Here is a 143235-nt window from a genome sequence, read left to right as displayed (position 1 = left end):
TAACAGCCAACAGCAGCAGCACTAGCAAACCCGGAGCGGCCATATTTTACTCTTCGTTTGCCGGGGTTCTGGCACCGGCCACTGGCAATGACAGTGACGATAACGATGGCCAGTGGTGTCTCGCCGATTTAACTGATGTGGTCAGCACTGCTTTTCTCACTTGATGCACGGAATGATGATGATAGATCTTTACAGCCCGGTTATCCCTTCGTGTTTCGTGTGGGGAGGGAAAAAATAGGGAAAGAATGAAAAAAAAACACTTGTATGAGAAAAATAGAAATCGTGGTTAGCGAAAAAAAGAAATGTTATTGTGAAGAGTCGCTTTTAGTAGTGGGACACATGATTGTTGCACACCTCTATCAATAGTTACGTGTTTCTTCTTATAAATTACAGTCGAATAAAATTAACAATGAATGTAATAAAATAAAGAGAAAACTAAAATATAGGTAATCTTTTGGAAATTAATGATCAGCGAAATGTTTTAAAATTATGTTTTAGAAACCAGTTTTTGTTTTTATCACACGAATTAAAACTGTTATAAGACAAGAATCGATCCCGCATCGTGTGGTTTAGCAGCTCTAACGCCTTGTCGCGACACCATGCGGTCGGGCGAAATCAAGCACGCTTATTCCGAAACAAAAACGCCTCACAGAGGTAATCATGCATACAACATAATGCTACGTTCTAATAACGTTCAACGTAAATAACGATGATTTTTCTTTCCGAGAACATTTCTTATTTAGGAATGCTATTATTTTAATGTACAATTTATGTGTGCTCGTTACATTGATTTCAAAAATACGCACAATCACACACCCACCCAAACCAGAAGAGAAAAGAATCAAGTTCCTGGACGTCAATAATAGAACAGTTTTCATATCTCGATTGTACATTTTACAACCGATGGGAAAAACAAAATCGACACCATTTCCGGCAAAAATCGTGAAATCAGTGTACAAAACAAAAATGAAAGCAAAACATACAATTTCACCCGGTTAAAAAATCCTCCCGTTAAATGAATTTACGATCCTGCATATTTGCATAAGCCACAACACACACACACAGCAGCAAAGCTATCACTTTCAGGCTTCTACCAGGAAGTGAAAAAGCTACCGAGAAACGAAGGAAAAAATTATATCATTTTACACCGAAACACCCCGAAATCGAGGCCATGGACTGAGTGCCATGGACAATAATTTGATTTTTATGCTACCCACGTCAAGCATTTTCGGGGTTTTTTTTTATCATCTTTACTTACCTTCTGGTTTTCATTTTTGCCACACCTCCGTGTTTCGTTCCAATCATCTTCTACTTTTTATTTGAATCACTTGCGGAAGGATGCTTTCTTGGACGAGGGCAACACACCCACGGGGGCGAGCGGTGTGAGGCTACGGTGTGTCCATCCTATCTCAACAACAACCGGCAAAAAAAAAGATCGAAACACCTACTTTAACCGAAACCGTTGCGAGCCAGCACCGGAGCAAGGATAACGATCAAATCAACGACGAATAAAATCTAATTTAAATAAAGAAGGACCGGTCGACCGCTGCGTTTCGGAGACCGAGAAGAAGACGTCACGGCGACCGTCGGTGTTTGTAAATGGCCAATCGGAGTGGTGGACGAAAGGATAACGAAATGGAGAGCATTTTTTTGGCTTCCGTTTTTTTCTTCTACTTTTGCTACCAAATATCCTTTCTCAGCGCTCTGCTGCCATTACCTTCGTCACAGAATCCGAACGTTATGACCATCGCCGTCACCACTACCACCAGCACGACCAGGGAGTAAGTTCAATCGATTGACGTCCCCGTGCGGTTGATGATGGATCTGGGGTAGCGCAAAATCAGCAGCCTGTGCCCGAGCGGTGTTTGCCGCGAATCAGCAGGTCAGTATGAAAACGTAACCGAGCAACTGTGATGGCGGCGAACGATCCTGTTGTTGCTGCGGGATCCATTCCCATGCAGCTCATCAAATTTATGACAGACGAGTGAGCGAGCGCTGGGAACAATTTCAACTCGTACCCAGCGTGTTGCCTCAAACAGAGACAGACACGCGGATGATGCTGGGGTGTAAATGGGACCGTAAAAACCCGAAATACACGGCGCACAAGCTCATAAGGGTGTAACAAGCAAACAGAACCAGAAATGAACGAACAAAAAATCTGTAACCATTCGAAATATGCACTCACATCGATAACGGAATCGCACATGAGCCAGTGAGACATGCTGAAGCAACATCTCAGATAATGTTCTCCCATTGGTCGCGTTTCAGCGGGCCCGTGTGCATGACGTACATTCGCCACGACTACATTGATAAAAAAGAAAACAAGCCATTCACTTTTATATGGCCCCCGGTGGCAGCGGAAATGTTTCCATCCCAACCCCCGCCCCAGTAATGCGCCACACACTATCGATGGACCAAAGATGAGGCCAATATATGCACAGAAATGGGAATGAACCACCGCGCCCCGGTAACACATATAACGTTCAACTCCCTCTGCTGCAATCAAATCAGATGGTATAAGAGCGAAAGAGTGAAAAAAAAATCGTCCCAAGATTCCCCACATCCGATAAGTTGTGCACGGTCGTTTTCGAAGCGTTTACGGGATATTGATTTTTGAATCACAATTATTGAAAGTGTCAAAGCATCCCGGGGAGCAGCCGTTTGCATCCGTGCTCCATCCGCATTTGAATCCGCGTTTTGCTGCCCAGCACCGTGCGTTGTGCAGTGGTGCAGGCAGCAGGACATGCTGCACCGAGGCGTCTCGACGCAAAGTGAGTACCGGTCGTAGCATCTCTTGCACAAACACAACTGCGGCCTCGCCGCATCCCTTCCTGCATAATGATGCACTTTCTCGGGGCGTTCGCTCTCACACAAAAAAAACACAGCACGCAGTGCACACTCTTTTTAAAGTGCAATCTACTCCCGGATAATAACTTCCCCCAGTAGCGCAGCGGTGGTGCGAACGACTCGAGCGTCGGCCCAGTTGACTGACACACACACACACACACACACACACACACACACACACACACACACACATTACCGATGCAGACGCGATGCTGCTGCTTCTTGGCTCAGGTGGAAAAGACAAAACCGGTCGAGAGCGTTAAGAACGGTGGGCAAATGGGAGGCTATTTTCTACGAATACGCAAAGAAGGGAGAAAAGTGAAAAGAAAAATCTTTTCACCATTTACTCCCGCCGGAGTAGACGGGGCGCGGCGTGTCCCCGCGGGTTACTGGAGTAGCATAATTTCCCGCTATCTCAGAAACACGTGCAAGCTGATAGTGAAGAAACATAGGAAGAAACAGAAAAGGCAGAAAGTGGGGGGATGTGGAAGTACACAGAGGCAGCACAAGCATAATGGATGAAACACTTTGCGGGTGTGGGAGGAACATCATTGGCGATAAAAATCCTTTGTTACGCCCTTGCAGCTCGGAACGAGTACTACGCGAGTAGGTCTCTGATGCAGAGAAAAGAGTGATTTGGAGCAGGATATAAAAGGTGTTTGCATCTTTCTTCCTTCTGCTGGTAACGGTGTGCAAGGGAAGGTATTTTTTCTGTCTTGAAGCACCTACGGTAGGGTTGATAGTGGAATGTGTGATTGCAAAATATGAATGTTTTGAATGTTCCTACATCTTTATCTTTAAACTCTATCGTTAGACTCATTAAATTCTTGTTCACATAGACAAGAATCGAAAGAATATGCTTGATTGGTTCAGCAGAGACCGATATATCGTTGTTTTTCTTTGATTAATTGACCATACTTTCGGTTTCATAAATCAGTTTTTGGTGTTTCTTCTTCTAGGTATGTGATTTTGTCCCTGAGGTATTCGTTCTATCACTCCGATTCTGAAATCAATTGCGAACCCCTGTGTCCTGGAAAAATCCCAGTTTTTATTACTCCTAGATCCTAGAGAGGTCCTAGATCTTCTCTAGAATTCACACCAATCTAGTCCCGGAAATAGTCGAATAGTCCCGAGACTTATGTATATCTGTTCTGGGACTAGTCCGCAACTCATAATGGTCTTGGAACCGATTCCGAAACCCTTTCGCGATCTGGTTACAAAAGCTCAAGAATTTTTTGGATGAACCTAACGCAGACCTGGAAATGATTCCATATCCATACCAACCAAGAAATCGTTTCACAACCCACACTAATCCTGGAGCTCCTTCCCCATACTCAACTCATATTGATGTTCAATTGATCCTGGTGTTCAAACTGCCTCTACTGTTCCCGAAACCATAGCGACCTAAATACCGATCCAAAACCAACACCGGTGCTGGAACTGATAGTAAACCCATTATAGTCCTGGAACTGCTACAAAACGTTCACTTTTCCTGAAACTGGTCTTTATTCCATATCTGTTCTGATACTGATCCAGAACCCATACCGTCCTAAGAACCGATCGCGAATACATGTATCCTTTTAAACAGTTGCACAATTGCACTATTAAAATATTAGTAACAACACAAATATTTGTATAAAACATAAACATACGGAGAGCATTGTTCCATTACTTCTAATTCTACTTCAATATACGCAACGAAACACAAGGAAATGTTTTTCGTAGATGGAAAAGCTCCACTCATGACACTCTTTCTGCTACCGTCCCATAGTCTCATCTATTCTATAGTCGGTGGAGCAAAGAAAACTACAAACATCCAAACAGACAAACGACGGAACATTGTTGTTCTGGATTTGAATCTCTGCCCGTTCGAAAGCTGCCACTTTTTCTCTCGTAACAGTGCAACAGTTGCGCAGGACTCAGCACTAGCAGCAGCAGCTAAACCGATGCCAAACACGTTCGCCTGTTCGCTCGTAAGAACTCGCTGCTGCAATCTCTGTCACCGCTTCCTGTTCACGCTCCCCGTACCATAGCGATGAACCAATTTGTTGCAAGTGCGTTTTGCTGCATCTGCGGGGAGAAGGAAGCCAGCCGGTTTGCCTTCTCACTCCCATTGTTTGGAACTGGTGCGCGCCAACGTAACAGAAGCCACTGTGTGCCTCTCCAGCCCCAACTACCATCACATGCACCCAGCAGTGTGTGCACTCGGCAGTGGTGGAACGTAAACGCTGAAGTGGAGTTCTCTTGTACTACACTTCTGAAATTAATTGCTAGGCTCCTGCTGAAAACAACTGCTGAGAAGAGACATTATATAGCAGGAATTGGTAGGAAATTATAACCACCAACCAGCGTCGTGTGCCAGTAAATTTGCCGTCACTCACTGTGCCGAACGCTTTTTGCTGCCCGAAGTTGAGCTGGTAGTTGATTCAGAACTACCCAATGTTGTCCCTCTCGTTCTTTCGTTTGGAAGTGAAAAATGCGATGAAACAATGTACCTAACACAAGAAGCTTAATTCGGCGTAACATTGAAAGAAATTTAATAATTTTCTTTGGAAGCGAAGGTTGTAAATTATAGTTCTACTTTTCGTCGCAGAAGCAGTAAGGAAATAGTCAATATTAACCATTGCTTGTTAACTTCCTGCACCCTGACCTTAGCCAATTATAGCACCGAATTGTATCACATCTGATTACACCGCTATTAGCCCCAAAAAGCTTAACGCACCCGACTCAATCTACCCCGAAAGGCCAAACAAAGCCCCGATAACAAGTTGTCCATTTCCAATTTACCGCTGCCCGCCCAGCACAACCGGCAGTAGCCCGTTGGTACTTGCCACAATATTGGACAACGGTAGTAGCTGGCTCATTTCCCAACGGAGCACGGCGAATCACTAATTCAAAAGGTGGTATTTTCGGTGAAGCCTTACAGGGATTCGTCTTCGATTAGTTACATCGACCTAGCCAACATGCTGCCGCTTACCATTCCGCCGAAAACATCATATCATACACTACCGAGAGCTCCTGCCATCGACAAATCGGACGACTGTACATAGACACACGCACTGTATCTATAACTAAATTAATTAACCTGCCCACCGGCATGCGTCCAGGACGCCGGCCACCACCACCCATCACGTTTCATTTCCGAAACGAATAATCAGATAGATGGTGAGAAAAACGTACAAAAGTACACCAGCCAAAAGGAAAGCACAAACAAAACCTAACCCAAAAAACCAAACCGCCCGAAAACGAGCCCAACCAGCTGAACTTTGATCGATTATCTGCCAAAAGCTGCTGTTTCACATTTTCCGCCACACATTTTCCGTAGGCAAAGTGCAGCAGGGAACGGCGAAATGAGGGTGGGAGAGAAAAAGCCGGCTCGCTAAAGAGATACTGGAATGAAAAGAGACACTTCTTGGGAAGCGAGAGAGCGATAGCTGCGGGGAGCTGAGGGCTTTCCCCAAGTGGCACCAGCCGAGCACTGAAAGTTCACCTCACTGCTACGAAGTGTGCACTGCAACCAGAGGCACCAGCAAACGGGAAAAAGTACATAAGCCGGCGGGATTTCCAATTTTCCCATCGGTCATTTGAACTTCGGGTCCGGGGATTAGGGATTACAGAATCAGATCCCGAAGCCGGGCAGTTTTGCATGCCAACTCTGCTGCCCTCGGGGTGGGGTGTATGCGTATCTGCGTTGCGTGCTGCATTTTGCATCTGCCGTCCACCCACCTTCCACCGCTGCCCCTTCATGACAGGAGATTACGAGTTGCCAAACAGCACCTAGGCGCAGCTAGGCACCCATCCAGCCATCATCGTTATCGAGTGTCGGAATTGTGCCTCGCAATTGTGTGTCAGTGGGCCACAATGGAAAAGCCGTAGCCCGAACTTTCCATTCTCCCGTGACATCTGAAGCGAACTTTTCTTTTTGCCCCAAAACCCAAACCCCGCTTTCCTGGTATAGCTCCCAGTGAGCTCCCGTAGTGTTCAGGTGTTTCTTCCAGGAAATCCTTTGTTATACACATGCCGATGCTTCCGGATGATGACCTCCAGCTAGTTTCCCAACACGAACCAACTTTTGCTCCGAGTTTCTGTGCCGTATTTGCCACCCCTTTCAACTGTCCTACTCTCACCTTCTCCCACAAAAACAAAAAACCAAATAATGTAACGCTACTGCTACCAGCCATTCTCATTTTCCACCGATTTCACCTGAACAAACAGCGACATTTGGTAAGCCTCGCGCGCTCGTTTGATATGGGATTGTTGTAAATTTTTAATTCACTCACCTCTTTGTTACACTCTCCCGAACCCTCCCCCCGCCTTCACGACAAAAAATCGGTGAAAATATTTATGCTTTTTGTGCTTTCGGCGTACGGTCGGAGGCGAGGCCCCACACAAACAGGCTGTGTGTTTCGCGCTTTCGGCGTTCCGTAAATTAATGACCCGGAAGTGAGTAAATAAATTTATTAACTACACCATTTTGGTGAAGGTTTTTTTTATCTCTCGACTTCCCCCTGCGCCAAGAGAGGGGGAAAACACACACACACAAACAAAACCGTGCAAAATAAAGCAATGCTCTGGTGTGGTTTCAAAGACAGCCACCCCCGAACGCGAAAGCACCTGCTTTAACCTTGGCCTATTATTACGGCTCTACCTTTGCGTGATGCGTGATGGTAAAGCACACATCACATTTAAATGGCTCGAAGCGTATCATCATCATGAAAATTTATCGTAAATATTACACCCTCCACATATGCGCGGGAAGTATGATGGAAATTTATTTCGAAGCACACACGCCTATTTGCCACAACAAACACTCCACCGGCAAATGGATTGGAATTGGAATGAGAAATTCTATCCTTTTTTGAGTGCTTCTGTTTCTTGGTGCGTGAAAAGAAGATGGTTTCGGAGCGTTGAGATATTAAATTTACATCAAAGTCTTCAAACCAGACACACGCGCAGGGCCGCACAGCCAACACCAATCAATAACTTCTATTTATTTGAATTTTACACTCCCCGTTACTGTCGATTGCGTTGCGTGAAACTCTTTTTGAAGCACCTTTTATTTGGTTCCTAAAATTTAAAGATGCTGCCACGTACCAGAAACGACTTCCACGTGGCCGTGTATCGCCGCGTATCGATTGTTCCGTCTGCCAACAGTTCACCCGTAACCTGGCTCTCACAAACAAAATCTAATTCCATTCGCTCCTCTGCACCATTCGTCCTGCCCAAGAGCGCCCCAATGTTTTTGTTCTAGCCCGCCCGAAGCCGAAAACAAATATTGACAGCGAGAAGAAGCAACCGTCGTCATCCGTGTCTTGCCATGGACCGGTTCGTTTCGCAGCAGCAATCCCCCTGGTTCCCGGGGAAGGCGATAATTGCTTGCCAGCACGACATTGTGACCCGCGACGCGTCCCACTCTCGGTCCACGAAGCAGGTGCCCCGGGTTTGCGCGTTAATGTTGTTTGTCCAAAGTCACCCGGCAGATAAACATACACTCTCTCCTCCCCCCGTTTGGAAGGACAGTGCAAACACTCTCTCGGCTGTGATCGGATGCCACCATTTTTCGGCACTATCAGTCTTCTGGCCGCGTTTTGCTAACAAGCAAACAAATCAAATACCATCAATTTCGGGGCGCTATTCACGCCATCCCAGTGGTACTTCTTTGCAAAGCCCACAGAGGCAAAACGTCCTCAAGACGTAAGCATACCGATGGGTAGGAGAACGTTTGAAGAAGCGGCAGCAGCAGATAAGGAAATAAAAATATCATCACACAGACACACCCAGCGGCCCTCTACAGGGAATTGTCGCGCTCCTCGGCATCTCATTTATTTCGAACATGATTTATGAAAGACGCGCCACGAGAAGAGGCCAATATAATGGAGCTCCCGCTGGGACGAAAAAATGCCCGTGCCTGCCGTGTGTGTGTGTGTGTGTGTGTGTGTGTGCGCCTGCAGCGTTGAAGGTGATCCTGGGCTACCGAAATCAGCGCCGGTTAAATCATGATAATGGGCTCGCGCGTCAAGCCCGCGGGAACCTAACCGTAAGACCACCACCGGCAAAGCTTGCCGGAGAATGCCGGGCTTGCTATATTTGGCTGCCGGTGAAAGCAAAAATCCAGCGAACATCCTTCAAGAAGGCAGCCAAAACAATCTATCATTATTTGCCCGTCCCCGTCCGCTCTGCCGGTTGGTGGTGCCATTTACCTTGAGCTCATTTTCTGCTGAGCGCTTTTTTCGTCTTCGGTGCTGCTTTTGTGGATAGAACACAGTCGTACCTGTGTTTTGGGGCGGAGAGTTAAAGGGCATAAAAGATGTCTGTGTCATTATCTGGATGGCAGCATTGCCATGATGGGAAGAAACTAATAATCTTACCGACTGTTCCTCAAATTCCTATTCTTACGAACAGTAATTATCTCAGTTATTAAAATTGTGCTTACCGGAACTCGGCATAGCATTTCACGCGCATTTCTCAGCTGTAACACATTTGCAAGCTTGCCCCATAGCTTTCACACTAATAAATTGACTTCTTCAGACATCAGACCGACTTCTTTAACAACTCCTCATAAACCCCCGACGACACACGCTCATAACCTATTTCAACGGTACGGAATGAGGCAGCGAACAGGCACACTTGAGATCATTAATTTTGCCATGTCATAAAGCGAGCGAGATATCCCCCTACTGTTCCCTGTTAAAGAATCACGTCTCCACCTTTGGCGCTGAAAGCCCACCGGAGAGTTACGTCGGTGCCCGAGCTTTCGTCATCATTAACCTCACACACCTGTGACGCACGGTACCGCCCCGGTACGTCACGGCGTGCAACCAAATCTATAAGCTTCCGGGATCCCGTACCCGAACTCACCGAGCTGATGATGGATGGAAAGGTGACGACGTCGTCGTGTGCTACTTTCTCCGAAATCCTGGAACAGACCTCCGGTACCGTTAGTGGATGTTCAAAGTAAAGGGGGAGCCAAATTTCTATATTTCACTTAGCGGAATTGACAATCCATTGCGTGGATGTCTGTGCGTTTGGTGGAAAATGGCTATTGAGAGGCCCCCGGAACGAAGCTCCACAGTGTCAAGAGTCGTTTGCTAACGATGGTTACATCGGCTGGATGGGAAAAGCATCATGGAGATTGCTTTTCGGTGGAATCTTTTTACACAACGGGTTCCAAGATTCAGGAGGTCTAAAAAAGCAATCAGAATGTAGTTTACACCTAAAATTGAGTATAAAATTACAATTTCATACAATTATACAATTCTGGAGAACGATCTTCAGTTTACTGTTACTGGTTGTCACATTTTTCCGGGCAGCTATTTTTACTTCACAAAGAACCTTGTTTTGAACGAAAAATTAAACGGTAAAACTCGACGACCGTCTCAAAAAGACCAAACTCTTCAGCCCGGCAGCTCTAATTGAATGTTCGCGTGCACCGTAACAATTTTGCTGTCAATTTTCAACCCTAACTCCACAATTTCGCTCCACCGATTGAGCGGGAAATTGACTTTTGAATGTAAAAGCACAAGGTGCAATCTTCTCTTCCCCGCACCGACCGGAAAGTCAGTTTAATTGAAGATAAATGTTTACCGGGGGCAAATTTATTTCGGGTGTAACCCAATGGTCGGACAGACTGATTGCAATTGTCGCAAAAAAACAAAGCGTTACCGGAAATGGAAATCATATCCCAGCAAACGGAACAAGCACGAATAAACACACCCCAACACAGCCGTTCCCGCGTTCGCTTACAAATGAAATGAAGGATTTTGTTTTGTTCCTAAGCCGCTTTACTCATTGTAGCGATTCGGGCAAACAGAAGAGAAAAACCTCCAAACAAACACCTGATTCATTGAATGACCCCTTTTATGCTGCGGTGTTCCCTACAGGGATGTGTGTCTTTTCCGGTGCTTTACGACTAATTGTCCTTTCCGTACCCAAACGGTAACGCTGTTGTGCGTAATCCGACGAGGGTGAAAGCTCGTTGTATGCCGGGCGAGAAATAAAGCTAATAATGAGTATTAAAAAAAAAAACATCAACCTTTTCCATAATCTTGGCAAGCAAAGCGGACGAGCCGCAACGCATCTGTGGTCGCGTTGCGTTGCTAGTCGTCAAACGGTCATAACCCTCGTACGGGCGGGCATGATTGAAATGCGGCACGCGGGCAAATCTTTTAACACGTTGCCCTTTTTACAGCGTGCCTAAGGGAAACTTCCTTCACTAAGACGCTAAGCCTGCAAAAATCTCGCACACACAGCGAGGTACGACGACAAAACTGTTTCCTCGTTTGGGGCCCGGTGAATACGGAGCGGGTTTGCGTACGCCGTCGTTGCCCAAAAATACCGAAAGCACATTGCAGCACACCGACGGCATCCGAGAAGGAGAGCAGCGCGCAAGAATAGCAAAGCAAGCAACCAACACAGCTCACAGCTTCCACTGTAACAACACTGTACAGCAACGCGACGGCAGCCAAGCCCCTTCTCTCCGTAATGGTTGTGCCGTTTCGCCCGTTTGACGTGTTGGTAAAATTTGAAGAATTTCAGCAAGAAATGAGAATCACGTGTTGTGCAAATATTTACAAAATAAAAGGATTACATTTCATGCCGGAGCGACCAGAAGCGGCATGGTGCGCGTGCAGCTGCTTCCAGCCCTTCTTTCCCAGCCCGTGCAGCCTCCGCTCAATGATTCCTTCCCTGGTAGAAAGGCTTTTGGCTCAAGTTCCATCCAGACGTTCGTGGGAAGATTCCTCCTACTCCGCAGGCGTAACGAATACGACCGGCGAGCACATCGAATTACTAAAATACACTCCCACCTTCTGGCAGCTTCGGCCGTGCTTCGTGGAAGTATCTTCTGTGGAAGACCACGCCGTGTTTCAACAGCGCGCCGACAGAAAGAGTACATTCCCCGCGCTCACGGTCAGCAGCACAGCCCGTTGGATGCCCGCGGCCATAGACGACTGCCGCCTCGGCATCATCGAATCCTGCCGAACGGAACGGCGATAGTGATGGAAGTTTAGCATCTCGTCAGTGTACTCGGGAAGCCGTAGCCGTGTGTGGTGGTCGCACGGCATGTGCTGGGAATTCAATCCACTGCTACCAAAACCGACTTCTTCGGAGGGAATAATATTTTCCCCCACACACACACACACACACGTGTGCACTCCAAAGTATTTCGGTACGAGATGGATGCACTGACGCAAACCACAACCTTTCCCAGAGCAATCAGTCTATCGAAGCGCAGCAATCTCGCTGCTAAGGGCCCCACCATGCCAGTCGGTATCACTACGGGCATCCCCGCCTCACAGCGCCTGCCACGGTTGCCTGGGCGAGTTGGGCGCGGTGGAGCGATGATGGGCAGGATCAAATTGCCACTGCTTTCGATTATTAACATTCACCATTTAGCACGGCACTAATGGAAACCATTCACCGATGCATTATCGATCTCAGACAGACACGGCTGGGATAGGGATTCATTCGCTTTCGCGCTTGAAAATAGATGTTTCAGTAGCATCCCGCTGCTGGTTCGCTTTGGTTCGGGATGTACGGAGAGTACTGTTATGCCACGACGTAACGAGGGATTTGTGCGGTAAATGAGGATTTGGTTGCAAGGCTTACGGTATTGAGTTGGGTTTGGAGCATCTTTCTACTAAAAGCATGCTCAAATAGCACAGAACACAAAGATAGTTAATTTTGTACGAATATAACCAACCTTAAAAGTTAAATATAAGTTTAAATGGAGATTACAATGGTCCAAATGTATCGTATTGCGACAATCTATAAAAATGGGTTGCATTCAAACATAACTTCATGTTCTAAGGATTTATTTAGATTAGATTCTAACCCCTTATGTAGAAGACCCTGCAAAAGTCTCATGCCAACCTCTTCGTCTGTGGTACTTCATGTCGTGCGTTCGAATCTCATCTTAGCTTTGAACTCTAGTGATGGTAAAAATGATGTTTTTGTCGGAATCGATTCCGGCTAGCTCCGCAGTTTTCTAGAATCGATTCCGGATAGTCGGAAATCGGAAACGACTCCGTAATTGGTTCCGGAATCGCGCCCGAATCGGAATCGGCTCCAGAATTAATTCCGGAATCGGCTTCAGAATTGATTCCGGAATCGGTTCCGGAATCGGAATCTTTGGAATCGGCTCCGGAGTCAATTCCGGAATCAGCTCTGGAATCGGTTTCGCAATCGGTTCCGGAATCGGGATCGATTCCAGCATCGGAATCGGCTCCGGAATTGATTCCGAACACGGAATCGGAATCGGATAGGTCCGATTCCGAGCTCCCACCACTATACGAACAATTCCACTGTAGCTGCAATAATAACTTGTATACTGTGGTGTAGGGGTGGGGTGACTCACTCATTTAACACACACACCCAATACAACCCTACAAATCGGTAGTGCGTGTAAAATTGTCACTCTCTCGTGGGTGTGTGTGTGCCTCTGCCCGCGCCCGCCCGCGCTTTGGTGTTTCTTTTTGTGCACAATCGATCGTTTTGCATCCGAAGTCCCTCCGATTATATGGCAAATAAATCTCGAGCGTCCGGAACTGGTGGGTGTCAAACCATCACACCATATTATATTCCTCCTTGCCCCCCCCTCCCTCACCTTTCGTCTCCTCACACACTAACTCAAAACACCCAAACGCATGTAAAAAGCCCACATGTGTGTGCGCCTCCTCGTCGGGTGTGCTTGGTTGGGAAGGATAATTCAACCGGAAAATGCGTGTGCGGCGACCCACTTTTCATGCAGCAGGGGTTTGTGCTGGGGAGCAATAAATTGGGAAGAATCATTTTCCCACCGGGGCGCGCACAGCACTGGGCTATTTGTTTTCCATATTCCGGGGTTTGCCGTGCATGCGTGCATAATAAAAATTTATTCATTATTGAATATAAATATTAATTTCAATATTTAATTAACCCACATGCACAAGTGGGTCTCTGCTGCCCCGTGACGGCCCAAACAAAAGGCTCGAACGCGAGTGCGCAACAACACGAGCACACAACACAATCGGGTACCAAATAGACACACCAAACATTATAACAAAGCACCGGCGCGACGACTCTCGCGACCCGGCATAACGCGCGGACCGGTTAATCAATTCACGAGTGTCGCGAGTTTGCTGCAGTGCAAAAAGTATGCAAAATACCGCCCGTGTGTCTGTGTGTGCCAGCATATGTTTCAATCGTACGGCGGCAAGAGCAGCGAACGGAAATCGAAAAATACCAATCCACCAACCGGGTTCCGCGACGTTCCGTTTTATTTACTCGATTAAGCGAACGAACGACTTTAAGGTGGGTGCGGAAAAAAAGGGAAAGACATTTTCACTCTTACCCTCGCGTCTCTTGACGAGGAGAGCGGGGTAGCCACTTGCCAAGCAAACAATGCGCCAGCAGTTAAAAAAACGAAAAGAGGCACAGAAAGTGCCAGCAAACAGTTGTTCCGTTTGTCACGCGCTCACACAATCGAAGCCGAAGTTATAACCGAGCGAAATTAACATTTAAATAATTTAACAGGAAAAGACAAACCAGCACACACACATACACGTATACAATCAAGCACTCAATTTTCGATCCTTCCGTACGTTTCCTTTTTCGTGGCTGTTCGTGAGGCTTCCTGTGAGGCAAGTGGCGTGAAAAAGCCACCAATTGAATAGCACAGAGAGAAAAAGGAAAATGCGAACGCGACCTCTTTTCCTTGACATCGGTAGCGGGCGGACGGATTGCAAAGGAAACCATCTAACCTTCGCGTGATTACGTCGGTTTGATGTAGGGGGCAGGGTTCTCTGTGTTGAAGTATCGAAAGTCGACCGCCTTTTACCGTAAACCGTTTGCACCACCGAGAGACGAGACGAGCGATAATGGGAAATATTTATAGCGCCATGACGCTCGCACCCTAGAAGATGTGTATGTGTGTGCGTTCCCCCCCCCCCCCCCAAGTCAAGCCGAAACGGAGTTAAATATTATGTTGTTCAAATTGATAGCACCGAGCTTAATGCATGCGGAAAGGTTTTTCAATTTATTTCACACCCAGCCCCCGCCAGACTTAAAGGTGAAGGCGATCGGGGCAGGAAGGAGGTACTTCCGGCTGCAAAATCGAGGCAGTCAGGGTAAACAAAGTCTCCTCTCTTTCGAGTGCAGCACAATTTAACGCCCGAAGTAGCACCAACGGGTGGGAGCCTCTTTTTTTTTTGTTGGTCGGTGCTCCACACAGGTGTCAAAGGGGGCCCTCTCTCGTTCGTTTTTCCATCGGTGCAACGTTTGCATTCGGATGTCGCACTCCCCCCGCTCCTGGTTTTTTGTTTGCATTCGGTTCGGCAACTCTTTGAAGACCTCGCTCGGTCCCATACCAGCACATGCTGGCAGGTTTGTTTGCCACTGAAATAGGGTGGTGGTGGTGGTGGTGGAATTTAGAATCAGCCAAATCAAACCACCCAGCTGCGAAATTCAGTTTCGCAAACCAGGCTGTGAGAGGCAAACATTGCCAACGCCGAAGGCTTGATCAACCATGTGCATCACCACCACCAGACCAGCATCAGTTTGCTGAGGTGTTCCACTTGCTCATCCGGTTTACGGGCATAATTCGGCCTCGGCTGCAGGGTGACGACAAAATGAAAAATCTTGTTTGCTTTCCTCCTTTGTGTTCCGAGATTCAGCATTTTCTCACGGGACGCCGGGTGCATTTTTGGACTTCTTTCTTATGGTTATTTTTTCTTCCTCCACTAGTTTACAGTTGCAGAGCCTTGTCCGTTCTAAAACGTTCTAAAACCCAAAATGGCTCAAGGCCCTCTCACCACTCATAGGCCCAATGGAGAAGATACTGTTGGGTCTTTCAAGACACAATTTTGCTTTTTTATCACTCCTTGTCTGACCTAGTTCAGTGATATTGGTAAACCAACACTGAGATATGTAGTTTTGCCAGCATTTTGGAACATGTTTAATTTTTTTCCTCTATACTTTCCAAAAACTTCTTCAAAACGTTCGTCCAACGAGCTTTAAAGACATGCTGCTTAACCCAGAACAGGGCGATGATTTTTAAATAGCTACATTTCCAATAAACGAGTCACAGAAACCCTTTACAAAAAGGTCATTGAACACTATCCTTGCTCTCCTTCTCTGTCCTCGTTCAATTAAACAATTTCACTTTTTCGCTGAAAACCCATCAAGGGGCAAATTCATCAAAGTGAACCGTTTAATGTCGAAAAGTAAAATTTCCCCGCCCATCAACAGCAGCAACGTCCGCCGAGCGAATGATGCTGTGATTGCGCCAGCGGAGAAAGAACTGAAATTGCCATTTTGTATTATTAAGTGTCTCATCTTGGCTGCCCATTTTATGATTCACTGTGTCCGCTATTCTGATAACTTCCCCGCGGTCGCACTACGGGTTGGTTTCAACCGTTTCGCGGTGCGTTACGTGAACACAGCGCGGCCGTCAAGTTGGGTTGGTTGCGGGGTGGAATACTGTCGATATGGAATTGAATCAAATTTTTGTGACACTTTCCTTCGTCCACATCGTCTGTTGAACGTGGACTGCGCTTTGCCGGAATGAAGAAATACAGGGAGCACTACAGAGCAACAGAGAAAGAGCGAGCAAGAGAGATCCGGTTCGACCGGATGTGGTTCCCGGTTTTGAAGCTTTTACCGTGCCACCGTGGCAAAAAAAAATTAAATGGCGAAAAATGGAAAAAGAATTAACAGGCAAGAATGATGCGCTCGCTGCTCGTCTTGTCAACCTCTCCCTCTTTCCCCAACGTCCCCAGCACCCAAAGTGGCCGTCAAAACTGCGAGACGGAATAAAATGAAATGAAACATTTTAAAACGGCATTCAACCACTCGAACAGCTTCGAATTCAGTTCCCGCCAAACATCACACGACCTACCTTCGTCCTCCTGCTACATCCTCCCCCCCCCCCCCACCGGAAAAGGGCGAAAACGCTTACAAATAATGCAAGCCAAACGGTTTGGCGATGGCAGCATCGCTTTGTCGGCGGAGCGACACGCAAACACGTTGCGCCATCGTGCGCCAACACCGAACGCCGGTCCGAATATCGGTGCCAAAACGAAAAAGGGTACAGGCAAATAGAACGAACGGAAAAAAAGAGTGAAAACGCCGACACACACACACACAGAGTGAACGTTCAAACTAGAAAATTGAATTCGATGTCAAATAGTAGTTTGGCAGGGAGGGAATGGCGAGCTTGCGTCTCCACTTTCCGAATCTCCGGTTTGGTAGGACCGCTCAGACGTCAAACTACACCAAAGGCACCCTACCCCTCCACAACCGTTTTGATTGTGAAGTGGGTAGGGTGTAAGGGGAGGGGGAGGTAAAAAGCAAAGGGGAAGGTCTTGAATTATTTGATTGAAAAATTTGGCCCACAGTTTCGGTGAATTAGCGCGCTAACTTCTCACGTCAATCGATCGGAACCGTCGCGCGTCAACGTCGGGCATATATAAATTCTTCCACTCCACGTGCAGTAAAGTTGCCAACCATGCTTCAAACACACACACAGTATAAAATGGAACGATTCCAGACAGCACCCAGCAGCACCTGACAGCGATCGAACGTGGAGTCCTTCAAAAATGTGGCTCCCACGGTTGCCCCCATTCTACTCTATCGCGCTGACGCGTATTACAACCAAAAAAGCTCCCAACCTCCACTGGCAGTTCATTTCATTGCAGCCCCCAAAAACGGGCTGAGGTTCGATTTTCCGCGAACGGTGGTGCACAGTTTCGGTGTGTGTGTGTCGCTATGGCGTGCGTGAAAACCGCGTTGGTAGCGCACTGGTAGCAAATTTTCCGTTTGCACACAGCTCGCAGCTATTTATGCGCCAGCCGTTCCGGGCAAGGGAAGGCCACCGAAGGAAGGGGGGAAACGGAAAACGAAGTTAAACATCATCAGCGTTCAAATATTGACAAACTAACCGAAGTCTACTATCCTAGTCGCGTTAGTGCAGCACCAAGGATGGGAAGCACAGGCGACAACTAGCCATTTCCCCCGCGTCCAGGATCGGACTTTACTTTTATATTTGTCCGTGCGACCAAAACTAGTGCCAATTAACTTCGCCCTACGTGGTTTTGCGATGACTTTGACCGTCAGCCGGCAGCGTAGCGTGCTGCGGAAACTTCCACATGTCGTACTTCGATGTCCAGTGGTCGTGGCGGTGGTGGTACGTAGTGTGTATGTCGATTTTAACGAGCATCGACTCCCTATAACTTATCGAAAACGAAACGGTATTCCCTTACCCGAAGCTCCCCTTGAAGCTCCCGCGGGACTTCACGAACCAGCAGTGGCTGCTCTGCCACTGGTTGTCCCTTTTTTGTCACGTTGATAGCAGGTACAGGGTGTGAGAGGGAGTTGGGTGCACACACTTTGGAACATGACATTTGCCGCTGAGCATAGATTATCAGGAACGAGAAAGCTGTGTGTATTTGCGGAGCGTCGCGAAAGATGTCACAGAGTTTCGTGCTAATTTTACTGTCAAGGTTTTCGGCTACTTTTGGCACGGAATACCAGGAGTGTATTTTAGTAACTGTTACGAACTCAGGCATTGGAGGCTCTTTCGCTGAATCCGAATGTTCCATAAATTGTACAGCCAAAGAGTCTAATGACAAAGACTTTACACTGTCTAGAAACTTTTCATATAGAAAGACAACTTCTTGGAGATTCTGAGAAGATGATAAATAAGTCAGGATCCAATGCATGTCTAGCATACGTTCACCTACGGTGTTTCAAGAATTCACAACTGCACAACTCTACTTCTGACATACAACAACGCTCACTGCTAAAGAAAATCTGTCACACGTTTGCTAATTACACGTTTCAGTTGAAGTTCCTTGTCGCCTTCCCAGGTCTTGATGGATGCACATTCAACTTTAATGCCTGTATCGTGTGAAAATTGCCAGAATTAAATCAATCACAATCTATCCGCCCACGATATCCAGAAATAGATCATCCCCCGATCTTGGGATCCATTAACTCCAGGCCTGACTGACTGCTTGAAAAGGGTTGCACAGCAACCTGTCGGGCGTTTCCAAATCATCTGCCGCTGCCACAGATTTCAAACTGTACCTTACCACCGCTGTTTCAGAAATAAAATCACGTTCGAATTCAGGCTTCCACAAATGCTGCGCCAAAGCTCGGTATAAAACAAGCACCCAAAACACACGAAACTGCCCCCTTCACTCATCGCCAAATTCCCTGAAACCTGTCACTACTTGACTTATCATTCGGACCACGCTGCCAGCACTACCTCCATGGTAAGGAGGGAGGATGATAGAAGGTGTATCATGCTCATGCCTTCACCGAGTACACACCCCGTGGATGTGCACACGTCGGTGGTGGTACACACCCGAATGCTGGTTCTGTTGCGGCACCCTATCCTCTCCTCATAGTCGTTATTGCACTCGAATTCGTTCCGCACAAAACGTGACGCATTCAATTTTAATTAGAACATCACTGGCACGGCAAGGCTCGCATGCTCGATGCCCGAGCCGGAGGAGGCAGAGTGATCGATTATAGGCACTGATGCAATTTTTGCCCAATTTTTGGGCGATCCAACCGGTATCGGGGTTGCTCTGGCCAACTAACTGACTTCGTTTCTGATCAGCCGATTTTTTTTTGTACGCTTCTTCATTTCAGGCACTTCATTCGGAAACAGTCTGTCCGATCCGCTGCTCGATCCGGACTTCATCGACAGCCCGCCGATGGTGCAGCCCAAGTTCACCTCCCGGTCGCAGTCGGTCCGGGCCGTCATCGGCGATACGATTACGCTTCCCTGCGAGGTGGAAAATCTAGGTGAGTATGCTGCGAGCGTCGGGACTTTTTTGTTGTTGCTAGGACTCTCCAGAACCGTGGAGATCCGCGTTGTGTGCAAAGTGAAAAGAAAAAAAAGCTCGTACAAACACAGTCCAAAATAGTCCCCACACACACACACACTGAAAGAAAAAGAAAGGAATGAAAAGCAGTCCAACGTTTTCGACTCTTTTTTGGTTGGGTTTTGGGGCCACCATGGCTGTTTGACAGAAACGTGCGGATGAAAAGCGGCCCGAGGGACCTCCACCACACGCCAAGGTTTTGTACTGCTCTACTTCTGCTGCTTCGGTTCCGGTTAGCAAAAGACACATTCAAATAAATCGTAGCAGCTAGAAAACCGTTAAGGTATCATGCTGGAAATTGGTTACCGTTCTCAACCTGTCGTGTGTCGTGCTCGTTACTGAGCACTCTTTGCTTGCCCCCTACACCTGCAGTCCTTTTTCCCTCCGGTGTTCCTGAGTTTTGTTTCACTTTAAACTTCCGCAAATGGAAACGGAGACAGTTGGCGATGATGCGGGCAGCGGGCTTGCGGAGGGGGACAGGGCAAACAAGTAGACAAAACATTTTCAAACGAAATGTTGAATTTTCTGGATAGCCAGAGCGAGCCGAGCTTGACAGCATGCGGGAGAGGGTTTTTTGGTGCTGCTGAAACTTTGACGCTCACCTGAGTCGAGTTCGTTCTGACGTACTGGGCGGCAGGGATGGGAAAAAGGTAGACACATTCCTTCGAGCCCGGCACCATACCATGTCGTCTAATCTGGCCGATTACAGGATCCCATCAATCTGCATGATTATGCAGAGGGGATTGGAAAGACAGAGAAGAAGTGGAGGAATTACATGCCTGGGAAGGCGATTACAGAGAATTTTTGTGATTTGCGTGTTATTTAGGAAATTTAATTCAGCACCATGTAGCTCTGGGGGCAGTGGGATGTGTTCCGAGCGCGCTGATTAAAGAGTTGGCATGGGTTTATTTTAATGGAATTGATCATTTAACGCAATTCAATTTAAGAAATGGGATGTTGGGGGGTTCCAACATGGTCACATTAAAAGCTGAAAGCAAACTGATCGAGCTATATTCGGAGCAGACAAAGCAGCCACCACCACAAAGAAGCAAGCAAAAAAAGCGAACTAACTAACCTGTTGCTGTATTTTGTGCACCCGGATTGAAATTGGAAACGATTTCGCCCGCGGAGGAACGGGCTGGAATTGGAAATTGGAAATGGCAAAAAAAACGGAACAGATAATTCGTAACAATTTTCTGTCCCAACGAGCGCAACTACTAATGCGCCATCGCGGACACGTGCGTTTAAGTTGTTATTTTAATTGAATCACACCCCGAGACCCCGGCGGTCCCGCCACAGCTCTCCGCGCGCGGGGCTCATCATCTGCACAGCGATGCGTAAAAATATACACGCATTTACTAAATCAAATAGCATGATAATTAATTTTTCACTCGTCCCACCCCCGTCCTCTCAGGCCCTCCATTATGGGCCATAATGGACTTTCGCGCTCTCACTTATTAGCCGTCGGTACCATTTCTCGCCAGCCCCACGAACTCCGCTGGAGCTGGCTGTCTCCCAGAGGATGGACCGCTGGACCATGCACACACGCTCGCAAATGTGCAATTTGAATTTGTACCTGCCTGTGTGTGTGTGTGTGTGTGTGTCTGAGGGTATTAGTGTACTTGTATAAATTATTGCAACCTCCACCGGGAGCCCGGCTCACACTACTCACACGAGCTGACGAGTGCGTCAGAATGCAACCTTTTACAGCGCATGTGTCTGTCCATTTCCAAATCCATCCATCGGAACGGCTTAGAGCATGGGGCACACACACACAAAGGCACACGCAACCCTTGACCAGTCACACGCCATCAATGATGATGGACGTATGGGAAAGCTCGGCGCACATTGGTGCAATCGAACTGCAAATAAATGAACCGACAATCCGATGTGCACCAAAGCTCTCATCCAACCCTGTATGTCCAAAACCCAGCCTCTGCCACCCCCGAACTCCCACACGTAACCACACACACACACACGATACCAACGCGTGCAATTTATGTACACATCGGGGCGCTTGTATGTGCGGCGATGTGTTTAGGTGGTATTTCAAATTTAATCCTTCCCCATCCTATCCCCAATTCTAACACACATCCAGCATCGGCTGCGGAAAACAGGGTCCCCCCCCCCTCTCTGTTGCAATCGAAATGAGCATCGCAAAATATGCTCGGCCCCGGAGAGAGGATCTTGTTTCAGGATTTTCGGTGTGCCTAGTGAACACCGCACCGAACTGTGAAACAACCGCACAGGAGCAGTTCCACCGGTTTTTGTGGACCAATCGTGGGCCGGGAGGATTTGGCATTTGAGGACCACCGACACCGATTTCAATGCATTTTCAATGTACCTTCATCAACTGTACTTGTGTGGTGCTTCTTTTTTCCCTGTTCCCCTTTTTTCGTGGGAGCAAGCGATGCTCATGGGAAGTGCATTTTTGGAAGCATCAGCTTTGTTCCGCTAATTTCAGGAGTGCGTCTGTTGTGGTGGAGGTTGCGGAGAGCTTCCTACATAGGTTGCTGCTTCTCTGGTTTGAATGTACGATGCAGCTAATTGTAATTGCCGTTCAAATCATTACACTTCCACCCAGCTACAACAAGCGCTTTAATTTTGCTGACCATTGTTTGAAGCGGCTCGCTCGCGCTTTTGAAGTTAATTTGTGCAGCGGGCGCGTTTTTGTTCTGTTTTCTTCCTCAACGTCCTGTGCTTTTAGGGCGTTTGCATAATTTTATCCGCAAAGGGAAAAAGTGAAAAAATTGTTTCCAAATACTGTGCGTCTGACGTGAAATCCATTGTTCTACACGACCCCGGGGGGAAACCAACAACAATGGGAACCATATTAACAAACATTCGTTGTAAAATAAATCTGCAAAATACACACACCAACGGTTTCTCAGTAGTACACTCAAACATGTCGGTGGTGCATTTTTTCCACCGACGAGAATTTCCGCGAAAATTTTCAAATACATGGAAATTAGTTCCGAATAAACTGCAACACGGGAGAGCTTTTCGGTGAAGTTTCACTTGTTGCGCACCCGGGTCAAATTACACCTAACCACTGTACACACAGCTGCTGCTGCTGCTGCTGCTGCTGTTGTTGGGTTGACGTTATTGCTCAAATTTGTGGAAAAATCTTTGCAATTGTTGTTGTTTTTTTTCCACAGACGTTGAACGCAGCTCAGCAACAGACAAATTGGAGAGTATCATATATTGTTTGAGTATTAATTTTCATTTATTCTCGGGATGAATCCACCATGAATATTGAACTTTATCGTTACAGAGAACTCGAACGCAGCATTTAAGTGCTGCGAACGTGCTCTATACAGCTCAAATGAAGTGAAGCAGAACTAATCTCTGTTTTGGCACGTAAATAAAATTTATATTAGATATATAGACGGTCTAAATCTATCTACATACGTCTAAATCTATTAACAAACGCCGATTCTTTGCATGTTCATCAGCTAATCTGAGAAGCAGCATTCAGGTTCATCAGCTTAGCTGCTAAAGCATAAATGTTTTGTCAAGAAGGGTTTAAGGTTGTTTGAATTAATATTTTTGAAATTATCAAATGAAGTATAACTCAACAAATTAAATAAAAAAGTTATTTTTTTAATTAAATAGAGAAGGATGTCTCTATGGTGGAATCCAATAGGGCAGATTCTAACTGAAATTGATACAACCCGGATAAAAACCATAGTCCCCCTGACAGACTGCAATTTCAGCTCTCTAGCTTAAATTAGAGAAAAGGCCAAATATAGAACTAAAAACTGTCAAAGGGTGTAACTTGCAGCTAAATAGAAAAATTACAAATGTTCAGGGAAGTCGTGCCTACTACGGGCTCCACAAACTCCTGAAGACTCCAGAAGACTCCATCAACACACGAAATGCGCCATATATCGCACACTGATTCGTCCGGTAGTCCTCTACTGGTACGAGTCTTGGACTATGCTGACGGAGGACGCCAATGCACTCGCCATTTTCGAACGGCGGGTGCTAAGGACTATCTTTGGCGGTGTGTGCGAGCAGAGCGTGTGGAGAAGGAGGATGAACCACGAGCTAGCTGAGCTGTTTGGCGGTGCTGATATCCTGACGGTCATCAAAGCCGGAAGGATACAATGGCTGGGACACGTGGTGAGGATGCTGGACTCATGACCCGTTCGGCACGAGGCGTAGAGGAGCACATGGCTGGATCAGGTGCAGTCGAACCTGTTGGAGATCGGATGCAGCCGTGGTTGGAGGGCTGCAGCCCAGGACCGAGTTTCCTGGAAACGGATTGGCGACCTGGCCATGTCTACTAGACGTGCTCATACATGAGCAGGCCAAGAAGAAGAAGACAAATAGAAAGCAAAGCAATTTAAATTTAAATTGAACCAAAATAAAACATTGCTACATTGATTAATGATCTCAAACTTGCACGCACACATTACATCATTACAGCAAGCTTAGCTTGGCTTGCTTACTGAGCAAAAACTCAAAGCAAAAAAAAACTACAGAATTATGCAAATTACGAATCGAAAGCTTGCACCGCCAAATACATGTCCCGAAGGGTTCCTGGTACCTAAAAAACAGTAATTCTGTGCGTGTTTTTCTTCTTTCTCCTTCGGTCTCGGAAAAATGTTTGCATCCAAACTTTTGCCCTCCCCCCGTAGCAGCACAGCGGCACGAGAAGACAGACTGTTGCTGTGTGCCCTGCGAACTCCGCCACGCTGCCCCCTCCACACACCAAACTTTGCTTTGTTTGGTCATTTTTCTCTCCAGCGTTTGTAAGCTTCGAAGCGAACATAATAAACAACTGGCGGCAGTACAACGCATCCACGTGCGCGCGGCTCTCGCTTGATAAAACACTGTTTGCCGGTACACGCCGACTGGAAAATGGGTTTTTGGAGAGAGAGATCCGCGTAGCCGGTTCCAGCGGGGAAAATGCCAAATGGCAGCGAAATGAAAACAAACAAAAAAGGCAAAACAAGCAGCAAGATATTGGAAGAGCAAGCAAGCGAGCGAGCCTGGGCCCAATTGCCACTACATGCGCGCGCTAATGCATTGTTATTATGCTGCTTTGCCCAAAACTCCGAAACAGCACCGCGCAACAACCGCCGCAAAACAAAACTGCGAATTCGTGCCAAATGCCAATGCAGCCCAGGCAGTCCTTGCATTACTACTGCTGCTGCTGCTGCTACTGTTGGCTGCCATCTTTCACCGCACTTACTGCAAGTCCCCCCCACTCTGCGCTCTGCTCTGGCATTGGGCTGTACATGCTGCTGCCGGCAATTTTCGCGAAATTAGCAATCCTATTTCCATTTCGGTTGCAGAGCCCTCCGGCCATCCTGCAGAAGGTGGAGGAGGCGCTCGTTTTTGCCTCTGTCAGGAGTAATGTGAAATAATGCAGAGCCAAAAGGAGTGGTGGAAAAGGCAAAGGAAGGAAAAAAGGAGCAGTACTGTGTTTTTTTTTTTGTTCCTGGTTCTCACTGTGTGTGTGTCTCTGTGAGCGACTCAGCAATGTTGCAACATGAAAGAGATGATTTTAAATTAAGTTTTAAATTCATTTGCCAAACGGCAAAATGATTCTTCACCGCAAAGCGGACTCCGCGGCGCAGCCCGCACGAAGATTGCATGATTTTTCCTTCCCATGAGCTTTTTTTTCCCTTTGAGAGCTCCCATTTCCTTGGTATGCGATTTTTTCTGCCCTTTTTCTGTTTCACTATGCCACAGTTGTTCCGTTGGCGTGTTGGCGGAAAGCGATACAAGCGATAGAGTTGGTGGCGCTCCACAGTTCGACATAGTGTGGTTAGTGTGTGCATCCACACCCGCGTTCGCTTGTGGGAAGACGGTTCATTTTTTTGGTCCCGAGTTAATGTCTTCTTCACTCATTATCGCAAGGTTTGGCACGTGCATGGGCCCGAGGGAGGATGGTTCGTTGCAGCCGCTGATCGTTGGTACCGCCTTCTGCGGGAGGGTTTCGTCCCACTGGCTTGGTGTTCTTGGCTTTATTTGCGGGCGAGCTCCCGGTTCTAATGAGCAGATGGTTTTACAGTTGTGGGCGTGTGCAGCCTCAACCGACCACGACAAAGGGGAGCACAGCAGGAAAGTGCATTTTAATTCGCTCATTAACATTAAACTATTCAATTATACATTTGCAACGATGATGTATGCTAATGGTAAAAGTTCCAATCCAATTTTGCAAAGTGTAGATCTAGTTGCTTCTTTCGCCACAGCGCAAAACCGCGCCAAAGTAGGCAAATTTGGGAGAAAAAAAACTCCCGTAGCCACTTAGCATGTCGGAATGGAAGACGAATAAAACTGCGCAAAAACAGAATAGCGCTTGGTGTTGAATCTTCTGCAGGTGTTACTCGTGAGTTGGTGCACAAACCTGAAGATGAAATTAATAGACACGATAGTTCTGGCGTGCGTAGACTTGCTTTGGAGATGGGGAAAGTTGCTTTTGATGATTCGCGTTGGTGACGATAAACATAACACGCTTTTAAAGAAGTTGATTTGAAATACCAAAGTGTTGGTTTATTCACTCTTTGGAGTTTCATAAACTAAAACACCGTGCAAATCCTACACAACGTCGCAGAAACTTTCTCTTCAGAAATTCAACTCATTCACTGGCTCCTTTTCTGCAAGCAAGTGTGTTTTGAGTTAAACAGATATTATTAAAGAGTTGCTGAGTTGAGTTATTCCATACCTCACCTTGCAATATTCTAATCTTACTCTTACTTCTTACTCATAGTGAAACATCTCTAAATCAAAAACTGGTATTAATGCATAGTTCAGACACTCGATTCAAGATTTCACATTATCAGTTGAACAAAGTTTGAAAGATTGTGAGCTATCTTTGGAACCGTCTGGGCAAGACGCACCCGTCTGCAATAAGGTCGAATTTCCCATTCGACCAGTCACTTCTTATCAGGTTCCGAGACGCCCTAGGGCAGCTGGTATTCTACTATTAGTCAACCAATAAGTCAAGGATAGTCGGCTCATTGAAAAAGGACAGACAGGCTCCAACACGAACAACAGTTGGAGTCCCAAATAAAACGTCCATGGAAAAACTAACTTCTCTCAATGTCTATGACAGCAGCAGAAGTTTGCTTACTTTTAACAACTCCTGAGAATGGCTTTCCGGTGTTACAGCAGTGCATACTTTTCGTGTAAACTTTTTCCACTTTTTCCCTGCGGACTCTGACAAGGAAATCGACGCCCAAAACTTTTCCATCGCATGTAAACCTACACCACGCGTAGTACAACGCAAGACGCAATACCTTTCGGCAGATGCTCTGTCATCCACGCTATCCCCCAATAATCCTTGACATAGTTCGAGCACGCGTTCGGTCAAGCTATGCCCCCGGCGAGAGGACCGTGTGCTTTTTTCTCTCTCTCTTGCACTACAATTTTCCTTTCCGCTTATCGCTAACCATTTTCCCGCTCTTTTCTTCCACCCTTCATCGCACACCGCCGCAGGCCGCAACATTCTGCTCTGGCGCCGAGGGAGTGCCGTCGTAACGGCGGCCAATCTTATCATTACGCGCGACACCCGGTTCAAGCTGCTCGAGGGCTACAGCTTGCAGATTAAAAACGTTCGCCCGCAGGACGCCGGGGATTACAATTGCCAAATCGGGGACCACGACAACCGGGACCTGGTGCACACGGTCGAGATACTGGTGCCACCGTCGGTACGCTCCAATCCGGAAACCGGCCACGTGACGGTACGCAAGGGCGGTACCGCTACCCTGGAGTGCAAAGCCTCCGGCAACCCCGTCCCGAGCATCAGCTGGACAAGAAAGGTAAGTTAAGGGACGACACACTGTTCGCCTCCCGGGTGACCCCTACAAGCACACGCAATTTACCGACACAGGGCTGGAAAATCGTGTTTTTGCCGGCGCTTTTTGCGCACCTCCTCACCACCACCCGGTTTTGCTGATATCCGATTTGTTCGTTTGTTCCGCAGGATTCGATACACGGCTCGCCGCACCTGTCCGAAGGGCCCACCCTGACGCTGGAGAACGTAAACCGGCAGGACAGTGGAACGTACCGGTGCTACGCAGACAACGGCATCCGGGAGCCGGTCTTCGTCGACATGCAGCTGATTGTACTCTGTGAGTAATTGATTCGGGCACAGCAGCGCCGCGACTGCAGCAGTTTTATCCCCACAAAAGCTCCCCTTGCTCGTACCGCAAAACATTCCCACACCGCCGCTCTCCCTCTCGAAACAGCTTCGGGTCCGGATTTGTGCCGGAAGCAATCAGTCACTAATTGTGAAATGATTCGACAAAACACACTCCTCCCCCTGCTTGCTGTGGGCGAGCGGAGAACACTCGGTTTGCTCGGTGCCAGAGACGGTTTAAGGGTGAGCTGGTCAGGGGCGCTACCATTATGAAGTTCGGCTGCGTTTTGTGCAGCGATTTCAAATCGCTCCCGAGCACACCGATGGACATCGATCGAACCAGATTTGGATTGGATTAAAAATACATTTCTCAATTATTGTCCAGTGGGTCGGAAAGATAGCTAGCAGTGTTTGGGCGTGCTTTTTTCTTCTTCTCCTCGATTCGTGTATCAAGTATTTAATGAAGATTGGAATTGGTTTGGTTCGCTTCGTTTCCAAAATGGTTTTTGAAATCTTTCCAAATCTTTTTTACGTTTACACAAGTTTTACAAAAATCTTAATTTTTGCAGTAAATAATTGTCCTTGCTAATTAGTAGTAAGGCACGTAAAAACGTAATTTTTCTTCGTAAAAAAGGTGCAAAAAGTATTTATGAAACTAAATACAGTGAGATAAATTACTAAAAGTGCTTTTTCATCTCTGAGCAGCTCGGAAGCTTAATATATTTCATGTTTTGCTGGTTGATTTTGCAATACCTTTATCTTATCAGCTCAATACAACAAGACTAACTGTTCACCAATTTGAAAAAAAAACAATTTATGTTTTGAAATAATTTTGATTCCGTTATAACCTTAAAAATTACATAAAAGCTACAGATTTTTTTCTAAATTAATCCAGCTGTTAATTTATCAGAATAGCCTTATCGTATCAATATAAATAATTTAAACAAAAACAATATTTTTAACAATTTTTTTTACCAATTTTGCTGACGTTTGCAGTTTTTTGCATAGGTGTTATTACACGAATTTGTGATTACAAAAGCGTCATCCATGAATTACGAAGCGCTGCGTTGGAAGGCAGCAAGTGTCGTGAAACGTTAAGATTTGTTACATGGAGAAGGGGAGGGTACGTTTGTCAAGTAATATAAAATAAAATGGTTGAAAAGCATAACCATTCACGGAAAATAAGATATTGGAAGGAGAACGGGTACACACAATCCCAGAATTTTTGATGCGTAATTTTTGAAGAGGCTGTAATTTTTTCTGTCAATATTACAGTTTTTTGCACTAGAGAAGTTCAACATTTGAAATTGTATCGTTACGTAATGGATGGATGACGTCAGAGAGATTTTTTTTTTATATTTTACACTGTATAGTTTGCCTGCTTTCTTAGTGTTACATATTCATCCATCCAGTTTCTTTTTAAAAACTATAAAGAAATAGCTATCAACATGTGCTTTATGTAATTTCCGCCACTGTGGCAATTTGGTTCCGGAATTTCCCGTTGTTTAGAGCCCTGAACGTGCAACAGAATCCTTCCAACAAAAGCGGTTCACCGGTTTGAAGTTATTTATGGTGAATTCACGGGCTAAACAGGAACCACTTTCTCAAGCCCTTCGTTAACAAGACGACCCCCTTCCTCATACACCATGCTGCGCCCTTCCCTCTAGAGCACGTTTTCAAAAACCGTTGTGAAATGCTCATAATAATCGTATCATAGCGGCACTCATGCTAATCGTATTAGGGGTCGAGAAATGAACCGCTCAGGCCAGCCGAGCACACTGTACAACACACACTCAACAAACAAAAAAATGAACAGCCCAAACAAACGAACAAAGAAAACGATACACACACTAAAACCTCCTCTCCTTTCGTAGAATGGAGGCGAACAGAATGGACGATTCGGGAGAAAATGGATGTGCTACTTCTTGGAACTGGCATCAGAGCTGCTCATGTTTGTCTGTGTTGAGTGTGTATTTGTATGTGTGTATGTGTGGCCCTCGCGTTGGAGCTGATTTTGATGGATTAAACTGCTGCTGCTTGTTTGATAAATTTATATTCCTCCTTCCCTCTCACGCTCCCCTTTTGCTACACGCTTTGCTCATACGCTCTACTCTCTCCGCTTCTCCACAGCTCCACCGGAAATCACGGTCGAAAAATCCTGGGTCCACGCGGGCGAAGGATACGAGGCCCAGCTAGTCTGCACCGTACACGGCGATGCTAATCCTGAGGTAAGCGCATACAAAAATAAAACTCGTATGCACACAAGCATAGCACAAAAGGGGTTTTTTTGAAAAAGTGGTAAGCGTTCACCCTGCGTAGAACTTCAGCCATACAGTTGCGGGTCGTTTGCAAAAGGACAGAGTAGCTTTTAACGTGCTCCCGCGGTGTGTGGATCCTCCGCCCGGAGGGATAAGTGGCAAGTCCTTTGTACAATCAATAATAATCGCGTTAAAGTTGGCACGAGAATTTGCTCCGGTGGAAATGTAATTTAAGCTACCTCTTTGGATAAACCGTGCTGCACACCCTTGCTGCGCAACAGCGCCATCTAATAAGCTGAATAAGCAACAGCTATGACTACTACCTTTTTCCTCCGGATCAATAATGTTAATGTGCTTAGCAGCAAACCATCTAGCAACCCATCTTGGCTTTTATCTTAGCGAATAACTCTCGGCGTCCGGAAAGAAACTGAACAAAAAAAAACAGCAAAAAAATAACCCGTAGCACGTGGCCGTGGCCTGTGCACGGAATACCGGGGTTTCCTCAAGTTCGCACCATAAGTCCACAGTCACTGCTGCATAATGCATTTGGAAAAGCAGCACCAGCGCCAGCAGCAGCACTGTTGAAAAATGAAACCAATAAATCAATCCCGCTGCTGTGCGCACCATATCGCCCGGTAATGATGCTGGGAAATGGCCGCCCAGGTTAGCGTCAAGGCGGCAAAGAAAAGCGATACCTCCGGGAGAGCTCGGCAAAGTTATGGAAAAGTTTCCCGATGCTCTTTTCCCCCCATACCATCAGGAGGCAAAGAATGGGGGAATACATTATCCACCGATGGAGTGGGATAAAAGCAAGCGCTGCTAAAATAAAACTAGCTGCGCAATCGTCGGTGATTCTTCCGCTGAAACGGGTTGTGGTAAAAACTGAAAAGCAATACATTGTGAAAGCTTTAGAGACAGTACTGGAAAGCAGTGGAAAGTACGCTTTACGTGTGGTGTTGTGACATTCTCAACTATTTAGATTGCTAATTATATGTTGATTTGATTTCTTTAAAAGTGTTTCGTTTGCACACTTCTATTTGAATATCAAAGGTAACTTGAATGATTTGTCATTGATTGTTTGGCCTGTATTCGAAGAACACTTGACATCGTTGAAATAGGATTTCATGGGTTGAACATTTTGAATTCCAATGCATATCTTTGAGTGTAAAATATCAATCTCCGTTTCGTATAAATGCTGACCTTGATCGAAATTAATTTAAACATTTCCAAAGCCCTGATACCAATCGGTTGAAGATGGTTTAACTGATAAAACGTTTAAGCTGCCCAGAACATCTGAAGCTCTTCAATCAGCCTCTACCTTTACGAATAGCTAAACCAAATTGTGCACATTTATCCTTACAACTATCACCCCGCTCCTCAACTACCAAATGCAACTGACTGCATCTACAGCCAGCAGCGCTATTGACGAAAAACCATTATGCTGAGTAAAATTGAGTTACGCGATCCATTTCCGAATTGAAGCAAACTGTCGCTGTGCATGGGTTGGGATGAATGAAGAAGCGTTCGATGTAAGGATCGATTCCTTTTACCAAAACTAACCCATTGATTACTTACTCCTCTCTCGGTTTCGGTTTTGTATCCATTTTCTCTTTGCTGCAGGTTATGTGGTACCAGGACTCCTTCCTGCTGCATCCGAACGACCGACGGACGATGGATACGCGTGGCGAGAAGCACTACCTAACCGTGCGGAACGTACGGGCATCGGATTTTGGCAATTATAGGTAATATTTCATGTACCGCCGTGCGGATAAAATACATTTAGCAACAACAGGCGTAGGAAAATGCCAATAAATTGGAACTTCTTTCCAATTCTTACATCTTTTTCTCTGTTTTAAAACAATATGAATATCAAATCAATCGAGCGATTTTCTTGTTCTACAAATTTTAACACCATTTTCATTCCTCTCTCCCCTTTGCTATTTTCACCGTGTAGCTGTGTGGCGGAGAACTCACTCGGACGCGCGAAAAAGTACATCGAAGTATCAGGCCGGCCCGGGCCCGCACAGTTCCATTCGCCCATGTACAGCCGGTACCGGGAAATGTACAACCTCACTTGGAGCATTGAATCATTCCCGCTGATAGAGGAAATAAGATTACTCTACAGAAAATTAATGGTAAGTAACTCTCCCGGCCGGCGGGAGAGAATCGGCAGAATCGCTCCCACGCCGTGTGTTGTCGTTACGGTCGGATCGTTCTCTTATCACCTTCTCGCTGGGGCATGTAGCAAGCAACCGTACGGTGGGTGCGGTCGCTAAAGAATCCTAGAGGAAGAAACTTATCTTCCATTACAAATTTATTCCCCACTCCTGTGCTAGACAGGGTGCCAAAGCTAGCGGGAAGCTTTCGCAAGACGTTGCTGTTAAGGTGCTGTGGTCCGGGATGATGTACCGGCTTGATGTTGCATTCTTCCCTTCCTAGGTCGATTTATTATGGCATTCTACGACCTCGCACTCGCCCGGCGCAAGCCACAATTGCAGTGTGTGTAGCTTTGTGCAAGTAATTATTGATAATACTGCTCTTTCTATGAGCGCGGCATTTCAAAGCATTTAAATTCTATGAAATCGCTTTCAAATGAAATTATATCGATAAAGTAAGTGTTCCAACTCCTCCAAAACAGCTATGATTCGAGAGCTCAATAGCGTTTACGCTTCTTGAATACTTCCCCGGCTTATCTGCAGCGAACCATACATAAATCCTTTCTGCTACTTAGCTTCAGCATACTTCGTCCTCCTATTGCCTACCATTAAGTGTAAGCAAGGTGTATTGAGATAAAACCGAACACCCAGGTTGCAAAACCAATCCCAGGACAATAGAGCCCAACCAAATACGTCTAGACGGGCTTAACTTTCATTTTCATCTCAGGCAGGCCCGACTCAATCCTGCTCGTTTTCGGTCCTCCCACCGAATCCGCACACATCCGCGAGAATCTGAGAAACTGATTTTGCGTACTTTCTTTCTATTTTTTCCCACTCCCACTCGTGTGCAGATGAACGAGACCTTTCAGCATCCGGGCAGATGGCACGACATTATCCTGAACCCACCGTCCACCCGATCGGAATCCTTCCGGCACATCATGACGTACACCATCAAGGGGCTGGACCCGAACTCGGTCTACGAGACGATCGTGCAGGCGAAAAATCGCTACGGCTGGAACGAGGTAAGCGGAGCGCTTTACTAACAACCGTAGATAGGACAAAAAAACGCGATGAAGCGTCACGATTTCAATTGGTTCAAAAGGTTAACGTTTTTAAATGGAACGTTTAAAGTATGAAGCATCTACAAAGTAGGGGAGAGCTTGAAACACAATGTTCACAACAGCACAAATGCTCAAAAATTTCACAATAACCTGTGTTCCCAACAAGTGCCCGCAAACAGCGCCAATTGACAATATCTGCTATTAAACGTCCACACAGAAAGCACTCAATTAGAATGGCAATTTGTGGCCCGCACACACATTCACCCCATCCAATTCACGCCGCTTTCACTCTTCTCTAGGGGGGTCCCCCCCACTGGGCTACAGCATCCACCGTACAGCTTCGCACCGCGCTATCAGTTAATTACATCGCAAATAGAGGCATTTCCATGCCACTCATTATGGTGGAAAAATGTACATCAATTACTATGGCACTTGAAATTTACAACGACTTTTGCCGCACACTGAGTCGTGCACTGAGAGAGCCCCACAAGCATTAGGAGTGCCACAAACTGCAATGAATAGTGTGCACACACACACACACAAACGTGCATGAAATATGCATACAAAAAATACGCCAACACTAGAAACCGATTCACAGCCACATAAATGAGCGATAAAATCCCACCGAAACCGCGGCACCAAAGCGCGTTCGTCGAAAGTTCGAATGCAGTTAACCAACCAGCGAACATAAAAAAAACAATCCACATGCGAATGCATCAAATGCATTGCCCACCCACACACACACACACACAATCACTACCCCGCGGAGCAATCCCCACAGTGCCGCGGCGCTGGTGGGGTCGAAATAATTTACATAACATTTTTAATTACCTCATTCTGCGAAAATGTAAATTATCGCCACCGTCCTGGGGCGCGGTGGTGGAAATGGGTATCAGATTTTTTCCACTGAACCGTTTTCGGGGTCAGTGTATACGGCTACATTTGCTCCGAGCGTCGATCTCGATTGTTGTGCCCCGCGCCCCGCCTTTGCCCCTTTCCTTCCGTGCGTCGCTTGTGGACCGATTTTGCTACAATTTCCAACTGATAGGCTGATTAAAATTGATTGCACACTCCACAGTGCGCGCGCTAACGAGATTCTGCAGACCAGCAGGATGTGCGCACTTGTGTGCATATGCATCTCCACTCATCCCACCACCTTCCTTCGCTTCCACGCTTCATCACACCCCTCCGCCCACTTACAGAGAGTGAAACAAAAGAGCAGCGGCAAAATCACAAATTAACAACGAAACGCGCTGCAGGAAAAAAAAACTCCCGTACACATACTTACGCATATACGGGAGTATAAAAATAGAACGAAATGGGGGGGGGGGGTTCCAACCACTCCCGAGCGCATTTTTTGAGTTTCCTGGGTGTTTTGCATGGTCGGTGGCACCAAAATGGTCACCGATCGGGGTTAAAGCTTCATTTGATCGGATTGTGCATTGCGGGCTGGAATTCAGCACCGGCAGTTGAACGCTTTTCCGTAAAAAGGGGAAGTAGGGGGAGGGGGGGGTACTGTTTAATTACGAACGACAAAAGATATCTCGCCCACACAGTATGCACACTTCCACGGGTCGCAGAGGGCTCCGTTCAATTTCATTATCGTATTCTTAAGCGGGCTCCGAGAACCTCTCCTGTGTGCACACTGAACCGAATTTTGTCGCAATAATGAAACCCCACCGCGTTTGTGCGTATGTAACCGATTAAAATTGACATGAAAAGAGTATCGCACAATTTCCATTTGCGCATTTTTTATTTAATTATTTAAACTCTAGCCCGTTAGCGAGAGCTTCTTCTTTTTCATGGAAACTGATGGAAAACATTTTCTGTATCTCTTTCTCTTTGGTTTTTTGTATCTCTCTTTTCCATGTGTGCTTTTAGGTTAGTGACATTTTCCAGTTTTACACGCTCAGCACGGACATGCCGAACGAGGACGTGGAGCAGACGCTCGGCTCGACCGCTTACGGTAACAACTTTCGGGCACTGAACCACTGCCCACGCCTGCAAACCGACGGTATGCCGGGAGCGATCCTTCTGAGCTTAGCGGCGGCCGTTTGGCGATTGGTAAGAAAGTAAGTGAGCAGCAGCAGTAGCAGTTTGGCGAGAAATGTACTGCGTACTGGGAAGTGAGCGAGCTAAGGAGACATTTTCCTATAGATGTGTATTTTAAGTTTCTCATCCAAACAGACAAAACGATACCTTTGATTTTTGTGTTTTAAACCATAATTAATAATACAAGCAGGAAAAAGAAAACCACCATAATGTTAGGAGGCTAGTGTACAAGCTGTTTGAGGATATGTGTAAACCATCCAACCGGAAGACATCCATGTGTGTACGGTTTTTTTTTGTTCTGTCCTAGCAGGACAACGTACTGCGTGAATTTAAATAGAACTTAGAGGGAAAAAAGAGAGGGTACGTAGAAAGAGAGAGTGAGAGAAAGAGAAAAAGAGCGATAAAGAGAGAGAGACAGAATGAGAGAGAGAAAGAGAGAAAGAGAGAGAGAGACAGAGAAGAGCAAAAAAAGACAAATTACTATGATGATTAAATGAGGATTAGGGAATACACAACAGACAAGAAACACGGAAACATTTAAAACTGTCTATCGACACGACACACGAGAGGCATGATTTTGTAGCATACACACACACACACACACACAGTGGAAGTAATTGTAGCACGTAAGCCATGTAAGTAGGATAAGACAAAACAAAACTAAGCGCCGTTCAACGAGGATTTAGATAAGCGACACACAAAGCCCCAATTCAATGTAAAACGTAAAAACCCAGAACAAAGCAAACCATGAACATATAAGGGGGCGAGAAAAAAAAATGATATACCATAGTTGAAAAGCCAAAGAAGATGCTGCGAGATGCACAGGGGAAGTGGAGATCATTATTTACTTGCTAGCGAGCAGAGCACAAAACTGAAAAGATTTAATTTTCTTCACAAATTCTGTGGTAAATGCGGAACACGAAGGAGACGCCCGGTAGTTTACGGTGTATGTGAGTGTGTACCTTTTGGTTTCAGTTTCACATGTTTGTCCATAGCAAACGTGAATGTGAAATAAACCATCCATGAATTCGTGGGGATATGTGTACCCCCTTCTCTTATGTTTACCTAGTTCTGTTTTACTTTTCGCTGTAAGTGCTCTTTTTCTGCAAGTGTGTAATAATGCGCTCTCCGAATCGATACTGATATACTGATGGGCAGCCTGCATCTTAATATTGTAATGTACCAGTGCTACGATGAAAATAAACTTTATTTTATTCGAACCAAAACGCTACGACCGACTACATTAGAATGGATTGTTGAGAAAGTACGTAAACTTGATAGCAAGACCTGCTCAAGTTCTGATAAAAAGCGTCTTACAGGGTTTTCCAGGGGTTCTCATAGTTGTGGGACACTTCCTTGACTCTTTCTTCTTGGAAATGAACTTTATATGTTGGAAATTGGACTTTTGGCACCCTTTTTGGACAAGATCCTTAGCAATTCCTATTGCATTTGTCCAGCAAGGGTGCTATAGAGTCCAATTCCCATTAGATTAAGTTCATTTCACGCAACAAAGAGTCAATAAAGTGTCCCACAGCTATGAGAACTCCTGGAAAACCCTGTATATGATATGAAACTGGGTTAATCACAATTATTTTTAACAGCAATTTTTATCCTACACATTTCGGCTTTCATCTGCTTATGACGTTTGACAGCGCTAATAAAACTACGCTTTTCATAAGGTATGCCCTTCCTTTTCCTTTTGCTTCTCCTCGGAAAAACTAAACAGCTTACAATGCATCATCCCCATTCAACGCAAAACCGGAAACACATCCCTTCCTCCCTCTCTCTTACTCTTTCTCTTTAGCTCCCTCGATCACTTTTCCGAAGCGAATGTGATTTGTTGGCTTTTTGCTTCGGGAACAAATCACTCCAATTGACATCCACAGCACCTCCGGACCGACCTTCTTCCCCGTTCGTATGACGATGCTGAAAACCTGGCTTTCCTTCCACTTGCCACGTTTGTGTATTCATGTGTGAGCATGTGTGTTTTTTTGACCCCCCACCGTATCACCACCAAAACAGCCTTCCGAACTTTCCATTTGATGCACGAAAATTGAACCGCCCAGCGCTTCTGTGTGGCGGCAAATGCTGCAAAGTATTGCACAGCAACCGTGCCAAAGAAAGCGAGAGAAAAAAAACACAACTCAAACCAAAAAATAAGAAAACCAAACTCTAATGGATGGTTTTTCGAGTTTTTCCACCTCTTGCCCCCGGCGTGCTCTTCTTACTTTCTTCTCCACCATCGCTTGCTCCACTTGCACTGGGCAAAATGGCGTGCTAACGTAAACAGCATTCAGCATCAGCAGGAGCAGCAGCAGCAAAATGAGTTAAGTAAAAATGGGAAACAGTGAAATGAAATTTACCCATTCACCATGTGTTTCGTATCGCTCTTTGTCTTTCCGGCTCAGCTCAGCAAGTTCTGCTCCCTTCCCAACAGAGAGTTCGGCACACTCTCTAGACCTGCTCTTGTGCCCGAAACGCCAGGGCACAGCCATTCAGGGCACGAAGATCCCGGCGCACCGAATGGAGCAGCCGCAGCGTCGAAAAATACATTCTGCTACAAGTATTGCGCAAACAGCCCACTCTTCAAAGCCCCGTTGCTTTCGTCCGCCACCATTGTCCCCCTGCTCTGATCCCACAGCCCACCGAGAGTCGTTAAGGATATGAAACTAATAAAAAAAAACCACGCAGAAGAAAAATTACGCTCAACGTTGACCTGACGGCACGAAGTCGATTTGAGTTATGGGGGGGGGGGGAATGTGTGCGCCCCCTCTTGCTACAACAAGCCGCTCTCCGGCCACAAGGCTCCACACACTATTGAGACCCACAAAGGCAGGCGGAGGTGGAAGAAAAGCGGCGGATCGGTACCGCCGTTATGCAGTGCGCGCTAAATGAATTGCAACGCCGCACCCAAACGCGCACACTGTTTGCTATTTGCGCGGCGTACACCATGGAACAGATTTTAAATTAAACGTCAATGCTGGGGCCAGCTGCCTTTGGCAGCTTACCTGTGCGCGCGGAGTGATGATTCCTGCAGTTTGGCTGCCGCGCTCCACCCCTCGGACTCTCCCAACCCCTGTCCGTGCTACGAATCGAATGCCGCGTTGCGAATGCATTCTCTCTGCGAATGCATAAACATGGCCCCCGTGTCAATAGCAGCTGCTGCGCGCGTGGAATGCGGGCGTCTGAAATGTGGGAGAGCAAACGCGTAGGGATATTTACACATGAATGGATATTTCGCCATTTTAACTGCCTCCTTTTTTTGCTATTTATTTTGGCTCGGAAGGGAACGGCGGGCATTGCTTCGTAATTATGTTTCTTATTGTTTTGTTGCACTCTGCCCCCTCCTAGCGCGTGGGGGTGGGTTGATGTGTGCATAATGTTTTCGAGGGTACTCGTCGAATGTATTGAAATAAATGGCCACTACGGGTATGGGGCACACTCCCATGTAACTGGTAGTGGTATTGGTAATGAGAAGCTTCATTGCTTCACGGCGATTCTACGAGTTTGCATTCTGGATTCTGTTTCTGGATTCTGAATTGTTAACATAGTATTCATTGAAAATGGCATGGTAATAAAATTGGAAAATTAAACGACTAGATCCAATAAAGTTTTAAATTTCAAGGATTTTGTCCAACAGTGAGAAAAAAAGAGATTTTCCCTGTTCAAAAATCATACTGGGTTTAAACAGTAACTGTCAATAGTAGGGGAAGGTAGGTAAAGACGGACACTTCTCATAAATGCATGAAAAAGGTAATTTTCGAGTAATTCAACAATGTAGAATCCAAACTGAAGGTAAAACAACACATTTGAGAACATTTTTGGCATAATATGTATAAAATTGGTTAAATCCACGCACAAAACAAATTTTCAATCATGTGCACCCTTGTGGATCTAATTTGACTACTACGGATCTTAAGCTCTACAACTTGTATTGTTTATATTTCCGGAAGTTTTATTTCATGAATGGGTTTTCGTGATCATTAATGAAAAAACTGGCGAAAGAACTAGAATAAAAGCAATACAAAATATTGTTTTCTGGTGGTTTAAACATTCTGACACCAAAGCGGGAAAGACAGGTGTTGTAGGGAAAGATGGACATCGAATTTATTGATTTTTTTTTACTTCTTATTGGTGATGAATATATTTCTTCAAATACCTTAAATAAGGGTATTCCGAAGCTATAAATCAATCAGCAACTAGAAAAAGTATTGGAATAAGCGAGAAATGAAACACCGGTCAAAATAGTAGCCACTCGTTATGCTGTTACTCGCTCGACGCTGATGAGGCGCTTCACGAAATCCAATATCTTCTCACGACTTGGACAACTTTAAGCAATAAAAAGATGATGCATTGCATACGGCATTGTTCAGGAATAGATGAGAAATTGTATGGGATTACAAACATCAAATGTTGAATTTTGAGATGGTGGAAAATGGATTAAACTATTAACAAGTCCTTCAAAAAATACTGGGGCCGTGGTCTTTTCGCGGAGTAATTTCCTTAAAGAAAGTTCTAGACTGTTGTTCTGTAAGCTGGAGCAACGTCAGCTGTAAGTGCGCGATGTTTCAATAATGCTTTAGATGCTGCATTCTACGATATATTAGAAGCGGTGCTTACAATTCCTAAAACCACGGCTGAATGAATTGTCGTTGCAATAGGCCAAGAATCGGTTTATAAACGTACCAGGACGTGGAAAGCGATAGAATTTGTTATAATACTGTAAAACTCTTCACTTTCTATCCTTTTCTACGGGTGTCCATCTTACCCTTCATGGTGTCCATCTTTCCCATATCAGGTGTCCGTCTTACCCGAACATTTCAAAACTGCACAAACCGAACATTTCAAAAAAAAACATGTTTTTCATTCATGAAAAAAACGCAAAAATCGATGGAAACTTAAAAGTTTTAACACATTTTCTGATAAAACATTAGTGGAAGATAATGTATGCACATTTGCATGGTCTTTGCACTTATATATCCCTAAATTTTTACCATTTCCCTTAACGTGTCCGTCTTTACCTACCTTCCCCTATGACATTGAGTCCACATTTAATCCATTAATGAACAATTAAAAACCCAGATCTTTGCATAACAATACATAACAATTCTGCAATTTCCTGATACCAAAGCCTATAAATACTGTTAGCAGCTCGAAGAAAGTCGCGTGGAATGTTCGTACTTTTTCACAGGATTGAACTTTATTGCACTTCGAAAAATATGCTTAAATTGCAGCCCTTAAAAATTTGGTCGCTTTATTCCCGCTGTCGAATGCTACTGACCATGACCAGCATATTCCCGGTTTCGCGATGGCGCACGCTTCGGGTTTTCGGGTGTTGGGTCAACAGCCCTGTTCGCGGGTAATTTAACGAGGTGCTGCCCTCTGCAGGTGGGGATTTAAACTTCCTGCGCTGTCTGCTCACACCACGCTCTATCTAGCTCGGTTCTCGCTGTCACTCGGTGACAGCCTGTTGTTTGTTTTTCTTAGTTTGTTTTCGTGCCAACAAATACGGTAACCCAAGATAACAACGATGATGCAAATGAAGTTTTGTTTAAAAAAAATCAAGACAATGTACTTACCACACTAAAAACATCAGACCATTGGTTATGATCAGGGGTCGGCAAAGCCCGATCTACAGGCAGAGTCCATCTAGCCAGCCATTTTGGAGTTTAACATGTGTGGATCTAAATTTGAAGGATAAGAAGAGAACATTTAATTAATTCTTCAGATTTGGTCTTCAGGGTTTTATGCACACAAACAAATACCAAGCACAGGTTGAGAGATCTTTGGATTTTCAAGTTCTTGATGTAAAAAGATCAAAGAATCAAATTCAAAAAGACATGAATTAATATCGGTAACTGTAATCAATTTGAGAGCGATGAAAAATGTCCAACCTACGTAATTGGCTACATTTGCTCCTGACGCATACCAAATCCACCCATTCCAAACCATTACGCACACAGTGAGCTGTTCAATGCAGCACGAGCATGCTTTCCCACGACCAAAACCAAACCTGCCTTGTCAAGAAATGGGCTTAACGACTTGTAAAATCGTCACAACTTTTACCACCCACCGAAACCGAAAAATATCCAAGCTTACGAGTGAGCCAAGTACCATCAACGCCGGCCACCATTCAAATCCTACCTCCTGACAACCTTAACAAGTTGTGGCTCCTCTGTGGCCGGGTGGGGGTGTGTGTACACCTTCCGCGCTGACGAGGTAATCTTCGACGAGGGCCAACCGGGGCAACCCGGTTACCGTACGCTTTGCACACCATCATTAATAACGACGCTTCGGGCGACATCTCATCGAGAGCATCTCACACCCTTGACAGGCGCGTAAGCGCATGAGATGTTTTGCATCTGCAAGCCGCAAAAGAAGATGAATGATCGGCCACCTCTCGCCCATGTACGCCGCGGTGGTACCACAGTAAACATTACACAGGTGCGGAATCGGGGTGAAGTAGGGGAGCTCGGTGGGGGATGAATTGAACCAGCCAAAGCATGAAGAAAATGTGTTTACGTGCGCGGCACAGGGCAACACACGCAAGGCAAGCATTCTCGGATCGATAAACATTTAGCACAATATTTTTACAGCACCTTCACCTCCTGTCATCGAGCAGCGTGTGTCCCGTCCCTGACAGTGCTGGTGGGGTTTTGGAAACCCGTTCCTGTGAGCGAGTCTACGCGCCGATAGATTATGTTTGCAGAGAACACAATAAGCCAGCCCATCAAAGAAAGCGACAGCGAAGCCCGGCCATGGTTTGTTACCTCGAGGGGAAACAAGAAAACACACACACTTTCAACGAACAGATACACCGTGCAGGAGAGAGGGAGGAACATGAAAACAACCCAATCATTCGCCTGGTGACGTTACCAAATGACGTTTGTCGATATTTGCGTACGACGATCGGTTTTCGATGAAGTTTTCCATTTCCTCTCCAGTGCGTCTGTCTCCGGGCTAGCTCATGGAGGAAGCACCAGCAATAGGATACCACCGTCGCATTGCCATATCGCTGGGTTTGTGAGATTTTTGTTTCCACCCTGCGCACCCCACACCCCATCTCGCACCCGGATGGTTCAAAAGGTTTCCATAACAGTTTCACGTACACGACACGGCACAACCCTACGGTGGTGATGGTTAAGCGGAAACCGGCCGAAGGAGTTTTGTGGCAGGGACAGTGAGCGGGGGTTGAAAGATAAAATTGTGTGCGTGTTCCTTCCGCATGCTTGCCGGATACGATACATGTCGCTCGCTGACAGTAGATTGACTTAGGCGTAACAACATCACTCATGGAAAGCCCGCTATCCACTACAAAGGCGCGCGGCACAGTGCAAGAAAAACGAGAGTAAATCAAGCGAAGGATTCGTCATTCTTGCTCGTGATGGGGGGCAACACTTTCTTGGAATGTGGAAGCTGTCGCAGGAAATGCCAGCCATTCAACTCGTGTGTATGTGTGTGCATGCAAAAGGAGGGAAAAAAAACTTTTGCCTTTCGGAAGGGCGCGGTCCTTTTGTGGGAATGTGCATCGTTATCTTGTCGAGCGATTAACGATCCTTCTTGCAGGGGTTTTTGGCCAAGTACTTTTGCGACGTTTTTATTGACTGTTGACGGCTGTTGTCTGGGAAGGAGAGACAACATTGTCTGGTACAGTTGAAGTCAACACATCGCATCGTGCACAATGTTTTGATTGACTTAAATTTAACACTCAATTAATAGAGAATATAGAAAAATACATTCGTACGCTTGCACATGGAGCTTTTATTAAGCTTTTTTACTCAGATATAGTCAATCAGCCGGGTGGTGTAATGGTGCACGCGATGGCTCCAGCTTAACCCGGACATAGTTCAATTCCCATCCAGTCATACATCACCAACGCAGTAAAATACCATTTCCATTGAACGTGTATGTTTAAGTATTGAAAATAAATATTGTAAGTTGCGAACATTTTTCCACCAGATAATATTGTGCCTGTGTGTGTACAACACCTGTCAAAGTATTAAAATAGTTATCAACCGATTTTTAAGACCCATGAACTAAAAACTTTATCCGAAAAAAGAACCATCTTTACATCAAATTAAAACGAAAGTTTCTCTAACCGATCATGCACGAGAGAAGAGAAACGAGTTTATAATTTCCTCTCATCTCTTGCGGTTTGATGCAAGAATGGAGCAAGGATGCAATTACGCTGCCCGCAACAACCACAACCGATTATTTATCTTCCGTGCCAAGTAGCTGCACTGTCGTTTTTTGACACTACCTGTAACGACGAGTGCAAACTGTTACAATCGGGTGCAGTTCCGACACAAAGCACTTTCGAAAAACCTCATCCGGCGATTGTGTAAGCGGAAGTGGAAAACGAAAAAAAGGGAAAACCTCTCTCCCAAAGGGTCAAAAAGAGTGCACCACTTGCAAATCCCGCACGGCGAATTGAATTGCATAGAAATCACAAACACGCCGTGCATCTCCCATCCCCCACACACTCCCATCCACTGTGGCAATTGTGCAACGAAATGTCGAAAACTTTCATCCATCAGGCACACCGAGAGCTGAAACAATTACAATTAATTGGTACTTTTAAATTCTAGTAATAGCAAATACATTCCCATCCGTCCAGCGCTGGCCGTGGCGGTGGCTGGTACCAAGCTGTGATAGTGGTGCAGGCGGGGGGAGGGAGGGAGGAGGCACGGGATCGGTGAAAACAGGAAATGGACTATAATGCTTCCGAGCGGTACAGTGCGGCACTCGGTGCATTCTGCAGCTGCACCGTATTGGTGCTAACGAACAGCATTTCGATGGCGCAAGGGATGCAAATTATTCAATTAACTCTTAATTGCTCTTTGTAGTATGGCTTTGAAACTTTTCTCCCGTTCACTCTTTTGGTCTGGGGATACTTTTTCTATGGTTCTGTTGTGCTCTCCGCACAGAGCGAACGCGCCCTCTGTTTTCTTGTTCATCCGTTTTCCGCGCTCTCGGCAATCATTCTCTCAATTGGATTCCGTGGCATTCGGGCAACACGGGTACAACACGGTCCGTCACGCAGTTTGGAATGTAATTTTTCTTTGCTGCGTACTGCACCAACAAAAAAAAGGGGGAGGAAAAGTCCTTCAAACGCAACCAACGTTGCAATAAAGTCCCATAATGGACGACCGGATGGATGGGCCGTGGACCGAACGGGGACCGAAAAAATCAAACGAATGCAATTCGATTCACTTCCCACCGGGGCCCAGCAGTTTATTTCATTCGTTTCAAATTAGAACCGAATTCGCATTGAAAATTGCTTCACAAAGTTGCATTAATAGAATTTGTGCTTCCATTATCCATACTACACAGTTAATAGCATTGAACTTTTTCGTTTAATTGGTACCTTAACTACGTAAAACGGGTATTGTATATATACCTTCCATTGTCTCTCATGGAAATAATTCTTCGACAGATATTTTTTGAATAATAAAAAAAACTATTTTGTTTTCTTCGTTTGCCTCTTTGGGTATTTAAAGATATTTTAAATTAACGTTCTAAAGCATAACGTACAAATATGTTGTGCCCAACTTGGTCTTCAGCATCATACTTCCCAAGTAAATGTCGTTATGTGATAGAAGAAGACTTCCTAGCATATTGGTATTCGTCCCACACAAGTCCACCACACGATTGTACGATATACTTTAGCCCAGTTTATTACCGCTCGTCTACGTGTCGTATTACGAATCGAGAAATGTCTTACATCGTGGACAACCCCCAGTACCACACTTCTCCGTACGTTCTCCACGATTGAAAGAAGTAAAAAAATCAAACGAAATGCTTCCAGCAGCACTTCAGCAAGTGCTCTGGCTCACCCTTACCATCTCCGCGGGCACATCGAAGATAGGCTAAATAAAACGAGCGATAATTTTCCAAACAGAACTGTTTTCGCTATCATTTTTGAAATTGAAAATATGGCTCAGCAAATCGCAGCACGTAAGGCCGTACACTTTACCCCGGGATGGTTATGGCATCGCTCTCTACCTCACGCCATGGAGCCTTGGAACACAAGGGGCAGACCTATTTATTTACCGTAGCTACTCTCACACAGAGCTCTTAGAAACTGACGTTCTGCTCGTTTGTGGGATCTGCTTTTTTTCTGCAACACAATATTCGTCGAAAATTCAGGCCCGTGCTGCCGGTACCCATCGGCAAATGAGTACCGGCAGCAGCAGCAGCACCAAATGCTGAAGTACAATTTTGGCCCTGCTCTCCTTTCATTTATCTTCCCGATACTCTACCAGCGCCAGCCGAAGGGCGGAAGGAAAAAATAACATAAATAAAAGCATCATCTCCCTCCCACACACCCACCATGCAAAAAAAATACTTCTCTCATACCCATACACAGCAGCAGCCGCTGCCGCCGCCGCCAAGGGGCACACACGATACGCCCCGGCCTACCCTACAAAACCCCTGTGCAAGGGTAGCCGCCGGGGCCAAAGCCGAGCATAAATTGAATGAAAGCAGAGATTGATTACTTTAGATAATGAGACGCAATTTTCTTTTTCATTTGCTGTAACGAATCTTTTCGTAACACCCCCTCCCTCCTCATACGACCGTCCTCTGCTTTAATCCTCCTTCCCCCATCGTTACCCTTCAGCCGTACAGAATTCGTAACCGCATAATTCGTTGCTCTTGTCCCGAGCTCATCTGTCGAAATCCAACAGCACCGTCAGAGGGAAGGAGGAGCTTAACTTTCCAATCCCTCTTATTTTCACCCTTGCCTTTGTTTGAGCTCATTTAATTATCAAATCCGACGCACTCGGCTGTAACGAAATTGAGCCGAGCCGAATATCCGATAACAGCCAGGCGGCGGCGTGCAGCAACACTCCAACGGCACTCCAGTGTACCCAGCTTTTCTCGCGACGCTTCATATAAATCCTGCTATCCTCTGCTCGCTGCAACGAACACACACACACACACGGAGCAAAACGAATTAACACGTCAAATTGTAGCCCAGCCAAACGTTTATTTCCGGCCGAGGTAAATTGGTTTTCCATTTTAAAAACCCTTCCCCATCGTTTGTGACTCGTTTCGCTTGACCTGCGGAGATCCGAAAAACTGAAATCAAATGAGTGCGAGGACAGTGCTGACGATGATGACATCGGACATTCATTTAGTCACTCCATTTTTGACGATGAAGAACCAGATGAGCTCACAGAGCTATGAATATGTCACCTCATTTCGTGAGGGATTATTGCACCAATGCTTAACAGGCTAGCGATACAATGCCATGATGATGCCTGCCAGGTTGAAGATATCGTTCTGTTTTGTGTTCAATGAACGGAGGGTCAATATTTTTATGATGTCCCATCGAGTGATTATCATACATATGTGCATAGGGGGAGGAAGCAAACAATATTTGATTTTTTAATCTCTTTTACAACTAATCGCTTCGTAATAGTTTGATTCCGTTACCTGTAAGGGTCCGCCACCACTGCCTTCAGATTTCTAAAATTTAGACCACAAAAAAACTCCAAACAGTAGGTCTTGTGTCGGCGAAATCATAACAGCCTGCAGTCCAACAGTACAAGAGCAACACAACAAAACACACCCAACTACCTAACAGTATAACATTACATGTATAGCCATGTAAAAAGGGTCTCTGTTTTGGATTCGATGCTACGAAGTTTTACATTGTCTGAAAACCCCGAAAAACGATGCCCGAACAACATACTACTCACTCGCCTGCCGACTTTCTACACACACACACACACACAAAACATACACACAAGCTCCTCTTCCCTAACATTTCCGTGCGCTTGTTTGTCTCACCCCTATCGGGGAGCTACCATTCCTGGAACGGCCAGTAACACTTCTTGCAAACGAAAACATTTTCCTAGGAGCGCATTCTTTCATGTGAGAATTTTAAATATTTACCCAACAACGTACACTGGAAGACACTTGTTCCAAGAATTCCGCCCCCGGCTCCCGGGATCCGTTTCCATACGACCCGGCATTAGTCCTGTACGGAACATTGTGGGCTCTTCAAACATGACCGTCCTAGAACTGAGAAGTTTGCCGTAGCTTGACCTACCCCAACAAAACCCGTAACCCGCTACACACCCACTACGTGGCGAGCCGAACGAGGAATTGAATCCAATGGATCGGAAAATAAACCATCCACAAACCACTCTGCCGATTCAGTGCCCCACATTCGCCTGGGCAAAGGGCTTTGCCTTCGCCCTTTACCCCACCGGAAGTATGCGTTCCTTTCGTCCCTTGCGCCGCGCGGGCCCTCAGAATGTGAGGGAATTTTGGTCGATTTACTATCAGTGTTTACATAAATATGAAGCATGTGTTGTTGGCGGGCGTTGCTTGCTGGAGAGCAACGGGGAGGAAGCAGCAGAGCATAGTTGCATTTTTGCCAACCTGCACACACAGTAGTCAAGAGCTCTCGGAGGTGCTTCGTAGTAAGGGATTCCAATTGGACCGGCCAAAGCCTCGGATCCGCTCTGCACTCTGTGTTTCTTCTGTGAGTGGTCGGGTTACGCTTCGACTAAGAGCCCCCAAGGTAGGCACTCAGTAACTTCATCAGGCTCAAAATCTCTCCTTTGCAATGAATGTGGTTCCAGCCTTGTTCCTTCCGGGTAAAACCCGATGCGATTGTTTCCAGCTCGGAGTAAAACCATAAGGCACGGATAATGAAGAACAGCATCTTTTTACCATGAAGTCTTCCGTGTGGCGGCTTGCAGTTTATGTGAATCGATTGTGGAAAGTTTATTTTACATCCACCGCTTTCGATAAGAGCATCTCTTCATTGAAAGGGAAAAAATACGAGCGAGCAAAAGAACGAGATTCTTTCCTTATTTAAAGTTCATGCTTTCAGTTGCGAGAAAGTCACTTCGTCATGGCCGTAAAGCACACGGGGCCGGAATGAAGATCGGCCCGGGTGGTAAAATTCTGCAAAGTTATCTCTTTACGCTGCTTCACCATCCCCCTCTTTTCCCTAGAACCTTAAACGACCGTTTGGTAAAAAAGTTTATCGACTCCCCCGAGGAGCACGGAAATATCCTCCCCTCCCCACCCGCCACTTAGAATAGACCCCACGCCTGCTCTCCCCTTCCACAAGGCTTGGTGGACCGCTAACGAACACTTGTGTTTTCCCTTGTTGACGAACCGAGAGAGGAAGGCCAACTTTATAGCGTACCGGGGTCCCGGGGTTCCTGCGGCCGGACCTAATGAATATCTGTGACAGGACACAATTAGTGACTTTTTCTCCCTCCCTCCACTGACCGGTGAAACTTTTCCGTCAAAGGATGTTTCACTCCCTGCGCTGACCGATCCTCCGGCACCGTTGGGCGTATATTTATGGTGTATAAAAAATGTAGCAAAAGTAGGATAGAGATACGTGAGCAAAAGTGCCTGCTTTCACTTTTCGACATTTGGGCGATCTATGAAACGATGATAATGACATATTTGTAGCAAATTGGATGATAAACAGGGATGCCGTATTCGAATGGCATGGTTGAAAGTGCCTTAACCTTTACGATTTACGACAAGCTTAGGAGGGAGCTTTTTTTTGAAAGCTAAATTTTTTTGGATGGGTTATACAATTTTCGAATCTTTTCTGAGTTTTATTTATCGCTTAATCAATTTCTTGTACTATTTGGATCTTATGGTTTCTTTGATTACCATCGTCTATACTTCACTACGAATCTTGATATCGATCTTGGTAGATCAAATCTTGGGAGAACAAATGAAAAACGGATGAATTAACTATGAAAATAACCATAAAAGACCACTCGTTGGAAGTTGTTCAAACTCTTAAGACATATATATCAACTTCTATCTATTAAGGCCAGCTATTAGACCAGTTTTTTGATTAACTACGATCAATGTATATCAATCATCCTTCAAGCGGAACTCAAAAGATCACCTTATAGCACAATTTTTGACGATGCTTGAAACGAAAGATTGCTTAATACCATTTAATATAGAAGGAGTCGCTACAATGATGGGCATATGAGTCAACTAACAGATAAAAATGTAAGAATTAGATTGATGCGACGAAGAACTACGAGGTACTAAGCAGCATATTTGTTTATTTGTTGTTGAGCAGACCTACTATCAAGGGACTGTCCTTGCTGCAGACAATGATATCAGAGGCTAAGTCTCAAAATTCACCAGAATCGTGCTTACTACAGACTTCACCAACTGCTAAGATTCATTAGACTTTTAGATATCCAAAAAAGCCCAGTGGTTCTCTATGAACACAAAAAGAGGACTATATGTGTCAAAATACGAGGGACGATCCTCTACCGGTCTCTCCAATTTATTGGCTTCGCGGATGACATCGACATCATCGGCAGGACAACAGCGAAGGTGTGTGAGGCGTACACCCGACTCAAACACGAAACAGCAAGAATTGGATTAAGAAACAATGCGACGAAGACAAAGTACCTGCTTGCCGGAGACTCAGACCATATGGGAAGCAGTGTATTAGTTGACGGCGACAATTTCTAGGTAGTAAAAGAGTTTTGCTATCTCGCGACGGTCATTACTTCGGACAACGACGTCAGCAGCGATATCCGGAGACGCATTGTGCAGGGGAATCGTGCATATGAAGCCCATACACCCACTGCTGAGATCCAGAAGACTTCGAGCCCGCACGAAATGTGAGATATATCGCACACTGATTCTTCCGATGGTCCTCTATGGACACGAGTCCTGAACCATTCGAGCGGAGGATGCAAACGCTCTGGGCGTGTTTGAACGACGTATCCTCCGGACCATGAGCTGTACGGCGGATCGAACATCCTGACGGTAGCGAAGGCTCTCAGGATACGATGACTGGGGGATGTCATGAGGATGCCGGACTCATGCCCCACCAAGAAGGTGTTCGACAGCGACCCCCAGTTCGGCATAAGGCGCAGGGGAGCACAGCGAACTCGATGGCTGGACCAGGTGAAGCGAGACCTGTCGGAATTCGGGTGTCTACATGGATGGGAGACTACAGCCAGGGACCGAGCATCCCGTAGAATTGTTGTTGACCGGGCCATGTCACATCGAGAGAGAGAGATGTGTCAAAATATGATTCGAGCGAACGTGACCGATTCTGCTAACCACATCATAAAGTACACTAATTGTGCCTTATTGATAATCATAAAACAGCTCATTAAAATAAAGCTCCCTTCAACTACAATAACAAATACATCATCATTTATGAGCTTTAATGAACGTTTGCATAAAGCATCGTTGTTTCCCATTATAATCATAACAATGAACCCACATTAATGGTTTTGTACACATTAAAAGGCAAATTTTTATCACAGAAATGATTTATAGAGCGCCGCGCACGCTGAATGTACGTAATGCAAACAAACTATCATTATTCATCATCATTTAAGATAAGCAGAACGGATCTCTCTTTTGTCACCGGGAATGTTTACAAGCTTGTAAAGCGTTCCCAGTACTGATGATCATAATTAAGCAGAAGCTAAAAAAAACATCACCCTATATAGTGGATCTCTGTTGCGAATGGGCCAAACTATTCATCGAATTTCTCCCCTACTTGGCTCCCGTCGCAGATTATCGCACACAAACAAACTCCATCTTCTATGAGAAACTGGCCATATGCTGCAACTTGGTATTCCTAGCGTTACGTATCACCGCTGAGGAAAAAAACCCCTTCCACTAAGCGTGGGAAACCGTGTTTAGCTGGAGCAATTATGCAAACGTCGGCATCAACAACAACAACAACAAAAAACCTCGGTCACATTTTCCGCTTCACGCGTTTCCTTGTCGCGCACACCAGAAGTGGTGCGGAAAATTCTGCGAATTCACGCAAATTACGAGCGTTTATTGCTTTTATTTACACCAAAACGAGCAATCATCGCGCCCAGGCGGCGGACGGGGGTCGTCGTTTGGTGGTTAGTTATGGAGAAGAGTTGCGCTTAGTGCGCGCTAACTTTTTTGCTGAATCTAACTTCTGCTCTCGACTATCGCACCCCGTGCGATATACTATGCAGCCGGCGGTTTGACACCCCCGTTTCACCACAGAGTCCTGGGGGTGCGAAGCCGGTCGATAATAATCTTATTACGTATCGTATGCTAAATGTTACATCAGTAAAGTTAGCAAACAAAAAAAAAAACACCAACCACCGTAACGAGTGGCAACCGTGTTTTGGCAACTAAATTTGCTGTTTTTGTTTCTACACTCTCGTTTCACCACAGTCGCAAAAACATCGGGGACATTTCATTGACACTACACACTGACGTAATTCGCGATCCCCTTTCAACGGGGGCCACACCACACCATCTCCGCAAAACCGGGGCCGCTGAAAAACGATCGTTTCCATGGCCGGCGGGACGTGAAAGCGAAGTATAAAGGATCGTTAGTGCGCTAAAGTACGAACAAAAACAAACACAAACTCACAAAAAAATAGCAACCAGCGCATAACTTTTTTGCATACCGTCAGCCATGAATGAAAAATCCGGAAAAGCGCCGTAAAAAGAGAGTGTGCAGTAAATTGGAGATATTAAAAAAAGTGCTCCAAAGCTACTGTGTATGTCGCATTCACGCTGGGTGTGTCCTTGTTCGTCCAGCACTGGCCTTTTGGGGTGTGAAAGGGAACGGGGCACCTCGTCTGGTGACACTCATAAACTTAACAAATTTCCCACTCTTATCTCGGCTAGCGCCTGCAAAAGGTAGATGTTTTTTTTTTTTGGTTCGTCCTTTCCCATCCATTTCTGTTCATCCCTTCTGGCACACGCTTTGACACTACCGTGTGCCGAAAGGAAGTAACCGAGAGAACCCGGCACCGCACTTACACGCACCGTGAGCGCCATCTATCGCAATACGCTTTAACCTGAGGAACGGGAATTGGGACCTCGGCACGTACCCGGCACGTACCCTGCAACGTAAAAGTCAGCTCGTGCTTTAAAGCTCCATACTTTGCACCGGAACGCATCACACGCCGGCCCACTCGGCGCGCCCAACGTTACCATGTCAATATCAAGATTTACTTCCTTCGTTCCGACGGCAAGCCATCGAGAGTTGTGCCGTAGAGCATACCGCGGCATCACTTCGCACGTAAAGGTGTCCGCTGTTTCGTGCAGCACCAAACCGGGAAGCCCGAAAGCCGGACACTAACTATTCTTTCATGCATGCAATTTGGTTCTTTTTGCTCGTGCCTGCATACCCGCTTACACACAAAGCGTCAATTCACGATATCCATCGTTTAGGAGACGGTGTGTTCCTTCAGCATCGTAACATCGGAACGCTCCAGCACGCTTCACGGTGCTCTGCCGACTTCAAGTAGCCGGTTGGGTGAACAGTGGACGGTGATAGTCGTTTTTTGTTCGACGGTGCTCTCAATGTCGTAAAATGTTGAAAATGCAGTTGAGTCATAAAGTGTGTCAAAATTGAGAATCAATCTTACAAGCGAAGCGCGGACAATGTCTGGGAAAGAATGCTTTGGAGGTGCTTTTAAAAATGCATTCCGAAGCGCAAAGAGTGCTTGGCGAGTTATTTCAGAAACCATAGAAACGAGTGGCGGTAAAAAAGAGATTTTGACGCATGTTAATATTGAATTCGAATATTTCGCTTAGTGTCACAATTCCTGGAATTAAGAGATATTTCAGATTACTCTAAAAGTTTCTTGCCGATCCACACCTTAGTTTAACAAGATGCTTAAAAGTCTTGTTGCTTGAAAAATGCTTGCTTAAAACATTTTAGTTTCCAAATTGAGATTTGTGTACTTCAACTTTAAAATCAATTTTCAGCAGCCAATTATTCTTCTTATATCTCTTATATCTTATATCTCTCTTATCTTATATCTTATATTCTTCTTATATCTTGAATATTTTAATCATGAATTATTGAAGGATCCAATTGAATTCTTCTTACTTCAGTACGATCCCCACAAGTCTTTCAGCTATTCAACTGTTTCACATCTAATACCTACTATCTACTCAAATAATCAGCCTCAAAATAAATTGTTGCACTGATACTGATAAAACGTAAAACGATTGCATTTTCCTACCGTAAGCTTTATTTTTCATACACACACACACACACACACACACACACACACACACACACACACACACACACACACACACAAATCCAATAACCCTATCAATCGGCCCTGATTGTGACGAAAATGTCCCATTTCTGCTTCGACGTAATATTTCTTCAAAACAATCGAATACAGATGGAGGAATATTCCAGGACCATTCCAAAACATTCAATTTGCATATCCAGCTCCCGGATCGGCTGTCGACGATTGAACACATTTGTAAACTCCGTACAACACGCAAGAAGCAAAACAATTTAGCATACCTACACACACTGCCTGTTTGTTTGTGAACCCTCCAAAAAGAAAAACAAACCCCCTTTGCGAAACAACCACCATCGGGGTAAGGTTGCACAAATGCACCGACATAATAAATGGATTCGATAGGACACCGTCACAAAACGCTCGGTCTATCTAACCATTACGTTCCTTTTCTTTTGTCACCCAAACCGAAGAAAATAACAGAGCGACGACTTTCGTTTGTGCGAGGGAAAGTAAAGCGGGTGCCACTTTTTCTAGCCACCTTTACGAAGTGTTCTGTCAGTGGCAGGGGCCAACACCACACATTGCTAAACCTCAGTCGCTCAGTGCTGCGTTCACACTGCTCCTTAGAACTGCATCCGACCGTCTCGAAGGAACGACCCCGAGACAGAGACAAAGTGAACATGTAAATATCTTCAAATCAGAAGACAATCCACTGCTGGTGCTGCAACACCACTATTGCCGGCAGATGGCAGATAAGTGAAGTCTCAGTGAAATTCCAAATGCCATTTTGTGCGGTGTGCTTGCGCCCGCCCGCAATTCCAACATTATGGTGTATTTTCTGTGCAGATTAAGAAACATGCCGATATTGCCTTGGGGTTGGGTGTGATTTTAGGTGCGCCTTAAAGGATTCCCGCACGATCCCTTAAACACCACTCGAGATGGGACTTCACCAGCAGTGGGTGGTGGTGGCAGTGGGAGCACTGTTCCGTGGCGCTTTGTGGCTTTGTTAAGGTTTGTAAGCAAACAGTGGAAAGCGCTAGAAATAATGATGCCCGTGCGCCTGGAACGGTCCGCACTATCGTAAATAGTATGGTCAAGCTGCACGTGCTCGCAGCGAGCGTTGAATAGTAGGGTTGTTTAGTGTTGCGTTACGTCCAAACTTTTGAGAAAAGTGTATGTTAAACATATGTTTTAAAATGTGTTCTTTCACTACATCTAATTTATTACCATTTACGTAAAATTACGACGTTGCTATCAGATATTTCTATCACATGTCAAGCAGCGTTCTACTTAAACACTAATTACGTAATTTTACAACAGATGGCGCTAGTAGTAGTTGGCACTAAAATTTGACAGCTACAAAACTTCAACCTTTGTCTCGATTTTATAACGAGTCTTAACATTACTTCAAACGAAACCAGTGTGCATCTCTGCCGCAACCAACCAGTGCCTGCTGATGCACTATTTATGAACAGTTCCAATACAGCCATAAGTACCCCAAAGCTCGGCACGAACAAAAGGTTTGCTGCCCAGCAATACGCAGAGAGCGCAAGAAATTGAATCATATCCTTCTGCACCGAAAGGGGAAAAGAAAGTATCCCTTCTGATCTTATGGATCATTCCGCGAGCCATGACGACACGACGAGATGCACTCGCTCTTCTCTCGCTCCAACCCGCGCGTGGTCAGTAGTAACGGTCCGGAGCTGTATATATTTCCTTGGCCTGCCTGAATGTATGTCGACACGTGGGAGGACGGGTTACACATCCAGCGACCAAGCGACCGTTGAAATGGAGAGTACGGCGAGATAACGGCGAGATATACAACAACCGAAACCACACACAAAAAACAACCCACAACCGAACGAACAAAGCAAGATGTTCGCTTGCTTGCTCGGTCGCGTCGTGTGGTGGTTGGGTGGTGTGCGGTTTTGTCAATAAAATTTATCATCCCTTGCAAAAATGACTTTTCTTCGCGTGGTTGCGGCGCTTTTTCACGAGCAGCACACGAAGGGTTTGGTGGTTTTCGGGCTTTTTCATACGCACGTGAGTGGCGGTAACAATTTGGTGGGTGGTGTAAGTACCCGTAAGGATAGTGTTGTTCCCCGGATTACATAGATATGTAGGTGAAGGGGGATGATGACAAAAAAAACCTCGACCCGATCGCATCTTCAAACAAAAACCCGTGCTACCGGTGTGTATGCGTGCGAGACCCCGTAGCAGGCAGCAGCCGCTGTTTTTACGAGTACCTTTTTCTTATTATCCTTTTTTACTCCCGGGTTTTTCATGTACCCGTTGGTGTTTCAGTGTACAGCCAGAAGAAAGGTGAAAGTAAAGTTTTATTGTTTTCTCGTAATTTTTATGCGTTTCCAGATAATTTCGCACATCGTCGGAGAGCAGCATCGCTTGATGACGACGGCATACGACGATGGGCCCCCCAACAACTGCCGGTCAATAATTGATGCATTCGGGGTTTTTGGGGTACGCGTTTTCTTTTCTTTTCCGTTTTTTACTTGCCCTTCCCCTGCACTTGGTTCATCATCATCGTGCATAGTAAATAGTCTCTTTGTTGCTGCTGCAAGGGTGCGCAAATGAGTTTCCCATTTGCCGGATTTATCCTTACAGTTCCCATCGTTTTTTTTTTATTGTAGTTATGTTGTTGCGTGATCTCAATACGTTCCTGAGCTGAAGGAACCCCGCTACCGAGAAAAAGAGAGGAAGTCACGATCGACGGAAGGCACACAGGTACGAACGTAAACCGCGCGCGCGAGGTTGTGAAAATCGTTTTCGTGACCGGCGTTCCCCATTGTGGACCGGTAGGGCTTTGGCGTGTAGCAAAAATGCACCCAAAAACCCCCCGAATTCGTTATTGTAAAGTATCGTTTACGAGCAGCAACCAGGCCAGGCCAGTTTTTGCCTCTTTCCGTATCATTTGCATTCGACGGTGAATGTCCATGTCCGCTTTCACTCTGTGTGTGTGTCACATGTTTCCTAGCCTCGGGTTTGTGTTCCGATTCGTCCTATCTCGTCCCTACATCGAATGCATAAATGTTGAAATATTTAAAACAAAAAAAAAGCACTCCCCACGCCCCATCCGCATCAACGCCAACGCTGGGGCTGGACAATTTATTTCGATCACGTAATGCACATAAACTCAATGTTGCATTGCAACCAGGCTCTCCGCTGTGTTCCCTGGGACTTTGGCTCTTCTGCCCGTGCCCGGCAATCCGCCCCCCATTAGCGTAATGCCGGCACTGCATCTTGAAGCAGCTTCTTGTCCGGGCCTTCCGGGGCCGTAAAAGACGCACCAACCAAACCGATCCGCGTTTCCCGGAACGGGTTTTTCCACAAAACTCAATGACACATTCATCATTCAGTGTTTTCAATTTCGCAATCTGTCAGCGGCAGTCTGCTGCGGAATAACAATATTTAGCGAAATTGAAATGGTTACAATTTGCGGATGACGTATGCAAGATGAGACGCATTTGCCCGCACCGGGCAGGATAAATGATCTCTTGTCGATGCTGGGGGACAGGGAACTGATTGAACGGTGATTGATAACTGGTGATGGACAAGCGCTATTCGAGGTCGTTTATGAAAGCGTTTGAACTGCAACTTGTCACTCAGTGCATTCTTCATCCTTAGAACACTTGTTTGGAGCAAGTTCATGATATCCATAGCATATAATAAAATTTTAAAACATAGTTCAAAAGCTCTTTGGTGGGATTTTCTCCAAAACTGATCGTAAGTTAGCACTGTCACAAAAAGTTAGCGCTACCGTCTCCAACTCCAAATCCACAACGACCGATGATGCTAACGAATTCACATCGACGACAACGATTCTATTTTTCATCAACTCTAATTAAATCAATCTGCAATATCCGCAGCAAAAAAGACTCCACGTTCAACTGTGTGTCCTGTCGCTCCCAATTGTCGCCCACGATTGCATCAAAAAATACTCTTCCCGTGTGCTCACTGCATCCGAACATCCAACAAACAGTGTCCCCCAGGGCTTACACACCTACCTCGCGCGTCAACTATCGCAACACTACGATCTCGGATTCCCCATTCGCGCGACCCTGGCGCGCATCTAAACAAACGCGAAAACATTGACCCGACGGAGGTGGGTTGTTGTCGAATCGAACCCCGTTTGCTGCAAGATTTATGCCCCCCGCGTTCGGTTGTCCCGGTGTTAGTCCGCCCGTCCCCGGTTGACAGTACCGGGTAACAACAATACGAACCCGGCCCCGGTAATAAATTCTGCCCGCTGAAGAGAAACCGGAAGTCCCTGGGTCGCGCGCGCTCGGGTCATAAAAAAATGCGCATTTTCTGCAAACCTAGCACCACCACCGCTCACCGGACGGACGGTGTGAGCTCTTCTTCTCTCATCCTTGCCAGGACGGTAAATAAATGTAACAACAAGCGCCACTGGTAAGCTAGACACTACTACCTAGTGCAGGAGTTGGGTGGGAAAAAATTTGCAATTCAATACCATTCGCCAGAGTCCACACAGATGGAATCGTACGGCCGCTCTCCCCCGGTTGGTGGGGATCATCCATCGGGCATTCGGACACTGGGCATTCCCCACGACCAGACAACGTACCGATAGCCGACGAAAGAGCGTATTTGAGTGGGGATATGTTGGGGAGTTTTACAATTCTCCAGAGGGACATTGCATCCAGAGTACACGCTCAAGCTAGGGCCTTGGAACAAAACCGCTCCAGCAGCTCCGGAAGCTCCTGCAAAGGCAATGCCCCAGGAACTGCGATTCGTTACCATCTACCGAGAGATGCGCACCTCACTGATCGTGTGGTGTGGCGAGAGTGTCACTGTCGGACTGGCCCTCCAACCAAGTACTAACTAACCTTTTATTTGCTCGGATGAATGATGGGCTAGCGCGCTCTCCTATGTGAACTCTTTAATGACGGCGGCTTCTTCATTTCAGTAAAGCCTGAACATTAACAGAGTTGTTAAGAATTAAGCGCAGCGCGGGTTCCGGGTTGGATGTGTAGCGATTAATTTTATCTATTTCCTGTCCAGCCTTTAGGCCGATGCACCGAGACCTGTCGTTGCCGTTGAATGTCAATAAAAAGTTTCCAAAACTATCCTCATATGCCGTGGCCCCTTGCTGACACCGCAGCCGCACGATATCATGGACACACTCCAATTTAGAGCTTCAATGTTCTCTGTCCGCAAAATTGATAGCTCAACTTCCCCCAACCATTCTGCAACCAACACACACACACACACTTGATCCCACAGAGTGCCCTGGATGCAAGCTTCACCTACCATGTCGAGAAGCGCACGCCACCGATACCGATGATGGTCACACCGCCGGGTGGCAACTTCTCTCCAAACAAGAACGAAACACGGTGCAGGATCAGTGTCCATCTCCCAAGAGGCAAGGACCAACTTTCGATTAGAATGATGAGCAAACTTTGTCTGTACATCGGCTGCAATGCTCCATGCCACCACCAAGACCCCCGCGCTGCCCGCACCCGATAGCCACTGGCACTTTTTTGAAACAAAAAACGGCTCCACCACGCTCGCTCCTTCACTTCACGCAAACCCGCACGGCCAACTCTCCAAGCCGGACATGTCGAACGGCTCTATGGCTCAAGCTTTTTCCATTCAGTTTCGTTACGCCTTTTTCTATAATTTATTTTATTATTATTACTTTCAACCCCGGCAACGGTCGCGCTTGGGCCCGGGGATGCCCCGGGACACGCCAGACACACGCGGGGTGGGCGGAATATTGCTTTAACAAAATTTCTCAAAACCGAGATAATACACTTCCTGTTTACTCCCACTCCCGGCTCGTATGCGGGGAACACCCATGTAAGCCCGTAGAAGTCTGGTATGTTTGATGTTGACAGGAAACTTTCGCCGCAATTCGCTCGTTTCAATTTTACAGACAAATAGAGCGCAAAATGCTTCCGCTTCTGAGCGGCTGTGGGCTCAAACCGGGAAGGATAGAGAAAAATACATTTCCAATTAATTGTTGTAGTACAAAAATCCAGCTTGTTTTCAACTTGAGCTTGAGCTGCCAGTAATGGAGGTGCCGCACCTTTGCTAAGTTTTTACAACCTCACCAAATTTACCATCCATCACAAAAGTTACGTGCACAGCAAACCCGAACAGTTCCAATAGTTTTTCGGCAATCATCCGAACGAGATGTCCATCTTGCACTCTATTCGCCTCTAACTGCTTAGCTCGCAAGCGCAACAAACGCTCTTTAGCGACTTTTTCCTTCACCATTGCCCTAAATCTTCCGGGACCCATCGGGGCTGTAGTGTTCATTCATCATCATAACGAGGTGTAAGCGGTGTATCAATGGAGCTTGGCGCAAAACTTCTTTCCGCTCGCCAGTTTCGCTATGCTTAGCAGCGTGTGCCCTCGCACAGCATTCGCAACACACACGTCGGAACGCTAGGCACACATACCGCACCGGTGGGAATTTCCGAAACTGATAACTTCCGCACTTCGCTTTTGATGCTCGCTGGTGGTGGTCATGATGCCTGGGCACAACACAACCGATTGCCTTCATGGCGGCGATGAACGCGATTATTCCTACCGTACCGAATCAGAATGATTGTGCAGGAGAGCGGGAGATCCTGCAGGTACCTTGGCTCGGCGAGCGCACCGTGGCTCAATTCCCAGACTCGTTTAACGTCAACAAAAACAACAAAAAATGCCCGCAACTTGTGCTGATGCTATATACACTAGCGATGTTCTTCGAGGTCGTACGTGGCAGGGATTTGCAGGATCGAAGTATATCTAGATCATAATCTCTGCGGAGCAAGCTAGACGACTGCCAGGCATTGAACGTTCCCATTTTCTTCGATAGTCTCTTGTTCTAGTGCTTGTACCTAGTAGCGCCATCGCAGAGGCCTTCACACACACACAAAAAAAAACAATAGGAAAAGCGTCCGGATACTTCTCTGGGCGTTTCATGGTAATTGCGTTCGTAAGCTTGCCAAAGGATAAGCAAAATAATTCTCTTCCTTCAATGGTTTGTACAGTGCCGACCTCGCTCGTGGAAAGAATACTTCTACCATACTTCTGCTTCATTGCTCACCTACCCCACCACTGTCTACCCCAAAACCGAAAAAACCATTACTACGAGGCTCCTGTGCTCGACCAAATTAACTGTCAGAGTCGGTTTCGATGGTAGTCTGTCTGAACGAGCCCCGCAAGCCCACAAAAATGATATCTACACCGAATGGGAAATGGTAACATCAAGCCCACATCCATCTGAAAAAAAAACCCCATAAAACAGCAAAGAGTGCACTGCACGAACGAAGCCTGCAAGTTCATAATGTTTTATGACGAGTGTAGTATGTGGTATGATTTACTTTCAAACCGACACCATTTCAACGTCCAAGCAGCATCACACCACTGTGTTGGGCTGCTTTTCTAGTGAGGCAATGGGAATTGATTATTTTCTTCGTGCAGTGCTACCAAACATGGAACATGGGCGAAGAAGGAAACGGTTTTGTTGAACCGTTTTTTCCCCCGAACACAATGCAACAGCAGCACAACTAAAAAGTAGCGATACACATTAAAAAAATGGCACAAAAATGAAACCATACAAAATGGAAACAAAACAAAAGCTTAAACAGCGGCTTACCCTACTGTTTTGTTTTTTGTGTGCAGCTCTTGCTCGGGAGAGTGAAAAACTGTCACTCTGCTTGGTACGCTTGGCACACCACCGCCGTTTGGTTCGGTGATTTAATTTTTTCGCCTCATGCACCCACACACTCTGTGTGTGTGTGCATGGTTTCGATGCAGTGGCGGTGTCCGGTACACGATGCATCGGCTGGCATCGATGAACTGGACATCATCAGCGATGCGTTGATCTGTGATGAACTGTTCGCTGACCGGTTCGTGCGTGCGGCAGCATCTGCCACCGGCACATCAGTGATACCGTTGGGCAATCGCAGCCGGATCAACACCCCTTCCTCCATCCCGTTTCGGTACCCTATTATTGTTTCATTTCAGTCAAATAAACACTTAATTTTTAATTTAAAATAATTAGGTAACTGTTTCTTTAGCAAACAGTTGTACTATTTTGCTTACAGTTTCAAAATGGAAGCGTATTATAAGCTACAATTGAATGTAGTATGGAGGAACGCAAATGATAAGTTTCCAGTAAGTAGAAACCAAGGTAAACAAGAAGATTTAGTAAGCCACTACGTAGACTCTCATAAGCTTTAAATGTCAGACGCTGTCGCTGTGCTGTCAAAAAGCATGTAGTAAATTTGCCAAAAGTAGAATCCAAAGTGAAGTTGTCAAACATTTAAGTTCGTATGTTTCTGTGAATGGGATCCTTTCCGTTTTAAGTTGGTAGGCTGAAATTTCAGCCTGTCAGCTGTTTGCATTGTATAGCAGTTTTCGAGCAGCTATCTAAGTAGGTATAATATACAGGTGGGTTTATACCAAGGTGTATGAATTTAGTAGGATGATTTTTATCGGTTCTGTTTCTGAATGAAGATTTTAAGAGTGTTTTGAGTATTCGTCAAGCCTTCAGACGAGTGAAGCAGTACGGCAAAGCCGTCCCTTATGAATAAAAAAAAGCCTTCAGAAAGCTCGTTGAAGCAAAAGTTTTCACTCGTTCTGTCAAAAAGTGATGTTCAAAATTGGTTATAAAAAAAATGCTATGAGACCACCTGGACTACATACACTTTGATTCTAGATTCCACCACCAGATCTCTTTAATGCACCTTGGGGTAAATGTAAACAACACCGTGTTTTCGAGCAGGTACTCGAATCTAATTCTAGCTCCAACTGTCAAACTCCTTACCAAAAGCTAACTAGAATCGTGAAGGGCCCCAATAATGAAAAATATATAAAAAGCAAGTCTCTAATTATCCTATTTCTCCCTGGTAATATTTTCAGTTGCCATAAAGTAGAATGCCACTATACAAACACTATACATAAAGTCGCCAATTGGAAGTCGTTAACTGACAAACGACTGCCGCTGCGTAGCAGTTCAGGCGGTACTGCGTAGAATGGCAGTAAAATATAAACTAAAAATCTCTAAGTGCATGCTTGAAAGAGACGACCAAATGTTCAGTTACCCTCAAGTAAAAACCAAAGAGAAAATAAAGATCAATAGATCAAAGATCAAATCGGTGTATGCTTGAAAGAGACGAGCAAATGTTCAGTTACCCTCAAGTAAAAACCAAAGAGAAAATGAAGATCAATAGATCAAAAATCAAATCTGACTTTTTCTCACTGGGTAATTATCAAATTGGATTTTTTATCTATCTCCTGCTTTCCCATTCATATGGAACGTATGAAAACCATATTGACCGCAGCCAAAATTTCAATGCAGTTCAATACGGTGCAAATACAGGGAAACCCATATGAGCGAAAGAAAAACATCCAAACCCAAAGTCAGCACACGACCAAAAACTGCACGATTGGGTCAGAAAACCTCAGCTTCACAGTTTCCTTTTAACTCTTTGAAAATGTTTGCAACCCTTAATAGCCTTAAAAGCAGAATAGCCTTATACCGTCATAATTTCAAAACCTTATTGATATAGCATCAGTTCCAGGTCGGTTTGGGTTTGTGGTCAGAGTTTGAAGACCGGTATGGGTTGGTAGTTGGCTGCAGGACCAATATGGGTTCAGATTCAATTCCATGACCGGTTCAGGGTTCGTGATCAGTATGGACCCAGTAACTGTTCCAGGAACGGTATGAGTTCATGATCTGTTCCAGGAACGGTATAGCTTACTTACGGAAGCACTTCCAGGAGCAACTGTGAGCTCAGTGTCAGAATTAACGAGCACCCGGTAGATTCTACCGGGCCTTGGCTAGTACCGTGAATTAAATGTAGTTAACGATAATTATTCCCGCCAAGAATATTTGTTGAAGCGCTCAAACTCACACACATCCATTTCAAAACCTAAACATAAATGCAGCAGAAAGTGTCACGCAAAAACTCTCACGTCAACTCGTGTTCAGCCTGCCACTCATAAATTATGCAAACCAATCCCACTACCATACCGCACCGTAAATGAGCATAGAGTTGAGGGCAAAGCTAGGACCACCGATCCCGCCACCCATTGTGTCGTGTGTGGGTTTTGTTACTCTCGATTGTTACCGGGCTGTAAATTAACTAAACCATCGAACAATATTGTGGCCACCAACCGGATCGTTGCGGGAAATGCTATTACTCCACTCCAATTGGCACGCTCGCGCACGTGCGGATCAACACGCGAATGAGAGCAAAACAAAGAGCTCAACTGCATCCAGGGAAAAATGCATCCAACACAGCGTGATTTCCACCCCATCCCATCTCCTCTTTGTTTCCGCCACTGTGTATCCCCCTGCGTCAGTTGCGAATAGAATCAAACAAAACCCCAACACACAGGTTGACACCACTCGTCCCATTTTCCGGCGAGGGGCCGGCACTGCTGCCTGCAACAATCGCCGTGCGGCCTTCACGAACCGTCCGTCTATCCACCGTATCGGAGCGGGAAGCATAAATATTTCAAGCGCTTATCCCAAAACATAATTACTAACTATGAGTTTTCGAATATGGTTTTCGGGCACGGTGGGACTGTCGGTGGCAGGCAAAGCCAGCATCGGAAGGCTGGTTGTGAAGTGATACAAGAAATTGACCGCAATCCGGCAGATTCGCTCTTCATTTTAATTATTCGTTATTCTCGATGGCTCGACTCTGACTGCTGCTGGCCGGTAGCTGCTGCTGCTGCCGTCTCTACCACACAGACACTGTGCCTGACCTAACCATCACAACGGTCCGGTTGTTTTGCTTGTTTGAGATTACGCCACACTTTTACCCCATCGTAGTATCCGCACAGCCCATCCACTCCCATCGCCCACCAGAGCAGGAAGAGCAGGTTATGCTGCCGGCTAGGTGAGCTGTGTGGCGCCTGGGCGCGCATGGAACGATCGATTCCCGAATTTGCATCGAGTTTAATCACAGCGGTCGTTCGTTGAAAAATAAATTGATACAAACATTGGCAATTACCGGTCGGTGTAATTAATTTACAATCGATTGAGATGAAATTATTAGAACGGATCCGTGTCTGTGTGTGCGTACATCGCATATGAAGCAAACGCATCATGGCGTGTGTTAAAGTGGTGCACACATCCTGGAACAGACACAATGGACGAGGAGTTAAAATATGTTAAATTAGTTGTATAGAAAAGCATTGCTTTATAATAAGACAAGGGAAAATTAATGTGTGACCTCATGCCATGGCGAATGTTGAGTTAAGTACATCAATGTAAAGTGTAAAGCTACAGGAAAAAAGCAAATGCCAAAAATACAACAAAATTTACTAGATCTTTGAACAAAAGTTAGTTTGTTTGTCAATTATGATGGTAATAATTTTTATACTATTTTAGAGCAACTTTATAAGAAACTATTTGATAACTTTTTTCCTTACTTTAATAACATAGTTTTCAATTTTTATGATTTTATTACACTATGCACTACCTTTAACGAGAATTCCTGCTCAATTGTAAAGAAAAGAAGGCAATACTCCCTATGATATAACAATGAAAACTTCCATTAATTTTGCAGTACAAGCAAATCATTATTGAAATTAGAAGACTTATGAATCAAAGTGTGTAAATAAATTAAAGAAAAAATAATAAATTATTGAGGAAACAATAGAAGCAAAAATGCCGGAATGCTGAATACTCGGTTTGCATCTCAGCTAATTTGTGTGCTAATTTGTTCTAAAGTTAAAAATGGAGTTTCATATACTAGCGCTACCTGCTGGAATGTAAGAAAAGCATGCGAGCTTTTTTTTAAACTCGCCAGTGCAAAAGCTGAGCCGTTAAAAAAGCAAAAAAAACTCCCAATTCCAAGCAGGAATATCCTCAATAAAATAATTTGTTCATTCTCTTTTTTTGGTTTCAAAACAGCTCACAAAAATGACACAATTTGTTGTGTGTACTTTATTTAAATTATTACTTATTCCCACAGCTCGTTTTCATTTATGTTTGGATTAATTATTCACAATGGATTGAGTAAGATTACAGCAAGATTATCGCAAAGAAGTGACATCCAAGGAATCCCTCTCATGTTTCGATAATAGATTTAAAGGTCATGTATAATTTAAAAAAATCGTAATAAAAAATGTAAAATAAGGGGTTGATAAATGATAATAAAATAAATAAAATGGTTAATACATAACTTCTGTCTAAGATAGTTCCAAGAGGTGGTGAACACCCGTATGTTCCGTCAGTTCTGCTAGCCGCCGGGATGTTACGCCACAGGCTAATGGTACAAGCCGTGAAAACCTCTTACATTCTTAAATATTGCAAATATTTGACGATTATATCCTGTGCCCTACTCTTGTATCACACTATCTCAAACTTTAATTCAATTTCATTCCACAACATCTCGACCCTGTGCAACAACTTTTGATCTGTTTCAGCTTCCATATGCCCACCTATCGCATGTACATTTGATGCACGCCACGTAGAACAAATTTCGTTTGTGTTTTATGACGAATTGTACGGTAATATTTCTGATCTGAATGATGAAACAAGTTACAATTCGTATTTTCTATCAATCTACACATGTATCATGTCCAAAATTACATTAAACATGATTTATTTTTTACTACCTCTTTACACCAAGCCAACCCAAACAAGCAAATGTCATTTCGTTTTGGGTCGAGTTGGTGTCAGAAAGATGCATTTTACTTTACCATTTTACTCTACTTTACTGCTACCATACATCATGCATTTGATGTACTTTTGTAGGAAAAATGTTAAACTAACTATTTTACAACCTCCAAGACGTCTTACGTGCGAATTACAGAAAATATTGCTCATAATATCCCATCGTACCACTGTGGCGTCTTGCATTTTCGCACTTGCATCCCGTTATTCGTTTCCGGTAAATACATTTCGGAGGTAAAGTGTAGTTTTTTAGAAACATATACATGTTACCTACACGATACAATCATCATTTTTACGTGTTCAGAGCAAAAATACAGGTATTTTCGGAAAAAAGTGCAACAGTATTTTTGCCATTCTCTTTGACAGCGGCATCGAAAATGTGACACAAGCTTTCCAGGTTGTTTCCAGTCGAGTTCCCATTTTCGAGGGACCTCAGTGCCAAGCGCAGCATGAGCATAAACATAAGCATAAACATCCGTGTGTGAGTGTGCTAGTGAATTCCCACAGAAAAGCGCGAAATCTCAGTACGATGGCCGATACAGCAGCGACCGAAGCCCCGACCGCCGCAGCAGCAGCTGCCCCAGCTCCCGCGGCCAAGTCACCCAAGAAGCCGAAGGCGGCCGCCGGCCCCAAGAAGCCCAAGCAGCCGGCCGCCCATCCTCCGATCAACGAGATGTTGCTGGCCGCCGTGAAGGCCCTGAACGAGCGCAACGGTTCCTCGCTGCAGGCGATCAAGAAGTACGTGGCGGCCAACTACAAGGCTGACGTCACCAAGCTAGCCTCCTTCTTCAAGAAGGCGCTCAAGAGCGGTGTCGCCAGCGGCAAGCTGGTCCAGACCAAGGGAACCGGAGCGTCGGGTTCGTTCAAGCTGTCGGCCGCCGCCAAAAAGCCGGTGGTAGAGAAGAAGAAGGCAGCTGCCCCGAAGAAGGCGGCAGCGGAGAAGAAGAAGAAGACCGCGGCCAAGAAGCCTGCCGGTGAGAAGAAGACCGTCGCCAAGAAGGCAACCAAGAAGGCGGACGGTGCCGCGGCGAAGAAGCCAAAGGCCGCCGCAGCGAAGAAGCCCAAGGCAGCGGATGGTGCGAAGAAGGCCGCCAAGAAGCCGGCAGCCCCGAAGCAGAAGGCCACCAAGCCAGCCAAGGCAGCGGCAGCTGCCAAGCCGAAGGCACCGAAGCCAAAGAAGGCCGCTGTTCCGGCCAAGAAGGCGGCCGCTCCGAAGAAGGCCGCTGCGCCGAAGAAAGCCGCAGCCCCCAAGAAGGCAGCAGCAGCTAAGAAGTAAATGGTTGCTCCAACACAGGCTCTAGAGCCTGAATTGTACATCTCAACACACTTAGTCCATAGCAACAGTCCTTTTCAGGACTACCAAATGAATCATTTAAGAACTATCATGCTTTCATTCGAACGGGTTTACTCCAATAATAATCAAGACGGATTATTATGACGGATCATTGTTGCTCAACTTGCCGGGGGTTAGTTGAGCCTGAATGATCATCGAATTCAACAATTTATTTATTCATTTTAGGTCTCCTTTTAGTCACGAAAAGATTCTATACCGGTACCGCTGCATCTGTCCAAGGCCTTCTTAATCCCGTTGGATCAAAGGTAGTTCCGTTCACCCTCAGTCCCTAACATGATAGAGGGTAGTTAAAGCTACAGGCACTTTCAAGTTGCTGAAATGTTGAAATTCTGTCAAACAAAGTACGAACGAATCAGGTAATGTTTCACCACCAACTCTTCATTTACCTGGTAAATTACACACTTTCACGCTTCATAACTAAACACATGACTCTTGCACAGAATACCTGCGTATAAAAATCATGACCATGATTACCAGGTCGAGTCCAGGCAATATCAGTAAAAGTATGTAACTAAAACAACGATAAGATTACATGGCATTAGATTAAGACGTTATGATAAAAATGTGCGTCCTTTTCCAATTCGCAAATTAATCGCCAGTCGTCTTCGGCATCAGCAATATCAGTATTCATACGATAAAAGAAGCGCTGATAACGCATTTTGCTCTGACCAGTCACGTTACGCCAAGACACGTTACGGTCAAAGGAGTTTGAAATCAGGCGCTAAAGTGTCAAGACCGTCAAGTTGCGGAGACCGCCAGTGCCTTCCAAGTTTAATCTTAGATAATTATTAAGGGTGAAAATGAAATTGTGGACATTCTGAACTTATGAAAATTCTGCAATTAACACATACGTGCAACATAGTATCTTGATGCATAGTATGTTTGATTGAATTGTTCCCGAAGTGGTCTCATTGCGCAGAAGAGAGTGTGTGGAATAAGTGCAATGTCCAGCTCTGGTAGTAAACTGCGATCGGCCAAGGCCGTTCGATGCGCTGGTGCGAGTAACCCGGAGGACAGTTCCGAGAATAAAGCAAGAAGTTTCAGGCTGAAACATTCCTGCAGCAACTTGACTCTTACCAATTGTCAAAATGGTAGCTACATAGTGCCAAAATTAAGTGCGTGGCCAAAACGCTCAAACCACAGGATCTAATCTAATCTGGGTCTATGTTCAATTCGTGAACTGAACATTATCTAATCACATAAGCGTTGGACTTTTTATACATTGGGGTTTTGTGATTGATTCCAAGACAGCTGGACATTTTTGAGATTCGCCGTTGGTCTATGCTATGACAGCGGCACGATGCTTAAAAACGTTCTCAATACTCGGTATTGTGGAATCGAAATACTGGGCTGGGGTACACTTTCTTGGGCACGAAACCACCGCAGTTTTGTTATAACCGAGAGAATGTGCTTCAGTCGTGGATGTAAGCTTCGCAGTCTGGATGTTAAAAATGTTGACGATACCCGGAAATTGGGAACTGAAATTCATGATTACGGTAAACATTCTCGGACATCAAATGTCAAATCGCTTTGACAAATAGAGAAAATCGATCGTATTCATAGATTCGAGTCCCGCAGTTCTGGATATCGCCCACGGTTTCAAGCAACGTGTCGCCGTCATGGGATTGATTCAAAAAGAATCCTTAAAACATCCGCTGTTTTGAGAAGAATCGCAAAAAGGCTTTCTAGACAAACCAGCCATGATACATAGTCCATATGCTACGGTAGAGAGGATTCAGATTAGATTACATCCTAACGAGTAGAGTCCGTAATGGCTAGCACCTGATATGTAGCCAGTTTCTTAAACACGATCTAAACGGGACCGGTAGAAGCGATTGTCAAATATAACATGACATTGCGGTTTCCAATGGACTGTCTACAAACTGTTCGCCACACTGTACTGATAACAAAATAGGACACTCTTAACATAAAGTAAAGTAGTCGAATGTATCTTGGGGACAGGAATCCCTTTTCGATCGTGTTTGGGAAAATGGCTTATGGTCTTATGGTGCTTATCTTAACACCGATGTGTTGTCTTTTTTCATTTATTTATTTGTTTCTACACGACAAGTTTCTATATCACGTTTGCCAAAGATGCAAGCAAAACTCCGATTTTCGGTGAAATTTCTTTGTGGAGTTTTGCATGCGATGTTCGCAAACGGGAAGATTGTGCTGTCGTGAAGAAACTGAATTATATATGTTTTGTTCCCGGGACCAATCGAACTGTACTTTAGGAGCCACATTCAAAGACAGTCCCGTTTGGTACTGGAAGCAAAATAGATAAATCAAAAGTTAGGCTTATACAGGGCCTTGCTATTCATCCCAAGACAACAGCAGCATGTCTCTTTTACGATTCGCAGTGAGTTAATTGCATGTCAACGGCGGTATGGTTGAAAACGTTAACGCTATCTGGTAATGTGGAACTTAAATGTCTGAGTACGGCACATTTTCTAGGACACAAAGCGTCAGAACTAACTGTTTTGACATATCATGAAAGCATGCCGCAGTCATGCATTACCATGTACCGCAGTGCCGGATAGCGTACAAGTTTTCTAGCATCATACCCGAGCCATGGGATTCACTCACGACGAACCATAACAGAGTCCAACGATCAGGGGATGGATTGCAAGGGTTTGTGTTTAAAAAAACTGGCGCATCTGTTTCAGATACTGCTCAAGGAAAAAAGCGTACTGCCTCCCACAAATGTATTATAGCCTTCAGATGATCTATTTCTATTCCTGATTGATACCTTCGTATGTATATTTCAAAATAGAATTCTTAATTTCAACTTGACAAAAACATTAATAAGGTAGTTCCAATTATTTTCTAGTGCAAGTTCAACATGGAGTCCCTTGAAAGTAATAATCAAACCACAGAGGTTGTGACAACAGCAACCACACCTCCCTCGACTGATGCAGCACAAGCGGCAAACAGTGAGGCAGCCAAAGGACGATCCACCTTACACGGCAGCTCCTACCATCTTCGGTTGGCGATGATAATTTTGTTACGTGCCTACAATCTGCATCGGGAGGACAAGCTGAACCAATTTGTAATTAAAATGGAAGACCCCACTGCGGGCAAATTCGACGACGTCGTGTTTCGTTACACCTCAGCGTCATCACCCACCGTAGGTGCCGTTTACATCCAGGCAAAACACAAACAAAAATCGAGCAGCGCTACACCCACCAAAGATGCATCATTCATTACCAAACGTGCACTGCTGAAGCATTGGGACAGTAAGGCTCAGTTTTCTGTCTCGATGTACTTTGCTTCGTACCTGGAAATTCATCAGAAATCTTCGTCTGGGACGCCGCCCAAGTACATGCTGTGCACGAACGCAAGGATTGATGTAAATGTGATGCATTACTTCAAATCACAGGAATATGAGCCTGACGATATAATGTACTTCTACAAAGATATTGGGGCATCCTGTTACCGCTTCGACTACGAAAAGGTCGTCGATGTGCTGATCAACGAGTCGAGAAAAGCGAGTGTAGAAAAATTGGGCCAATTCTGGGCAATGTACGTTAAAAATGGAAAAGAAATGAAATCGAACGTTTTTCTGTTCGAAGTGTACAGGAAGCTCATTGCGGAATGTGTAGAGAAGGTCAAGCGAGGAATGTTTAAATTTAAACCCGAGTTTATTACGGCAAATAACTCAACGCCCATGGGTAGAGTTAGTGCAACGTTCAGGAATGAGTACGTAAAGCTGCTGTCGGACGAGAATCAAAATGACAGCAGTATCAAATGGAACGAGCTGGAAATATGCATAGAGGACACGTTTATCGACGCTAACCCCCCGGAAGCTGGCTCGTATTATAAGCAGGTAGATCACGCCTTTAAAACATTCTGCGAACAGTTTGTGTTTGTGTGTGAATCATTGGATGAAGCAAAGATGGTCAAAAAGTCGGTGGAACGAATTCCCCTCTGGGTGCTGGATCGGGATGCCACCAACAGTAACTTTTTCTTTGATATGTTTGAGTCGATGAAAAACATTCCTATCGAATTTAAACAATTAAAAACAATGTTCAGCAAAATCACACCTAACGAGTCGGTTGACAAGCTGACCGGTACACCAAACAAAAATGTTAACCAATGGCAACAGGAGTACCGGAACGTTCGCATTAAGGAGGAGCTTCTTAGGGAAATGGAGCTATACAAATGTATAGAAGACAAGCCATTCGTTGGCGTTTATACATTTCGCGTTTCAACAGGCATGAAAATATCCTCCCTAATCGTGGCACAAACGCTAGCACTGGCCAACTGTCCCTACCTATTCTTGGACAGCCGAGCAACAGTGCTGAAGCAGAACTTTCTCAGAATCCTGCACCAGGTGATGGAGTTTATGGCCGACGTCAATCCCTTCAATACCAACGTCATAGCGATCCTGGGTCAGTTCGAACACAAAATCAACAAAGAAATTAAGAGTTTGGCGAAGTATTACCGGTTGAAAATTATTCTAATAGAAAAGCTTGACGGAAACAGAACGTCAGAAGACGTATTTTACGTCCATCATCTTACTGATGACGCGAGGAAGAAGCTGTACCAGCAGCAGTCAGTCCTGTATCCTTTCGGGACGTCAGTGGCTGTAAACGATATCCTGCGAGATGAGGATAGTTTGAGCTACTTGGGTAAAATTTTGACTAAAGGTGACGAAGCAGACGACAAAGAAAATGAACGCTCCAACGTATACCAGTTTGAAGCGCTGAAGCCGAGGTACGTTTCACGCACCATCGTGCCATACAACACTGCACTCCCATCAGCACTGAACGAAGACGACTTAAGCACCGACTTAAACTATCCTTCCAAAGACGAAGAAATAAGTTTCGATCAAATTTCATTTGTCAACAAGAATATTCGCTCGATGCTGGACACGATCATATCATCCGAGGATGAGTTCGACAAGCTGCCCGATGCGTTAAGGCATGGCGATGACAAGGAGAAGGTTTACATCTTCGTCGATGAAGCCGGTACCGGAAAGTCTGCCTATTTAACGTGGCTGTCCACCCGTTTGTCAGCCACCGAGGATTCGCTGTACGTTGTACGGGTGGAGGTTTTAAAACATTCCGCCGCATTCGCACAGCTAAGCAGGAGCCACCCGAACGATATCGATGATATAACCGCCTTAACGTTCCTGTACCGGCTTGTTTACGGCCTTCAGTATGTGATCAATATTACAAAAACCAACCCGGCCGGGAATTATTTAGAAAATGAACAGTTAAACAAAATCGTTCAACTGCTGCACCTTTCCGATGGCAAGATTCTGCTCGACGAAGATGAGCTAAAGGCGGCCGATCTGACTAGCGCACAGTCGCTGGAAATTCGGCTGTTTCAAATGAAGTTCAACGAACGCAAGCTGATCCTCATGCTGGATGGGTTCGATACGATACACCCGTTCTATAGCGCGTTTGGGTTTAAGTGCGTCGCCAAGCTAGCGAGCTTTGAGGCCATCCGCACTGTTTACATCTCAACCAGACCGTACAACATGATGGCTGAGTTTGCCCGATCGTTCCCCAGCAGCAGCATGTTCCGGTTGGTGCCGTTTCGTCAGCGAGATCAACTACTGTACTGGCGGAAATGTCTGGATAGTGAGATGGAGCATTACAAACAGTGTACTGCTAGCGATCGCATTACAGGCATTGCCGTTTTGTACAGCGCCATTTTGAACAATCTGGGAGAGCTGTACCGATTGCCACTGTTTCTAAAAGTATCATCGGAAGTTGCGCTACCCCTGCTTAAGCCACATATCCATTTCCTGCAGCATACCGTGTCGAAACAATGGTTCATGCAAACCAAGCTGATCAAGCTGAAACTTTTTGAGCATTTTGTAAGCCGTAAGCTTAAATTATTGAACGAAGAAAAATCCGGCTCTACAGATTCTATATCGGACAATCCCGTTCACCAGATTAAAGCTACGGAAACGAACGCGCAAGTCAAGCGAAAGCATGGTCTGCTGGCTATGCACGTCCTGTTTAGTGCGGACATCAGGGATGAGCTGATGTACTCTGCGGATCAGGAGGAAGCAGCAGAAAACTTGCAGGATATAGTCGATGGCACGGAAAAAACGGGAATCGTTCCACGACTGGAGAACAATGTGCCAACGTTTACGCACCGAATACTGGCGGAGTACTTTACGGGATATTGGATGTACGAAAATAAGGACCGTATGAAGCATGGGGGCATATTCTGGTCACGATCGTTCTGGACGCCGCAGCTGCTTGTAATGCGCACCTTTTTCGATCAGATGATCCTGGAAGGATCCCGGGATGGATGTGAGATTCACTATGCCGTTGTCAACAAGTCCTCCGAGCATGTGCGTGACTTACTGTCGAACGATGGTACAGCTGCATTCGTTAAAGATGCCGCTGGTAGGCTGCCTCTTCACCTAGCAATTGTATACTCGATGGAGGATGTTTTCCAGGCAGAAAATATACGCTCTGGAATCATCAACGTAAGGGACACACTCTTTGGATGGAGCGCATTAGACTACGCATTCATCGTGGGAGTTGAAGCGACCATACACAAACTGATCGATTTTGGAGCAACGGTCAATGAAAGCACACTGCTGCAGCAAATATGTTCCAACAATCTAAAGGATTTGCTGAACGATGCACTGAACTATGGAGAATGGCTTCAGTCGAATCCAAAGTCTAGGAATATAGCAAATAGTCTTCACAGTGGAGTGGCCAAATATTTACTCAATGAACGGCCTATTGATATCTTTGCTAGCCACGATGAGTTAGATTCTTTGTCAGTGATTGAATTTTGCATTAAACACAACATGGTGGGTGTTTTCAGGCAGTGCATATCGCTAATGAACGATCATTCAAAGATCAGCTCAGAAGTTTACAAGGATTTGCTGGAGTTAGCAGTTGAGAGCAAAGCGCACCATATAGTTAATTGTTTTTTGGAAGAGTGAATTGTGTCACTTTCTCATTTAAGTTATTTATTGAAAAAGGAAGTGTTTTCTCATTAGCATAAGGGAAAATTTACTTAAACCTGTTATGAACAGACTTTTCTATAAATTAATTAATTGTGTTTACTTAGGAGATTACAGCAAACGATATTATAGACAAGGTTTGATGTAAAAGTTCATAATGGAATGGATCACAGATGTAATGAGTTAGATTGTGCATGATATTGTGATAGCTAGAGTTAGCAAACTATTGCTCAAGATTTACAATGGATATGTTCCAAAAGACCGGACAGAAACGATTCCCAACACGAACCGTCCCCCCGTAGCAAGGACTGACTATCTGGCTGCGTGGTAGTTAACAAGTTCTTATAAGCCTGGATAGGACAGCATTACTGCATATGTTGTAATGCCAAAATGAAAAAAGTGTGCAAAGAGACTGCAAAGGAATGATTAAGCAGGAAGACATATATTGCGACAATAATAAGTAAATTTTATAAATTAAAACATGAACATCAGCAATCAAATGAAAATCCATTTGAAAAATTATTATCAAAATGAAAGAAAACAGAAAAAGAAGGACTTAACCAGCCACTTTCCCAAACTCGATTGAAGCGGAACGATAGTTACAGTTGCCTAGATACAACTGTTGCTTTAATTTATTCTATAAGTACCCTACGCAGCTATGCGTACAATGAGGCAAAATGTTTTAAGGCCGGGCTACATTGATCGTACTCCGTAGTGTAATTTCGATATTCATTAGCGCATCTGGCGGCGGCTGGTGGAAGCTTTTTTTGGTCTTCAAGGGAATGGTCGTGCCGGATCTCAAATTTAAGTTGTTTTTTCACCGTTTTTTGATGCGAAAACGGCTGAAATACTTGCAAAACATATTCATCTATCAATTACAAAGCTTTTCCAGTCCAGTTAAGGTAAAAAACATGGAAAAATAACATATTTTCTGAAGCGGCTCCAAATTGTTTGGAAAAATGCTTCGGTCAGCCGCCGCCAGATGCGCTAGTGAAAATCAAAATTACAACAGAGAGTACGATCAATGTAGCCCGGCCTTTAAAAACATCCAAGGAAACCACCATTTTGACAATCGCTACGATCGTCCCCGAATTCGATCGAGTTTGGGAAATTGGCTGAACATCATTTGGGCTTTCCAATATTTTCTGTACATACAAATTCTAGCGGAATCAGTTACCGGATCAAAGTAGGTTCGTGGCATGGTATAGTTTTGAATAGAAATGAGCTCAGTATCAATTCTAAGAACGATATGGTTGGGGAATCGATTCCAGGACCAGTAAGAGATGGAGGAGGTAGAGCGAGCTCTAGGATTTGATTGAGTTCCTGAATCGGATTAGGTCCTGAAGATCAGTTTCAAGACTGGGATGGGGGTCCACATGTGTTCCAGGAACGGGGTATGGTTTCTGGATCAGTTTCAACACCGATATGAGTTCGGGGCAAGTTCTAAGACTTGTTAACGGTTTAGAATCTGTTCCAGGACCCGTACGGGTAGGACATCAGGCCAAATTGACCAGTTTGCTTGCAAACTACCTTCAATGTTGGAATAGTTTAGAGAGGCGGCTTTGGCTCCAAAGGAGTTCTTTAGCCTCAAAACTACCATCAAGAGAATGCATCGCGCCCTTGTTTTAAAACAATTTTCTTCATTCAGCAAAGCACTTAGCGCCTTCTGTTGGATTAAATACATACTTCGGCGTGCTTTTTTGTTTAATTCTATCCCGCAACGCAAAAACCGGTTTTCGCTAGCTCGCCACCACTCCAAAAGCGATGGTTTTTTTGCACTCTGGCGAGATTTTTTGAAAGGCGTTGTGAGGGTTTTTGAGGGTTCAAGATGGGGTCACAAAAAAGCAGTTATATACGATTTTTTTAGAAACGTTTGGCCCTTTTGGTTGACGATAAAGTCGCTTATACAAACCGGAACATCGTGCTTTAATTTAAATAAAATCCTATCATACAGGAAAAAGGAAAGATTTGAGAAATTGCTTACTCGGTTACGCTTACATACAGCGAGAAACGAGGACTGAAACGAGGTTCAGTCTCAGAATGACTCGATACTTTCTCTCTGCTCTGCTCGTAGAAGGACGGTGTAAAACTGAACCGACAGGAGGATGGTTGTAACCACATCATTCATTGTTTTATATATTTTGGTAGAAGTTTTTTTCGTTTTTGAATGATTTTTTTTAAATCATCTGATAGGGAACTTATGCTGAATTAGACAATTGATGAGTACAATTTCCTCAAAAAAATCAAAATTGAAGAATTCGTGAATTCCAAAATCCGTAATATTTCGAGCACTACCCACGTATGGCCCGTGTCTGTGCTCCATCGCATGCGATTTTATCGCACGTGCTGTCAAACGCTTTTTCGTATAATATTGCGATTATTTGGATGATTTTAATAATATAATGATTATGAAAAATTAAGTTGAGATTGTTCCTACAAAACACCACACATTTAGTTTGACAGATAAAATCGGATGCGGCGTCCGACGAAATCAAAATTTTTTGATTCCGTCGTACGACGAAATCGCACGTCCGACGTTATCTGTCAAATTCCATATAAAATTTTGACAGGCCTTCCGATAAAATCGCATCCGATGGAGCACAGACACGGGCCTATATAATAACATGAAGAATGGAAGGAACAAAGACGGCGATAGCGTATCGGAGCAGGAACACATTCATTCACTTTTACTGGTCTTTTGACGGACTACATTGGACGGCATCGCGAATATGACGTTATCCACTCACTTCGTACAGGCATTTTTGAGAATGTACAATTAACACACCACATGTTAGCAACAATTAACGCAAAATCCTTTTAATTGCATATCCAACACACCTCTCTACAAATGCGAAACAACTCTCTTGCAGCCGAAGTCTGCCTTACCTAAAGTAACAACAACACCCCAGTACATTGGTGTGAACAAATTTGGTATGTGGACTGTTTTTTACATCGATTTATTTGGTCGATGTATTAGCTTACTTTTATAAACTCATTCAAAACTTGATATAATATGTTAATAATTAACGTTCAAGCCAAGTAAAATCTCTCCTCTGATTTTTGCCCTTAGTTTACCCATTCCAGCCTGCATATGTCACCCATCGCTTGTTTCTTTGACGCCACGTAGAACAAATTTCGTTTGCGTTTTATGACGAATTGTACGGTAATATTTTTGATCTGAATGATGAAACAAGTTTCAACAAACTACTCATGTATCATGTCCAAAACTACACTAAACATGATTTATTTTTTACTACCTCCTTACACCAAGCCAACCCAAACAAGCAAATGTCATTTTGTTTTCGGTCGAGTTGGTCTCAGAAAGATGCATTTTATTTTACCATTTTACCATACTTCACTGCTACCATACAGCATGCATTTGATGTACTTTTGTAGGAAAAATGTTTGTTTATTTGTTTATTTGTAAATGTTAAGTGATTGGCCATAATTGGCCTTATCACTGATCTTATAAACTAAACTTATAATAACATAAAGCATCACGGTACAATGTAACATCAGCACAAAATAAATAACACAGAGTATCACAGCAAGAAAAACGGGTTAAATTAGGGAATTCCAGTCAAAAGAGTCATAATGTGCATTAAATCTGATAGCCATCGCAGTCAAAGGTTCATTATCGCTATATGCACGTCTAGTTTGGTCAACTCTTAGTAGCCTAAAGTTTCTTAAAATACGTTATGTTAAACTAACTATTTTACAACCTCCAAGACGTCTTACGTGTGAATTACAGAAAATATTGCTCATAATATCCCATCGTACCACTGTGACGTCTTGCATTTTCGCACTTGCATCCCGTTATTCGTTTCCGGTAAATACGTTTCGGAGGTAAAGTGTAGTTTTTTAGAAACATATACATGTTACCTACACGATACAATCATCATTTTTACGTGTTCAGAGCAAAAATACAGGTATTTTCGGAAAAAAGTGCAACAGTATTTCTGCCATTCACTTTGACAGCGGCATCGAAAATGTTACACAAAATGTTTCCATGTCGTTTCCAGTCGAGTTCCCATTTCCGAAGGACCCCAGTGTCAAGCGCAGCATGAGCATTAACATACGTTCGGGATAATTTTGACAGTTACATTTTTGTACATAACCGTAGCAATAGACGATGCGCAATCTCAGATTGCGCATATATTTATCTGTCAAACGGGTCGGTTTGATATATTTATCTGTCAAAAAATATTTATATATCTCGGACATATAATCTTGAAAATTTATGCGCAATCTTGGCGCAATCTGAAATTGTATGGAAATGACGTTTATAGCTCAGGGTTGGCTACGCGAAATGACATATGTTTTGATAAAACGAATATATGCGCAATCTGAGATTGCGCATCGTGTATTAATACGGTAACTCCAAAATATAAATGCCAAAAAGTACATTGTGGAAGCGGATCACATGCATCATGATGATCCGCGCCGGACGCGACAACCGCGACATCATGCAGTGCGTGCAGTGTTCGCTGAACACGGTGAAGGCGATCCGGAGTGAGCTGGGAGAAAACAGCGACGACGACGAAGCGGTGGCAGCACGAAAACCACATTCCCAGCGGCGGGATTGCGTGCGGACCGGCGCTTTCCTGGCTGACCTCCAGGCGCGCGTGATGGAAAATCCGGGGATCGGAATTCGGCCGTTGGCACGTCAGATGGGGGTGGCACCATCCACGATGAAATTGGCCCTGAATGACACCAAGAAGGCTGACGGTGCCGAGGCGAAGAAACCAAAGGCCGCCGCAGCGGATGGTGCGAAGAAGGCCGCCAAGAAGCCGGCAGCGCCGAAGAAGGCCGCCAAGAAGGCCGCTGCGCCGAAGAAAGCCGTAGCCCCCAAGAAGGCAGCAGCCAAGAAGTAAAGCAGGTTGCTCCAACACGAGCTGTAGAGCCTGAATTGTACATCTCAACACACTTGGTCCATAGCAGCAGTTCTTTTCAGGACTACCAATCGAATCATTCAAGAACTATTATGCTTTCTACGAACGGTTTCACCCTAAGCAAATCGAGAAATTGCATGGATCATTCTCGTTCAACTTGTTTGGTGCCGGTTGGGCACGAATGACCATCGAGTTGAAATCGAATATTTCATTAGAAAATCACTTCTAAGACACCGAAGTGCAAATTTTCTCCTCTTGGGACCAATATACAAAGCCTATTCATAGCGATGTTAACATCACATAGCATAGAAGCCTATGAAATTCCATAAATTGGTTTGCTTATCGAGTTTTTTCAGAGGATTTTCAGAATTATTAGATGGTAGGCCGAGAGCACTGAATATCAGTACCCTAACCATTAGATTCAAACGGTTCAGCTAGAGGCAAATGTTGAGGACCTGGTTCAACTACCCATGCAGCCAACACAAAAGGGAAATTTGAGAATCACTAGTCATAATAGTACCCTAATTACAGAACCAAGCGAACTTACTTTTCGAAAAGACTAAAGTCGACCGATGAGCTCTAGTGAAGTGAAGCATCATTTCAGTTGGTCCGGCATTGGCCCCAGTATCGCTACCCGGTATTCTCACTAATTTCCCGACATGCCTTCACTCCCAGGCAACGTTAATTATTTCTTCCAGTACCTATAGCCACTTAGTACCCCACAAGGATATTCTTACCTGACCATATTCCGAAACCTGTTCGCCTGTATTCTTCAAGGACTTGTAATGTTTTTCTTCTCTGTCCACAAAACCGAAACTACCATTGCACTTCTGAACTGCACCACTGCCAGATTTGTACTGCGACGAGTGTCGTTCCTCTCATTCGCCACAGCTAACAATTACGCAAATGGTTGCTTTGATCAAATTCTCGTTACAGAAATTGGCAGAAAGGTTCGGCACACGACAGCGCCCTCTGTTTGAGTACTAGAAAAGTACATGCTGACGATCGTTGCCGTTGCAGTCATCAATCGGAAAACGAACCCGAAAAAATACCAAAGAAAGCTCATTTAATTGCATACAGTAGTACACATTTACCCTACGCGGTACGATCCTCGAACGTGGCCAACCCACTTTATTCTATTTCCCATGAAAACCCGTCTTCCCTACCTTTTCCATGTAGTTAATGGAACCCCCGAAATATCCGTGTCCCACGTGTTGAATGGATAAGGCTTGATGCCCGGGGACAAGAACGTCGCTTCTCTGAAGCGGTTGCACGTTCGGGCGTATTTTTCTCTCTCTCTCTCTCTCTCTCTCTCTCGCTCTCTCTCAACGCAGATCGGTTTCATAAAGGTAGTAATTTGTTTGTTTTATTTCTCTCTAACCGCAAACAATTGCCATTTTGCAGCGTCTCCGCGTGTGCTTGTTCCCCCGCGCTCGGATTTTGTTCGACATTAGTTTTTCAATCTTGTATATAGCAAAATCTGCTGCTAAAATAATCGTCCGAAAATATATATTTTCATGTAGATATATATATTCTGCATACACGCTTTATATGTATGATTCTTACGCGCGCGCGCGCGCCCGTGTATATATATTTGTTTGCCGTAATGAGTGTGTATATACCTTTGATCCTAACGTTTGCTTGTCTCTCATCGATTCACCCGACAAGGGGGGGAAGGGTCAAGATGTAATCCGTTAAACCGTGCGTGTAACGCTGTGTAACGTGGTCATTTAAAATATAACTGCTTTCCCCGTTTTCTTTGCCATCTAATTAACTATCACCTTATTGTTCTACTCACTTATCGTATCGCGCCAAACGGGGAGGGTGCGGGCAGAGCGCGCACTATAATACACTAAAACACTAACTACACACAGAACTCGACGCCGCCTTTCTAAAAGCCGTGCGTTTCGTCCCCACTACAACGGTCCGGTGCAACATAACACTAACGCGCGCTCCCTTTTCAACCACCACACATGTCATTAGCTCCTTTTTGCCTAGCTCGCACAATTAACAAATGAGTTATAAAAATTGAAAACATACAGATAATTACACATACGCTTACCAGGTAGGTTGTTACTACTTAGAATTATGTTTTGCTGTGTGTTTTTGTTTGTTTTTGTTTTTTACAGTATTGCTGCAACCCTACGCTTGTAATTTGTCAGAGCCTTGTGTGTATCGTCTAACTTTTCGCCTCTAAATAAAGCATGAAATTAAGAGTGCTTAAGCCCGGAGTAGTACAACTTAAATAGTTAAAAAAAGGAAAGAGAATCTAAAACATCTAAGCTTAATACTCAAAGAAAAAAAAAAGCTTACCCTAATCAATACCGAAACCCTGTAGTTAACCACTAGCAATTAAAAGAGCCTTATAACGTGCGGAACAATATATATACCTAAGGTGACGGAACAACCGCTTTTCCCACCCGCACATAACACTAATCTACATTTTACAACTGCATTGGATGTCGAGGTAACAATGGTGTGAAGAAAATGCACGAACGACGGCCACCATCACTGCGCGTCGCTCTGGCATTTGGCTGGTGCTTTATGTTTTTCTCCGGGATGCGTAACAGCTTAGTTCATCCATTTCTTGCAGTTCGGTGCACCGCACATGCACGATATCTTGTGCGCATCGTCCTCGATGTCGAACTTGTAGTCGTAGGACAGCTCCTCGCCGCGGTTGATGCGCCGCTTGGCGAAGATGATGATGCGCAGCTCCCGGTCCACCTCGACGATCTCCGTCACGCAGTTCGGGTTGCACGAGTGGTTGATGTATCGGGCGAGCCCACCGCTCAGCGTCGCGTCCACCACCCGCTCCTCGTCCAGCCGGAACATGTAGATACCACGGTTCTGGAACGATAAAGGGGAATTGTCAGTATAAGTCGTACAACTCCCTACGACCACATCAATCACCAACTTACCCTCGCCTCGTACTGCTTCTCGCGCAGTTCGGACACCTCGGTGCGTATCACCTCGCCGATGTACTCGATCACCATCGTGTGCTTCTCGAGATCGCGCGCCGCGTACAGGCCCAGGCCCTGGATCTTGGAGCGCGCCAGGAACACGTTGTTGCGCCACTCCTGCTTCATCTTCTTGTACTGCGAGCTCTTCGAGTGCACGAACTGCTTGCTGTACGGGCAGGCCACCTCGCCGGCCGGCGAGCTGGTCGGCACGAACGTGGGCCGCTGGCTGACCGATCCGGTACGCTGCGTGTGTGGCTTCTTCCACGACAGTGTGTGCTTCAGCTTCGGCTCGGTGCGGGCCGCACCGGACGGATTGATGGCGAGCGGCAGCTCGAGCAGTGGGTTGCGCCCATACTTGAACCGGTAGTCGGTGAGCGTTTCGATGCCGGGCAGGCTCTCCAGGATGCGCACGACCGCGGGCTCGGTCAGCCCGAACAGATCCTCGCCCGAGATGTACTTCGGGAAGAGCTGCACGATCTGGCAGCTCTTGCGCAGCTGCGCCATCGGCTCGAGGATCCGCTGCCAGACGGCTTTCGGCGTCGCGTCGCGCAGCTCGATGTCCTCCTCGGCCGTCTCCTGCACCAGCACGCGGAACTCGGGCCGGCCGCACACGTCCGCGATCGAGCAGATGTACCGGCAGCGCTTGTTCGGACGGCGCATGGACCAGTAGAAGCGAATCTGGGGAAAGAGCATGAGGAAAAACACGATATTAGTACGATCTTTTTTCGTACGAAGTGTCCCCACAAATACTCACAATTTTGTAGCCGATCGGATAGATGTAGTTCGGCGTGTGGAAGCTCTGCAGCTGGTGCGGCAGCAGCTGCCCCACGTTGAGGAAGATCAGGCTGCCCACCCGCAGCAGATTGTTCGACTCGGAATGGTGCATCACCGACGCGACCTGGCGGCTTTCGTCCCGGTCGACGTACACCCGGCGCTGCACGCTCAGCGTCGTCAGCTCCGAGTCCTTCTCCGTCTTGGGCGCGTGCGTCTGGCACATGGTGGTTTTGTTCTTGTAGAACACGCAGCTATCCTTCATCGCGCAGCTCAGATGGTACACGTTGGCGCAGCGCGTCTTGAAGCACTTCACCGTCGCGCCCAGCGTGCTGCAGAAGGCGCACACCGACGTGAGGCTTTGCTGGAGCGCATTCTCCAGGTTCATCAGCGCACCGTTCACCGTCTCGTACACCCCGTCCGACCAGAGCGCACAGTTCAGGTGCACCCACTTGTCGACGTCGTAGTTGAGCAGCCGGGACGGTCCGTCCGCGACCCCGTCGCCCACCGTGTGGCAGAAGATGCAGCGCCGCGTATCGTCCGGCATTTTGGGCGTCGGGGCCACCGTGATGCTCATGCGGAACAGCGTTTCGGTGATTTCCTTCTCGCTCGGCTTCTTGAACCGCTGCACGCCGAAGCAGTTCGGTGTGTACACCTTGTACCGGACGCCCTTCATCTGTTTGGTGGGTGGTGCGCCCGCAAGCACATCCACCTCCACGCCATCGTCCGGGTGCTTCTTCTTGCGCTCGCCGCTGCCCGGTGCGTCCTTAACGCTGCCGGTGGAGCTGTTGCCGGCCGTGACATCTTCCATTTCTACGTCCTCCAGTACTTCCTGCTTGATTTCCACCGCACCGGACACGGCTGCCACATCGACGTTCGGCACACCTGTGTCCGGTTTGTGGCTGAGCCCAGCCGTACCTTCGCCAGTGGCCAGTGCTGCAGCACCGGCGCTACTGTCCCCAGCCTCGTCCAGTATGCTGGTCGGGCAGCAGCGGAACTGTCGGTAGCACTGCTCCCCGCAGAAGTACAGCTCCTCCGACTCGAGCTCGGCCTGGCCGCCGACGTCACCGTTCGCCGCCAGCAGCGGGAACTCGGACGCGTTCGCGATGATGATGTTGCTCAGTATGACCACGTCGCAGTGCCGGCAGAACCGGGCCGACCCGTTCAGGATGGTCTGGATGTCGATCGGGGCGCCCTCCTTCCCGTCCCGGCCCTTCGTCCGGTACAGGCCCAGCTTTTGGCTGGTGGGCGACACCGTACGCTCCACTATCTGGTACGTGGTCGGCGGCGGTATCTCCAGCATGTTGGCCAAATCGCGCAGCACGCCGAAAATGTCGTCCACCGCCGAGGAGGTCAGCGTCAGCGTGACCGTCACATTGCTCGTGTCCTTGAGCGGGGTGGGCGGCCCGAACCGCGACTTGACGCCCGCGGTCTCCCGGAACCCTTCGTTCTCCTTGTTGCTGCCGGCGACGTTCGCTCCTTGCTGCGGCCGACCAGCCGAATCCGCCGACAGGGTGATGCCCTTGCGCAACCGGATCGGAATTGGCGCCAGTATCGGGATGACCGGTGACATCTGCCGGTACACGGCCGTCTGCTCGTCCTCGGCCGGCTCCTCCTTGATCAGCCGCAGGCCCGGAAAGCTGACCGGCGAGTCCCACCGCAAGCACTCCGGGCTGGACGTGCTGATGATCGTGTCGGGCGAATCGAGGTCCCGGTCGCGCACAAACTCGTACCGCTGCCGGTCCTCCGTCTCGAACTTGATCGGCGCAAACTCCTGGTCGTAGAAGCCGCGGTGCACCGAGACGGGCGTCGGCTCGGGCGGCGGATCCTTCACGCCGAACGGTTTCGTGTTGTAAAAGTCCGCTATCGAGGGTATCTGGGCGTCGCCGTACCGCCCGGTCAGGTCGCCGGTTGCGATCGAGTACCCCTTCAGGTTGGTAAACTTGGACAGGTCGCCGGTGCCGAACACGGAGCAGACGCCGTAGTTGCGGGGCAGCTGCGGCTCGAGGATCTGCATCTGGGGCAGCTGGCGCAGCTGGCCCATCAGGTTGTCGATGCACGTGTCGTAGTCTTCCTCGATCTTGACCGACTTTTTCGGCTTCTTCTTCGCCTGGCTGTGCGCGTTGTCCTTGTTCGACTGGATCTGCATCTGGCGCCGGTTTTTCTGGTACTCGCGGCGCTTCTTTTTCTTCAGCTCGAGCGCCAGCTCGGCCGCCCGCTTGGCCGCCTGCTCGGCTGTAAGAGGTTCCGTCGGTTCCTCTTTAATGGCGGTGGCGGTGGGCACTGTGCTTACCGGCGAGGGGCCACCACTACTGGCTTCCACTTTCGTGATGGCAGGAGAACCGGTGATGGTCGTCGTGGATTCCACACTTCCGGGTGGTAGAGGAGATTTCAACGCGGTTGGCGTCGTTTGAGCCGCAGCGGGCGAAGGTGTCACTGCTGTTGTTGCCGGAGGACCCATTGGGGCGACTGGTGATGACATTATCGGTGTGGTTGTGCCTGACACGGTGGAGGTGGTGGTCGTGGCAGAGGCCACAGAGGCAGAACCACTGTTGAGTGATTGTTCCGGCTCTTTTTTTATGTCAACGGGCGTTTCCGATCGGGGTGCAGCAGACGGTGGCCTCGAGGGCTGTTGCATCGGACCCGGCGAGGGCGTCGGTGTAGGAGTTCGCACTATCGTTGTGTCTCCAATCTGCTGCTGCACCGGACTCGGCGCAAAGCGTTTCATCGACTCCTCGGGTGGACCACTTTTGGCCGTCACCGTCACGCTGGTGGACGCTGGCAGCACTGTTGTGACGCTTGACACTGTCTGCTGCGTCACGGGATCACGCTTGACGATGGTTACGTTCGTCTCGCCAACAGAGCCCACGACAGTGGCAGCGTTTGGCAGCGTTTTCGACTGCAGTTGGTTGTTTTGTTGGGTAAATTGTAGTGAATTTACTTGCTGTTGTTGTGGTGGCATAGCAGATTTGGCGGCTGTCACCGTCGTTTGGAGCTGTTGCGAGGCAGCCGCCGTAGTGACTGTCGGTTGTGATGCTTGAAGCTGTGTGACCGTAATTGTTCCGGAATCGAGCTTAACCGTTCCCTGACCAACGGTCGCACCGGACGTGGTGGTGGTTGTGGTGATGGTGGTAGCTGCTGCCGCCGCTGCCGCCTGTAGCATCTCCTCCTTCTTCATACTGGCGGCAAGCATGTTGGCCGCCAAATTCGGTGTCGGATGGCTCGACGATATGCCGGATGGCTTCGACACGAAAGACGTTTCCCGCGAGATAAGCTTCGTTTTCGCTGCTTCCGCTGTACTGCTGCTGCTGGTACTGTTGCTTGCCGACGCCGTCGTAACTGACGTGGTGGTGGTGCTGCTGCCGATGCTAGTTCCAGACGACACGCTCATTAACGCTGCAGACGGCGTGGAAGCAGCTGCTGCCGTGGAGACGGTGGACGACGATATGGAGCTGATCGACGCCGCAATGGCCGGTATCGGCTGGCTGCTAATGAGCTGGATGGCGGGTGGATTGGCGGACGGGGGAATCACTGGCCGGGCGAGCTGCGCTTCGAGCGAGCTCACCACACCCAGGCTCGGTGCCCGCTGGCTCGTTATGAGACTTGGCACGGCCCGACCGATGGGCGACGGGGCCGGCGACGATACGGACGACGCGCTAGAGCTGCCACTGTTCTGCAGCAGCTGCTTGAGCAGCACGTTCTGCGAGTCTTCCGACTTTGCGACCGTGCCGGAGGACGGCATGGTTGAGAATTTGCATCCGCTTCCCGCGGTTGCCGCCGCAGCCGGTGTGTCCGGCTTCGGCTGATTGCCACCAGCGGTGGCTGACGTGCTGCTGGCAGCCTGAGCAGTGGAGCTGCTAACGCTCGCATCGTCCGACGCGCTGTCGACCGGTTCGCTTTTCACGACATTGGTCGACTCCAGGCTGAGCCGCTTGCTCAGTATTTGCGAGGCCGTTTCGCGCCCGTGTCCGTGCGCGGGCGCCTCATCGGTGGACTTGGAGCGCCGGAACGAGGCCGCACTTTGCAGCTGGCTCTGGAGCAGCGTCGTGATGGAGGATGGCATGTGGGAGCTGGTTTTGATCAGCGGCTGCGACAGCGTGGCACTGAGGATGCTGGCGACCGGTGTGGCCGTCGTGGACGTCACGTTGATGCTCGTGATGGTGGCGGCACGCGACGTGCTCATCACGATGGACTTGGTCGGCGGGTTGGCGGCGTTCGCGGACGTTCCGTCACCGGACGCTGCCGCAGCCGCCGCCACCACCGTGCCGAGGTTGAGTATTCGCGTCTGGCCCGTCGCCTGGTTGGTGCAGATGATTTGCTGCGGCGACGAGCTCTGCAGCTGCGCCGATGGTTGCTGTGATGTGGTGAGTGTTTTTTGCTGCTGCTGCTGCTGCTGCTGAGCGTTTGCGTTGCTCAGGATGGTCGCAATCCCGCTGGCACTGGTCGTATCGACCGTGGTGGTGACGGATTTGCTGCTCGCCGTATCACCACCACCCGCTGCCGTCGACACGATCGTGGGTGTGGTGGATATCTTCATAAAACTCCCGGTCGCTCCCCCGCTGCTGCCCGGCTGGCTCTGTATGATGACGCTGTTGCCAGCCGCGAGCTGCTGCGTTTGGTGCGTCTGCAGCTTGATCTGCTGTCCGCCCTGGCCCTGCTGGGTCAGCACGACCAGCTGCTTCTGCATGTGGTTCTGCCCGGTCTGCTTGTTCGGTGTTCGTAGCTGCTTCACCACCAGGAAGTTGCTGTTGCCACTACCGATCGGTTGCCCCGGCAGCCGGCTCAGCTGCAGCTGCTGCGTGATCAGCTTCGTGGCCGGTATCTGCGTGATGGTGGTGGACGTGAGCGACGGGCTGCCGCTCTGCTGCTCGGACGCTTTGACCAGATTGGAGTTGCTGGCGATCGCCGCCGCCGGGAGGATCGTTTTGCCCGACACCGTCTTCAGGATGCTGGCAATCGTTTCCGTCTTGCTCATGTTGTCGCCCTTCGAGGGAAGGATCGTGTCGAACGTGATGGTGGAAATGTTGCTCGCTGCCACGCTGGACGCGACGCTCGTCGTGCCGGCCGCCGTCGTCGTCGACGGGGCCATCGACAGCACGACGCTCGGCGTACCACCGCCGCCGGCACTGCTGCTGCCCGCCACGCTCGCCGCGTTCGAAACGCTGATGGAGGACATGATGGAGCGTACCTGCTGCGACACGTTCATAGCGTTCAGCGTCAGCTCGTTCGGCTGTGAGAGGGGCGAAAGCTGTGGCATGGAGGAGACGATCCGTTGCCCGCCCGCACCCGTCAGTATGGGGCTGCGCGAGTTTTCCCGCGACTTTGCTATCACGTGCACCGGAATGATGTTCTGCTTGCCCTTAACGGTTTGGCCGTCGGGCTGTTGGGTCGTTTCCGCCGTCGTGGCAGGCGTATCCTGACCTCCCGGCGTTTCGGTGGACGTGGTTTTAGCAGCAGCAGCTTCCTCCGCCGGTCCGGAGAGGTCCGATTTGTCTAGCGCTGGCTGCTCCGCATCTTCCTGACTGATCGAACTGTCCGGGGAGATGGAATCATCCTCGAAGATCTTCGTCGGCAGCGACGTGTCCTGCGTGACGGTAAGCGACGATAGCTTCGCATAGCTGAGGCTCGACGTAGAGGCCACCTTCGGTTTCGGCGACGCTTTCACCACGATCGCCTCGATCGGAGGTTGCGATTGCTGCGCCGTGCTTTGTACCACACCGAACGTTACACTCGTCCCGGCGGCCGCAGTCGGCCCGGGTTGGTTGGCATTTGCACCGGAACTGGTTGCTGTTGGTTGTGCAGACTGTTGCTGCTGCTGTTGTTGCTGCAGCACAACGGAACCAGCCTGCTGTATTTTGATCTGCGAACCGACGGACAGTTGCTTTTGCTGCTGTATCGTGAGACCACCACCGTGCCGCGCGAACGTTTTCGTTATGAACGGGGACGATTGGTTGAGGTTGAGCGAGGACAGCGTGACGATGCTGGTGGTGTTAATTTTCTGCCCTCCCACCGCGATCACCGTCCCGCCGGCCGGGTTCTTCGAAATGTTGCTGATCGAAAGCCCGCCCGACGTGTTGATCAGTTTCTTCGAATGCGTCGCAAGCGTTGCCGCCTTGCTGGCCGCGTTCTGTTCCGTGCCGGCCGCTTTCGACGGTGTCGCCGTCATGGGGAAGCTTTTCAGTATCGGCACCGAGATGGTGGTGTTGCCGATCGACAGCTTGGCGGTCGATTCGGTCGCATCCTTCACCAGCCGCTGGTGGGCGGCGGAAACGATCGGTCGGTTCTGCATCAACGACTGCTGGATGGCAATGCGGGCCGTTGGGTACGAGATTGGCTTCGGACTTTGCTGCTGCTGCTGCTGCTGCTGCTGATGCACCGTGACCAGCGTTACCTCTTTCTTAGGAGTGGCCACTTTTTCCACCACCTTTTCCTCCTTCCTGGTAACGGTGACGGTCGGTTCGGTCTTCGCCGCACTTGGCGCACCATCCGCCGCGACCGTCGGTGGTGTGGCCGTCTTGGGCCGACTGTCAATCATGGCCTCGAAATCTTCCGCCGTCGTGCCGATGCTGCTCTCGTCAATGCTTTCCACGATCTCAATCTCCGAGCTGCCGAGCAATGGTTTGTCCTTGGCGCTGCTGTCCGCATCCAGCAGCAGCTCGACCGCAACCGTTCGGGCGTCCTTCTTCGCTCCGCCCGCCGCCACACCGCCATCCTCGCTGTCCACACACTCGACCACATCGTCCGAGAAGAGATTGTACTCGCCGGCCGCTATCTGCGAATCCAGCGGACTCCCCACGATATCGTACCCGGCTGGTGTTCCACTACCGAACGACTCCATGATCGCTTCATCCCCGTCGACACCGTGCTGGGCGACCGAGTTCAGAGACACCTCCGTGCCGACCAGCGCCTTATCGTTGTCGTCGTCGTAATCGAGCAGCCGCTGCTGCTTCTCGTCGGGGCTGCTGTCGATTACAACGATCTCTTCAACGGTGCCGCTACCACTGGCGCCGCTACTGTTCGCTGCCGCTGGCTCCGTTCCACCGCCCACCGGCTTGATGGTGACGCCTACCGTGTTCAGCGTCGTCGTCGTCGTCGTGATACCGCCGGCCGGTTTCTGCACAATCGTGATGCGATTCCGGTGCGGCACCAGCGTGCCGGCCGTGTTGATGGTTTGCTTTCTCACCTCCATGGCGAGTGCCGATTGTGGTGGTGTGCGGGTTGTGCCCGCCGATGTTCCAGCTGTGGCGCTGCTACCGCCGCCCGACTGCTGCTGCTGCTGCTGCTGCTGCTGCTTCTGCAGCTGCTGCTGCTTTTGGAGCTGCTGCTGTTGGAACTGGGCGACGGGATTGGCGCGCTTGTTGCCCCGCGCATTACCCCACATCGGCGAACCACCGCGAAGACCGAGCTTGATGTAGCCAAACTTCCCGAACGGCAGCGGTATTGGGTTCGATGGGTGATTCATACCACCACCACCACCGCCGCCGCCGACCGATACATTTGGATAGCTTTCTCCGGTCGACATCGATTGCTGTCGCATTAGCTGTTGCTGCATTTGCTGACCTTGCTGTTGTTGCTGTTGCTGCTGCTGCTGTTGAGGTTGTTGTTGTTGGCTGTAGTACATCATCGGGCTTTGAGGCATCGGGGAAGAGGTGGGCGTATTGCCCCCGCCATGGCTTAACAGCGGTGACGGTGGCTGCTGATGTATCGGACTTTGCTTGGCGTAATTCATCTGCTGTTGCTGCATTTGTTGCTGCATCTGCATTTGCTGTTGTTGCTGCTGCTGCTGCTGCTGCATCATCTGCATCTGTTGTTGCTGGTTGGATTGTTGCATCATTGTGCCCGCTTGTACACCGCCATGCTGTGGTGACTGTTGTTGTTGTTGCTGATGCATCATCTGCTGTTGGCGCTGTTGTTGAATTTGCTGCATGCGCTGCTGCTGCTGAAGCAGCTGCATCGTGCGTGGATCCATCGCTTGCTGCGACTGTTGCATCGGTTGTTGCTGCTGCTGCTGCTGCTGCTGCTGTTGGTTCATATTGCCCCCGGGTGACATGATGGGCTGCGGACTGCCGAGTGGCGAGTTGTAGCCCGCCCCGACCGCTCCCGGCTGCATCTGGCGAAGGTTGGGATTTTGAGCCATCATTTGTTGCTGCTGTTGCTGCTGCTGTTGTTGTTGTTGCTGTTGCATTTGTATGCTGTTTGCAACTCGCATTCGAATATTGGGATCATTCGGTATGGTTTGAGGCCGCACAAAGCGTGTTTGCTGCTGTTGTTGCTGCTGATGCTGCTGCTGCTGCTGCTGCTGGATTTGCTGTTGCTGTGGCAGCTGCGAGCTCATCATTGTGTTTTGCATCATCATGCCCTGCTGCTGGTTGAACTGATTGCCCGGGCTGGGGACCATGCGGTTCGGTCCACCGACCACCATCTGCTGGCCCGCCATTCGATGCTGCGGCGAGGTCATGCGCGGCGCCGGTGACGTCAGCCGACCGGGCAGGGAAGGCGAAGGCGACGGGCCACCGCCCGGCCCAGGGCTGAACGGGTTTTCGTCGATCTGCGAGTGGGGCGTACCGATGCGGGGCGACGGTTGCATCGTGCTGTACGGCGACATGGCGCTGTTCGAGTTGGTATGGTTGCCGCCCGGGCTCTGCAGCACGGACGAGTTCACGCTGGCCGGGCCCGGGCTGTGCGACAGCAGCGGGCTGGGCGAGTGCAGCGGGCTTTGGTTCGGCTGCAGGATGAGATTGCTCAGCGGCGACTGCACCGTCGGCTGGTACAGCGAGCCCGGCTGCGAGCTGGGCGACGGCGACATCAGCGGTGACGGCGGCGCTATCAGCGACTGGGCCGGCGAACTGCCGGGCGCACCGACCGGTGTGGACGCGCCGGACGACGCCGGCTTGCCCGACTGGTGCTTCGTTTTGTACTCCTGCAGTATCACCGAGTGCTGGCGCTGCTGGCGCCGTGCGTTCTCCAGCTGCTTCTGGATGACCGTATGGTCGGCCGTGATCTTTTGCAGCTCCTTCGCGTCGTTCTCCGTCAGCTCGTTGCCCTGCTTGCGCAGGTGGCGCTGTTTCGTGTTGAGCTGCTTCTTCACCTTGCGCAGCTTCACGATTTCCGTCTCGTAGTACTTCAGCTGGTTGGACAGGACGGTGTTTTGCTGGTTCAGCCAGTTCTCGTAGTTGATCTGCAGCAGCCGATCCTGCTCGGTGGCGATCGTTTCCGGTGGCTGTGGCGGTTGCGGCTGCAGGTTCGCCTGGAAGAGCGGGATCGTTTTGCTGCCGGACGGATCGGCGGTCTGCGGTGAGCCGGCGGCCGATGGTGCGGGTGTCGTCATGGCAACCATCGTATTTTTTGGTATTTGATTGATCAATCCTCCACCAACCATCTGGCCTTGCTGTTGTAGTTGAGGTTGTTGTTGTTGCTGCTGCTGCTGCTGCTGTCCCATTACATTGACGCCTCCCGGTGCTTGTTGGCGCCATTGCGGAGCCATTCTTGGCTGCTGCTGCTGCTGCTGCTGTTGTATCATAAACTGACCATTGTTTGGTGATTGCATTTGCAGCTGCTGATGCATAACGGGCGATTGCAGCTGCTGCGTTTGGCTGTGCTGTGCGGTCACCATTCCCGCTTGCTGCTGTGCAAGGCGGCCGCCGACACCCTGCTGCGGGTTGTTCAACATCTGTTCGTAACCCTGCGATAAAGAAGCGGCGTGTTTAGTACACTTTCGATCGCGCTGTTCATGGTTGGCGCTTACCTGATCGTTCATCATGATCTGATTCGGTGGCATATCACCGACCTGTTGCAGCTGGTTAGCTTGCTCACGCTTCTCCTGCTCCACCATGTCCTCCAGCAGTAAGCGCTGCTCCTGCAGGAATGAAAACGAAGCAGAAATATTAGTGAATATCATTTTTTAGCTTACATTTTTTTAAAAATATCATTTCCCTACAAAACACTCGATTACATTACGCTACCATTACGCATCCAAGACACGATTTTAAAAAGGCGTGTAGCATGTGTGTAGAGACATCTAAATAAAATAGCATCTAGCAACAAATTTGGCCAACGGTATGCGTGAAGAATGTACCTTGCACAAGCTCAGCTAAGGTTAATAACAACTACGTAATGAAACAAAAGGATGTTTGTCCGTTGAATTATCACCACGCTTGAACAGGTCATTGTGCTCATTGTGTCGGTAAAGATTAAAGCACTGGACTAGCAAAACATAAACCCACACTCAACCCCCCCCCCTTCCTATATTTGCATTCCAATTCAATTGCCCAAAAACAAAACATTAAACTAAAAATGAAATCAAAAACACACAGACAAAGACTCGAGGCGTCGGATGCATCGGATCAAGTTTTCCTGTGAGCGTATTGTGCATAAAAACTACGCCTGGTTGTTGTATGCGGATTTGCTGTAGTGAATGCATTTTCAAACGTTGCCATTCCTTTAATTACTAAGAAAATAAAAGAAAAAAAAACTACCGAACGAGGGCGAAACTAGCAGGTGGTTCTCGGGTGATCTCTAGCTCAGTTTTACAGTGAACGCGTTTCAACAGCGATCCAAACGGTGAACGAAACGTGTGTTGTTGCGATCTTTCGAGCAACGGTAACAGTTGTTGCCGAAGGACAAGTGCAAGATAGTTTAGAGAGGCAATTGGATTGTACGGTGGTGGTGTTGGTGGTGGTGGTGATGTTTTTAGCATTGGTAGAGGGTGCACTGTTTTGTACTGCTGCCGGAGTTGCCGGCGGTTTTGGTTTTGGTGTTTGGTGTTCTCTGGTGGGATGTCTCTCACCTTAAGCAATAGCGATCGTCGCGAGGAAGTATTTGGTACACAGTAGTTTGTGTAATATTTCGCGTAAGGTTGATGCTGGCATTCACAGGAAAGAGAAAAGATAAATTTGTTGATCGAAACGTGGTCTGCGTTGCTTCACACATAGTATAATTACAGTGGCCCACAAACTAATACAGTAGGTAACACACAAGTTTGTTTGCAAATAATTTGTTGAAATGGTTCACAAACCAACAGAAAACGGGAAATAGCACCACGGTGTACAAATGGAAACACTGCGTCTGTACACACATGTACAAAAATAAAGTGATTAATGAAATAAGCGACCTGAGCATACCAAACCACAACCACAGCGCTATGGTTTGGTTCTTCCAAGCTAGAAGCTCAGTTTTCAAATGATTTATACAAATCCCATACACAGAAAAAAAACACGCAATGATCTTTGCATACGAAAAACACTTTGTTCGATCGAGTTTGCAAGCTGTGCTGCTGTGGTTACGACCTTCACCCAACCCAACCTGCACTTACCTGCATTGGATTGCCACCGGCTTGGCTGCCCGGATACGGTGGCGGTGGCTCGGGATAGGGCGGAGGCGGTGGTTGCCCAACAGCGGCCGGCACGTTTTGTTGCTGCTGTTGCTGCGGCTGCTGCTGCTGCATCCCTTGCTGTTGCTGCTGCTGCACTTGCAGTTGCTGCTGTTGTTGCTGCTGCTGTTGCATTGCCAGCTGTGGTTGATTGCCCATCCCTGGGACAAGCTGCTGCTGCACTTGCTGTAGTGGCAGGTTGGCAGGCGTTTGTAAGATTCGCTGACCCGGTCCCATTTGCTGTACCATTCGGGTTTGCGGTTGCCCGGCAGGAATGATGTTCTGCACCATCCCGCCACCACCATTGGGTCCGAGCTGTTTGAGCTGCTGCATGCGTTGCTGATTGATGAAGCTGTTTAAGAATGTGGAAAGAGAAAAAAGGGCACATAAGAATACTTTTGTAATGGACGAGGCTCATGTTTTACTTACCCTGCCTTCATGGTGGACGTTCCAGCCACTCCCACTGTTCCATCCGCTGCCATCATTCGAGGCCCAGCCACGATTGTGTTTTGTCCGACGACAACACCTTGTTGAAGCTGCAACAAAAAAGAGTTAAATTTATTATTGATTCAATTGAATCGTTTTGAAATTAAGAATACTCATTCATATAAATCGCGAGTAATCGATTCACATCGAAGAACCTTCAGAATCTTAAATGATTCATGAGTCGCATAGTTTGATACATGTATGGTGAAGCATTCATTACATTTTAAAATTCATTTCGAATCATGATTCAGAATCAGATTCGACGCAGCACTAGTGATAGGAATAACATCCCGCTGTCGTGAAATAATTCTTGGAGAATGAGTTAGAGTCACGAATCAAATGCTTAACTCAGTAAGAATCATGAGTCACTACTGTGATTGAGTTGATTGTCGGCGGAAAGAGGTAAATGACTCGCCAATACTTAACTCTATAATGGTTTTATTTATTCTGTATAGATTCATTTCGAATCATGATTCAGAATCACATTGAATCACTCAGAAGCGTGAGTCAATTCAGGGAGAGTAAGTGAAAAGATTCATTTCGAATAATGATTCAGAATCAAATTGAATCACTCAGTAATATGAGTCAATTCAGAATAAGTGAAGAATAAGTGAAAAGATGAATCAAATTCTTTCTGAGTTATGAGTCACTACTACTGAGAATTGCTAGTTAAATGGTTCGAAGAGTTGAAATATTCATCAAGATTGAACTATCAAAAGAGTGATTTAACTCATTTTCGCAAATGAGTGAAATAAACTCTTAATGATAATTTAATCCAGTTAAAGATAAAACCTGAATAAAATGTTCCAGGAGTCTGAAACTTTTACAGTAAAGAGTTAATAATAATAATAATAATAATAATAATAAAAATAATAATAATAATAATAATAATAATTATGATAATAATAATAATAATAATAATAATAATAATAATAATAATAAAAATAATAATAATGATAATAATAATAATAATAATAATAATATTAATACATTGTTCACATAAGCTAATTTACCTGTTGCTGCTGCATTTGCTGCATCGACGGTTGTCCCATAAGATTTGGTCGCACCATTCTTATCTGATTGCCCGCCATCAGCTTCTGCTGTCCACCGGCAACGGACGTCATTTGCATTTGCTGCTGTCCAAACTGCTGCTGCGGCTGCATCTGTTGGTTCTGCTGTTGTTGCATCATTTGACCTTGTGCGGTGGCAAAATTGCTTTGCATCGTATTCTGTCCCGCTGTGGCTCCACCCGCACCGGTAAGATGCTGCTGCATAATACCAGTTGAACCGGCCACATTTCTGGCGGCGATCGTGCCACCCGGTCCAACCTGCTGCTGCTGCTGCTGCTTGTTTGCATCATCCATCTTCTCAAACGCACTGGGATCGACGTTTTCGCCGCCTTGCTTCTGTCGCGTTTTTGCATCCCCGTCCTTCGCCTCATCGTCCAGCTCGAGGCTGTCGAGCAGGTTGGACTTTTCGCCGTCGGTCGTATCCAGCTCAGGATCAGCATACTCGAGGATGTTAAAATGATCGCCCATCTCGGCCGTCAGTGAATCGAGCAGCTCCGCATCATCATCGTCCAGCTCGCCCAGAAGATCGCCCACACCTTCCACCTCCCCCATGCCGGTGTTATCTTCTTGTTCCAGCTTTTCCAACTCCGCACTCACGCTGTCCGGGATCTCGGACGATCCGTCCGGTTGTTGGCCACTGCCGGGCGCAGCAGTTTGTTGCTGCTGCTGCTGCTGGGCTGTTTGTGGTCCTCCTCGGGCAATGTTATTTTGCGAAGGTACGTGCGCCTCGCCTTCACCCGCAAGCCGCTGGGCAAGCAGTGCTATGTTTTGCTGATCGGTTTGCGAGGAGGTTAATACTTGTTGTTGATTCATGAGCTGTTGTTGCTGCTGTTGTTGCTGCTGTTGCTGCTGGGAATGCATTAACTGCCCATTGGGCGCCACGAACTGCGTACCATCTGGAGCGTTGGCTCCGGGCTGCCCGCCAAGCTGCATCCGCTGGCGCAGTATTTGACCACCCTGCTGGCCGTGTTGCTGCTGCTGCTGTTGCTGTATCATGCCTTGCTGTGTAATTACCATCTGATTCGCACCGGCAGTACGGACGATCTGCTGCCGCACCAGTATTTGATTGTTCGCTCCCAGCACGATGTTGCCGGACGGGCGTATCATTGTGCCAGGCATGCGCGGACGGGCCATCATGTTCGGTGGCAGGGGCTGCCGGAACGTTCCCATATCGGTAGGGCTCGAGGGCATCACAGTGCCTTGAGGTTGCATCATTCCCGTTTGCTGCTGCTGCTGTTGCTGTTGCTGTTGCAGCTGTGCTTGTTGCTGTTGTTGCATTTGTGTTGATTGTTGCTGTTGTACCTGTTGCTGTTGTTGTTGCTGTTGCTGCATCTGTTGCTGCTGTTGTTGCAACTGTAGCTGCTGCTGTTGTTGCTGCTGTTGCTGCTGTTGCTCGTCCACCATAAATCCACCGGGCGATTGTACGGACTGGACCGGCGACTGTTGAGCGGAATTCGGCTGCATTAATCCAGCGCCGGCCACAACGCCACCGCCACTAACGCCCGCGGGTCCGCCCACGGGATTGTTGGGCGCCGGAAGCTGCTGACGCTGCAGCAGGTCACGCAGCTGCCGGTTACCTTCCTGGGGCGATTGCGCAAACCCTTCCGAGCGGGGCGAAGCGAACGGTGAGTTCTGCATGAGATTGTACAGATCGCCCGGCCGTGCGTAAACCGTCGGTCTGGACGTGCCGGTGGAAAACTGTGGCCTTGGTGTGCCCGGTGCCCCACCCGGATAGCCCGAATCCATCGTGTTGATGCGCATCCCGCCACCGGGCGCGTTCGCGACCGCACTGCCAACCATCTGCGGCCCGGGGTAGGCCGGGCTACGGTTGGCCGCCGCCACCGGGCTTTGATGGCCGAGCGAACGGGGCGTCTGCGGGGAATGGTGCACGGCGTACGTGTCCGCCATCCCTTCGGACGGTGGGCGAACGAACGGATCCATGCCGGAGTGCTGACTGGCCGGCGACTCGGGCAGGATGTCGTGCGGCGACTGCGGTTGCTGCGACTGCGGCGAGAAGGGGCTGAGCGGCATGCGCACCGTTGGGCCACCGGCACCGACGACCTGGCCCTGCATCTGGCGCTGCTGCTGCATTGGCAGCCCGCGCGACGGCATACCCAGCGGGTGCTGGAAGTTGCCCGCAACCGGACTGGAGGGAGCGTTCATACCGACGCCCATCGGGCCAACGGACGGTGCCATGCGACCCTTGCTGACCGGTGACACGAATGGTCCGCGCGAGTTGGGGGACGGACTTGCCATCGGCCCTACCCCACCGGAACCAATGTCGGTTGCCACCTGCAGTTGCATCGTTGGATCTACAAAGCAAAGGAAAATTGCATTAAAGTGCGAACAAAATTTGGATTCCGCAACAACAAAAAGCCCCCCTCTCCCTACCTTGCATCCTTTGCTCTGGCAGTAGCAAATGCTGTTGCGATTGTTGCTCTCGGGCGCGCTGCTGCTGCAGCTGCTTCCACTGGCGTTCCTGTTCCGCTTCGCGCATACTTTTTTGCTGCGCATTTATTTTATCCTGATCCTGAATCGTGGGGGATGGAAAGGAAAAACAAACAAAGTCAAGTAAGAAAACGATGCGTTAATGAATGGGGTTTGGTTCATTTCTATACACTTTTCTTTTTTAGTGCCACGTATTGTACTCGGAGAGAAAGGAAGCAAATGAAAGAAGAAAACATACTAGCTATCAGTATTAAAAACCATCAATAGGATATATCGAACAGCAGAGAAATCATAAAACAATGCCATCAATACATATATTAGAGAGTAAAACGAATCTATGATTGTAACAAAAAAAAAACATACAAAAACCAAAATTATTAGAAGCGTGTTTGCTTGGGAAAACAAACTCAAAAACAACACGAATTCATCATACTCGCGCACAGGTAGTCCAAATTAGTGTATTGCGTTTGCGTAAAAAAACAGCAGACTTTATAGATATTCGTTTTAACCGAGTATTAATTGCATAATTTAAAAAAACAAGAAGGGACAGAAACTACAACCATCTATAGTAATTGCTATCGCTAGCCGTCAGAATTTAATTACATCCAGCAGAGGTGTGCATAATTGTGCAAGGATTTAATGGACAAAAAGAGGTTTCTAATTCGATAAAATTTTTAACAACAAACCAGAAGAAGTAGAAATGAATAAAACGCGCAATCCCATGCCATTGAAATGAATTAGGAAATGAAATGACAACATAGCGGAATGAAAGTTACTTAAAACTACTACATGAAGCGAAATAAAAGACACCTAATTACAAAAAAGCTACCGAAGAATTATGAGAAAAGATGATAAATTGTAGAAAAGGAAAAGTAAGAGTAAGAAAAAGAAGCATTACTGCTGGTAGGATAATAAGATGGGCAAAGACACTAATATACAACAGTACATAAAACACATAAAAATAGCAAAAGTTAACAGGAAATTGTAATGGTTAGAAACAAGTTACACATACACACATGCAGAGCAGATAATATAAATAGAATACAATGAAAATGATTAATGGAAAAATGAAACAAAAAACATCAATACTACACAAGAAACACTGAGTGAGAACTTCAAAAGATGATTAAAAACTGTTGCCCATTTTGTTTTGTTTTTGCAGATCATTTGCTTTTCCCAACAGAAAGCGTCTTCACACCAAACTAATGGTGTTTTAAAGATGCATAACATATTTGTCTTTTATATTTTTTAAGTTAAATTTTAAACACTTATAAAAAAGTCGATAAAAAAATATCAAAAACATCCATTAGAAGGTCACACTATTTGAAAAAAGAAGGGAAACAATAACAACAATAAAAGGGAAGCCGATGAGCAAACGTTCCGTACCAGCAGCGAAAAACCAATTCAATTCATAGCAAAATCAATAATCAATAAAAAAAATTTAAAAACAGTTGTAAAACAAAAAACAATTACCCACAAAAATAAAGGAAGGAAAAAACAACATTAGTTTACGTTTTCTATCTTTTAAGATTCTCACCGTTTCGGGTGCGGTAGTAGTAGTAGTAGTGGTAGTAGTAGGAGCAGAATGGATACTAGCATTACTAGCTGTGGTAGTACTTGTGATGGTGGTGGTGGTAGTAGTAGTAGTGGTGGTGATGGAGGAAGTAGAAACAATAGCTGTCACAGTACTATTTGCAGTTAACATACAGGAAGTATTATTGGTAGTGGTGTTGGTGGTGGTGATGGTGGTGTTGGTAGTGGTTGTTATATTCATGGGATTATTATTGGTGACATTTGTGTTATTGACCCTATCTGACAATGACGGTGTGGTGGTAGTAGTAGTAGCACTAGACGTATGATCGCTATGGAAAGCATTGGCGGAACTGGTGCTGATGGTGCTGCCGCTGTCTTTTACACTGATTGCTGAATCCGTTGTGTCCATGCCAACAATTTCGTGTCTTCCGTTTCCGGCACTATCGCCATTCGTGGCAGCAGCAGCAGCGCTAGCAAGTACCGTATAATGCGACGGCTGAGCAGTTCCGCCGGCATTGCTAACGCCATCTAGCGATGGCAGGGTGCGCATTATTTCCCCGGGCGTCAACACCCGTATGTGCTGATCGTGCAGGTTCATCACCGTGACCGGACCGGACCCGAGATGTGCCACTACACTGGGCGTTCTGGGACGCTGCGGACTGCAGACGGTTGCCGTCTGACGGCCCGGGCTTTGTGCGGCGCCAAACAGCTGCTGCTGCTGCTGCTGACCACCGGCAGTGATCAGTATCTGCTGCGATCCGTCCTGGCACACGTTGATGATCTTATTGCCGACGCTTGCGGACGACGAGCGCGACGAAGACGATGAAGCACCACCGGCCACGTGCTGGTGCTGTTGGGCAGCAATTTTGTTAATCGTCTGCAGCGATGCGGCCAATATGGGAGATTGCACGGCGGAGCCACTGGCGCCACCACCACCAGCGGCGCCTCCGCTCGCAACAATATTGAACGTTTGCGGCAGAAAGGCCGGTCGTATGTGCGCATACGAGCCGGGTCGCAAGATGGCGCTCGAGTTGACGTTAAAGTTCCCGTTCGGATTGACGGTCACGTTCGGTGCGGGCCCGTTCCGCAGCCCAAACTGGTGGTGATGATGGTGGACGGTAAAGTTGGACGCACCGGGCGACGCGATCACGTTGGGCACGAAAATGTTCGTTCTGCTGTTGCCGATCGCTAGCGTTTTCATGACGTGTGTTGGCGCCATCGGTCCTCCTTGCTGATTGAGCAGCACGTTCACTGCACCCGCTGCTCCCGGGCCGGGCGGCTGCGGCGGCTGCTGTTGTTGTTGTTCCACCGCCTGATTGACCGATGCAAACTGTGCCCGCGGGGGAACGATTTGCTGCTGCACCGGTTGCTGCGTTTGCTGTGCAGTAGAGCCCGCCTGTCCCATCGCCGTCAGGCTGGAGAGATTGATGAACGTGTTCGCAATGTTGGCCGCCACAACCAGGTTCGCTTTGGAGCCACCACCGCCGACGGCTACGGTGCTGACTCCTACCGCACCAGATGGAGACTCGGACGTGGAGGGTGCTGATGGTGGCGCTTGCGATGCTTGCTGTTCCGCTAGGTTCGCGCTCGACGGGCGTACGATCAAGTTGGACGTCGCGTTATCGCTGATCGAGAGCAGAGGGTTCTGGGATCGGTGAGCCGAGGTCTCACCGGCGGTGGCGGAGTTGCTCACCGTCATGCTACTACCGGAGGGATGTTGTTGTTGGTGATGGTGTGGTGTAGTGTTAGTGGTGGTGTGTATGAATGGTGTCGTTTCGTTACTGGGGGGTTTGTGAGTGGATGATGGAGCCTTACTACCGTCACCGGGGGCCGAATCTAGTGATGCATTCGTGTTAGTATCGTTAGAAGAGGAGGGAGGTGTGGTATTACAATCGCGTATGGCACTAAAAACATGAGTACTGTTGGAAGCGGCGGTGGCACCGAGCTCGTCTAAGCTATTAGTATTAATGCCATCGTCCAAAGAATTTCCTTGCACCTCAAGTAGTTGGGACTGGTGTTGCTGTAGCGGCGCGCTGCTGTGCAGCATCTGCTGCATCTGCTGTCCGAGGGATGCCGTCTGCTGCTGCTGCTGCTGCATCGGTTGATGAGGCTGCTGCTGCTGGTGATGATGCTGATGAATGTTGAGCTGGTGCTGTTGCTGCACTAACCCACCGGTCGTGACCACCGTTTGCTGGTCCGCACTGATTAGGAGCGAACCCGACTCCGTGGCAAGCGAGCCCGATATGTTCGATGATGAGGAACAAGAGGGGGAAGATGCAGACGATGGGCCAACAATGTTCATCGTACCAGAACTATTGCTGTTGCCATCTTTGGGTGATAATTGTGGTACCTGAATCGATTCGGGATGGGGAAGTGTTGCAATATTTATGAACCATAACCATTTATAGTACTGTAGTAGTTTTTTTTTGTATCGGATTTTTTTTTTAATGTATTTTTGCTGTGAGAGCAAATCAAAACTAACACAAACAAACGAACGATTCCGTACACGAACGAACGAACGAACGAATGAATGAACGAACAACTAAACAAACAAACAACAAAAATGAAACAAACAAAAAAAAGGGGGAAGAACACGGTGCTTTCGAGTGTAGAAGAGAGTAGTAGTGGAAAGTAGTAGAAGAAAATGGGTAAAAGTAGTTGTCGGTGATGGTGGTGATGTGTTTTGAGGTACGTGGATGAGGTTCGTGTTCCATCGATAAATGGCAACGTAATGTTTGCGTAAGTGTTGCGAAAAGCGCCAACATGGGTCCAATAGCATAACCGGCACGCCTGGATCGTGAATTGATGATGCCGCAGCACATTCAAATGAGCAAGGACATGTACAACTAATCTAGCTTACACATTTGAGTCGATAAGGGAGGGCGGGGTAAAACAAACACAACTTCAATCGTATGTTAGTCACACAAACACGTATGAGGAGCACCGTATACTAAAGAATGAAACACAGTGTATAGAGACAGCGAGAGCGGATGAGTGGGATAATGATGAGAGAGAGAGAGAGATAATGCTTCAATGGCGTCGAATGATTATTACACTACAAAAACATAGCTCGTGATAATAGGGTAAAACGGGGAGTTTGCGATCTTCTATTCATACGCTATTACTTATTCGAGTTTGGTGCAAAACAGGCTCTGCAAACTGATTGTTTATAATGGTACGTTAGTTTCTTAAGTTTGCACTGTTTGCGCGATACGTGCGCGACGAAACAAAACCAACAAGGTGTGCAACAGGAAGGTGTAAAATCATCCGTAAACAGATGGCAACTGAATGGACGGAAACGGAAAACGTGTGGGTAGTGTCTAACAAAAGGTGCATCGAAGTCTCGACTGGATATAGGTACACACACTCACAAAGACACAGTGGTTTCTATCACAAAAAGAGCCTAAAATTCTTAACAAAAACCTCCACCCCAAGGGGGCAACGACCAGCGCCGTGTGTGGGTTTCTCTCTGAACTCTCTGATTGACTCTTTAACTTTGCAACAACAAAACAAAAAAACAAAATCTGTTGCCTACAAAAAAATCCATTTGACATTGTTGTTTGATTTGAAATGTAACATGTACTCGTGGGGGGGAATATAATATGGAAAAGTTACTCGACCGGAAGGGAAAAAGAAAGAACTTAATCACAAATAATAAAAGTAAAAACAAAAAAAAAAATCCACCCGCGCGTGTGCGTACAATAAATACCTGCTGCGTTTTCTTCATCTTGCTGGCGGACCGGTTGTCGCGGGCCTGCTGCAGGAACGGTTGCTTTTCCTCGTTCGAGAGCAGCCGCCACCGTTTGCTGATCTGCTTCCAGCGGTCGTTCCAGTTCGGGTACTCCGTCTTCAGCTCCGGATGGCTCATGTTGCAGTACAGCACCGACGAAATCGTCGCCATATCGCCCAGCACTGTAAGGCGAGAAGGAAGAAAGAACGTTTGTTGAGCAGCGTGTTTTACAAAAGACTTCAATGCGCTCGAGACGCGGAACGGGCGTTGTAGTAGTAGTAGTAGGGGGAGAAAAAAACGGGGATGACAAACTCACTTTCGTCCTTGCGCATTTTTTCCGACAGCTTCTGGGCGCTCTTCACGTTCGTTTCGTCCAGCGCACCGACCATCACGCCCGTACCAGTGCCGGCGGCAGCAACGACCGAAGCGCCACCGGCCAGGTTGTCGGTGGTCGGTGCGGGAGTAGTATCCATCGGCGTAGGACCGCCCGGGAGCGCTGGTACGCTTTGAGGCGTACCCCACTGTTGGCCGGGTTGCTGCATTGGCGCTTGCACCACCCCGATCGTACCCGGGGATTGGTTTTGACTAGGATCCTGGTATCCGCCCATCATTGCGCTGTAGGAAACGTGTTTAAATGGATTAATTACACTATTGACAACGAAAAAAAAACGGATGCATGCATTCGATAGTAACAGTTCTAGCACTAATGGTCAGGCTAGGAATGGAGGTGTGAATGGGTTACTTGTTGTGAGGGGTAAGAGGGTTTCATTTCACTCGGTTGTGATGCAGGAAAATGAAGCCGTGCATATTATCGCTACCAAAATCACTCTTTCGCGGGTGTCTGTGTGGGTGTGTGTGTGTGTGTGTGTGGGTGTGCAAGCGCAGTTAAAGGTTGATGGTTGATAGAGGATAGCGTTGCACTGTTGCACCAAACAAAAGCAATAGCCCCACCAATCGTCAGCTCCATTCCTACCTGCTGGAAAGGAAGTCATTTGAAAAGTACCCTCGAGATAGTTGCTGCTGGTTGGCATCAACCACTGGACCGCCAACTGGGAGCGACAGTTGCTGCTGCTGCTGTTGCGTTTGCTGTTGCTGCTGCTGCACCGGCATCATAGGGAATGCCGCGTTGGGTTGCTGCTGCTGCTGTTGCATTGCTTGGTTCGGGCCTAATGGCGAGGGTTGCATAATGCCCGTCTGCATCATTCCGACACCGGGCTGTTGCTGCTGCTGCAGCATCATCTGTCCACCCATGGCTGTTTGGCCGGCCATGTGTGGCTGGGGCATTATGGCCATTGGATTGCCCATCTGCTGTTGCTGCTGCTGCTGCTGCTGCTGAGGTGATTGAGTCACTGCCACCCCACCCATTACGGTGCCAGCGGCGAGCGGTGACTGCTGAGCGTCCGTGAGCATTCCCTGCTGGTTGGCCATCTGCATCGTTTGCGGCATTACAACCGACTGTAGCGTGCGTTGCTGCTGCTGCTGTTGCGATTGTGGATGTGTGCCCACCACCATTTGCGCTTGCTGTGATTGAAGCTGCTGCTGCTGCTGCTGCTGTTGATCCTGCTGCATTGGCTGTGGTTGCTGCGGTGGATGGACCATCGTCTGTCCGGCCGTCGCAATGTAGCGCGTGTTGACCGCCTTCTTCGTCACGTCGGCACTGTGCGACGGTGTGGACGTGTTGGACGTGTACGGCGTCATGGAGCTGGCAAGCATCGATTCCTGAGATTCCTGAAACGTAACGAAAGGCAAACAAAAACGTCAGTGCGCATATTCTCTTCCACCAAAACAAAACTCCAAAACAAAACCAAAACTCTTTCCCTTACCTGTGATTCGTCCGTGAGGACGGTTTTGAAAATCTCCTCCACCACCTTGCTGTCCATCTGGCCAATGTTGGTGAGATCAAAGTGCGGGCTCAGCATGTCCACCAGCTCGTCCTTGGACGATTTGGCCAGCGTATCGGTGAGCTCCGGGTCGGTCGCCAGCTCGTCAAAGGCCGCGGAGTGCTTGATCAGCTCGTCCTCGGTCATGATTTGGCTCACAAAGTCCTCCTCAATCAGGTCGTTCGGCAGGCCGAGCACATCGTTCAGCCCCTCCGTGTCGCTGGTCTCGTCCTCCTCCATCTTGGTGGGAGCGGGACCACCGTTCGCGGTAAAGCCGCCCGCCGCGTTGTTCGCCCCACTGGAAGACATAGCGGCGGCTGCCGCTGCCGGTGAAGGTGCAGCCGACGACGGCGGCGGCGGCGCGGCACTGCTGCCCGGTGTGCCCGGTTGCGATTGGGACGTTCCGCCGCCGCCGGTTGCTGTTCGCTGTCCCGGATGCTGTGGCATTGCGGCGCCCTGCTGCCCACCCGCCGCCTGGCTCTTAATCGACGGTCCCACCTGACTAGCAGCGGTCGCAGCGCTGGCGGTCGACGGGGCCACCCCCGGCTGCGCGTCGGAATGCTCCTTCGCCTGCGCGCTGGCCACTTCCTCCTCCTTGCTCTTCACAGCCTCGAACAGCTTCAGCTCCTCCGCCGACAGCTTCACCGTCTTGTCGTCCGACACGTCGCTCTTCGCCTCCTCGTCGCTGGCCGGCGCCTCAAACAGTGGCGCATTCGCGGCCAGCAGCGTGCGCCCGAAGAACGCGTCCTGCAGTATGCTCGGATAGATCTCGATCAGCTTGCTCTTCGGCTTGCGCCGGATCGGTTTCTTCTTTGGCTTGTTGCTGCTACCACCGGGCTGCCCGTCCTCTGCCCGCCCGTCCTCGCCCAGCCCGTCCACCAGGTCCTCGTCGTCCTTGCCGTCCTTCGTTCGGATGCCCCGGTTGCGCACAAAGAACCCACCGATGCCTAGTTTTTGCAGGTTGCGCTGCCGCTTCTTGCGCAGCACCACCGTCCCCGTTTCGGTCGTGAACAGCGCGAAGCCTTCCGGTGGCGTTGGATCGTTCCACACCATGCCGTCCTTGTAGATTTCCGCCTCCTCGCGCGGATCGAGCGGCTCGAGGCGCATCTCCTCGAGCGAGTTGTCGTGGCTGCTGCCCGCCACCACCGACTCGATCGCCGCCAGTATGCCCGCATCCTTTTCGGCCGCCTGCGGTTCGACCGGCGGCAGCTTCGGTTTGCGCTTTCCCCGCTTGCCGAACTCGGCCTGCAGCGCCTTGATCTGGTGCAGGCCGTGCTCGCTCAGGCACACGCCGTCCAGGTAGTGGTTGCCTTCCAGCGCGAGCGGCGCTATCCGTTCCTCCTGCTTGGCGCTCAGCTTCGCCAGTGCGCTTGCCGTGAGCGCCGAAGCTGCTGCTGCTGCCGCAATCGCCGGCACGGTCGCGGTGGAGGATTTGCGCTTCGGCACCAGATGGGGCGGCGGCTGATCGGTCGGCCGGCAACCGACGCACGTGTAGCCCTCCTCGGCGCACCGTTCCGCGTCCGCCTCCGTCTTGATCTGGTCGCAGCCACAGTGCAGCCACCGTTCGCACTGGTGGCACTGGATGATCAGCTCGCCCTCCGCGTAACCCTCGCTGCAGGACGGGCAGCTCGACTGGCTCGCGCACGGCCCACACTCGGTGTACGCGTTCATCCAGGCGCAGTTAAACCCGGGACTGTTGGCGCCGCACTTAAGGCACATCGCACACCACTTGCACTTCCACGTGCCCTGCGGCACCTGCTCGAGCGGCGGATCCATGCAGTAGGTGTGGTACGAGATGTCGCAATCGTCGCACAGTATGAGCCGCGCCTCGTCGTGCCGCTGGCCGCACCCCTCGCATATCGTGCAGTCCAGGCAGCGCCAGCCCTTCTGCAGGATCACCTTCGTCACCTTCACGTTCGTGCAGTACGGATGGTAGCACTGGCCGCACTGGGTGCAGGAGATCAGACAACCCTCCTGGTCCGTCCCGATCGCGCCGCACATCACGCAAATGTCCTGCGTCAGCACAAACTTGTCCTTGGCCGAGCACAGCACCAGCCGGTTCTCGCCGCCCGGCTCCTCCTCGCTGGCCTTCGCCGCCGTCACCTGGTCCGCCGTCGGCCGCTGCAGCCCCAGCCCGGGCACACCGAAGATGCCGCGCATCTTCGCCTTCGAGCCGCGCTTCCGCGTAATGTCCGCCAGGCGGGACTTTTTCTGGAATCCCTTGCCGAGCCCTTTCGGCCGGCTCCCCGCCAGCCCACCGCTCAGCGACAGCCCGAGCCGCTTTTTCGCTATCTTGCTCGCCACGTACGGTTTGCCCTTGCCGAGCCCGACATCCAACGAGCCGCTCCCGCTGCGCTCCAATCGATCGCGCACCGATTCCCGCCCCTCCGGCCCGTCCACGTCCATCGCGTCGTCGTTCGCGCTGTCCTGCGATCCCGACATGCCGTCCTCGTCCACGCTGCTGGTGCGGCGCAGGGCCGCCGCCAGCCGCCCGCTGTGTATGACCGTCTTGCACGGGCTGCACAGATACTCGTAGTCCGGGTTCGACTCCTTGCGCGCATTGTACACCGACAGCTCCGCGTCCGGATCGCACGTGCTGTGCACGAACTTGTAGCACACGCTGCACTTGACCATCTCGCGGTGGGCCGCCGCCCGGTACGCCCGGTGGCAGATCGGGCAGGAGAAGCCCTTGTTGCGCTGCTGATAGCACGAGTCGCACACGGTGTAGTGCGAGTGCCAGCGCGACGACGCACCGGCCCCGGGCGTCCTCGCCCCACAGTCCGAGCACACCCGGCAGCAGCGGCACTTCCAGCCGATCTTCGGTATCGACGTCATGACCGGGCGCAGGCAGCTCGCGTGGTAGATCTTGTCGCACAGCTCGCACGCGACCGAGCGGCCCTCGGACGAGTCCGGTACGCGGCAGATTTGGCACTTCTTGCACGAGTTGCACTGCCAGCCGGTCCGGACGCCCGGCAGCTGGGCCAGCCCGACGCACGTGCCGTGGTAGTGGTCGCCACAGATCGAGCACATCACCAGATTGCCGACGTCGCCGAGCGCCGAACACTGCCGGCAGTTGATGTCCTCCGCACACACTAAAGGCACTTGTCCGAGATGCTCCTTGCAGAAGATGTTGTACGTCTGGATGACCTGGAACCCGCCGGACGCGGCTACGCACGGGAAGTGGTACCACTTGGGGCAAGACATCTGACGAAGACGAAAAGAGAGAGAGAGAGAGAGAATGTAAATGTAGAGAAGAAAAGCGCTTTGTAAGGCACAAACTCGTACCTTGCACGACAGGCTGGCACCGTAGTGGGTGCAAAAGTGACACCGTCGGCTGAGACTCTGCACCACCATCAGCTCCAGGTTGCTTAGCGTCCCGCTGACCGGGTCCCGCCCCACCCCGTACGACCAGAGCGCGCAGGACCGGTGGACGTAAAAGTAGCCTCCATCGCTGATCGAGCTATCCAGCACCTCCAGATGGCCGATCTTTTCCAGCTCGTCCGTGTACTCGGCATTTGGTATTGGATTTCTGCAACAAAAAAAAAAATCGGAAAAAGGAAGATATAACTCAAGTGCTTTAAAAAGTAAGCTGAAATCTTGTTTAAAGGTCCATTTACTTTTACATGTAAAAGTGATCGTATAATTTTACATTTTCGGTTGTATTTCTATTAAAACTCGTTGAATTATAATGAAATTAGAGGTAAAAGAAGACTCCAAATGGTAGATATCATTTACTTATTAATTAAATTATTTTAATAAACTTGTTTTCCATCATTTTTCGATAATTTAATGCACATGATCGTAGAAAAAGCTTTTTTTTAATAATTTAATTTGTCTAGAAATCATGATCATAGATCGAAGAGACCAATTATCTATAGTTTTACGCCTCAGCGTCTTATTTCAACTTGTTTTATAGTGAATATAATAAAAACAACTATCCTAACCCAGCCGTACACTTACTTGCACTTGTTGGAGCCCTTCTGTCGCTTGCTGCTGCCGAGCTGCGGTGGCCCGAGCAAACTGTTCGCCCGTGGACTTTTGTCGCCGAACGCATCGGTCCCGTTCGTGCCGCTGTGCGATTTGTCTTCCTGCGACAGTGCGGACGCAATCTGGTCCGCGGCCAGCGTCATCTCGATGCGCAACATTTCGCCCTGCCCGAGCTGGCTCCGTTCGCCGAGATTGCACAGGATGCACTGCTTGCCCGGGTACTTCTCGGGAAAGTACGGCATATCGTCCGGCGCGGGCATGAGCAGGGCCGGATCGGCCTCGATCTCTCCGGTCGGCGTGGACGCGACGGAGCTGTTGGCCGTGCTGGCTGCGCCACCGCCATCATCGCTCGGGGAAGCAAGCAGTGAGCCGCCGAACCCGGCGGTCGGTGAAGCTAGCGGCACGGACGCACCCGACGACGGACTACGCGCACCGGGCGTGATGGAACTCGAGGGAATGGTGGTGGTGGTGGTGGTAGTGTCGTGCATTGCCATCTCCACTTTCCTTTTAGGAATACCACCACGAACAACATTAGTACTTTTATATCTACAAAAAGAGAAGCGGTGGAAAAAAGGGGGAAAAGGCATACAAGGGCCACTGGTTAGGAAAGGTTTACAGTTACACGGACTACAGCGACAGCGGTGGGGCGAACTACGGGCGGGGCGAGAGAGAGAGGGGAGGGGAGCCTCTACACGTTACCTTTTAACAACTTTGCTTTCCGCCGCGGACGGTGACGTGCTTCCGCCGGCGAGTGATGCAGCGGCCGCGATCGTAGCACCGCTCAGTTTGATCATCGTGGTGCTGCTGCTGTTGCCGAAACCGCCTGCGGGACCGCTGCCCGCCGGATTTGTGCCACCCCCGGACGACATCTTCAGCAGCGGGATGAAATCTTTCTTCGGCCGCCCGGGACCGCGGCGAAGGGCCGCGGCCGATGGTTTGCCACCGCCGAGACCGAACCGCACGACCGGCGGGTGTGCCGCCGCCGGTGACGACACGGACGACGGCGAGGACGATGCCGGCGACGATGCGTTCGAGGAGGAGGCGGAGGAGCCGGTGCCACTGTTGAGCGTTACGCTAGCGGTGCCGGTTCCAGCGGACGAGGACGACGCGTTCAGTATGATCGTTTTGATCGTTAGCTTCTGATGCTGTGGCTTCGGCGCTGCTGCTATGCTGCTGCGGGGAGTCGTCTCCTCCGTTCGGTTATTGCTGCCGTTGCTGCTGCTGCTGCCTCCACCATCAACTGACTGTTGCGGTTGTTGCTGCTGCTGCTGCTGCGGCTCGTCGAGATTCTGCGGCAGACAGTCGTCGTTCGGCGAGGATTGACACGAGATGGTGGTCGCCGGGTCCAAAATTGCTTCTGCACGCGGTGGATGTTTTGGAGGGGTGCGTGTGGGTGGTGTCAATGCGTTTTTTGTTGGGGTTGTTGTGTTGTGGGGATACAATCCGAAACCCCGATGATGATCGCGGTGAACGATTGGAAGGAAGCCGGAATTAAACGTAATGATGATGATGAAATTCGGCGGATTTTAATGCAATAAATAGGTGCACAAGGGCGGGGGGAAGAGCGCGTGATTGGGACGTGAACCGGGGGGGTGCACCGAGACGTCCAAAAATGGAATCTTTCACTAATTTAAGCAGCCTTTAATCTATGCGATACGAACAAACGAGCTACGAAAAACTGGGCACACCACCTGGTGACAGTGGCCAGATGCTAATAGGCATGAATTCTGCTTCCCTCCGGAATGTTGCTCCGGAAAGGGCCACCCAACTACCAACTTACTATCAAACTTAGCTATTACTTGCTGCAGAAATGGCGATAGGAAAAGGGATTACTGGAGGCGTTACACGAAGGAGTATAGCGCGTGTATTGTGTTTCTGGGTGTGTGTGTGTGTCGGAATTTCCTTTTTAGTGTGTGTTGGAAGGGTGTCGATGTGTGTGTGTGATGTATGATAAGAGGAATTATGTTCTACACACTAATAAAATAGAAACAGTACGTGTTTTTTCTGTTTGCTTTTTTTTGCAGAGAGTAGCAGGATGGGATGGTGGTGGTGGTGGTAGATAGGCGCACCTCTATAGTGTTCTGGGCTCTACTGGTGGTCTGTAAAAATGTGGCAGAAAAGCGTGTAAATTTAGAAATCATAAAGTGAGAAATTAAGAAAATCAAAGTTTGTTGAACGGTAAATTAAGTTGGTTAACGGTTTAGCGAAACATAAATCCCACTTCAAAAAAAAAAAAAAAAAAAACAGATAAAGTGAGTGTTGTTAATTTGTATGCACAGTTGTCTTAAAATTAACATTTAACATAAAATTGTTCCACTAACAAAAAGATTAGAAATTAACAATAAAGAACAAATCAAGCGTCAATCGTCTTGCGTTTTAGTGCGTTAAAGTGCACGCGCGCGTGTGTTTGTGGAAATAGTATTTTTATCTATCGACAGGATACCTTCACGCTCTAGCAGTAGGGGGAACCGGTTGGTTTCTTTTATTTCGACGAGGAATAGGAAGGATCAAAGAGCTTTAGCAAGCGTCGTTTTCTAAAAACGAAACTACCAGAACTATTACAGCACAATTCAATTAGCTCACACAATCGCACAACACTACTTCTAGCTTCTACATTGGCAGGCAGGCAGGCAGCACACACACACACACAGTTCCTGCCCTGCCCGCACCTACCCACCAAGCAGCCGGGGGGCAACTTACCGAGCGGCGCATTCAACGACAATGCATCCTGGTCCTGGATGAACTCGTAATCACCGTAATCGGAACCATCCTCGAAGTCGTTGGTGTCGAGCAGTATTTGTTCCGGATCCATGCTCACTTCCGGTTAATGGGGCGGTACGTCGCCCTGCGCGATTGTAGATCCGTTCCCCGGCACTACTGGTGCGGCCCGTCGTGCACAAGCGGCGACGGCCCAAACACATGTGCGCCACCGACAGACGACGCACGCACACACATACACATACACACACAAACACGCGCACGCGGATGATAAAAACTAAACTATTTCACTGCAATTCTTAGAGCACAACTCAAAAACATCAACATACAAAAACATTAACGCAAATGTCCGTTTGCTTCTTCTTTTTCTTCTTCCGCTTCTTCGGCTTCGGGTATGCTATGACTTGTTCTTCGCGGGTTTCTTCTATTGCAACTTTCCGTTTCCGTGTACTTTTCTCTCTCTTTCTCGCTCGCTCTACTCATATACACGTTCACTTTCAATCATCATTTCCTCTCACGCGGGGTTTCCTTCTTTTTCGGGAATGGGGGAGGAGGACGCGGGCACCAGGCTACCAGTCGTGTTACGTTTTTTTCCGCCTTCTTTTCCATGAATACATGCGTTTCAAATTCTGACGGGCAGCGGCGGCTGGCTTACAACGGCACTATACACACATTTCCTGGTGGTGGCTGGCCCATGCTGAAAAGGATTAGAAATGTATCGGTTGCTTTAGTGAACACTCAATCGGGGGATGTGTTCGATGCGCACGCCGGAAAACGGGAAATCGGTTTCGGCGGGGCAGCACAGAACGACACACCGACAACGGGAGAGGGTAACCCTTCCCTCAAGGTAGGAAAGGGTTACTGTGCGATCAAGATAACCGAGGAGGAGCGGGGAGTTAAAGGGAAGGGGTTAGAATCTGACACTACGGGAAGGTGAGGAATTTCACAATGCAATCGTTTGAAACACCACAAATCACAGTGCACCGTGACACTGCACTGGCACGAGGGGGATTGATTATTTGCAAACACACAGAAGCACACACTGCCCCCTTCACCTAGCCCCCCTTCCACTCCACCACCACCACCAACAACAACCCGTTTCAGCGTTTGGCTTCTTTGACGGGTGTTGACGGGTGGGAGGACCGAGGCGGCGGTGGTAGCCCGTGCGTGTGTGTGTGTTCGTCAGCTCACGGGGAGCCTTTTAGCTTTTCTGCTTTTCCGACCACCACCGTTCAATTCCCGCTTCACAGATCACAGATCACTAGAACGCACGGCGACCAGTCGGAACACCACGACGACCGATGCGGCAAGGGGCCCACGGCGGTGCTGGTGCTCGTCATCGTTCGCGGTCGCCATTGTTGGGAAAGCCAACGGGTCGATTTTTTTTTGGACGCCGCCTTCGCACACCGCCCTGGGGCGATCGCGGACCCTCGGGCCAGCGCTACGCCCGCACCTCCTAACCGCCCTACGTACTGGTTTGCGGGTCGCCTCCGTACGCGTCGTCGCTGCTACATAGTTTTTCACCAGCCTAGTAAGCTTTTTCCACACGAAAATCGGCTGGAAAAATGCCTCCGATGACAACACGAGCTGATTACACTTTTTTGCAGCTTTTTCTGTTTCACGATACCGCACAGCGGTGGCGCTAGTGTGCGCGGGTCGCTCTGGCATGTTTGACAGTCGGCAAGCAAATGCGGGCCGGGTGGGATGTTTTCAAGCAAGCGATTCGATGCGATGGTGGCTACAAGGTCGCGTTCAATACTTTGAGCTCGGTTTTATTGCCGAAAATCAGTTTCTTCATTGTTGATGCGTAGGTTTTAGTATTTTATAATTAATTATGAATCATAATAAGTGAAGGAGAATCACAAAATAGGAATATAAATGAGAATGAATGTTTAATAAATTAGAAAATGGAAAATCGAACCGCACATCGAAAAACATCGCACGGTTGCTGTTTTGACAACTCTTCCAAAAGGTAACGGACTTTTGGAAAAGGTTTTGTTTACGTTGCAATCTATCGACTGTTTCAACGCATTTTTTCTAATTTTCCTTCTGAAAAGAGTGAGTAAATACGTTTGCTGAAACGATTTAGGGTCCGGCACACGAAAGACTAAGCGGTGTTTCGTTAAAAGCAAGTTTGGAAGGCGCCATCATTTGGTTTAACTAACACATTTCCTTGCCGTAGGTACTGTACAGCACAGGATGAGCGCACCAAGACGATCCAGTGCGAGAATTCGCAAATCCACACTTTCTTCAATCAATTCCAATGATAGTTCGCGGAACACAGGCGAGCAAACGACTTTTTCGGCTGTAAAAAGTAGCAAAACTCCTGCGAAACATTCTGATGTGAGTATGATGCCTCCTCCGGCACCGGTCGAAGCAGACGCCACCATCGGGAGGGTATCGTTCAGGCCAGGAAAATGGCGGAAATCGATGTCGACACTACTGAAAACCTCAATGTGCCGTCGGGAAGGTGCTTGCTCGATCGGAGGAGAGCGTCGTATAACTATGTACCAGGGGCCATCGCAGTCGAATGAAACACTGCACGACGCGCAACGGCTTTCCAGCAATACTACAGCGGACAGACCTTCGGATTCGCACGACGTCTCGGTGCAACGGTTTGTTGCGCCGCTGTCCTGGAAAACGGTATCCGACCAGCGCTTCCTGTGTCCGCAGCGATCGAAAGACGAAGTCATGACACGCTGTGGACAGCGGGAACCGATCAGCTTCGAACAGGTCCTCGCAAAAATGGAGGCCACCGTTGAGCGCAAGATTGGCGAGGGCGTGTACGGGGAAGTGTTTCTCTGCACCAAACCCAACGACACGCAGTCCGTGCTGAAGCTGATTCCGATCGAGGGCAATCTACTAATCAACGGCGAAAAGCAGAAAACGTTCGAGGAAATACTGTCCGAAATCATCATCTCCTCCGAGTTGAGCGATCTCCGCCAGCAGAATGTACAGTTCAGCACGGACGGGTTCGTGGAGCTGCGCAGCGTTAGCTGTGTGGTGGGCGAATATCCACAGCGACTGCTCGAGCTGTGGAAGGATTACAATGACCGGCAGGGTTCGGAAAACGACAGTCCGGAAGACTTTCCCGCCGACCAGCTGTACATCGCGTTCGAAACGGCGTTCGGTGGCAGCGATCTAGATGGATATCGGTTCTACAACGCGCAGCAAGCCTTTGCTACCTTCACCCAGATCGTGCTGGCACTGGCCGTGGCCGAAAAGCGGTACGATTTCGAGCACCGCGATCTACACACGGGCAACATACTGATCGAAACGACCAAAGTGCCGGAACGGACGTACTGCCTGCTGGGCGAGGAGATCGTCATTAAAACGCACGGTCTGAAGGCGACCATCATCGACTACACACTGTCGCGCATCGTTTACAATGGGCTGTGCCTGTTTAACGACCTTTCGACCGACGAGGAGCTGTTCACCGCCGAAGGCGACTATCAGTTTGAGATTTACAGGAACATGAAGACGGTGCTGCAGAATCGGTGGGACCAGCACGCGCCGAGGACGAACGTGTACTGGCTACACTACCTGCTGGACAAGCTGACGTCGGTGCGAAACTTTCGCGAGAAAACGAGCAAAGCGCACAAGGCGGGAATGAAGGCGATGAAACAATTAAGCGACGTGCTGCTGCAGTTTACCAGTGTGCATGACATTGTGCGAACGTTTTTTGCCTCCGACGTTCTGGAAGCAGATAAAGAGAATTAGCCTTTTATTATCATTTGTTTTAACTACAATAACTATTTACTATTTTATTTTTAATTAATATCAATAAACATGAAAAAAACGACAGATTAACGATGAATTCAAATAAAAATCGAACTGACAGGCCGCTTCTATGTGTGCGTGTGCTTGTTTCGAAACCAGAGTGACCAGAAATACCGATTTATCTGTATTCCTACCGATTTTCCATTTATCCTACCGAAAATCACAGATATTTGATTTTTTAGTCGTTTAAGCTTAATCTGTGACGCTTGGGATGCTGTTTCAAGGATTGCTAACCTCATTTGTTACTTATCGCGCTGATGCACGTTTGTTTGCCTGGCACTTTTTTTTAATTTTTTTTCCGTTAAAATGTAAGGCCGAAAATACACGGACCGGAATTTCGCGGCCGCGGAATTCCGCTTGCTGAAAAATGTATGGATATGACAGTTCGGGAAAGTTGCTGTTGACACTTTGTACATGGGTTTGACAGCAGGCGGAATTCCGCGGCCGCGAAATTCCGGTCCGTGTATTTTCGGCCTAATGTTCATAATAAGTAGAAAATGTCAGTTGCATGGATTCCGAGAATTGCTCGTCAAAGGAAATCATTTAAATTTGAATTTGAATCTCGCTGTCGACGATTAAAGCTCAAAGACAGACAAAGAGAATGAAATTTTCAGGCGAGGGGAAGGTAGAAACACACCCCAAGTGCCACAAATCCACTAAACGACCACTAAACGGCTTCTAAACGACTCAAGTTCTCTACCTAAACGGAATATAGAAAGACTTCGTTTAGCAGACGGCAAACGACTCATGCATTCTAAAAATAGCAAAAAAGCTGGTGGCGCTCTCTGTTGGTGGGATACCCCAACCAGTTGAGCTTCCTCGCTTGGAGGAGGAGAGCTTTCCCATTTCCTCTGTACTGTTGTATGGTTTCGCATTGAAGTTATGCATCGCTAGAACTAGAATGGCGATACGATTGTTTAAATACTAAACTCCAACGGAAATCACCAGCACTGAAGCAAGTGAGATTTGAGTAATGGTCGTTGGTGTCGATACCCACGTATCTGACCCACACGACCATTCATGTAGATTTTTGCTCATAATATTAGAAGGCTATATAGGTCATGGTCCATCAAGGAAATATATTTGTTTATTGTGTGTCTCCTCTCCACTGGATTGTTCTGTCAAACCGTATTTGTCCACTGCTGCGGTAATTACATAATACACACTTCGTTGTTCGTTGTTCACTCGGTTCACGTTTACTAATACGTTGTCCTGCACATCGAAAGCATAAGAGTGCTCCAGGGAAAATATTTCGGCAGCGGATATGACACATTGGCTGTATCTGTACAAAGTCGCCTGAATGCGGCATACTCGGAAACATCGTCAGCGCCATCCGCGGCGTCTTTCGCACAGGTACTGATTAATGAGTCGTAGCGCTTTGAGGTTCTCGACAGCTCGCAGTAGCCAATTCTGTTCGGAGTTTTCGACGGTGTACTGATCCTGAATTTGTGTATTTGCGGCCTTACATAACTTTATACACGTATGGACGATATTTGAATGATTGTTTATGGTTTGTCGTTTTTCGTCCAACGCCTACATCGATGAATCGCTATGTCGGAGGAAAGTGTGCGGAAAAATCAACACGGTACAAAAATCATTCAAGCTATCTGCCTCTAACATCAACTCACTAACCAACATCGTCTCACTATGGAGTGAAAAAGTAACGCTCTATAGTGAGAGATTGAAAATGAGAACCTTTTTTTAAGATTTGTTATAGGATATGCCAAAAATGTTCTCAAATGTGTTGTTTAACTTTAAGTTAGGATGCTGCATTGTTGATTTTTTCGCAAATGCAACATTTTGATGCATTTATGAGAAGTGTCCATCTTACCCGCAGTGTCCGTCTTTACCTACCTTCCCCTACTGGAAAGAACAAAGTTTTATGCAGCTTCCCTGAAAATTTGAAGATATTTCAATAACTAAAACAGAAGATATTATTGGAATTATAGTAAGCCGTATTTGGGTTATGAGTAATTTAATTATAGTAACCTATGAATTTGTGTAGCTATAAGTTTTTGTATGAAATACATTTCATTCTGTTTCTAACCGTACCAAGCTGGTGGACTGCACTACTTCCAATAGATATGATCAATTTATCATCCAGAAATGCTAATATAATCTGGCCACACTGGTTCCCAGGGCAAAAGCTCGCTTGAAAGGTCAATAACCGTCGCAAAACGTCAAAAACGACCGTCGCCAGCGCCTCGAAATTGTTGCGAGTTTCGCTCGCTGGCGACGTCGGTTTGCAGTACATGCGACGCCGGTTTTGACGTTTTGCGACGGTTTTGCGACGGTGGCCGCCAAAAAGCTCGCCTTGCCCTGTGGGCAAAGTGACCAGAAATACCGATGTATATATACAGGCGGTCCCCGAGATACACGGTACCTCTTATACGCGGATTCGGAGATACGCGGTTTTCAAAATTTGACAGTTTTTGGAGCAAATTGTACTGATTTGACACATCCATTGTGAAATACCAAATAATTTCCGTGTTGATCGAATGTAAAATACCATTTAAAAAGGTTTAAAACTGTTCAATTCATTAGAAACATATCAAATAACTAATTTGGTGGCTAAAACCACCCCCTACTTGCAAAATTGCACGAAAATTAGTGATATTTTGGCTGGAAATCACGAGATTCGACTTACGCGGAAATTCGAGATACGCGGTATTTTGCGGCCGTTTTCGGTCCCCAATAACCGTGTATCTCGGGGACCGCCTGTATATCTAGGGTGTGAAGGAAAAAATCTCAATTTTTTAATCATCGAACTACAAAATTCAGCCGAACAATTAAATCAATCTAAATAATCTAGTGAAAACCAAATGACAGCATGTACGATAAAATCGTATCCAAAGGAGCACTGCTGCGGCCCTGAGTGGTCGCGTGGAGCCCCGAGAAAAAGAACTTGTCACCACTGAGAAAAAAAAATGTGCATCGTAGTCCTTCTTTGGCTTAGAATTCCAATTTTCAGATCGACACTTCAGAAAAATCTTCATTTGTGTAATCGATGAACCAAATCTAATCCATATCCTTAATAAATGATGCATATTCTCGTGAGATGGAACTTTCTTTTTGCGTATTAGCACCCCCCCCCCCCCCCCTATCTCGCTTAACATTCTTTCGCTTTTACTTCTCTAAAGTTTCGAGTTTTAACCTACCGAAAACTACCGATAAAATTTTGATGCGCCTACCGAAAACCGCCAAAATAATCTGGCCACACTGTTCGAAACGTCAAACGCAACGGCTCCTGTTGTTTTCTCTCCCTCTGTCACTGTCATCCAAGGCGTTTGCCACATGTGAAATTGCATCAGCTCTTTTAACACAGTTTTTCGTGGTAAAAAGTGAGTATATTTCGCTAAAACCAAGCGTAACACGGCCGTGAACCTTCGGGCGAATGGAAGAGTGTCGTTTTTAAGCCGCCAGCCCTTTGAATTTCATTGTTTCGGCCACGACCGACACCGTCCTGTGCGAAGGGTTGCGGGCGCTGAATGCTGGCTGCGCCGCCTACCAATACCACTGAAGCTGTGTAGCTGACTGACCGGCATTCCATACGCGGAGTGCGCCGGAATAAAAAAAATCTGCCAACGAGTGAAAAACAAAAAAAAACACATGGACCACTAACAGCTCGAAACGATTTCTATTTGCAGGACTTGCAAGCAACGGCAGCAACATGACGTTATCGTGTCGGTTTTACAAACAAAAGTACCCGGAGGTGGAGGATGTGGTGATGGTGAACGTGCGCTCGATCGCCGAGATGGGCGCGTACGTTTACCTGCTCGAGTACAACAACATCGAGGGCATGATACTGCTGTCCGAGCTGTCCCGCCGGCGCATCCGCTCGATCAACAAACTGATCCGCGTCGGCAAAACGGAACCGGTGGTGGTGATTCGCGTCGACAAAAACAAGGGCTACATCGATCTGTCCAAGCGGCGCGTCTCGCCCGAGGATGTGGAGAAGTGTACGGAGCGGTTCTCCAAGGCGAAGGCGGTCAACTCGATCCTGCGCCACGTGGCCGACATTATGGGCTTCGACAACCAGAAGCTGGAGGAGCTGTACGAGAAGACGGCGTGGTACTTCGAGGAGAAGCACAACTACAAAGTGACCGCGTTCGATGTGTTCAAGCAGTGTGCCGTGTATGTGTACCCTCCTGTTCGATTCGGTTGTGCGTGGTTAGGCTAACGGACTGTTGGTGGCTTTCTCCTCCCATTCTAGTGATCCTTCGCTGCTGGACGAGTGCGGTCTCGAGCCGGAGGTGAAAGAATCGCTGCTCAGCAACATCCAGCGCAAGCTCGTGTCGCAGGCGGTGAAAATTCGGGCCGACATCGAGTGCGCCTGCTACGGGTACGAGGGTATCGATGCCGTCAAGACGGCGCTCCGTGCCGGGCTGGCACTGTCCACGGAAGAGCTGCCGATCAAGATTAACCTCATCGCTCCCCCGCTCTACGGTATGTTTGTGTGTGTGTGTGTGGTGGAAAAAACCAATCGTACCATTTTTCTCACAATTTCTTTTCCCCCTTTTAGTAATGACCACATCCACGCCGGAAAAGGCGGACGGATTGAAGGCGCTCGAATCGGCGATTGAGGTCATCAAAGAGACGATCGAGAAGCTCGGCGGTGTGTTCAAGGTGCAGATGGCACCGAAGGTGGTGACCGCCACCGATGAGGCAGATCTGGCACGGAAGATGGAGCGGGCCGAGGCAGAGAACGCCGAAGTGTCCGGCGACGAGGAGGATGACAACGAGGTCGGCATCAAGTACAAGATGGACGACGACGGTGCCGACGACAAGGGCGATAAGGATATCGAGTTCGAGGGTAGCGGCGACGAGGAGGACGACAAGCAGGAGGAATAATTTGGCACACAGGCTGAGGATGGGGATGTCAATGGTGGTGGTGGAGATGACGATGCACATCATCCTGCCGGCCGCCGCTAGCCGCGGTGTAAAGATTCCGTGGATGAATAATCGTCGGGCGTGGAAAAGCGTTCGCCGGAAAAAGGAAAAGTCGATTGGATGATGGTGGTTCGCTTCTGCAAGAGCAACCCAAATTTCCTTCACACATTTACACACTACAACACACGTGGATGATTTGTATTAAATCGGTATAAATAACATTCTAAACTCCGAACGCTTGGACTTGGTCTTTGCACGCTTTCCTTTGTTTATTACTTTTTTTTATTATTCTCGATTATCGAATCGTTGTCGAAACACGTGTAGAAAAAACCGACCGTGCGCCCCCCATGCGAGAAAAATCGATGGCCAAAAAACGGGGGCCCAGTCTGGTCTGGTCGGAAGAAATGTAATTAGAAAATCGTGACTACAAAATTGGACCTAATCAGTTTAAAAACAACAAACAAACAAACAAAACATCTATCTAAGTATAATCAGCCGGTTGCGGGGGGAAGAAAACGGTTTCGTTAAAAAAAAGAAGAATGAAGGCTTTCATCGTAGCATGCCAAGATATTCCCTATTCAGTCAGTGGTCGGGCAAGCAATCGGGGCAGTGGTGATGCTGATCGTGGTTCAGTTCGCTTTTCGCGATCGTAACCTACTCCGCTTCCGTCTACCGGAAGCTGATGATCGTACTGCCGATGCTTTTCTCGCTGCAAATGTGTTCCAGCGCTCGTTCCACTTCGTTCGGTGTGTAGACCTAAAAGCAGGGAGAAAAAAGAAGCTCAAGACAAAGACGAATAATCAAAACCACAAAAACCGTTACCCGATCGACGACCGTTTTAAGCGTCTCATCGTTCACGAAGCCGGCCAACCGTTCCAGCACGAAATGGCACAGGTGTGGGCCGCCCCAGTCGACGCTGGTGCGGAACAGCACCGCGGCCACCTTCCGGCACCGGACGTACGTGCCGAGAAAGAAGCGCCCGACCACGCCGTAATCGTCGGTGGACTGTTCCGGCTCGACCGCGTCCACTATCACACCGTCTTTGGTAAGGAACTTTTCGAGAAACTTGTAATCGTACCCGAGCCGGGTGGTGAGAAAGATGTAGTGGAACTTGGGCCGCGACGTCAGCTCGTTGATAAAGTTGGACTTTTCCACGTTCACGTCGATAAAGTTCGACCGGAAGTGCTCGTTGTCGAAGGTGATGATGTCCGCCGCACCTGTGGGATTTGGGGGGGAAAAAATGGGGGGACGTTTGTTTGGGGTCAGTAGCACAATAAGAAGAGTTGTAACAAGCAGCTTTAAGGATGATTTTTTTTCGCAATTAAATGTTATCCAAGGGCTGCACAATTTTGCAATTATTAAATTCGTTCACTCGAAACACTTTCATTCGGCCCTGCCATAACATGGAATTGCTGGTAACGTGCTTAGGTTAGAGAGAAAAAAAAAACTGGCCATTTACCTCTTTCCTCTTGCAGAGCAATCGAAACGAAAATCGAAACAAGAGTACATTAGCTTCTACCACCACTACCACCGTGCCTTCCCTGAGGCCACCGAACTCGGCCGAGATACTTACCGAGATTGTTAATCACCGGCACCGAGCGCGTGTGGCAGGTGGCCGTCACGTGGGCGCCCCACTTGTGCACCAGCTGCGTGATGACGCACCCGACCGGCGAGCAGGCGTCCTGCACCAGAATCTCCCGGCCCTTGCACGTGTGCTCGGTCAGGTGGTGCTCGTCGAGCAGGTTAAGCGCGATCGAACCACTGTACGGCAGGCTGGCCGCACCCTCGAACCCAATCAGAAACGGTTTGCGCGAGACGCGCGTTTCCGGCACGACCACAAACTCGGACGCCACGCCCGGCTCGTACCAGTGCGTCGCGAGCCACACCTCGTCCCCGATCTCTAGCCCGCTCTTCGAGCCGGTACCGACCGCTTCCACGATTCCGGCACAGGAACGTCCCAGCACGAGCGGCAGCTCCGGATCGTACGTACTGTTGTAGGTGCGTATCATGCGCCGCAGCGTGCGCCCATACCCGAACGCGATGCGCCGATCGATCCGGTTGAGGGAGGCCGCCCGCACCCGCACCAGTATGTCGGAGGCGGACTGGAACTGGGGCACCGTCGTCTGGCAGACGACCACATTGTCCGGATCGCGGAACGAGGTGGACGCGATCGATTTCATGATCGGCGTGGGCAGGTGGGGTCGGGCCAGCCACATGCCCAGCATGAAGCCGCCGGTCGTACCGAACCCGAGACCGATCAGGATCGCGAATGCGTTATTCCGAGCGACTGGAAAAAGGGAAAAACAGTGAGTTTTGTGGTCCGTGTTTTAAAGCCGTTATGATCACTTACTTTCATCGCGGAAAAATATGCGCAGCTCTTCGTACAGCACCGACGGGTCCAGCACTTCCCGGGCCGACGTCTTCAAGCGCTGCACCAGCTGGATGAAGCTGCTCCACGCGTTACGCACCACCGTCCCTGCCTCACTGTTTGCTTCGCTCAGGGTCTGGGGGTAAACGAATCAAAAAGGGGTTGGTTTGTGTTAATGTAAAACACGTGTCGATCGTCGACGGCACTTGCCGCATCTGGTGTTCCTTACTCGCAGTGCTAGCGTACGTCCCTCGTCGGAGTATTGGCGCACCACGCGTAGACCGCTTTCGGTTGCCATGCTTAGGTTATTCTTGGGATTCGGGGCGAAATATAGCGGAAACGGAACGGGACACGGTTTTTTTTGTTTGTTTTTGGTTTTTAGAAAATTGGGCAGCAACACAGTAAATGCACATAAAAGCACATACACACACTAGCGTCGATCAGTCGATTTTGTGTTGTAGTTATTAGACGAAAGCGTGTTTGGCCGTGGTCCCGCTGTTATATACAGTTACATCGATAGCTAACGTTAGTAGCGTTACCATTCCAGCGTGCAAGCAAATGAAGGGGTTAAAAAGTAGACACAGACTATATACGATACGATCGGTAAGAACACACCATTTTCGTGATTACATTGATTACATAAGACATTTGCGCCGGTTAGTAAAACAGATCCCGGGAGTGGGGAAGGGAATGAAAGGGAGGGATACACCACACCACAACGATTAGGGGGAAAAATGAGGAAGGAAGGTTAGTGATTGCTTCCACCGACAACAAACATCCAAAGCACACGGGAGAAACCACATCGAACCCACTCTCCTCCTGCTGGGGAGGACCCGCGCAAGGGTTTGCGCATTACCTTTACAGCTCCGACCACATCACCCACTCGCTGTTTGGCCGCATCCATTTGGTGGGGTTAGTTCGTGCTTGCTGCCGCCACACACGGTATCGTATCCAGCTGTACTGTAACTATTTGCTCACTCCTGCCTGTACCCATGCAATGCTGTGACCGTGTCTCATGTCCTTCCGTTCGCGTGCTGGCACAGCAGTGGTGTGTGTCTGTCTGGCTCTTTACAATTCCATTGCTTTTTTTACCTAAAAAGATACACAAAGGGTTAGTTTTGATGGGCTGCAAGTAAAGTAAAGCAATTGAACTACAAAATCACACACCCACTTTCACTTTCAGTTTCTTGTGTTTTCCTTTCTTCCAGCGTTTCGCTGACTGTGAAGAACGGACGAACAAAGCGCACTAATCAAAACAAACCGTGCCCGCACACTGGGCGCTGCCGGTGGACATGCGAACTGGACAAGGGCAGGTGTGTATTGCGACCGTCGAACGATACGACGAACGAACGATAGAAAACGAACGAATGGAAAGCTTTCCGGAAACGGGAGGGCGTTTCGTTGCGTGTGCGAATGGTTTGATGGAGTTTTAGAAGGGAAATTCAAAATTATTGGCTCTGTGTGTTTTTTAATCGATGGTTAACACATTTGGAGAGATATTATTACCTAAATTAAAAATGCCATGTTCTTTCAAGGATCAACAAATAATCTTCCAATGTATTTAAGCACAACCCAAGCGCCACAGATTAAGCTTAAACGACTGGAAAATTGAATATCCATTGAAAAAAAATGAAAGCTCCACAGCTTCATTGGTTTGATCAATAGATGGCGTATTAAAACTGATTATTATATTGCTATCCTTTTCTTGCAATGTGTTTCGACAAGTTTCATCTTATCACGACTTCGTTTAGCAGACGGCAAACGACTCATGCATTCTAAAAATAGCAAAAAGCTGGTGGCGCCATCTGTTGGTGGGATACCCAACCAGTGCTCCACTCGCTTGGAGGAGAGCTTTCTCAATTCCTCTGTACTGTTGTATGGTTTCGTATTGAAGTTATGCATCGCTAGAACTAGAACGGCGATACTATTGTTTAAATACTAAACTCCAATGGAAACCACCAGCACTGAAGCAAGTGAGATTTGAGTAATGGTCGTTGGTGTCGATACCCACGTATCTGACCCACACGACCATTCATATAGATTTTTGCTTGGAAGGCTATATAGGTCATGATAAGATGAAACTTGTCGAAACACATTGCAAGAAAAGGACAGCATTATTATGATGAGTTGTAATACGTTATCTATTGTGATGGTTATTTGATATTTTCAATGTATTTCGGATGCCAGAGGAGAAGCGACGCACAACTACCTTCTTTGCTGGTTGAAGTTCAAGAGAGAGTTTTTTTATTATTCTTTTTTCTTTTGACATCTCAACAAGGTGCATAAATTGTATCAAGGTAGCTAGTTATTCCTTTCTAACATATTGTGCAAACCAATGAAGCTAGGGAGCTTTGGTTTTTTTTCTATGCATATTTTATTTTCCAGTCGTTTAAGCTTAATCTGTGGCGCTTGGGAACGCAATGCCAGATTAACATGAGTGCATCTTGACGCATCCAGTGGGAAGATTGACTGAGGAATTTTCAATTCGAGAAATATTAAGAAAAAAATGATTGTAAGCTGGCAGAGAGGCCTTTTTCGAGATTCCTTGCTATCTTGGGGCTTTAAGTGATCGCTTAGTTAGCATACTGGTTGATCCGCTTCTGCACGAAGACGCCCGTCATTATGGCCGGAAAACAACGGATTGGTAGACAATGACTCGGGAATAGGATTGGTTTTGGACCACTTTGTTGTAGGCTAGTGGTCGGTAAACTTTGCGACCGAAAGAGCCAAATTCTTAAGTGTTCGAAGAGTTTCACGTAAGGAGCCAAATATATAAACCTAAGCATAAATGTGTGATAGTTCCTAGTATTAGCCAATTCACTTAGTATCCTATGTTAACAAAGCCATCATGCAATTAGAGTTATTTGGTAAAAGGCATAGGACATATCCACCCTACCATGTGTCTTCATGTGCATATAAATTCTACCATATTTCTCTTGACCAGTGAGATTTGGGGTAATCATATTGCATTTTAAAGTAATTTTGCATTAGTTTTTTTTTTCTAAATAACTACAATTTAGGACAGAGGCACTAAAACTAGTCTCCTCAATAAAAATATCCTAAAGTATTGAGCCGTCTGATGAAGCAGTCGTCAACTCGAACGACTTAACAACATGCCCGTCATGGATTCAAGCCCCAAATAGGCCGTGTCCCCATACGTAGGACTGATTATCCTGCTATGGTAACAATAAGTTACTGAAAGCCAAGCCCACTTAACTAGCCAAATAAAAAGCCGAAAATGTTTTTACTCAACAATAATGAAATTTCCATTCCTGTAAACAGCAATACGAATCAGAATATGGATATATATTTTTTTTAAATCTTTTTGCAATCAAAACTCAATCACAAACCATCGTTTGCAATTTACAGTTTGGTTTTAGTGTGCTTCATTATTGATGACGAACTTCCAACAGTAGGAAAAAAGTCAATACGGCCAGCTTTCACCGCCACCACGAATGATGAACGATTATGCACAAACATAATGATTTTTATTTGCTCAATATTTTTTGTGCATGCTAGCGTGTTTGTGTGTGTGTGTGGTTGTTACATTTCGCTGTTAAAGTAGTTGTCCCAAAGTGTGACAAGCACGGAGCGGGCCAACCCATGATGGTGGCGGTGGCTGTGCTGCTGTAAAGCGTTATTAATTATAAATTTATTGACACCGACAAAACCGCCGCGTGAGGGTACATTTCAGACCACACTATAGTGTGCGGAGAGTGTGAATAAATTATTTCTTCTGCCAGACGCCGATCGATCGTGTCCGGTCATGCTGACTTGTTCACATTTTTTTTGTGTCCGCTGTATAGGGTTGAGTTACAAAAAAAAAGAGGGAAAATGAAATTTGCAAACTACAGTTGCAACAGCGCCCGTACAAGCGCATTTGGTCATTTGGCTTATGCAAAAAGAGGTACTCTGAGGCATGGGTTGGTATAATTTATAGCTTAATTGTGTCGTTTGCCTCAAGGTCGGTATGGCCGGGGTAGGTTGGTGCAGACGGTGAACTGTATCCTGTTTTCGGTTTTGTTTTTTTGCTGTTATTGCCGGAAAATGGATCGATAGCGGGAAAAAATATCCAGTAGCGGAATAATCACAATGAAATCGATCGAATAATCCGTTCAAATGATAAGTAAAAACCCCATTTCAAAGAAAGGGTTACAATAGCTAAACCGTTCTTTATTAGCTTGTATTATATTCCTTCCACATTGCAGCAAATAAAGTTCCACAGCGAAGCGGAGCGTTACTGGAACCGTACGAGTGAGTGAGCGAGAGCAGCAGAGCTTTTTACAGGGATGCTTTGCATTTTTAAATAATTTATCTGTCCGCCGCGATGCATAGTGCGCAACCCGTGCACCCGAGACACAAAGTGGGAGGAGCCTAACCAGGGTCTTTTTGTTTTTTTATTTTTGCTTCCAGCTCGCGAAATGACGGAACGAAGAGGAATGGAGAAAACCGTAAACCAGCTTGAACACGATTTGCTTGAAATTGTTAACAAAAAGCGACTTTTTCTTGCTCGCTTTTGTTGTGCAAACCCGCGTAGATCCTTTCTGGTGCCTCCACTCTATCTCTCGCTCTCTCTCTCGCTCTCGAACATACACACCCCGCGGTTGCCATAGCGACGATCGTTGTTTATTTGTTGCTGTTTGTTAAACAGCCGCCATGAGCAGCAGTTTCACGGCTCAATTGAAATGTAATAAATTCATGGGCTCTGTCAATCATGGTGTGCGTTGCGGTGTGTGTGTGTGTGTGTGTGTGTGTGTGAAAATAATTCCAAAGCTTTATGCTGATATTGCATTTAATGGTTCGGGTTAATAAGAGCTTTTCTAAGCCATAGTCACAGCTCGATAGACTGTTTTGAAATGGGATAGTATTTACACCACCAAAAAAACTCTTATACAACGCTTAAATAACTCTTAATACACATCCACTTCTTCGACTTCATCATCTCGGCATGTCCTCCCATCCGAAAAATCCCATCCGACCGGCTCTATCCCTTCAGCAGTCTTGGTTGATGATCTTGCTCAACCGCACCGAAGGCTCTCTCGTTTGGTGGAAAAATCACAACTTTGCATCATTAATTAGTACATCCAGCACATCAGCAACCGGAGAGTCATTAGGTGGGCCAGCACGACAGAGCACGGAAGTTTCGGAAAAGCTGTCGCCGAACAATATTAGTGGCGCGCCTTCGATTGTTTATGATGATGATGATTGTTGGGGCGAGTGGGCCGCTGACTCACGCCGCCTAACCCAAAGATGGTGCTAATTTTTCAAAAAAACCCCATTTCTAGACATGCTTGATACAGTGTTTGTGTGTACGTGTGTGCATCACACACCCTTGACCGGACAATATACAGCGCAAACCTTCGGTCCGGTTCACTCGGTTCACATGGCCGTGCAAGTATAATGCAATGTTAAGTATGACAAATATTCACAAACTCTCTCGCCCGGGCTCAAAGGCACGGCTTAGAGCACACGGGCCGTTTCCTCCAAACGCTTTTGCGGGCCATCGATGGTTTTACGGTACCGGTCTGCAACTGCACATAACTGCCGCCAACAACAGCTGGTGCCGGGGCCGACGTATTTGGCACTTGCAAATACTCTCAATACGGCAGGCAGAAGCCAATCCTGCCCATCGGGGGCACTCGATGGCAAAGTGAAAATTTGTAAATATATTTATCCTAATCAAGTATGCATACATTATGGACGGTCCGGCAGAGAGTGTCAGTGTAGTGTGTCGGGTACGGTCCAGGTCCCAGTGCCGCGACTGTCCGCTCCCGCTGGGAGGGGTGGGATAGTGTGACCACGCTGGTCAACAACAACAACAACAACAATAACAGGGATGGGAAAATGCACACTACGGACAATATGCACGGACGGGATCGGGATCGGGATGAATAATTTCCCGTCCCCAGTCCGGTCAACATAAAACAGTGACCAGTAGGGGAAAGCGGGGCAAAATGGGCATGTTAAGCAGTTTACTGAATATTCCTTTGAATATGCCACAAAACACAATTTTTCTTTCATTATTGTATGCCTCCACCATTTATCTATGGATTAAAATTGCCACATAGAATGAAAACAACTTAAAAACAATAAAATAATGTAAAATAAAAGTTGATGTTTTACGAGAAGCTATTTTGACACACGGGGTAAAATGGGCATAGCCCTGGGGCAAAATGGGCATATGTAAACAAACTGTGAAACGTCAAAACACTGGGGCAATATGGGCCACAACAACTGCGCTTAGGTAATGGTCTATGCTTTTGCGCACGTTTCGAGAAATGTATTTTTCGTTCTTTCTTTTGATTTGCTGGTCAGAAAAGCCCTTAAAATTCTTCCAAAAATATGTTATCAAAATTATAACAGTTTTTACACGTTTAAATCTACAAAATCGAATGTTTTGAAGCTGTGCCTGTTATCATTTTTGAGGCGACAAATACAACACCATAGCCTCACCAAGCGCCGTATGTCAAAAGCATCTGCCCATTTTGCCCCAAGAGTAACTGCCCATTTTGCCCCACGTGTAGCATTTTTGTATTTTTTGTTATATAAGTAAAAATACGAATTCAATCGCCTTGATTGCTTCAGACAAATTGTAAAGAAATATCATATCTTTAAAAATATATCATTAAAAACTTCAACGCATCCCTGTGACACACGTTTAAGCTTATTTTCGAAGTGGCAAAAATTACATCAATATGCTGCTAAACCTTATTTTGCATTTTTCTTAGTTATTTGTTATGTAAGGGTTATGAAACTTACATGGTGTTCATAGAACACTCTAATGAATACATTTTGAGCATTGGAAAGTATCTTTGTAGTCAAATAATGCTTAAATAGAGGGTGCCCATTTTGCCCCACATGCCCATTTTGCCCCGCTTTCCCCTATAAGCTTCAGTGTCAACTGTGTCCTCCACGGCAGCAGATACACACACGCGCACAAACTATTCGTCATGTACATAGTGCGGTGCAAACGTTGACCGAGGACGAAATAGTGGACGAAATAGTGAACATTTTGGGATATTATTTACGGTTTGTTATGGCTAAAGTCTAGCAAATGAAGAGACTTTGAGGAATTATTGACATTTTTTTGGAGAGTTGTTTAACTGTTTTAACAAAATCCCAAATTTTTGGAACAAATTCATAAATCTCCTTTTAAATCTCAACAAATTAGAGCTTTACGATGACAAATTTTGGCGAAATTTTCGTTTGATTATTGGATTATTTCTGCCGACTGTTCTGTCAACTACACCAGCACAAATCCCGCTTATAACCGGGACGTTGCTGGACGTTGTCCGAAGTCCACCAACCACCACGAACAATAACAAAAGCAAGAAAAACCTCATCCCCTCGGTGGCTATCATTTCGTCATCAATCTTATTACCACAGTTTGACATCTTTATTTACATTAAATCAATACTCTGCACTCTGCACAGCATCAGCAGCAGCATCAGCAGCAGCAGCGCTACCGTTTGGTTTGGTGCTCCATCTCGCTGGTCGTCATCGGTCAACCGACTCTCGATGGTGCGTGCGTGTTGTCTTACAACTGCCCCGTACCCGGTGCCGAAGCTGTCCCGTGACAGGAGGTGTTTTTGTGCCGGTTGTTCATCATCGGGGCGCGTTCGGGGCGTTTTCCTGCCAGCCTCCTCACAGTGTGCTGGATCGATGATGTGTATCTGTCTGGTGGCTCGCTCAATACAACAACCCCAAAAATTGTTAATTAATGTGTAATATTTTTTTTCATACACACACACACGCCGATTTAATATCATAAAAATGAAGTTCCACGCACAGCGCACGAGAACTGACCTGGCCTGGTGAAGAGTGATGGTTGATTTCGGGCAAATATTAGCATAAGTTTTTAGCGGCCTGGCGATCGCCGAACTGACTACGCCCGGCATTAACTGAGCCGGTGTAAAGGAATGTATTTTTCTGTGTGTGCCAGGGCGTTCGGTTTTACATTGTTTCTACACCAGTAGGTGAGTTATTTATGAATTATGGTAGCAAGTTGGAATTTGCCTTTTTTATTGTAGAATTTGGATATTGCATGATTTATTTTTGTTGAAACCATGTTTTTTTTTGTTTAACTGTGAAGCAACCGTATAAAAGTGTGTATCATATGCCACAAACAAAAGCGGTAGTTATTTTGAAATGTAGTTTCAATCCTCGTTTAAGAGAAATCAGATGTTATATGAGATAAAGATAAACTTAAGTATCATAGAGATTAGCAAACTGCACAACAAATTAACCTGAAAGCCACAAGTACATAATTAAATAAACAATAATAAGAGTCAATAAGTATGCTTTAAAACAGAAAAAGTTGGCATGATTAGTCAAGAAAATAAACAAAATTGGATAGCGAAACAAATAAAAACATTGTACAATATCAACAAGTAAAGCTCTTAAATCAATAGTAATAATCCACGTAATGAACTTAATAAAAAAAAACACTCAGAGTAAAACACACAAAAAGCAAGGGAAAACATTGAGTGCCAATCGAATGTACACAAAATAACAAAATCATCAAGGACAATAAAACATACAGTTTAGGTCAAATACATAATTGCATTCAATATGTTGTAAGTACGCATTAAGACTGAATTTTTTAAGAAAGTTTTGCAATCTTATAAAGTAAAACTAAAATAGGTTAAAAGAAAGCAAGACAACGATTCAAATATTAATGATGAATAAACTAAAACTAAAATGGAAAGAAGGAATACAATTAAAAGGAAACAAATTAAACTAAAAAAAACAATACTAGAATGAAACGCAGAAAGACTTAGGAAAACACAAACAAAGTGAAAACGGTAGCAAAATAGGAGTCTTATGCATCAAGTTAAACATTAAGAACTAGGTTGTTGAGTTGAAACAATGAAAATAATGACAAGAACACAGTAAAACAACAAACACAATCGTACTTTAAATTACTCTGTTCTAATAAAGAATGCAACGAAGGTGCCTTAAATGTGTAAACTTACTGTTTTTTGAATTTCAAATGCTTTGTTTTCATTTAAACATTTTTAAATCCTACAATTTCAAGTGAAATCGTTTCTACAATACACCTAAAACAGTGAAATAGGAAAAACAACATACAATCCGACAAGTATGCTGGCAAAAGACAGTACACTGAGCTGAAGACTGAAGAGCGACCGGCACAAAATTAGGCCAATCTCAATTCACCTGCAAGCGGCCGCATCGCGCGCTGAAGAAGCCAATTAGTACGCACGTTAGCGTAAACCGTGTTAGCGTTTCATCTCTTTCAGCAGGTCGGAAAATTTGCCTTCCCTTCTCGACTCTGTCGTAGTGTGCGAGTGAGTGTCGTCTCTCTTCATGTTTTGCCTCGCACTTTAAGCTGAATAGACACAGTCAAGAGCTGCGAAACATAGGCTTTCTATAGTGAGCGAACGGTCGTGTCCGGGGTGGTGTCCTGTAAGGGGTTCAAAGTGATGCACAACAACGCGCGCGGTTGCTGGTAGAGGATGTGATGTAGCACAGTCGGCGATATTGTAATATACCATGCAGCAGGGGTACCAACATCAATAAAAATTCCCCATTACTCCCTATTCCCGGCCGGCTGGATTCGTCCTGGTGGAAAGATGCTTATCGTCTTCCCCTGTCTTCATCGTCTCTGGTAGGCCAAACGGTGTAAGCGAGCGTATCTGTGTATCTGTGCACATTTTTCCCATGGCGTTCGGGGCGTGTTTGGCGTATGTTTTGGCGTAGGTCGTTTTTCATTTAGTGTACATGTGCTTGCATGGTACCAGCGAGTCCTGCCATTTCGCAAAACCACGTACGGTTCGCCAAAGCGGCTAGAATATTAAAACATTAAAATTAATATTAGCCAGGGCGTCACGGCGGGACACACACACACATCTCAGGGGCGGAGTCGATCGGCGGTCGGCCGACTGGTCGGGAGTTTTTCGCAAATATTAAAATATTTGCAAAACGAGCACGCTGAATGTATCATTTTGCCGTGCAAGTGTGATAGTTTGGGTAATGGTAGGAACGGGGACGCGATACAGATTTGCATAATGACAAAAGTAAGGGCTGGGAATGTTATTAATTGATTTTCCTAGTGGTTAGCTTATTGCTTTATTTGTGAGTTATTTTCATGCATTAAATAAACAGTATCTTTACTTCGTAAAATCACTCTGAAATTGAACTAATTTCCGTAACTTTCTTGGTAAAACAGGAGCTCCAAATGCGATGCGACTCGATCTTGACTTGTCACGTTTACTTAATCCAATTATGGAGGGTCAACATCTGACAAACGCGCGTTTCCACCGCGTGCTGCTGAGGTGTCGTCTGGTTCTGGTCCGGGGTGGCTCAGTCAAACGAAGCGTTACCGTGCTAATCTGTGATGCATGACTTCTTTTTATCTGATTTTTTCTCCTCTCTGCCTGATGCAAAAATAAAAGAACACATCATTTCAACGGCTTTTTTTTGTTGCTTCTTCTGCCCGTCTGCTGTCCGTCTTCTGGCTTCAAAGTGTGTGAAGTACAACAGTGTGGCAAAGTCTCACTTCCTGATCCTGTGGCCTGATCGAGCTGTTTTGCGTAAGATTGCGTGAGAAAGATTTAATTAACTGAAAATGGCCAGCCTGCATTAGCTTGTAGCTGGTAGGTGATGATTGCATTACCGTGTAATGAATGTTTGTTGTGTTTAAACAGGCAGAGTTTTGATCCATTAATGTGTGCTAGAACACAAGAAAGCGTAATAAAATAAAGAACAACGGAACAACGTGGCTCTCTGCAGTCTACACAGTATGTTGTTTTGAATGTTGTTGAACACTTAAGTGTTACGGTAATTTTACAAACAATTTTGCTATTTGAAACTCCATTCAGACGACTCAAAAAAGCCTTCTGGAACCTAAAATTACTTGCCTTAATTAAATCAATGTTTCTCTAAGCTGCAGGTCCTTTAGGTGAGAGCTTTCTCTTATACAAACTGCACTGAATTTAAAAATGGTATTTGGTAAGTGTAGATATCCAACGAAACTGTAAGTAAACTGAGCACATTTTTTCCTCATTCGTGTCAGACTAAATACTAATTATTTCTTTGAAGGATCATCGCTCAAAATTAAAACATTGCGAGGAAGGAAAAATGATAGCAAAAAAAAAAAATCACAACTTTGCCATCATGCAATCATCAAAAGCTTGCCGCCACTCGAGCGCTCGAGCGCTCCACCCGACAAGCATCTTATCATTTAATTACTTTCTCTTAAATCGCTCCCGATCGTTTACCTCTCGCGCTCGTGGCATTTTTTTTTTGAAGGAAAGACATAAAAAAGTATACACTAGCACAAGAAAGAATCTCAAGTTGTTTTAAACTGTTCCTTAATTAAATTATGTGACAAGTTTAAATCCGCGTGGCTTCCCCCCCCCCGTCCTCCTTCTCCACCATGTCACCTTGCCTTTTTCCGGTTGGGGTTTCCTTTGCCGCCTGTGTGCCTGTGCGACTCAGGACGCAGGAAACGGGGGAGTGAAAATGGGTGTGAAAAAAGTACATTTAATAAGCGCGGCATTCCGAATGGTGCGCTCGGGTGAAGGAAGCAAGAATTTGGGTATGTTTGGTCGAGTGGCGCTGATTTTTTTTATTTATTTCGGTTGTTGCTTCGTGTGTCCTTTACCCCTCGGCCGGATATCGGTTTCTTTTTCGTTGGAGGATTGTTCCGGGCTATTTTTTTTATATTGCAACGCTGTCTTGCAGAGGAATGGAGAAAAAAAAACCAGGAACACGATGTCCTGTCGCAAGGAAGGTGGAAATTAATTAAGCGCTTGTCTCAACTGCGTCAAGCGTGTATCCGGGGTGGGCAAAGTGTAAAAAAACATTCTTTTGAAAATAGAAAAAAAACCCAACAGAGAATGCAGCCAACGAAATTAAGCAATATATTTGAAAGTATTTAAAAGATGCGAAAAATCGGAGGGTTGAATAACACACACACACACACCTGATTTATTTGTTTGTTTGCGTGTTCGTGTTGGCTTATTTTTACAGCATTTGCGTAACAAACGGCTAAACACTTTGCGCGAATTCACGCTTCCTCTAAAGCGCATCCGCAAGTCATGAACTGCGCTGCGCACAGTTGCGCTCGTGTTGTCGTACTGCGTACTGTCGCAAGATGTATGTTGTTTGCCGTTGTGATTAACCTCCACCCTCTCCTTCTCCTCCTCCCGTTTGCACGTTTGACTGACCGACTGTTTGCCGTAAATTGCCGTTCACGACATTCAACGTCAGTGTGCGGCGCGTTTCGAGCGCACAGGAAGCTGCGCCCCATCTGCCAAAGCCAAAGATGCAAAGCGATGGAGAAACACCCCGCCGCTCCGCCGCTGTGTAGAGCTCCCGGGCTTTTCCGCCAACAAAACAGTCACCCATGGCAACGGCCATGTGAGCTGCGATGGTCGGGTCATCGGATGCAGTAACAATATCATTTGCATTGAATGGATTCATTCATTCGACAATATATAAACGTGTATAAATATTGCATTGGCAAAATACTTCTGCCACCGCCTGTCGCCGCGATCTCCGACGTCCGCACCGTGCACCATTTGCTAGCGGTCGCATACGGTCGGGGGGAAACTTTTTAAACGGTTCCGAGTATCTGCGGACTGCGGACAACCGGGGCCGGGAAAGTGGGGCCTTTTTTTATCGATAGCGTAAAAGAAGCTACCCGTTTCCTTCCTGGCTTGCCGCAAGCCACGTAAAGTGTTGGAAAACATATGTACCACAACCGTGGTACGCTCGGTGTGTCTCTCTGTGTGCCGCCATGGGTGGTGTGTGTGTGTGCTGGAATGGGAGGAAATGTTTGGAAAGTGTTCGTTGGAGGTGCGGGACAGGAAAAGGAATATTTCCGCCGCTGGAGTTTCTACTGTCGGCAGACAGTGTGTCGCATGCTGGGTGTCGTGCTCGCATGACTTCACCATCCTGAAGTTGCTGAGGATGGAGGTTTAGGTAGAAAAAGTTAGTCGCTAGAGTTGGAGAAGTTTGAGTTTGAGAAGGCTTAAGGTTGAAATTTTGTTTGGGTCGAAAGGTATTAAACTATATCTAACTAATGTTGGGCAGTTCTGGAATGTGTTTTTGAGGTTGCTCATCCTTGAATAAGACAATTAAAACAAACTATTCAATCAGAATTTAAAATTGATCAATATATTCGAAATCAATGAATAATCTCAACAAAAAATCTAGGAACATTAAACATCTTAAACAAAATTTTAAATTCTCCAAAATCTGCTCCAAAACGATCGAATTATTGCAATGATAATCTGCAACACTCTTTTCAAAATCACTTTGCCAACTCCCATACCAAGATCCTTACCAAAATCGTTCAATAAAAGGGCATCAGTTCGAGATACAGTAGCGCGAACTGAGGTAAAGTAAGTTCGCACCCTTTCAAATCCGTTGCCAATTGTAAGTCGTAATCGCGGCGGAAAGCAGAATAAAGCGAACCATTTCCAGAATCACTCCTTTTCGCGTTTTGCCGAGCTCTGCAAAACGCTCTCCCAAAACTGTACGGAGAACGTCACGGGTAGCGCTCCCGTAGTGTACTGTATTCGTGCCACTCTGTTCGCGCGTGCATCAGCCCGCGCCGGGGAGGTGTTTGCGATTTGGCACAATAAAAGCAATGAATAAATTGAATATTAAAATTTCCTCGCTTTTATTGTTTTTGAATACCTGCGGTGGTGGTGGTGGTGGTGGTGGTGGTGGATGCACTCAGGCGGGGGAATTTACGCGTTCCCGGAGCGCATGCTGTGGACGGACGCGGATGTTTCTGCGTTGTAAGCGGTAGTTGTCGGAATCGTCGGAATCGCGGTTATCCTTAAAAGGGGTTCACGTTTGGGATGATGCTGTGAGTGTGGAGACTTGCCATGAAGACAGGCGTTGAATTCCCCAGCTTTAGATCTCGTGCAGGATAGTGGGTCAATGTTATGGTTTGATATAGACATACTTTTTTGTAACAAACTGTGTTTACATGCCTTAGAAATTGTGGATTCCTTGAGTTCTTGGTTTTATTGAGCTTTACCTTTCATTTAAATTTTCCATTTCTGAATTTAATCTTAAACTGCCTTTACATAAAAATGTGAATAAATGCAATCTGAGCTACTATTGGCAACTGATATGTAAAATTTTGACATTTTAGTACATCAATCATCATATCATCCAGATATTGGTCTAATATTGCATCAGACCCTCGCTGTTAGATTGAAAATGATTATATTTAAGACCACTTTGACTCTGTCCACTCCAATGCTACATCTAACCACTATCCATTGCTCTCAGCAGCCTCCCGATCACCATTGAAACAATAATAATATTCAAAGATAATTTCTTGCACCTTAGCCTACCGACTGTTGGCCGCTATCTAAGGCCCTCACCCTCTGGGTTATCGAAGTTGGTCGGTCGGTTGCATTTCGCCGTCTTTTAAAACAATAGCCCCGGTAAGTTGACTTATTAAATCTCACGACTTATTGAAGGTGTAATGGTGATTAATCGGGCAATTACGATCGAAAACGCCCTTGTGAAAAAAACGATGCCTCCATGTCTCCGCCTCTGCGTACAAGGACACCACAGGCGTGGTGGGGCCGTGTTTTTTCCAACCCGGTTCGAGTGAAATGCAGCTCCAGCTTCACCTCGACCTTCGGGCGGGTTTGGTCCTTTGGATGAGGGTTAATGAAATGCTTTTAGCCAAATTACTACCCATTGTCTTGTGGCGATGCGCTCGCTGGACGCTGGCGGTGCCGATGACATTGCCGGTGGAGCAGATGGGATGGGCTGACAAACTGTACCACGTTTCGCGACGCGACGGATGAAATGTGTCATGTCAGTTGATGTCGTGCTGGTTTTTGTAGTTGTTCTGGTGTGTTTTGAGCTGCTTCTTACCTGTCCACGTCCGTCTCGTTGTGCTGCGTTGAACTGCGTGGCGAATTGACATCGAAAACAAGATTACATGATTTATGCTGCGATGGGTAGCATTGGATAGTATCGGGAGGCAGATGGACGCTCTTTTTTAATATACGTGGCTCACTCACTGGAATGTTGATTTACAGTTTAGTTTCCCTGCCGAGCTGGGATGATCTTTATTTGGATAGAAATGCAGAAAGAATGTAGGATCCATTCCTGAATATCGATTGGAGGGATACATGAATATTCCTTTATGTGAAATGCATCAGTAAATAATATAAAAAGAAACTTGGAATAGATAAATCTATGAATCTATGGAGTTATTAAGGTAGCGCTTATGGCGTTACGTACTGAAAAGTAATTACAATAATTACACAATATTCCTAGTTAATAGATATGTTTATTTGGTGCACGTTTTAGTACTGTTTTTGAGAATTATTATGTATTATTTGGAAACGATTTTCAATTTTTTTCTATTAAATGTATCCAAACTTTATTCTAATGTAAGTTCTGTATAAGTTATACATATCTAAATTATGTCTCGTGTTTTCGAGCAATTAATGCCCTCGATTTAACGCTCATTATGTTCAAAGGATTTATGGCATGGTGCCAAGCATTCAGTGTAATACACACAAGTCGTGCGTTCAAATCTTTCAACTGCTTAACCATCATTACTCTTTCAACGGAAAAAAATGCAGTATTATAGTTTATTCTACGTGCTCTGCTATATATTGGCAGAAATTCACTTGATTAATGCCAATTATCTAGCAAATGTTTATGTTTATATATCATTACTGAAAAGATGAGAGTAAATAATGCTTGCTGTACTATTATTGAATATCTAAGACACTTGCATAATTAAGTCATTAAATTATTGTTTCTAGCAGTTTGTAGCAAACGTTTTCGAAGATATTTATAATAATTTAATACCCACAATAGGTATCACTAATACTGCCATTATAAGCATCGTTTATTTCACCAGCTAACGAGCTACCAGCTACCAGTACTTACTACAGTTACACAGTACCTTCAATTGCATTTTTATTACCCCCTGGAAGATTCAATGCGAACACTTGAAACGTGGCACTTTTTCCCCCTTCGCTGATCGTTGTTGGTTTATTATCACAACAAGGATGTTCCAACGCTGGGCGCATTACAAGCTACCGTACATGGGCTGAACAGGCTCAGGCTCATCCACCGGCGTAAAGTCGACTGGGAGATAATTCGTTTCGCAGACGCACCAAAGAATCAATGAGAATCATTTTGAATAATCAATAAATTACTCTTAAATTAGAGGCCAATGAATATTTTAGCGTGCACGGTTATTTATTGCCGCCCGGTGTTCACCCTGCAGCTGCACCGCGTAGCGCTCCCTTTCCCCGGGTTACAATCGGGTCTGCGTTTTGTAGCGCGAGACTGTGATAGGCAAAACGCAACCAAACAGTCAAGCCGGTGCCGTGCGTGCTGTTCCCTTACCGTTTAGTGGCCGGCTAAGTCCGTCCCTCGTGCTTGCCGAAGAAAAGTGGCAAGAATTTATTTACTACAAAACTGGCTAGACCTTGTCCTGTCCCTGTTCGGTACGGTGAATTGCCAAAGAAACAGCTAGATTGTGGCGCGAAAAAATCACTTATAAATCACTTCATTTGCTCCATTATGCACAATTATCGGCAATCGGGTCGGCGTAATTGGAACGAAGATATTTGTAATAGATTTTTGGGCTCCTGGAAGCTCCTGCGAGCCATGTCTGAAGGCTGAAAGAAGCGGCAGCAGCAGCACCATCATTGTGGCGTGTGATTGATTTACAGCTTAGTTTATTAGTTTCGTCTGATAGTGTGAGGAATTTTTACACCATTACGCGGTATTGTTGTACGACGCTTTCTAAACTGCGCTGCTTTGAATTCGGTTCCGCATTACGCGCCGCACCGACACACAGCGAAGAACTGCAATCGCGTCTTCACTCCACATGGGTCCGTTCGGCGAAAAAAAACCTACCATTAAAGTTTTACGATCACCACACAATACATTAGGTCGCTATAAAGATGCCAGAACTCAGTGTGCGAGCGGGTTCCGGAAACCTTTTAACAGCGGTGCAAACTACAAAAAGCCACAGCAAACCGCCCGAGTCCGGAAACCGGAACTTGTGTTGTTCCTCGCATCGATCGAACGGTATTTATTATTCTTTTTAGCGAAACAACAATGATCCATTTCCTGGCTTTCGTTATCTCGTGTCCGCTCCGCGCCGGTCTCATCCTCTCTCTTTCTTTCTTTGTGGCTTTTCTTTTTGACAGGCTTGTAAACAATTTTCCCGAATACCGGAGGAAACCGGAGCGCTTTGTAATGGACGAGAAGATTTTATTGGACGTCTTCCGCGGCCGCACTGCGATGGAAAGAGAGAGGATCGAGAAGAATTGATCATGCCCAGGGCACGCTGGGCGGTCGCAGCGTGGCAGCAACCGGGTGGAAAAGCTGGCTAATGTAAATAAATGTCCCTCCTCCCACTATCACACACACCAGAGGGGTGTTAGTGTGCCAGAGAGTGCCGTTAAGAGGTCCTTTGAAGCGATATCGTGTGTCAGCCGCATTGGGGGGAAGGAGTGTCTATATACCCCACTGAAAGGAGAGATCGGTACCGGCATGTTGACACCCTTTTTCGGTTGGTGGCGGGTTTCATCTGGTAACCGAGACGTGGGGTTGGGATGGAGATGGGAAATTAGATTTGATCGTTACCATACCGTGTTGGTGCTGAATCGTAAAATGGAACCGTACAGTATACTACTAATCCTTTCGGTTGAGCAGAGCGCCGGGCCACGCCAGGGAGCGTCTAAATCGAGTGGAAATGAAATAAATTAGTCGCATCGAGAGTATTATTCCGGGTGTAAGCGTTTCCATACACACAGACAGACACTTTTCTTGGGCGCTCTGGTCGCCGGAGACACGTCGTCAAAATGTGCTGTAACACTTGTGGACTGATGGAATAATTAAGTGCGTACCGTAAATCAAACAGCAGCAGTGGTGAAGGTCTGCGCAGGGGAAGCCAATTTTTCAGCGTACGGTTTAATGGCACCTGGCCAAAATGGAGGAAATGGTTGGAAAGATATGCAAATGTTTGTCGAAAAACTAACACCATCGCCGGCCGGGCCTTTCGGCCTGCTTCATAGTTGGATAGAGTAATTAGGCCCACCGGAACTAAAAACTCATTTGCACACTCTCGCCTAGTTTGCGGGCGGAAAGCAAATGGATCCGGTGGCGGTACCGATTGTTGAGCGTTTTGCGGGCAATTTATCTTCGAGGCTTTGAAGATCCGCTCCCCCGGAGTCATCCGTGCATGTATGGGCCTGAGTACATTGCTGTTAAACTTTCCATCATTCCATCAACCAAACCGGCCGAAGAGTTTGCATTTCCTTCCACCACCCCGTGGAATCCCGTGCACCCCACCGGCAGAGGTAGGTAGGCAGCGACATCCGATAGTGAATAGAATTCATTAAAAAATTAACACCTTTTTATGAGCTTTTTAGTTAATAGTTCTTGATGGATTTATTTATCGACCGAAGGGCACCGGACGGACCTCGCCTCGCGCTTTCGCCTGGCCGCAAAAGATCACAGAACACCCGCAGGGGCTCGGGGTCCGGTGCCGGTAGCCGCCGCAGACGCAGAGGCAAATATTTGAGATGTGAAATGGATTAAGATGTTCAAAGTGCAGGCGGGCTAGGCTGGCCCGGGGGGTCTGGGACAATGGTACAATGGTGGTGCAACGGGTGAAAAAACCGGTAAGCATGGTAGCGTTTCAGCGTTGTCGACAGCTTGTTGTTGTTTTTTTTTTTGGTTGGTTGGTCGGATTCGGTTTTTAGACGCGTGTGAAATCGATGCCCTGCTGAGATGTCCGTCTGTCGTCTTAGCTCGTAGATCGACGTACAGTACGGTACGGAATAAAGGCAACAATCAATAGGAATATGAGTAGTAATATTAGTAACTTATATCTGAATCGGTTTCAACAACTAATAGTAAATACTGTAGTTATACTCATTAAACTATTACCGTAAAAGTAAAATTTGGGAAATAAATCCCAATAAAACCGACGAATTTAACCATATCAACACTACATGTGCCAACAACACTATGCTTTTGATAGTTTAATGCCAAACAGGTCCAACGACGTCAGTTTTAGTGCCAAACATACACACATTTTAGTTGATTGCGCATCTTGTTCGGAGTAAAGCTGTATGGAAACTGTTCTTATTTTGTACAAAGTTTTTATGATTTGGTTTAGAAGGATCATTGCTGTTTAAAATATTGGTTCATATTCAACTTCTCTTTACGAATTATAAATAGTCTTTTTAGAATTAATAGCTTAGAAAAAGAATTATGATTTTAAAACTCTAGTGATAATAGGTTAAAAATAGTGATTTTCCAATTTCCATTTTAAACTTAAAGAAAACCGCATCAGTATGATTGAAGATTCAAACATCTAAATAGGGTTATTTTAGATAATTGTGAAATTACCAGCACAATATTGCATTTAAATTTTGTGGTGTGGAAACACATCCGTCAACCACTGTTCAACGTTTTTACAAGTTCTGCTAAATGAACCCAACCGTTCAGGGTTCAGGTGGAATCCGACCTGGGCACCCACCTGGGCCGGGACGGTAGCGTAACGGCGGGAGCGGCCGATTGGAAGGATTGTAAAATCATCTTTCCAGTCCGATACCTCGAGCTCTAAAAGCGTTTGTTTGTGGCGATTGTCTTTTGAGCGGGGTGATTCCTGCCTCCTCGACGCAATCGTCCATCGAGTAAGGGCAGTAGCGAAAGAGGAAGAGTAGAGAGGGAGAGGGAGCAAAAACTTGACGATCAATCGTCGATGCCGGAGGACAGTCAACAGTGCTACCAGTATTGAAGATCATATTGAGGTAATATTTTTATTGATTCTATAATTTGCTTTACAAATTCATTCATAAGCCGTCACAAACGCGTCACATCGGTGGAGGGAATTGAGCGAAGACGATGGGATGCGAATGAGAAAAAAAAGAAGAAGAAGGTTTGTTCGCGACATGAATGGTTTCAAATCTTGGATGGCTCTGTGAGCCGCTGGCCGAGGAAGCGAAATCACATTTACCGGGCCGGTACGGTTTGATCTCTAG

At 47.1% G+C, this 143235-nt stretch overlaps 8 protein-coding genes across 24 annotated transcripts in view; 6 read left to right on the top strand and 2 right to left on the bottom strand.

The window, feature by feature from the left end:
* The window catches only part of LOC1270731 (protein amalgam), a 73645-nt gene extending 37082 nt beyond the window's left edge, over positions 1–36563 (top strand). For all 5 annotated transcript variants that reach the window (XM_309450.5, XM_061657878.1, XM_061657879.1 and 2 more), the window contains exons 3-10: positions 19480–19635; positions 27168–27490; positions 27655–27802; positions 29941–30038; positions 31689–31810; positions 32023–32203; positions 33076–33246; positions 35167–36563. In XM_309450.5, coding sequence (XP_309450.5) covers positions 19480–19635; positions 27168–27490; positions 27655–27802; positions 29941–30038; positions 31689–31810; positions 32023–32203; positions 33076–33246; positions 35167–35361 — 1394 coding nt within the window. In that variant the 3' untranslated portion in view covers positions 35362–36563. The remainder of the gene's footprint in view (positions 1–19479; positions 19636–27167; positions 27491–27654; positions 27803–29940; positions 30039–31688; positions 31811–32022; positions 32204–33075; positions 33247–35166) is intronic.
* Positions 36564–66484: 29921 nt separating this feature from the next.
* On the top strand, positions 66485–67386 carry LOC1270732 (histone H1). The gene has a single exon (XM_309451.5). It carries the CDS (start codon positions 66560–66562, stop codon positions 67304–67306), a length of 747 nt encoding a protein of 248 aa, XP_309451.5. The 5' UTR covers positions 66485–66559; the 3' UTR covers positions 67307–67386.
* A 141-nt stretch (positions 67387–67527) lies between these two features.
* LOC133393060 (uncharacterized) lies at positions 67528–74824 on the top strand. 3 transcript variants are annotated; one of them, XM_061656300.1, is made up of 3 exons: positions 67528–67725; positions 70051–70137; positions 70215–74824. In XM_061656300.1, the coding sequence occupies exon 3, from the start codon at positions 70227–70229 to the stop codon at positions 74301–74303; it is 4077 nt and encodes a 1358-aa protein (XP_061512284.1). In that variant the 5' UTR covers positions 67528–67725; positions 70051–70137; positions 70215–70226; the 3' UTR covers positions 74304–74824. The 3 variants fall into 3 exon arrangements, with proteins under 3 accessions (XP_061512284.1, XP_061512283.1, XP_061512282.1); XM_061656299.1 differs by having other exon boundaries at positions 67528–67740; XM_061656298.1 differs by having other exon boundaries at positions 67528–70137.
* Positions 74825–78754: 3930 nt separating this feature from the next.
* On the top strand, positions 78755–79198 carry LOC133393172 (uncharacterized). Its single transcript, XM_061656634.1, has one exon. It carries the CDS (start codon positions 78755–78757, stop codon positions 79196–79198), a length of 444 nt encoding a protein of 147 aa, XP_061512618.1.
* Positions 79199–80555: 1357 nt separating this feature from the next.
* LOC1270733 (histone-lysine N-methyltransferase 2D) lies at positions 80556–113813 on the bottom strand. 7 transcript variants are annotated; one of them, XM_061655047.1, is made up of 18 exons: positions 113641–113813; positions 112150–112864; positions 110149–110806; positions 109423–109995; positions 108748–108991; positions 105406–108666; positions 104556–105310; positions 103899–104197; positions 103562–103764; positions 101849–102202; positions 98263–98401; positions 95815–98183; positions 94745–94851; positions 94259–94667; positions 92693–92803; positions 82931–92629; positions 82135–82854; positions 80556–82063 (listed from the first exon to the last, which is right to left on the bottom strand). In XM_061655047.1, the coding sequence occupies exons 2-18, from the start codon at positions 112259–112261 to the stop codon at positions 81788–81790; spliced, it is 20289 nt and encodes a 6762-aa protein (XP_061511031.1). In that variant the 5' UTR covers positions 112262–112864; positions 113641–113813; the 3' UTR covers positions 80556–81787. The 7 variants fall into 7 exon arrangements, with proteins under 7 accessions (XP_061511031.1, XP_061511032.1, XP_061511033.1 ...); XM_061655048.1 differs by having other exon boundaries at positions 104586–105310; XM_061655049.1 differs by having other exon boundaries at positions 109423–109953.
* Positions 113814–114134: 321 nt separating this feature from the next.
* LOC3291263 (serine/threonine-protein kinase haspin homolog) lies at positions 114135–116052 on the top strand. Its single transcript, XM_564319.4, has 2 exons — positions 114135–114225; positions 114350–116052. The coding sequence occupies exon 2, from the start codon at positions 114367–114369 to the stop codon at positions 115885–115887; it is 1521 nt and encodes a 506-aa protein (XP_564319.2). The 5' UTR covers positions 114135–114225; positions 114350–114366; the 3' UTR covers positions 115888–116052.
* Positions 116053–119140: 3088 nt separating this feature from the next.
* On the top strand, positions 119141–121072 carry LOC1270736 (eukaryotic translation initiation factor 2 subunit 1). The gene is made up of 4 exons (XM_309455.5): positions 119141–119288; positions 119595–120081; positions 120161–120393; positions 120470–121072. Exons 2-4 carry the CDS (start codon positions 119618–119620, stop codon positions 120796–120798), a joined length of 1026 nt encoding a protein of 341 aa, XP_309455.5. The 5' UTR covers positions 119141–119288; positions 119595–119617; the 3' UTR covers positions 120799–121072.
* A 9-nt stretch (positions 121073–121081) lies between these two features.
* Positions 121082–124528, bottom strand: LOC1270737 (reticulon-4-interacting protein 1, mitochondrial). Of its 5 annotated transcripts, none has more exons than XM_061655054.1 (7): positions 124377–124528; positions 124062–124297; positions 123435–123515; positions 123188–123341; positions 122411–123124; positions 121660–122054; positions 121082–121593 (listed from the first exon to the last, which is right to left on the bottom strand). In XM_061655054.1, exons 2-7 carry the CDS (start codon positions 124107–124109, stop codon positions 121507–121509), a joined length of 1479 nt encoding a protein of 492 aa, XP_061511038.1. In that variant the 5' UTR covers positions 124110–124297; positions 124377–124528; the 3' UTR covers positions 121082–121506. The 5 variants fall into 5 exon arrangements, with proteins under 5 accessions (XP_061511038.1, XP_061511039.1, XP_061511041.1 ...); XM_061655055.1 differs by having other exon boundaries at positions 124373–124494; XM_061655057.1 differs by having other exon boundaries at positions 123435–123725; positions 124373–124480.
* Between the last annotated feature and the right edge of the window lie 18707 nt (positions 124529–143235).

Source organism: Anopheles gambiae, chromosome 3 (genome assembly GCF_943734735.2).
Source record: "Anopheles gambiae chromosome 3, idAnoGambNW_F1_1, whole genome shotgun sequence".
NCBI classification, from domain to species: Eukaryota; Metazoa; Arthropoda; class Insecta; order Diptera; family Culicidae; genus Anopheles; species Anopheles gambiae.
The sequence above is the reverse complement of the archived record's forward strand: the minus strand, read 5'-3'. Positions and strand labels throughout refer to the sequence as shown.

Coding starts and splice junctions, on each gene's coding strand:
- LOC1270732 (XM_309451.5), top strand. CDS start 66,560: ATGGCCGATACAGCAGCGACCGAAGCCCCGACCGCCGCAGCAGCAGCT.
- LOC133393060 (XM_061656300.1), top strand. CDS start 70,227: ATGGAGTCCCTTGAAAGTAATAATCAAACCACAGAGGTTGTGACAACA.
- LOC133393172 (XM_061656634.1), top strand. CDS start 78,755: ATGATGATCCGCGCCGGACGCGACAACCGCGACATCATGCAGTGCGTG.
- LOC1270733 (XM_061655047.1), bottom strand. CDS start 112,261: ATGGATCCGGAACAAATACTGCTCGACACCAACGACTTCGAGGATGGT. Junction 92,804..94,258: donor CCGGTGGCAATCCAATGCAG/GTAAGTGCAGGT, acceptor TCATTCCTGCAG/GAGCAGCGCTTACTGCTGGA. Junction 82,855..82,930: donor ATCCGATCGGCTACAAAATT/GTGAGTATTTGT, acceptor CTCTTTCCCCAG/ATTCGCTTCTACTGGTCCAT.
- LOC3291263 (XM_564319.4), top strand. CDS start 114,367: ATGAGCGCACCAAGACGATCCAGTGCGAGAATTCGCAAATCCACACTT.
- LOC1270736 (XM_309455.5), top strand. CDS start 119,618: ATGACGTTATCGTGTCGGTTTTACAAACAAAAGTACCCGGAGGTGGAG. Junction 120,082..120,160: donor GTGTTCAAGCAGTGTGCCGT/GTATGTGTACCC, acceptor CTCCCATTCTAG/TGATCCTTCGCTGCTGGACG. Junction 120,394..120,469: donor CATCGCTCCCCCGCTCTACG/GTATGTTTGTGT, acceptor TCCCCCTTTTAG/TAATGACCACATCCACGCCG.
- LOC1270737 (XM_061655054.1), bottom strand. CDS start 124,109: ATGGATGCGGCCAAACAGCGAGTGGGTGATGTGGTCGGAGCTGTAAAG. Junction 123,342..123,434: donor GACGTACGCTAGCACTGCGA/GTAAGGAACACC, acceptor GTTTACCCCCAG/ACCCTGAGCGAAGCAAACAG. Junction 122,055..122,410: donor GCCGGTGATTAACAATCTCG/GTAAGTATCTCG, acceptor CAAATCCCACAG/GTGCGGCGGACATCATCACC.